Source organism: Adiantum capillus-veneris, chromosome 16, assembly GCF_014529385.1.
Source record: "Adiantum capillus-veneris isolate H3 chromosome 16, ASM1452938v2, whole genome shotgun sequence".
NCBI classification, from domain to species: domain Eukaryota; kingdom Viridiplantae; phylum Streptophyta; class Polypodiopsida; order Polypodiales; family Pteridaceae; genus Adiantum; species Adiantum capillus-veneris.
This window is the reverse complement of record NC_140946.1, coordinates 83,955,790-84,099,968: the sequence shown is the minus strand read 5'-3', so window position 1 is coordinate 84,099,968 and position 144,179 is coordinate 83,955,790. Positions and strand designations below refer to the sequence as shown.

The window sequence follows — 144,179 nt, the reverse complement described above, 5'->3', positions numbered from 1 at the left end:
TTTGAAAGATTGCAATTAGGAGACATTCCCACACTCGGGCATGACATAGAGAATGTGTGTGTGTTCATGAGAAAGTGGCAAGGGTCACACGGAGAGTGTAGCACGATAAAGTTCGAGATCAAAATTTCCCCTCAAAAATTTCTCGCACAATTGACCTAAATTTGAAATCCATTTCGAAATTACATTGTTATTCTTGAGCAATGCATTAAAACTGCACGCAAGTTAAATCCAAAAGAATAATTAATCATTGATTTGCATCAAATCCAAGCACGATTATCCTCAAAATAATTGAAAATCCTCATGCAAATCTATAGATCATATAAAGTTCTTCCAATTCTTGTCCATCTTACTTCACTTTGATGATTCATACACGTTAGAGTGGATTGGAATGCAGAAGAGTTTTTGGTTTTGATTTCAAATTTGAATCAATCAATGGGGAAATGCAGACAAGCTTCACTAATGCATGATTTTCTTTCAATTGCCAATTCAATACAATTTATCAATTGCAACTCAAGTTGCTCATTTCCGCGGATATCCACAATTAGGCAAACCCAATTGGCACAAAACACTTGCCTATTCAAAACCGATTTTTAATCATTGCAAAATTAATCGCTCATATCTGAAAACCCTGATCATTCAAACCTTATTAGGGTTGTCATTTATGGTTTGTATGTGTAAACTTGAGTGATTTTTGGCTACAATTAAGCACATAAATGAATGCAACATTGCCATGTTCATCATCTAGATCAATCATTAGCATGGAAATACAAAAAAATATTCACAATTGTGCATCAATTGAGCAATCTATCTCAACATATGACCCAATTTGTGATACCCATATCAATTATTTGGCCAATTCATCATCATAATTGGTAAAAAATATCAATTATTCATTCACCCATTGGATTGCACACGCCATTAATTGGCATACACACCCAAATTTAGGCCAAAATTATATGCAAATAATCCATCAATTTCTCATTGCAATGCCCAAAGTGCAAACTCAATCAAGCATAATTGAATGCATACATGCTCAATTTTTTTTAAAAAAAGCAACACTATTTTGACTCAATCAAGCAATGCACACACTAAAAAATTAAGCACAAAAATTCAAATTTGGCTCAATTGACAATACATTTAGGCTTATACCTAATGATTGCACACATTTTTCATAATCAAAAAGCATTTGGTCTCAGACCAATGGACTGCCAGCCCCGGTCCCCCAGCCCCGGTCAACCAGCCCCGGTCCATCCGCCCAACCTCCTTTTATAGGCTTCCAGCCTGCTTGAACCCGTTCCCACTGGCAGCTGACCCCTGGCCGAGAGTCCGTGACCCCATTGGTTTGGCCCTTGGCCTCACATTACTCCCCCCTTGGAGAGGCGTTTTCGTCCTCGAAAACAAAAGAGGGGAATTTCTTCTTAAGAACACTAATGTTTTCCCAAGTGGCACCTTCCTCAAGTCGAGATCTTTCCACTTGACTAAAGCTTTTGACTACGTACATGCTGACGAGTACGTAGTTCATGAAAATCTAAAATGCATTCAGGTTCATGCGATTGAATGTGAGGTTCAGTGAAATCAACCAATATCTGCTAGCCGATAACATTGTCATCCCCATGCAAGCGTTTACGTAAACGACTTACATAAAATACCGGATGGACACGAGAGTGCGCACGTAACTCAAGTTTGTAGGCCCTATCACCAACTCGCTTGAGTATTGAATGGCCCACAATAACGTGGAGATAATCTGGGTGTAGGTCCAGTCTTCAGACTTTCTGAATGCTCTGGCACACGCAAAAATACCTCTTCCCCTTTCGTGAAGGTAACTTGCCGACGTTTCTCATCAGCATACTTCTTATACCGATCCTGTGCTTGTCGAACATTTTGACGAGCAAGTCTCAGCATTTCCATATGATCTTGGAGAAACTCCTTGACCTGTTGGAGCTTCTCAGTTGCCAACCCCACCGTCACTGGTGATCTAGGTTGAAAACCATACATAAGCATGAATGGACTAAAACCAGTTGTAACATGCTTAGCACTATTATATGCAAACTCAAGAATAGGAAGATAATCTTCCCAATCTGATTGCTTCTTGCTAACGTATGCTCGTAGGATATCCTCTAGCACTTGGTTGACTCGTTTCGTCTGACCATCTGTTTCTGCGGATATCCACAATTAGGCAAACCCAATTGGCACAAAACACTTGCCTATTCAAAACCGATTTTTAATCATTGCAAAATTAATCGCTCATATCTGAAAACCCTGATCATTCAAACCTTATTAGGGTTGTCATTTATGGTTTGTATGTGTAAACTTGAGTGATTTTTGGCTACAATTAGGCACATAAATGAATGCAACATTGCCATGTTCATCATCTAGATCAATCATTAGCATGGCAATACAAAACAATATTCACAATTGGGCATCAATTGAGCAATCTATCTCAACATATGACCCAATTTGTGATACCCATATCAATTATTTGGCCAATTCATCATCATAATTGGTAAAAATACCAATTATTAATTCACCCATTGGATTGCACACGCCATTAATTGGCATACACACCCAAATGTAGGCCAAAATTATATGCAAATAATCCATCAATTTCTCATTGCAATGCCCAAAGTGCAAACTCAATCAAGCATAATTGAATGCATTCATGCTCAATTTCAAAAAAAAAGTAACACTATTTTGACTCAATCAAGCAATGCACACACTAAAAAATTAAGCACAAAAATTCAAATTTGGCTCAATTTACAATACATTTAGGCTTATACCTAATGATTGCACACATTTTTCATAATCAAAAAGCATTTGGGTGTCCCAATTGACCATCAATCATTGAAAATCAAGTGGTGTTGGATGGGCACAAACACTCAAATTTTGTCCAAATTTTTTGGCATTTAGGCGTATCCAATGATTGAATTAGCCTAGCATACTCATCAAGTACATGATTGCATACTCACATATCATCAATTTTCTCAATTTTTCTATATGCACACACTCAAGATTACGTGTACACACAATGAATTTTTTGACATTTTTTTCCCTCTTTGGTCCATTACACCACCATTGGCAAAACATTAAACACTCAAATAATCAAATTAAGCATGGATTAGCACAATTAACTTGATAAAAGAGTTTATTCCACCTCTTGCAAGGGGAATAATCATACATTACACATCAAATGTTAGTGGTTATGTTAGCAAAGTTAGTAAAAAATTAGCATGAAATTAGTACAATTGGCATGGAGATGAAGCAAAAGTAGTAAGGGTTAGTATGAAATGAGTGAAATTGGGGGTTTGGGGTATTCATAACTCAAAAAATTAGCTTCAATTTGCTGCACAACATCATCAAATGAAACCAAAATTGAGTTATACACACTTAAAAACCGGTGAAATTAGTAGTGAAATTACTCTATTCTAAACATCAGTAGCTTAGGTTATCGATCCCCGGCAGCGGCACCAAATGTTGGGAGGCGTTGTAGCAACGACCTAATCGCAACCCACACAAAACAATCAATCTGTGGATTGGCAACCCGACTAGGGTATGGAAGCACCAGCATCGGATGAATAGAATAAGAGGATTCATGAGTATGCTCATCCAATGCAAGTAGAGATTAGTCATGGCAAGACTAACTCTAATCATACTCTAATCACTAATCAATCAACTCCTACACACATCAAGCCCACCAAAGTCCAACTTACAATAGACTAGAAACCCAAAGCACACTAATGATAAGCACACACTAATTGCATTGGTGTCGGCCTCTCCAATCACCACATGCCAATCAAGGCACTTCATCAATAGCTACACACACGAGGTGAATGGTGCTAGAGTTTCATAAAACCTATCCACACACAAGCAAACAGTAGGGCACACACACTAACTACAAGATTAAAAACCAACTTAATCAACCTAATTAGTGATGCTAAATATCGCAAATCGAATGCTGATAGAAGGATAAGAGTGGTTAATAGCAAGTCATCACACAAACTCAAATCTAGAATAATGAGAAAGGTGAAACTACTTCATGGTAGAATGGATAGAGAAGAAGTAGACTAATGAGAAAGTAGAGATTAGATTAAGAATGGTTCTTTAATTATGATAGACTAGCACTAGCCTCTTAAGCATGGGCATTAAGCTCAAGGCTAGGCCATCCATAGAGTGAACACTCAAGAGAAAGGGAGCTCTCAAAAGTGGATCCTCAAGAGTGGATACTTAAGAATGAAGCCTCCTTGAATAGAGGCTTCCTTTCAAAGGCTTTCACCACAATCTCTTCTACTATGGAATGAAGTTTGAGCCCTCTAGCTAGCATATACAACTTTGGAACTCCCCATTGAGCCCTAGACTTATACAAAGTGAGTAGGAAATAGTGAGTCACATCCATAGCATATCTCCCGCTTGATGCATATTCGGTGTAGCCTGTGTTAGCCGCTGCTAACATATTTCTTGAAATTAATGATATTTGAGCCATGGGTACATGAGCTTGAGTGCTTTTCTAAAGGGGTAAAGAGAAGTAGCAACTAGGTCTTGAAGTGCCAAAGTACACCTAAAAAGGTTTATACCTAAAAGTTGTTAGAATGGATGACAATAGTAAAGAGAGTGAAATTAATGTTGATAGCTTTGATTTTGCTAATGAGCGGGCTACTAATGATGTCTCTATGCTTGTTAACTACCTTGTTTCTAGGCTTCAACAAGCCATGGGCAATCCATCCCTCCAAAGTGAAGTGTAACGGTAGCTTTGTGGTCATGGGATTCTCCAAACTCCCCACCAAGAAGAGAGAGTACCTAGGAAGCCTCCTTGTGAGACTTCCAAAAGAGGCCTCTCTTCGATTTGGGAAGAAGAAGAGGATCCATACGAAGGGCTCAAAAATCTACTACTTGATGATGCATCTACTTCCCAAAGGAGAACTCACGAGCCCCCACCAAAAGAACGAGAAAGAAGTGAGTCTCCTGACACCTGGGCGGAGATGGCTCCATGAAGATGGCGGGCAAACGCTCTCCGTCACCTTCTACACAAAGAAGACCATCGCACACTTCTCCACACCATAATTCAAAGAGGGATGACAGAAAGCAAGAGAAGAAAAAGGCGAGAAAGAGGTCATCCTCTTCTCCATCTTCTTCATCTTCTTCGTCTTATGAAGAAAGTGATGGTGTAGACAAGGAAGACCAAGGGAAGAAAAAGGCGAGAAAGAGGTCACCCTCTTCTCCATCCTCCTAAGTTCTTCCTCCTCATAAGAAAGTGATGGTGCAACTTTCAAACCACCAAAAGGAAGAGGCAATAGGAAATCCTATGCCGCATGGAAGAGATCGTCCAAGCTCAACAAGTTCAAAGAGGGAGGAAAGAGTATCTATTTCCTTACCTATAATGGCACCTTTGGTGCTACATACATATTCTTGGCTTTCATCCAACAATTTGATGCGGCGTTTGGAGATGAGGGCTTTACGGAGTCCTGTAAGCTACACCATGTAGCCATGCACTTTCAAAGGTCCGTCAGGCAATGGTGGTCTAGCCTACGGGCAAATGGTGAAGCTTCCACGAACATGGAAAGCTTTGAGAGCTTCCATTATGGAGTTTTTGGCCATTGATGCCAAAGACAAAGTACTCACCCAGTGGTGAAGCTTGAAGCTCTCTCCCTACGAATCCACTCACAAATATGTAGACAAGTTTTGGGACTTACATGTCAAAGCCACTGTCTTCAAAAAGATGGATTTTGGAGAGCGAAACAACAATTTTGTGCGGGCTCAAATGAAGAAATGGCGGAGTATGTCAACTACCAAAGGCCACGCACCATATCTGCAGTCATATACAGTACCATGGTGGTTTCACGAATCAATTTCCAAACAGGGGCTAAGAGAAATCTTAAGCCCATGGAGAACAAGAACCGTAACAATGAGCCTAAGGGGAAGGAAAATGTCCAAAAGTCTCCTAGGCAACGCGAACAACAACAAAGCTAAGCGGAAGGGATTTTATAAAGGCAAAAATAAACTCTCTCCTGAAGAGCTTGAGCATTATTGTAAAGATAACCGTTGTTTCAAGTGCGGGGAGCAAGGGCATGCTTATCGTGCTTTCCCCCACAAGAATACACGAAACGAGCCTCTTAGAGCTACCTTGGTTAAAATCCAAGAAGAGGAAGCTTACCAGAAAGGATCTCCTCTATGCCATGCTTGGGGAAAGGTAAGAGAACATGATGCTTTTATTCTCTTCGACCCTAGTTCTACTCACAATTTCATATCCACAGAGTTGGCCACCAAGCTAGGCATCCAAGCCTATGAGATGGGAGATGTCCTACCTGCCGATGGTGCTTTCAAGGGGAAAGAAGCTTCAGTCACTCCCTTAATTGGGAAATAGAAGCTCCATGTCCAAAGCTACGTGGACAAAGAGGACTTCTTTATCTCTCCTCTCAAGCACGAGGATTTAATCCTAGGGACACCATGGTTTGATCGCATGGCTGCCAATGTTAAATTCCCTGAAAGGAAAATCTACTTTAGGTTCAGGGAAAAAGATATGTACATAGATGCTAAGGAGTTGGGTAACACCATACCCATTGTACATATGCAAGCTTTCAATAAGTCAATAAAGAGCTCTATTTCCGTGTCCATGATTTTTGTTAAAGATTTTCAAAATGAACCTTATGCTTTAGCAACAAAAAATATAAACAATCACAACGAATTAGAGTTACTAAATTTCTCAAGGGATTTCAAGATGTTTTTATCGACAATATCCCTTGTGAACTACCTCCCGAACGAGGCAATGATGACCATGCAATTGAACTTCTTCCAGAAAGTTCATCGCCTAATAAACCTCCTTATAGAGTTTCTCAAGCTCAACAAGAGGAGATTATGCGGCAAATGCATGAGTTAGTTGAAAAAGGGCATGGTGAGGCCTAGCTCATCTCCATTCTGCTCAGCCGTATTATTGGTGCAAAAGAAAGATGGCACATACCGTATGTGTGTTGACTATAGAGCACTAAATAGGATCACTATCAAGAATAGGTTTCCCATTCCATGGGTAGAAGACCTATTTGATAAGCTACAAGGGTCGACCTACTTCAATAGAATTGACCTAAAAAGTGGCTACTATCAAATAAGGATGGTTGGTCAAGACATTGTAAAGACTGCATTTTGACTACATTTGGTCTTTACGAATACATTGTCATGCCTTTTGGCTTGACCAATGCACTAGCCACATTCAACCGCTTGATGGAGAAGCTATTTAGGCCTCACCGAACCTTTATTGGAGTGTTCTTTCATGATATTATCATCTACTCTAATTCACTAGACGAACACAAGCAACCTCCAGGTAATATTTCAAGTTTTACGAGAGAATAAACTTTATATTAATCAAAACAAAAGTGAATTTTTCTTACAAGAGATTCAGTATTTAGGTCACATTATCTCTCAAAATGGCATCCAAATGGATCCATCAAAGCTATAGGTAATAAAAGGATAGCCTAGTCCAAGGAATCTTCATGAACTAAGAAGCTTTATAGGTATGTGTGCATACTATAGACGCTTGAAAGAAAAGTTCTTACAAATCACAGGACCCTTACATGACCTAACAAAGTAAAACGTTAGGTATACATGGTCTACCAAGGAGAACAATGCTTTCAAGAAGCTTAAAAAAAACCTTATCTCTCAACATGTGCTTACACTGTTGGATCTCTCAAAGCCATTTGAGGTCCAATGTGACGCTTGTGGTGATTGCCTTGGAGTTTTTTGTAAGGTCTCCAACCCGCCGACACCAAAAGCGGGATGGTCCCATTGATAGGTCTCTAAGCCTACTAAAGTCAAAGTCTTTAAACAAAACAAATTCCAGGTAATTCACCCTTACCATTGGCAATGGTTTAGGTTTATAGCCCTAGAAGAGACCTAGTCCTGTCGCGCAGTGGAAACGGGACCCTATAAAAAAAATTCTGGCCTTAAATCTTCATCCTTTAGATTAAGGTTTCCTTAGCCAACGCTTTTTTCCCTCTAGCATATGTGAGGGCACAGCCGCTGGTGGATTCCTCGTCCAAGTGGAAGAAGTTTTTTTTAAAACGTTTTAGTGCGCGGGAATGGATAGTTACCTGACTAATCAGAGGTACACCCGTCCATGATTGACAACCTTAGTCAATCCCCACTTACCACCCCGCACTCACACATGATTCTATTGTTGTTTAATTACTACCACATTCTTTCCACAATTAAAATAATGATTCCTTTTTTACTTTTCAAACTGCATTTCCTTAAGACAACCTCTGAAAACAGTATTGAAGACATTCTTTCAGAAAACAGACATCTTTAAACTTAAGACAAGGTACTTTCATTTTAAAGTATCACTGACCAGTACTAACTTGTCTCAAGACCACCGATACAGGGGTGAAAAACGGCACCCATTCCTTATTTATATAACCGGGGTGGAAAAAGTCTTCACCCAAAGTCCGGGCGCCCATACGCCAAAACTAGTTGCCCATACAACCGGGCGGTTCCTCTAGGATAAACTTAAAGTACTATCCATAAACATAAACAAGCACGGGGTAAAGACTCCACACGTGCCGAGGTAACCGAATCCTCCATGATGGTATCTCCATCATTACTCATTACCTGGAGTAAAATATTTCCAAGGAATCAGAGGTGTCTTGAGACAAGCTGTCTTAAGGATGGTCAAACATTTGTTTCCTATTTCAACCAGTCATAACCCAATCAGTCCTTTCCTAATTACAATCATTGATCGTGGGTTTCGTGGAAGTTACCTTCCATTCACAACTAGTTTTTTTCCTTCCTAACCTCACGTATGCAATGCTTAACTTAAAATGAACTCTAAAAGCTATTAATGGCATAATAGAAATCCACCTGGGACTGCTCGTCCATCTGCTATGGGGCAGGTGCCCATAGACTCTCCTCTATTGGCCTATGGCTAGGCCTTGCTTCATGGTCATTAGTTGCTTTGTTGCGTTTGTTACTAACATCTTCTTCTTCAGTCAAAGGATTCCCCGTGGTTCTCTTGGGAGCCATTTCGGCAGCTATTAGGGTTAATCAATTAGAGATTAAACTCTAATGATTTCTGGTAGTGTTCTCCCTAGATGAGAGAGAAAGTATCAAGGCTCCAAGTCTAAGAAAAAAATGAAGAGAAAGGTCCTTTTTATAGATTTTTCTGGGCATCTGGTAGATTTTGGCAGTTTTCCCCAGTCCAAGCAGCCCCCTAGCTTGTATTTTGCGCCATTTTCAGCCATCACTCTCCCTGGCAAGTTTCCCCAGCTTCCACACTCACCCCATACCTTCCAAAATTTGCCTGGTTGATTTTTGCAGATCTTTAATGATGAAAATTGGAATTTTCTATATAACTCTAGAACCTTAGTGTAAAGAAGTCTTTGCTAATGATTAATAATGGAACCATCCAATTTTTGTTATTAATTGAATTTCTTAGTGTAATTTTCCAGAACCCGTAACTGTTCTCGTTTTTATCAGAATAAGATTCTGAAAATTTCAAAACATAGTAAAGCTCTGCTTATGATTCCAAAAATACCAAAATTAATAGTGTTTGGAGTCCTGCAATAGTGTTTTCTATTAAGTTTTGCAAGCTAAGTACAATCTTTAAGGTTTCGGAAATTGGAAACCTTACAATCACCCCAACTTAAGGATTTTGAGATGTCCTCATCTCACCGAAATTGGAAAAGTCCTTGTGAAGGGATACTTCATCCTCCCAAGTGGCGTCCTCGGTAGGGTAGTCCTTCCATTTGACCAAATATTCTCTGATAACCCTGTTTCTCATACTCCTTTCCCTAGTGTCGAGAATACAATCTGGTTGGAGTTCAAGAATTCCTTGCTTCTGCATCTCAATTTGTTCGTCATCTAGAGTATGATTTGGATTTGGGATGTAAGGTTTTAGAAGACTGATATGGAATACATTATGGACCTTGAGGTGCTCCGGAAATTTTAGGTTATAAGCTTGATCACTGATTACTTTAATCACTTCATACGGTCCACAATATCTAGGACTTAGTTTTTTGTATTTTCCCAAGGATAGAGTGCTTCTTTTTGGTCCAACCCTTAGGAATACTTTATCTCCTTGTTTGAAAACCCGATCAGACCATTTTTGATCAGCATACTGTTTCTGGCGATCCTTGGCTGCCTGACTGTTTTGCCTTATGGCTTTGGTTTGGGCATCCATCTCCTCCAACATTTGCTTTGAAGCTTCTACTCTTGTAGTAGGGTCAGAAAAATTTAGGGGTGATATACACTCATGCCCATAAAGAGCATTGAATGGTGACATCCCAATGATTTGATGAAAGGAAGAGTTACAGGCGAATTCCACCAGAGGAAGAAATTGGATCCATTTCCGGGGTTCCCTACCACAATGGGCTCTAAGGATGTCTCCAATAACTTGGTTCACTCTTTCTGTCTGTCCGTCTGTCTGGGGGTGATAGGATGTACTGAAACATAGCTGAGTACCTAAGGATTCAAACAAAGCTTTCCAGAATTTTGAAGTGAATTTTGCGTCTCTGTCACTGACTATTCTCTTAGGAAGCCCGTGTAATCTGAAGATCTCTTTGATAAAGATACGGCTTATGTCTGATGTAGTGTAATTTGTTTTTACAGGTATCAAGTGGGAGACTTTAGTCAACATATCTACTAGCACCATAATGGAGTCGTAACCCACTTGAACAGTGGGAAGACCTGTTACAAAGTCCATGCTAATGAGTTCCCACTTCATTTGAGGAATGGCCAGAGGTTGAAGTTTTCCTGGCATCATTATTCGTTCAGCCTTAATCCTTTGACAGGAAAGACATTGTTTGATGTAACGGAGTATATCTCCCTTCATTCCTGGCCAGAAATAGCTTTTCCTTATGGCATTAAGGGTCTTTGCATAGCCAGGATGGCCGGCCACTGGAGCATTATGTCCTTCATAAAGGATTAACTCCTTTAATGTTGGATTTTTAGGAATGTAAAGCCGATACTTATAGTAGAGAAGCCCCTCCTCAAGTGAATAATCCTTGATTTTGTCTTTCTCTTTCTCTTTTAGGTCCTATTGATTGATAACCTGTAGAAGTTTTTGATAATCCTTCTCTTCCAGGAAAGCTTCCTTAACCTTGTTGAGGATTGGATTGTCAACTGTGGAAATAGCCCCAAGAAAAACCTTACGACTAAGAGCGTCAACAACCACATTCTTTCCCTGGTTTATATTTTATCTCAAAGTCATATTCCTGTAAGAGTTCTATCCATCTTCTCTGCCTCATGTTGAGTGTTGCTTGTGAGAAAATCCATTTTAAACTCTGATGATCAGTGATCAATTGGAACTTTCCTCCTAGAAGATAGTGCCTCCAGAGTTTTAAAGCATGGACGACAGCTAGAAGCTCCAGATCATGAGTTGGATAATTCAGCTCGTGGATTCTTAATTTTCGCTAAGTAAAGGCGACTGGTCTTCCTTCTTGGTTTAAAACTCCTCCTATAGCAAGACCACTGGCATCTGTTACTACTTCAAGCTCTTGAGTGAAGTCAGGAAGTTTGAGTACAGGAGCTGATGTGAGATTTTGTTTTAATTTAAAGAAACAATCCTCCTGTTCTTTTCCCCATACAAGTTTGGCTGTCTTTTTAAGTAGCTGCGTCATGGGTGCGGAAATAACTGCATAATCTTTGACGAAGATTCTATACCATCCTGTAATGCCCAAAAATCCTCGAATCTCACTGACCGTTTTGGGTTGTGGCTAGTCTATTATATCTTTAATATTTGAGGGGTCTACTGAGATTCCTTCAGGGTTTATTATAAAACCAAGATAACTGACTTCTGGTGTGGAGAACACACATTTACTCATCTTGGCATATAACTGATGTTGGTGTAGAAGATGGAGTACTTTACGTACATGGTCTTCATGCTCTTTTTTATCCTTAGAATATACCAGGATATCATCGAAAAACACCAACACAAAATCATCCAGATATTCTTTGAAATATCCTGCATGAGACGGTTAAAAGTGGCTGGAGCATTCGTAAGACCAAAGGGCATCACTACGAATTCATAATGCCCATACTGGGTGTTGAAAGCAGTTTTGTAAATATCTGCCTCCTTAATCCGGATTTGGTGGTAACCTGATCTGAGATCAATTTTTGTGAATACCTTGGCTCCATGTAACCTATCATGCAATTCATCGATGCAAGGAATGGGGTACTTATTCTTTATTGATACCTGGTTAAGCCCCCTATAATCAATGCAAAGACGTAAGGATCCGTCCTTCTTCTTTTGGAATAGAACAGGTGCTCCCTAAGGTGAAATGCTTGGTCTTATGAATCCCTGCTCAATTAGCTGACGAAGCCGTTCTTTTAATTCAATAGCTTCAGGGAGGGACATTTTGTAGGGTCTTTTTGAAATTGGCTCACTTCCTGGAAAGGTTTCAATTTCGTGGTCTATATCTCTGGGAGGAGGTAAATTCGAAAGACCTTCCGGAAATATATCCGAAAATTCTTTAAGCCATTCTGGAGTTTGGTTGTCCCTTGAATCATCTGCCTTATTAAGTTTTACTACAAAGATCTGTTGCCCTTTACGTAACCCCTTCAAAAGTCGACTAGCCTTGACTAAATGAGCCTTAGGCTTCCCGTTTATTCCTTGTACTAATGTTTCTTCACCTAAGTGATTTTTTGAAGGTTAAGTTCCCTTGAGCACAGTGAATTTGAGCTTGATTTTTGATTAGCCAATCCATTCCAAGGATACCATCATAGATTCCTACTGGAAGAGTTCGAAAGTAGGATGAAGTCAGGGTTCTCCCTAGTTCAAACTCAACTTTCCCAGCTGTAAATTGAGATAGAACCTCTTTCCCATTTGCTAGATCTACTAATAATTTCTTGGTAGGATATTGGTTCAATTTAAGTTTCCTTAAACATTTAGGAGAGAGAAAAGAGTGTGTGCTGCCACAATCTATAAGTAGTTAAAATTTTTCACCTTCTTTGTTTGCAGTGGTTTGGATGACAGCATACTGTTGCCGAGCTCCAGGGTTATCAATGGCGGCAAAAAGAGTAGCTCTTTCATCTTCCTCATCCTGCAAGGTAGGCTCTCCTACTACAGCATAAGCTCTGGCTCCTCTACCTCTTCCTCTGCCTCGTCCTCTATTGCCTCTACATCTTTGATTATTTCCTTGTCCTATTTGAGTCTGAGAAGGGGTTCTGGTAGCAATTTGAGGATTTTTCCCCTCAGGACATTGACTCCTGTAGTGTCCCATTCTATTGCATCCATAGCATCTGATGTTTGAGAAAGTCTGCTCTATAGTGGCTGCAGCTGACACTGCCCTCCGTTGACCTCCTTGATTATAATTCCCCCTTGCTCTTCCTCTAAAATTATTGTAGTTGTAATAGTTCCTGGCAGGAGGATTTCCTTCAGATGCAAGTGGTTTAGCTCTTAGAAGAGCATCTTGAATAGAGGTGGGTCTCATAGCTTCCAGCCGATTACTCAAAGGTTTGTTTAAACCCTGACAGAAGCGAGCAATCTGTTGTTCCATAGTCATTGGTGGTGTGTAATGTTGTAAAGACACATATTTGGTGTAATATTCTTCCAAAGTAAGCCCTAACTGTTTGAGGGCGAAGAACTCAGTCATCTTGATAGCTTGGTGAGCTGGAGGAAGATATCTTTCTTTCACTGCCTGCTTCATTCTTTCCCAAGAGGGACTAATGGAAGGATTATCTCTACAGTATTGTTTCCACCAGAGTTTGTCATCTCCGGTGAGTCGAAACATTCCTAACATTGCCTGATTCTCTGAAGCAGTTCTTGCTGTCAAGAAATAATCATCCATGGCGTCGAGCCATGCTTCGGCATCACGTTCTAAGTTGGTTCCTTCTCCCTTGAAAGTTGGGAGTTGAACTTGTTTTAACAGTAGTTTCTTTTCCTGGGTGGGAGTATAGAGACTTTTGGCAATTCCCTGAGTTTGTAATTAATGAAAATGCTTTAGTGTTTACACTACTTTTGTTTTGTCATGCAGTTCTCTAATTTATATACTTTTTAACACACTAAAAACAGAAATCTGACAATCATTAACACCATTTCAATTTAACTACACAAGCATGTCATAAAACCATGGTATATACAAAGGTTGATACAACACTGACTCATACTATGTACAAGATGGGCTCATGCTATATACAATGTGTGATTCCCTAAATCAACAACCTCTTTACCACTGGTGGGTTTGACAGGGGATCAAAAAAGATGACATCTTTTGGTCCCCTAAACCTTGGACCTACCCTCATGGGCATGATCCTACCTGGGTATATTACTGTGGCTACCTGATCATAGACCCACTGATTTTGTAACACTTCTATCCCATCTACAACAATGGTCTGATTTGGATCTTCAGTCCCACTAAAGAAGAAAACATCGATGGTCCGAAGTGTTTCTGCCTACTTGAGTCTTTTTAGATTGAGTGTCAACCCTTCTAACTGTCCCGCATCAATCAGGAAAATTTTGCCGAACTGTGACCAGCTGATTCCCCATGTAGGAGGAGGGGAAAACATTAAATCTAACAATTGCATGATGCTCTTGCGAAGTACAAAGTTGTTGGAGCTGCAAGCAGCCTCGAACATGATGTTGAAAATCACAAACTTTTGGTAAGCTTGGCGGATATTTTCCTGTATTGATAGGGAAATTCTCATTTCACAATATACCATAATTAAAAATGCAATACAACTTATGCCTATTTCCCAAATTTTACCCTCCTAAGGTCAGGACCTTATTAAACCATACTCTAATACCACTTGTAAGGTCTCCAACCCGCCGACACCAAAAGTGGGATGGTCCCATTGACAGGCCTCTATGCCTACTAAAGTCAAAGTCTTTAAATAAAAAAAATTCCAGGGAATTCACCCTTACCATTGGCAATGGTTTAGGTTTATAGCCCTAGAAGAGACCTAGTCCTGTCTCGCAGTGGAAACAGGACCCTATAAAAAAAATTCCGGCCTTAAATCTTCATACTTTAGATTAAGGTTTCCTTAGCCAACACTTTTTTCCCTCTAGCATATGTGAGGGCATAGCCGCTGGTGGATTCCTCGTCCAAGTGGAAGAAGTTTTTTTAAAAACATTTTAGTGCGCGGGAATGGATAATTACCTGACTAATCAGGTCCACCCGTCCACGATTGACAACCTTAGTCAATCCCCACTTACCACCCCGCACTCACACATGATTCTATTGTTGTTTAATTACTACCACATTCTTTCCACAATTAAAATAATGATTCCTTTTTAACTTTTCAAACTGCATTACCTTAAGACAACCTCTGAAAACAGTATTGAAGACATTCTTTCAGAAAACAGACATCTTTAAACTTAAGACAAGGTACTGTCATTTTAAAGTATCACTGACCAGTACGAACTTGTCTCCAGACCACCTATACAAGGGTGAAAAACGGCACCCATTCCTTATTTATATAACCGGGGTGGAAAAAGTCTTCACCCAAAGTCCGGGCGCCCATACGCCAAAACTAGTTGCCCATACAACCGGGCGGTTCCTCTAGGATAAACTTAAAGTACTATCCATAAACATAAACAAGCACGGGGTAAAGACTCCACACGTGCCGAGGTAACCAACTCCTCCATGATGGTATCTCCATCATTACTCATTACCTGGAGTAAAATATTTCCAAGGAATCAGAGGTGTCTTGAGACAACAAGCTGTCTTAAGGATGGTTAAACATTTGTTTCCTATTTCAACCAGTCATAACCCAATCAGTCCTTTCCTAATTACAATCATTAATCGTGGGTTTCGTGGAAGTTACCTTCCATTCACAACTAGTTTTTTTCCTTCCTAACCTTACGTATGCAATGCTTAACTTAAAATGAACTCTAAAAGCTATTAATGGCATAATAGAAATCCACCTGGGACTGCTCGTCCATCTGCTATGGGGCAGGTGCCCGTAGACTCTCCTCTGTTTTGTTGCGTTTGTTACTAACATCTTCTTCTTTAGTCAAAGGATTCCCCTTGGTTCTCTTGGGAGCCATTTCGGCAGCCGTTAGGGTTAATCAATTAGAAATTAAACTCTAATGATTTCTGCGTAGTGTTCTCCCTAGATGAGAGAGAAAGTCTCAAGGCTCCGAGTCTAAGAAAAAAATGAAGAGAAAAGTCCTTTTTATAGCTTTTTCTGGGCATCTGGCAGATTTTGGCAGTTTTATCCAGTCCAAGCAGCCCCCTAGCTTGTATTTTGCGCCATTTTCAGCCATCACTTTTCCTGGCAAGTTTCCCCAGCTTCCACACTCACCCCATACCTTCCAGAATTTGCATGGTTGATTTTTGCAGATCTTTAATGATGAAAATTGGAATTTTCTATCTAACTCTAGAACCTTAGTGTAAAAAAGTCTTTGCTAATGATTAATAATGGAATCATCCAATTTTTGTTTTAATTGAATTTCTTATTGTAATTTTCCAGAACCCGTAATTGTTCCCGTTTTTATTGGAATCAGATTCTGAAAATTTCTAAACATAGTAAAGCTCTGCTTATGATTCCAAAAATACCAAAATTAATAGTGTTTGGAGTCCTACAATAGTGTTTTCTATTAAGTTTTGCAAGCTAAGTACAATCGTTCAGGTTTCGGAAATTGGAAACCTTACATTGTTTTGCTTCAAAGAAGGGAACGCCATAGCCTATGAAATTCGAAGGCTTGACCTGTTGAGCAAACTTTAGGCATATATGAAAAGGAACTCCTCGTAGTTCTACAAGCCTTAGACTCGTGGAAGCACTATTTATTGGGGACTCCTTTCATTCTGCAGACGGATCACCAAAGTCTTAAGTACTTCATGACGCAGACCAAGCTCTCCGACAAACAAATGAGGTGGACAAATTTCCTTTCGCAATTTCAGCCCTTGCACTAGGGAAGAAAGAGGAACCATTTACTTTACAAGATGGTTATCTTCTCTATGGCAATAGATTATGTGTTACTAACTCACTATGTGAGAAAGTAATGTATGAATCTCACGCTCCTCCTCATGGGGGTCACAGAGGGATTCAGTGTACCCTAAAAGGGATTGAAACATATTTCTATTGGCCTACCATGAAAAAAAACATATAAGAGTATGTTTCTAAATGTGTGGTATGTCAAAAGAAGAAGTTTCATAGAGGGTTGCAACCGGGATTGCTTCAACCTTTGCCAATCCCTAATTCACCATGGGAGAGCATATCCATGGGTTTTATCTTTGGATTGCCTAAGTCTATCCATGGGAATACGGGAATATGGACGATAGTAGACAGGTTTAACAAACAAGCTCATTTTATACATGTCAAAAAGACTATCAAAGCCCATCAAATGGCAACCCTCTTCATATCACAAATCTTCAAGTATCATGGCTTGCCAATATCCATAGTGTTTGATAGAGATCTAGAATGACCAGTAATCTCTGGAAGGGTCTCTGTGAGAATTTAGGGACAGGCCTAAACTTCTCTTCGGTCTATCACCCGCAAACGGATGGCCAAAGTGAAATAGCTAACCTAACAATTCTTGATCTACTAAAAGACTATGTAACGGAAGTAGATCAAAGGTCCCAATGGGAGAAGTACTTACCCTTAGTGGAGTATGCCTACAATAATACTATACATACCTCCATGAGAAAAGCACCTTTCGAGGTAATTGAGGAAAGATCTAAAAGTTCCCTACTACTTAAGGTACACGAGAAGATCTTCACTGTAGATGACTATAGCCGAGACCTACAAGAATCTTCCCAAAAGATTAAGGATGCTATCTCTATCTCACAACAAAGGCCAAATTCTGTTGCTGATAAGCACAGAAGATCCCAAGCCTTTAAAGAAAATGATTGGGTCTTGCTTAAATTTCCCAAGGCTCGATTAAGGCATACGATGGGAAAAATACTACAGGACACCAAAATTACTATGCTAAGTTAGCAAAAAGGTAGTATGGTCCCTTCCAGATTCTTAGACCAATCAATGAGATGGCCTATAAACTTAAGTTGCCCAGTCATTGGCTCATACACAATGCTTTTTATGTGAACCTACTAAAGCCTTACAAAGGAGAGCCACCTCAAGAACCAACTATTGAAGACCCACTGGAGATTGAGGAACAAGAAGAGGTGTTGCAGCCCGAGTCCACAGCCCGAGTCCCCATTCTCCAACATGAAGACAAGGTATTGAGAGGCAGTAAGATTATCCGACGATATCTTATTAAATTTAAGAACTATCCTTTTAAAGATGTTAGATGTATGCAAGGCATACAATTAAAGAATAACCTAAACCTTGTCAATGCTTACAATGCCTCCCTAGAGTAAGCAAATGTACAAATGTTTAAAAAATGAACAAAGTTTCTGTCTTATAAGACTCTCTTTTTCTCTATTGTGCACAAATGTTAAGTAGTATGCATGCTTAGAATCAAGTTTGCGGAGATGACGTCTCCCAAACACCAAGTAGAGCTTTTCACTCTACTATGGAAGATTGATAGGACTAATGCGTAGACATGCTTGCAGCAGCTTAGGCTCTCAAGCAGCAAATGGATTCGTCATCCAATCTGGAACGATGTCGTAGGGTACGATAAGGATCCTCTACCCGCTAGAACAAGGACTAATGAATAGGCTTTATCTTGTCTACCCCCTAGTCGAGGACGACTATGATTTCAGGAGAGAGGTAATCTCATAATAACTAATATCTAATTCTCCTAAATGATTTTCTCATGTTAAACCGATCATTTAATATGGGGAAGTACCGGTCCACAATAGGGATCCAAAGGGGGGGGCATCTGCAAAAGAGCAACGTGCAAAGAATGGGCTTCAAAGACCATAAGGTTCAGCCCATTAAGACTTCCAAAATACCAAGGTTCCAAATTCAAAGGTTGTGTCCAATGGTCCAACCCTAGGTAAAATTGGATGCTTGTGGGAAGATTCAAAAGTCTTCCCACATCCCTATCTTGATGGGGGCGAGCCCTTTTAGTAGGGGATGAGAGAGAAACACACACACACACACACACACACACACACACACACACACTTGCAAGCCCTTTACACAAAGGGAATAGGGGACACTGTCAACTCCCTAGTCCAGTTGCCCCCAAGGTGCATTCAAATCCTATTGGATGGCCATATAGGTGGACCAATGAGAATTAGGCTAGAGTACTTTTAGTTTAATTTATTTAAAAACACTTGATAAAAGAATCAATAAGAATTAAGTTCTCTAGAAGACTATTGGACAGTCTCCCAAGGGGTCCAATAAGCATTCAGCAGCCCAATGGCTTGCCTCATTCCTATTGGCCAGAAGACAAAGGGGTCGAATGAGAGTTTAATTGCATCAATTAATTACCTAAAGCTCTCACAAAAGGGGAAAGGGGGATACATATCAAAAGGCTATCACTTATGCTTCTCAATTAGCATTTGCTAAGCTTTGCAGGGTCCAATGGGGTGCCAGCATGAGTAAAATCCAAGAGGGGTCGAGCAAGAGAGAGGGGGGGGGGGTGATGTTGTCAAGACATTATCACACACACACACACACACACAAACACACACACACACACACACACACACACACACACACTCACACAATCTCATGTGTGAAGCAATAAGACCCTCTCTCCTTCTCAAGCTTCAATGGAAAGCTCATCATCTACTCCAAGCTTGTGAGAAGGGAGGCCTACACCAACAACTCTTGACTTTGTGATGCAAATCCAACCAAGAGCCAAGATTCAATGCATGCTCATCTCTTCTATCATGCTAATTACTAAGCTATGCTAAGCTATTATGAGTGATTATGAAAGGAAATATACATCTTTCTGGTAAGACTACTCCTTCTTCCTCTCAATCTACTCTCATACCCCGCTAGCTCTCACCATCTTCGAAGGTGTGTGAGGTCTTGGATCTGAGACCGTGAGGGAATTGATGTTGTGTTTTAAAGTGTTTTCTTAGTGCTTGAAGCTTCCATCTTCATGGCACTAGCTAGTTATTGAAGGAACACAAAGTATTGTATTGTAAAATGTCTCCTTTGATGGGGGAAACTTATAATACAAAACCTTTTGGGGGGGTTGACCGGCTCCATGTAAATCGGGTCCTCAACTGTTGTCAATAGCTTAATTTCTCTCTATTCTTAAGTATTGTTCATGCATATCTAACTAGGTGTCATGATTCTTGTTGCTCTTTCTATCCAAGCACTCTTGCTCTGCTCATTAGGAATCTAATCTAATGAAATGCTCACTATGTTTATGCTATTTTCTGCTATACTCAAGTTACTAGGCCATTGAATGTTACATTGGTATCAGAGCACAAGGTTTGTCTTTTCTTTCTCAAGAAGGGAGGTCCTCAAGCTAGCTATAAATGGTTCGTATTATTAATTGCAATTGAGTAAGTAGAATAGGGATTTTTTAGCCTTGTAGTGCGCCTGCTTCGTACAAATAACGGGGCATCACCATCAAGAGCTATGGTCTTAATAGTGGAGTCCTATGGGGCTTGCCTACGGCTTTAACCACTATTGAGCTATTAGAAGCTTGACAGGAGCCGGTATTGTTTTGGTGTTGAAAGACCCTGTCTTCTATTCTGTTGGGAGGCGTTGTAGCAATGACCTAATCGCAATCCACACAAAATTATCACTCCGTGGATCGGCAACACGGCTAGGGCGTGGAAGCACGAGCATCAGATGAATAGAATAAGAGGATTCATGAGTATGCTCATCCAATGCAAGTAGACATTAGTCATGGCAAGACTAACTCTAATCATACTCTAATCACTAATCAATCAACTCCTACACACATCAAGCCCACCGAAGTCTGACTTACCATAGACTAAAAACCCAAAGCACACTAATGATAAGCACACATTAATTGCATTGGTGTTGGCCTCTCCAATCACCACTTGCCCATCAAGGCACTTTATCAATAGCTACACACACGAGGTGAATGGTGCTAGAGTTTCATAAAACCTATCCACACACAAGCAAACAACAAGGCACACACACTAATTACAAGATTAAGAACCTACTTAATCAACCTAATTAGTGATGCTAAATATCGCAAATCAAATGCTCATAGAAGGATAAGAGTGGTTAATAGCAAGAAGTTAACGCACAAACTTAAATCTAGAATAATGAGAAAGGTGAAACTACTTCATGACATAATGGAGTAGGAGAAGTACACTAATGAGAAAGTGGAGATTAAATTAAGAATGGTTCTCTAATTACAATGGATTAGCATTAGCTTCTTAAGCATGGGCATTAAGCTCAAGGCTAGGCCATCCATAGAGTGAACACTCAAGGGAGAAGGAGCTCTCAAAAGTAGATCCTCAAGAGTGGATACTCAAGAATGAAGCCTCCTTGCATAAAGGATTCCTTTTAACCACAATCCCTTCTACTATGGGTTTAAGTTTGAGCCCTCTAGCTAGCATATACAACTTTGGAACTCCCAAATAGTAAGTCACATCCATAGCGTATCTCCCGCTTGATGCATATTCGGTGTAGCCTGTGTTAGCCATTGCTAATATTCGCCCCTTCCTAATTTGGCGCACGTCCTCGTATGCCGGTGAAGCAAAACACGGTTACATGCTAGAAAGCAAGCCCATGGAAGAAATGTTGAGTTGCAAAACATAAGAACATGTAATGAGCATCAAAGATCAACAAGGGTAAAAACATGAAGTATAATGAGCAATCATGCAAAGTGAAATTTTTGCTTCTAAAAGATGGGTGAATCATAGTAAAAAACTAGACAACATAAAGCAAAAAAACACTCAACTATCATGAAGATTAAACCACTTGAAATTTCAGTTTTATGCATGAAACACAAGCAATCAGTTATGACCCTAGGCTAATGCAAGTTCATAAACCTACTAGCCTAAAAACTATGTGACCAATCTTAATAAATCATTTAAGTCTATCATGTCTATGGGCTATAAAAAGGCTCCTAATCTATTAGTAAATTGTCACAGCTTTGTAAAACTCATGGAAGTTTTGTTTTTGTCATTCATTGAAAAAGTAAAGCACAATACAAAAAGTGTTCCAAGAATCTACTAGCCTACCAAGGTTACGGCTAACCCCTATCAGCACAGGGCATCGGTTTAGGTCCTTGACCAAGCGAGCCAAGGTTATTCTCGTCGCCTGCCAAGTGCCTAGACACAACATAACATAGAAATTTTCTTTTCATGTGTCTAGTAGCATTTTTGCTACTTTTTCTTGACACTTTTTTGCTTCATTGATTCATTGTTTAGCACTTTTTTATTGCTTCCAACATGAGATGCTAATGGCAGATGGACTAAAGGACTAAAGCTTTATCATAGCCCTATGTCATGTTAAAAATGATGGAGGATTAAGTCTAGGACTAATGAGAATGAACCTACATTAACCTCAGGTCAACCTCAGGTCAAGGCCAATTATCTATGATTAGCACACATAAAAGCTAATTTTTTGATGAGCTAATATTCACAAAGCAAAGTGTTGAAGCTTTGGTATGTCTAGATTTTGAACATGAAAGAACCATAGCTAAGAAGCAAAAATTACTTAAACCAAGCATAGAGAATGGAGAGATGAACAAAAGAGCAAAATCATGGAAGGATTACAACTATTCATGCTCTTTTGAGCATCCTTGAGCAACATCCCCTTTGTAGAGAAGTCTCTTGATCTTTTTATTACAATCCAAGTTTTTTGAAGCTAAGTGAAACACAAGCTACAAAAGCCATTTATTGAAAGCCAAAAACACACAAAAAAAACATTAATGAAAACCTAAAGGTAGGGTCTTGCATACCCCAATTTGCCAAAGTAAAAAAATCCAAGGAAAAAAAGTGCCTTTGATTATGCACATGGTGCTCTTTGATAGCAAATTTATGCATACACATTAAAATGAGAGAGAAGTAAGCAAATTTGCAATTTAAAGTCTCTCATGCATGATTCAAAAGTTGATTAGTTTCTAGCTCACTTGAAGTATGGAATTTAAAACAATCCAAGAGCTGAAAATAATGCAACTTTGATGAAAATGAAGTGGCTCTTGAAAGCTGAATTTTACAATTTAAAAGGTCCAAACAAGTTGGCTAACAACTAGCTCACATGAAATTTTACAATTTTAGACCAATCTATGAACTAGAGATGATTGCAACTTGATGAAATGAAAATAAATGGCTCTCAATAGCCAAATTCTGTACTTGAAAGCTCTCAAAAAATTTGGGTAAACACTAGCTCAAATAAAAACATTTGCATTTAGACAAAACTTAGACTAGAATTTATACAACTTTTAATCCAAAGAAAAGGAATGGCTCTAAATAGCCAAGTTTTGCAATATTTTGCAATGCCGACATCTCGTATCTGCAATGGAATCCCACTTTGCCAATCACTATTTAAAATGAAGGTCAATTGTTAGGGCATGAAAATATTTGTCATTCAACACAAGCACTAAAAATTTCATGATCAATCACAAACTCAAAATGATACTTCTCTCCCATGATTATTCAAAAATCTCAATGGTCAGTGCTATGCAGTGATTTGCATCAAATCCAACACCTAAAGAATGCATAATAATGCCAAGCCCAAACTTTAATGATCTCTTTTGGCTATCAAACATGCTCAATTTTAATGCTTTCCAATGATTTTCCACTCAATTCAAGCACTAAAATATAACAAGCAAGTCGAGTCCAAGCATAACATATCTTGATCAAGCGTCAATTCATAATCTAAAGTCGCTCTCAATAAAACGCATGTGTATGCCCAAAGCACTTTTCCTTTTATTGCAATTAAAACTTCAATAAAACTTAGCACTAGGCCACATATGAGCCAAATCAAAAGCACACATGAAGAAATTGTATGCTCCTTGAATTGACAAATATTACACCAATGGTAGTGCAAAATTGTAGTGTTTAAATCTTTTGTGCTTCTCTAAGTCAATCAAAACTTTGAATTTTGTACTAAGGAATAATGTAGAAATTTGCGCTCAAGACAATTTTAAATTTGTGACCGGCTCACTACTGTCCAACGTGGTTGACATAATCTATGGCCTCATTTTATATTTTTTATCTTTTTTATAGCGACATTATGAGTGGGAACCTCATTTTGCCTTAATGCAACACTCTTCTCGTTCTATTTTACATTTTTTGAAAAACTCGACTGACAACTGCAGGCAAGAGAAGGCGAGGGAGAGAGCGAGTGAGAGAGAGATTGGAGCATGATGATGGTTTAGAGATGGAGTTGAGGGGCCTCCCTTGTCATGTTAACCTCCGAGCTTATGCTTGAAGTCGTCCTATGTAGGCTACTGTAATGACGGAGCTGGAGAACCAGCCAATACAAGGGGTTGTTGTTAGAATACAGGCGAGGAATCAGAGAAATGACAACCCCATGCAAAGAGAGGTAGAGAAGCTTCAAGATGATGACAGGCTCAGTGCACTAGTACAATTGTATCTCCAAATTGGACATAGAGGGGAGTCCAAGATTCAAGTTAATTATGAAATTGTGGTTGTCTATGGCATTGATTGCTTTCAGCACCTCAAGTCTCAGAAGATACAAAACTTGAAGGTTCTTGAAAAACTAAAGCTCCTTTCCAAGACTTGTGAAGATGTATTCAAGCATGCTTCTCAAGTATGCGAGCGGGTATGGCGGGCAGAGGCAGTGGACCAATAGTGTGTGTGTGTGTGTTTCCGTTGCATTAACTGTAGGCATTCTGTGTACCTCTCAAATGTTGGAATTAGGGTTGTAGAGAAACACACACAGCTTGGAGAAGAGGAAGGAAGCTCATGGCACACAATGGAGAGTGTGTTACTTAGTGTGTAATGGAAAGATAGATAGCCCTAGAGTGATGGGCACATATACAATGCTCGGGGGAAAAAACCTCCTAAAGAGGGAAAAAATGCCCCTGAACTGATGCGGTGAACGAGAGCTGGCACATGAGTAAAGGGAAGTGCCATGTCCTAAGGACATGATCAGTCCACAAAGGGGAGTAAGCCCAAAGCTTTGTGGAAAGGTTCAAGCTTCTCACGAGACAATGCCTTTGTGAAAAGATCTGCAAGGTTATTCTATGTTGGCACATAAGCCAAGCTTATCTCGCCTTCTGAGAGTCTCTCCCTGACATAGTGGTAATGCACCTCAATGTGCTTTGTGCAAGCATGAAAAATTGGGTTCCTCGCAACTGCCAATGCGCTCTGACTGTCAATGTAGATAGTGTTGGCAGTGTCCTGTCCAACACCCAAATCAGCCATAAGGCGTCTGAGCCATACACACTCAACCGTAACTGTGAAGACTGCCCTGTACTCAGCCTCAGAACTCAAAGTGTCCACAGTTGGTTGCTTCTTGCTCAACCATGATATACATGAACTGCCAAGCATGAAAGAAAAACCACTTGTGGACACTCGTGTGTCAAAACAACCAGCCCAATCTGAGTCCGAAAAAGCATGTAAGTTTGGCGGCAATGATCCCCCCTTGGGATAAAACAAGCCAAGATGTAAAGTGCCAATAAGGTAGTGGAAAATCCTCTTGACAGCCTGCCAATGCTTAGACCCTGGCCTATGCATAAATCTACTGACCTGTGAGACTGCAAACTGAATATCCAGCCTCGTGTTGCATACATAAATGAGGCAGCCAACAGCAGTTTGATAAAGAGTGACATCAGCAGGATTGCCAGCATCATGTAGACTCAACTTCAAACCTGTTTCCATGGGAGTGGCAACAGGTTTGCAATCCTCAAGTCCAAACTTACATAGCAATGTCTCTATGTAACTTTTCTGACACAAGGCAATACCAACATCACACTGCTTAAACTGTATACCCAAGTAATGATGCAACATCCCCAAATATTTCATTTTGAAAGTAGCATTTAAATCAGCCATAAATTCAGCAATATGTCTCTCATTTGGTCCAGTGATCAGCAAATCATCAACATAAAGAACCACAATGAGGAGTACATCAGCCTCACGCTTTACATACAATGTGCTTTCTGTTGGACTGCTAGGAAAGCCTCGTTTAACCAAATGAGTGTCAGCTTTCTCATACCAAGCATGAGGAGATTGCTTCAACCCATACAAAGCCTTCTTCCATTTGCACACTTTGTCCTCTTGTCCTTTTATGACAAAACCACGAGGCTGCATTACATAAACTTCCTCAAATATGTCACCATTCAAGATAGCAGTAACAATGTCTGATTGATGTACATCCCAACCAAAATGAGCTGTCAATGCACGTAGAAAATGCACAGTAGTCATACGACAAGTGGGAGCAAAAGTCTCTTCATAATCTATCCTTTTTGTTCTGCATAACCCTTTGCAACAAGTCGAGCCTTATGGCGATCAATCTCACCAACCATCCGGCTTGCGGTTCAACTTGTAAACCCACTTCGTACCAATGGCCTTTTTGCCAGGAGGCAAATCACATAAAGTCCATGTGCCATTTTTTATGAGTGCATCATATTCTGATTGCATGGCAGCCATCCAATTTTATGAATTTTGTGCTTCATGAAAAGACAGAGGCTCCTCAACATCATGTAAGCTAGACACAGCCAAAGCATAACAATCTGATGCATAAGATGCATGGCGAGAGCCTGAATGAGTATGACTAGACAAAGGTGCATCCAATTTACTGTCACGCAAAGTGTGCACCAGCCATTTTGGCATACCTCTAGCCTGCTCATTTTCAGCCCTTTCCTCATGAAGTACATCATGTACATCTGCATCAGTAATAGGCTGATCTTGAACATTTTCAGAAACCCCCATAGGCTGTACATTTCTATCATTGGAACTTACATTTGTATTTCCACCACTGAAAAGAGGCAACAAAGTGTCATAAATGTCCTGTGAGCTTACGTTACTGTCTCTAGTACATGACAGGAAGGGTTGAATAGAATCTTCCACAAACACTACATGCCGAGAAACCAGAATACGTTTTGTTTGTGGATGATACAACCTGTAACCTTTGCTTTCATGACTATAACCAACAAAAAGACATTTGACAGCCTTATCATCCAATTTTCTGCGCTGGACTTGTGGCACCAAAGCATATGCCAAACAACCAAAAACACGCATGTGCTCAATAGAAGGCTTTCTATCATGCCATACTTCATATGGAGTAATAGACTGCAAATCTTTCATAGGACACCTGTTAAGTACATAAGTGGTACACATGATGCCCTCAAGCCAAAAAGAATGGGGCAAAGCTTGACTTTTGACCATACATCGTGCCATTTCCGTCAGTGACCTGTTCTTCCTCTCAGCAACACCATTTTGCTGAGGTGTATAAGGCATTGTACATTGGTGTTTTATCCCCCTCGATCGGAACGGAGGGTGCCCATAGTACATTTCGACACATTTTTAGCCATAGCCTGAAATTGTTTGAAGCTAATAAAAACTTCGGACTTCGCTTTAAGCGGAAATACCCATGTATGCCTGGAGTAATCATCAATGAAAGTCACGAAGTACAGGTAATTGCCTAGGGACGGAGTTTTCATGGGTCCACAAACATCACTATGCACAAGTTGCAACCTGCATGTGGCCCGAACTGAACCATCCTTTGGAAACTTAGAACGCTGCATCTTACCCAAAATTCTTAGATTTCTGCAAACACAGCAAACTGGCAAAATTCAGATGAGCAAAACGTGCATGCCAAAGTTTTGCATGTGAAATAGCCCTTGAATCTGCAACAGCATTTGCAAAATTTTGTCCACACTTGTCATACAAAATGAGCTTATACAGCCCACGGCACAAAAGGCCAGATGCAACAATTTCGTCACCAAAACTGAGATCATGAACTGTACATCTGTCATCCACAAATTTGACTACAAGTCCAAGTCTAGCAAGTGCGGATACAGACAAGAGATTCTTCTTGATCCCAGGTACATAAAGTGCACCAACAAGTGTGAAAGAACTGCCATTAGCAGCAGTAAGCACAATCTTTCCAACTCCCTGAACTGGATAAGAGGCATTGTTGGCACAAGTGACTGAATTCCCATGAGGGACAGACTCGAGAGAGGTAAAAAAATTCACGATGTGAGGTAATGTGCTTTGTAGAACCACTGTCAAAATACCACACATGTGAATCTGCAGCAACTCACAAGCATGCATCATGAACAATAGGATTGTAAGTGCACTCTGCACTAAAAGCCCATGCATCATCAACATCAACATTATAGTCTCCTTTTACAGAAGACTCAACAATGGGTGCATTTGTAGTGGAACCACCCTCTTTCTTCTTAGCCTCTTTTGCCTTCAACTTTGGACACTGCTTGATCAAGTGATCATTAGCTTTACCATAATGGCAACGCATCTTCTTTTTGCTGTCAGAAAACGAAGTGCTGTCAGCAGAAGCATTAGGAACAGTATTTTTGCCGCTCACAGCAGAACCATAAGAAGTGGCTGCATTGCTGTTACCACCCTTTCTTTTAGAAGCAATAAAAGCTTGTTCAACTGCACGCTGTCTAGTCCTGTTTTTTCTGGAAAGCGACTCTTGCAACAGCAATGTGCATAATGCATCAAACTTGACAACTTTAGGATTTCCTTGGGTCATAAGTCTCCAAGTACTAGCAAGTGGCCTAACCCAATTGGCACAAAACACTTGCCTATTCAAAACCGATTTTTCATCATTGCAAAATTAATCGCTCATATCTGAAAACCCTGATCATTCAAACCTTATTAGGGTTGTCATTTATGGTTTGTATGTGTAAACTTGAGTGATTTTTGGCTACAATTAAGAACATAAATGAATGCAACATTGCCATGTTCATCATCTAGATCAATCATTAGCATGGCAATACAAGAAAATCTTCACAATTGGGCATCAATTGAGCAATCTATCTCAACATATGACCCGATTTGTGATACCCATATCAATTATTTGGCCAATTCATCATCATAATTGGTAAAAAAAATCAATTATTCATTCACCCATTGGATTGCACACGCCATTAATTGGCATACACACCCAAATTTAGGCCAAAATTATATGCAAATAATCCATCAATTTCTCATTGCAATGCCCAAAGTGCAAACTCAATCAAGCATAATTGAATGCATGCATGCTCAATTTTTTTTAAAAAAAGTAACACTATTTTGACCTAATCAAGCAATGAACACACTAAAAAATTAAGTACAAAAATTCAAATTTGGCTCAATTGACAATACATTTAAGCTTATACCTTATGATTGCACACATTTTTCATTATCAAAAAGCATTTGGGTGTCCCAATTGACCATCAATCATTGAAAATCAAGTGGTCTTGGATGGGCACACATACTCAAATTTTGACCAATTTTTTCTCATTTAGGCTTATCCAATGATTGAATTAGCCTAGCATACTCATCAATTACATGATTGCATACTCACCTATTATCAATTTTCTCAATTTTTGTGTATGTACACACTCAAGATTACGTGCACACACACTTGAATTTTTTGAAATTTTTTTCCCTCTTTGGTGCATTACACACACAATGATTGTTATGCACACACATGAATTCTTGTTGCAAATCAAGCTTATTCTTGGCACACACATCATTCACTAGTCAAAATTGACCATCAATTTCATTCCAAAACAATCAAATTAGGTGCAAATTGTAGCTCTATTGATTTACACACCTAATTTTAGCAATAAATTAGTAACACATTGGAATGAAATCAATCACCCAAATATTGAATGGAGTAGGTCAATGAACTAATAATCGATTGCATCCCAGCTAGTCCTTGCTACACGCGACGATTCCATCTTGCACACACATGTGTGGCTTTTCCAAACTAGCCCAAAAAGACCATTGTAGGCAAAAAAATTAAACACTCAAATCATCAAATTAAGCATGGATTAGGAAAATTAACTTGATAAAAGTGTTGATTCCACCTCTTGCAAGGGGAATAATCAATCATTACACATCAAATGTTAGTGGTTAGGTTAGCAAAGTTAGTCAAAAATTAGTAAAAGTTAGCATGAAATTAGTACAATTGGCATGGGGTATTCATAACTCAAAAAATTAGCTTCAATTTCTTGCACAACATCATCAAATCAAACCAAAATTGAGTTATACACACTTAAAAACCGATGAAATTAGTAGTGAAATTACTCTATTCTAAACATCACTAGCTTAGGTTATCGATCCCCAGCAGCGGCACCAAATGTTGGGAGGTGTTGTAGCAACGACCTAATCGCAACCCACACAAAATTATCAATCCGTGGATTGGCAACCCAACTAGGGTATGGAAGCACCAGCATCGGATTAATAGAATAAGAGGATTCATGAGTATGCTCATCCAATACAAGTAGAGAATAGTCATGGCAAGACTAACTCTAATCATACTCTAATCACTAATCAATCAACTCCTACACACATCAAGCCCACCAAATTCCAACTTACCATAGACTAGAAAACCAAAGCACACTAATCATAAGCGCACACTAATTGCATTGGTGTGGGCTTCTCCAATCACCACATGCCAATCAAGGCACTTTATCAATAGCTACACACAGAAGGTGAATGGTGCTAGAGTTTCATAAAACCTATGCACACATAAGCAAACAATAGGGCACACACACTAACTACAAGATTAAAAACCAACTTGATCAACCTAATTAGTGATGCTAAATATCGCAAATCGAATGCCGATAGAAGGATAAGAGTGGTTAATAGCAAGAAGTCATCACACAAACTCAAATCTAGAATAATGAGAAAGGTGAAACTACTTCATGGCATAATGGATAGAGAAGAAGTAGACTAATGAGAAAGTAGAGATTAGATTAAGAATGGTTCTCTAATTACAATGGACTAGCATTAGCCTCTTAAGCATGGGCATTAAGCTCAAGGCTAGGCCATCCATAGAGTGAACACTCAAGAGAAAGGGAGCTCTCAAAAGTGGATCCTCAAGAGTGGATACTTAAGAATGAAGCCTCCTTGAATAGAGGCTTCCTTTCAAAGGCCTTCACCACAATCTCTTCTACTATGGAATGAAGTTTGAGCCCTCTAGCTAGCATATACAACTTTGGAACTCCCCATTGAGCCCTAGACTTATACAAAGTGAGTAGGAAATAGTGAGTCACATCCATAGCATATCTCCCGCTTGATGCATATTCGGTGTAGCCTATGTTAGCCGCTGCTAACATATTTCTTGAAATTAATGATATTTGAGCCATGGGTACATGAGCTTGAGTGCTTTTCTAAAGGGGTAAAGAGAAGTAGCAACTAGGTCTTGAAGTGCCAAAGTACACCTAAAAAGGTTTATACCTAAAAGTTGTTAGAATGGATGACAATAGTAAAGAGAGTGAAATTAATGTTGATAGCTTTGATTTTGCTAATGAGCGGGCTACTAATGATGTCTCTATGCTTGTTAACTACCTTGTTTCTAGGCTTCAACAAGCCATGGGCAATCCATCCCTCCAAAGTGAAGTGTAACGGTAGCTTTGTGGTCATGGGATTCTCCAAACTCCCCACCAAAAAGAGAGAGTACCTAGGAAGCCTCCTTGTGAGACTTCCAAAAGAGGCCTCTCTCCGATTTGGGAAGAAGAAGAGGATACATACGAAGGGCTCAAAAATCTACTACTTGATGATGCATCTCCTTCCCAAAGGAGAACTCAAGAGCCCCCACCAAAAGAACGAGAAATAAGTGAGTCTCCTGACACCTGGGCGGAGATGGCTCCACGAAGGTGGCGGGCAAACACTCTCCATCACCTTCTACACAAAGAAGACCATCGCACACTTCTCCACACCATAATTCAAGGGGGGATGACAGAAAGCAAGAGAAGAAAAAGGCGAGAAAACGCTCTCCATCACCTTCTACACAAAGAAGACCATCGCACACTTCTCCACACCATAATTCAAGGGGGGATGACAGAAATCAAGAGAAGAAAAAGGCGAGAAAGAGGTCATCCTCTTCTCCATCTTCTTCATCTTCTTCCTCTTATGAAGAAAGTGATGGTGTAGACAAGGAAGACCAAGGCAAGAAAAACGCGAGAAAGAGGTCACCCTCTTCTCCATCCTCCTCAAGTTCTTCCTCCTCTGAAGAAAGTGATGGTGCAACTTTCAAACGACCAAAAGGAAGAGGCCATAGGAAATCCTATGCCGCATGGAAGAGATCGTCCAAGCTCAACAAGTTCAAAGAGGGAGGAAAGAGCATCTATTTCCTTACCTATGATGGCACCTTTGGTGATACATATAAATTCTTGGCTTTGATCCAACAATTTGATGCGGTGTTTGGAGATGAGGGCTTTACGGAGTCCTCTAAGCTACACCATGTAGCCATGCACTTTCAAAAGTCCGTCAGGCAATGGTGGTCTAGCCTATGAGAAGCTACACCATGTAGCCATGCACTTTCAAAAGTCCGTCAGGCAATGGTGGTCTAGCCTATGAGAAAATGGTGAAGCTTCCATGAACATGGAAAGCTTTGAGAGCTTCCATTATGAAGCAGTTTTTGGCCATTGATGCCAAAGACAAAGTACTCACCGAATGGTGAAGCTTGAAGCTCTCTCCCTACGAATCCATTCACAAATATGTAGACAAGTTTTGGTACTTACATGTCAAAGCCACTGTCTTCAAAAAGATGGATTTTGGAGAGCAAAAACAACAATTTTGTGCGGGCTTAAATGAAGAAATGGCCGAGTATGTCAACTCCCAAAGGCCACACACCATATCTGCAGTCATATACCGTACCATGGTGGCTTCATGAATCAATTTCCAAACAGGGGCTAAGAGAACAAGAACTGTAACAATGAGCCTAAGGGGAAGGACAATGTCCAAAAGTCTCCTAAAGGCAACATCAACAACAACAAAGCTAAGGAGAAGGGAGTTTATAAAGGCAAAAATAAACTCTCTCGTGAAGAGCTTGAGTGTTATTGTAAAGATAACCGTTGTTTCAAGTGCGGGGAGCAAGGGCATGCTTATCATGCTTGCACCCACAAGAATACACGAAATGAGCCTCCTAGAGATACCTTGGTTGAAATCCAAGAAGAGGAAGCATACCAGAAAGGATCTCCTCTATGCCATGCTTGGGGAAAGGTAAGAGAACATGATGCTTTTATTCTCTTCGACCCTAGTTTCTACGCACAATTTTATATCCACAGAGTTGGCCACCAAGCTAGGCATCCAAGCCTATGAGATGGGAGATGTCCTACCTGTCGATGGTGCTTTCAAGGGGCAAGAAGCTTCAGTCACTCCCTTAATTGGGAAATAGAAGCTCCATGTCCAAAGCTACGTGGACAAAGAGGACTTCTTTATCTCTCCTCTCAAGCATGAGGATGTAATCCTAGGGACACCATGGTTTGATCGCATGGCTGCCAATGTTAAATTCCCTGAAAGGAAAATCTACTTTAGGTTCAGGGAAAAAGATATGTACATAGATGCTAAGGAGTTGGGTAACACCATACCCATTGTACATATGCAAGCTTTCAATAAGTCAATAAAGAGCTCTATTTCCGTGTCCATGATTTTTGTTAAAGATTTTCAAAATGAACCTTATGCTTTAGCAACAGAAAATATAAACAATCACAACGAATTAGAGTTACTAAATTTCTCAAGGGATTTCAAGATGTTTTTATCGACAATATCCCTTGTGAACTACCTCCCGAACGAGGCAATGATGACCATGCAATTGAACTTCTTCCAGAAATTTCACCGCCTAATAAACCTCCTTATAGAGTTTCTCAAGCTCAACAAGAGGAGATTATGCGGCAAATGCATGTGTTAGTTGAAAAAGGGCATGGTTAGGCCTAGCTCATCTCCATTCTGCTCAGCCGTATTATTAGTGCAAAAGAAAGACGGCACATACCATATGTGTGTTGACTATAGAGCACTAAATAGGATCACTATCAAGAATAGGTTTCCCATTCCATGGGTAGAAGACCTATTTGATAAGCTACAAGGGTCGACCTACTTCAATAGAATTGACCTAAAAAGTGGCTACCATCAAATAAGGATAGTTGGTCAAGACATTGTAAAGACCGCATTTTGACTACATTTGGTCTTTACGAATACATTGTCATGCCTTTTGGCTTGACCAATGCACTAGCCACATTGAACCGCTTGTGGCCTCACTGAACCTTTACTGGAGTGTTCTTTGATGATATTATCATCTACTCTAATTCACTAGACGAACACAAGCAATCTCCAATTAATATTTCAAGTTTTACGAGACAATAAACTTTATATTAATAAAAAGAAAAGTGATTTTTTCTTACAAGAGATTCAGTATTTAGGTCACGTTATCTCTCAAAATGGCATCCAAATGGATCCATCAAAGCTACAGGTAATAAAAGGATAGCCTAATCCAAGGAATCTTCATGAACTAGGAAGCTTTATAGGTATTTGTGCATACTATAGATGCTTCAAAGAAAAGTTCATACAAATCACGGGTCTACCAAGGAGAACAATTCTTTTAAAAAGCTTAAAGAAAACCTTATCTCTCAACCTGTGTTTACACTGTCAGATCTCTCAAAGCCATTTGAGGTCCAATGTGACGCTTGTGGTGATTGCCTTGGAGTTGTTTTGCTTCAAAGAAGGGCCCACCATAGCCTATGAAATTCGAAGGCTTGATCCTGTTGAGCAAACTTTAGGCATATATGAAAAGGAACTCCTCGTAGTTCTACATGCCTTAGACTCGTGGAAGCACTATTTATTGGGGACTCCTTTCATTCTGCGGACGGATCACCAAAGTCTTAAGTACTTCATGACGCAGACCAAGCTCTTCGACAAACAAATGAGGTGGACAAATTTCCTTTCGCAATTTGAGCCCTTGCACTAGGGAAGAAAGAGGAACCATTTACTTTACAAGATGGTTATCTTCTCTATGGCAATAGACTATGTGTTACTAACTCACTATGTGAGAAAGTAATGTATGAATCTCACGCTCCTCCTTATGTGGGTCACAAAGGGATTCAGTGTACCCTAAAGGGATTGAAACATATTTCTATTGGCTACCATGAAAACAAATATACAAGAGTATGTTTCTAAATGTGTGGTATGTCAAAAGACGAAGTTTGATAGAGGGTTGCAACCTGGATTGCTTCAACCTTTGCCAATCCCTAATTCACCATGGGAGAGCATATCCATGGGTTTTATCTTTAGATTGCCTAAGTCTATCCATGGGAATACGAGAATATGGACGATAGTAGACAGGTTCAACAAACAAGCTCATTTTATACATGTCAAAAAGACTATCAAAGCCCATCAAATGGCAACCCTCTTCATAACACAAATCTTCAAGTATCATGGCTTGCCAATGTCCTTAGTGTCGGATAGAGCTCTAGAATACCAGTAATCTCTGGAAGGGTCTCTGTGAGAATTTAGGGACAAGCCTAAACTTCTCTTCGGTCTATCACCCGCAAACGGATGGCCAAAGTGAAATAGCTAACCTAATAATTCTTGATCTACTAAAAGGCTATGTAACGGAAGTAGATCAAAGGTCCCAATGGGAGAAGTACTTACCCTTAGTGGAATATGCCTACAATAATACTGTACATACCTCCATGAGAAAAGCACCTTTCGAGGTAATTGAGGAAAGATCTAAAAGTCCCCTACTACTTAAGGTACACGAGAAGATCTTCACTGCAGATGAGTATAGCCGAGACCTACAAGAATCTTCCCAAAAGATTAAGGATGCTATCTCTATCTCACAGCAAAGGCCAAATTCTGTTGCTGATAAGCACAGAAGAGCCGAAGCCTTTAAAGAAAATGATTGGGTCTTTCTTAAATTTCCCAAGGCTCGATTAAGGCATACGATGGGAAGAATCCTACAGGACACCAAAATTACTATGCTAAGTTAGCAAAAAAGGTAGTATGGTCCCTTCCACATTCTTAGACCAATCAATGAGATGGCCTATAAACTTAAGTTGCCCAGTCATGGGCTCATACGCAACGCTTTTAATGTGAGCCTACTAAAGCCTTACAAAGGAGGGCCACCTCAAGAAACAACTATTGAAGACCCACTGGAGATTGAGGACCAAGAAGAGGTGCTGCAGTCCGAGTCCATTCTCCGACATGAAGACAAGGTATTGAGAGGCGGTAAGATTATCCGACGATATCTTATTAAATCTAAGATCTATCCTTTTGAAGATGCTAGATGGATGCAAGGCATTCAATTAAAGGATAACCTAACCCTTGTCAATGCTTACAATGCTTCCCTAGAGTAAGAAAATGTACAAATGTTTAAAAAATGAACAAAGTTTTTGTCTTATAAGACTCTCTTTTTCTTTATTGTGCACAAATGTTAAGTAGTATGCATGCTTAGAATCAAGTTTGCGGAGACGACGTCTCCCAAACACCAAGTAGAGCTTGTCACTCTACTATGGAAGATTGATAGGACTAATGTGCAGACATGCTTGCAGCAGCTTAGGCTCTCAAGCAGCAAATGGATTAGTCATCCGATCTGGAACGATGTCGTAGGGTAAGATAGGGATCCTCTACTCGCTAGAACAAGGACTAATGAATAGGCTTTATCTTGTCTACCCCCTAGTCGAGGACGACTATGATTTCAGGAGAGAGGTAATGTCATAATAACTAATATCTAATTCTCCTAAATGATTTTCTCATGTTAAACCGATCATTTAATATGGGGAAGTACCAGGGAAGAAAAATCTAGAATATTGGTTAAGCTGGCAGACCCGGTCACAGTAGGGATCCAAAGGGGGGGGCATCTGCAAACGAGCAACATGCAAACAATGGGCTTCAAAGACCCTAAGGTTCAGCCCATTAAGACTTCCAAAATACCAAGGTTCCAAATTCAAAGGTTGTGTCCAATGGTCGAACCCTAGGTAAAATTGGATGCTTGTGGGAAGATTCAAAAGTCTTCCCACATCCCTAGCTTGATGGGGGCGAGCCCTTTTAGTAGGGGATGAGAGAGAAACACACACACACACACACACACATGCAAGCCCTTTACACAAAGGGAATAGGGGACACTGTCAACTCCCTAGTCCAGTTGCCCCCAAGGTGCATTCAAATCCTATTGGATGGCCATATAGGTGGACCAATGAGACTTAGGCTAGAGTACTTTTAGTTTAATTCATTTAAAAACACTTGATAAAAGAATAAATAAGAATTAAGCTCTCTAGAAGACTATTGGACAGTCTCCCAAGGGGTCCAATAAGCATTCAGCAGCCCAATGGCTTGCCTCATTCCTATTGGCCAGAAGACAAAGGGGTCCAATGAGAGTTTAATTGCATCAATTAATTACCTAAAGCTCTCACAAAAGGGGAAAGGGGAATACATGTCAAAAGGCTATCACTTATGCTTCTCAATTAGCATTTGCTAAGCTTTGCAGGGTCCAATGGGGTGCCAACATGAGTAAAATCCAAGAGGGGTCAAGCAAGAGAGAGGGGGGGGGGGGGGGGGGGGGGGGGCTGATTTTGTCAAGACATTATCACACACACACACACACACACACACACACACACACACTCACAATCTCATGTGTGAAGCAAGAAGACTCTCTTGTTGGAAGTAGGGTTGCAGAGAAACACACACAGCTTGGAGAAGACGAAGGAAGCTCAAGGCACACAATAGAGAGTGTGTTACTTAGTGTGCAATGGAAAGATAGATAGCCCTAGAGTGATGGGCGTATATACAATGCAAGGGGGAAAAAACCTCGTAAAGAGGGAAAAAATGCCTTGGTGGTCCTAGTGTGTTCACACACATCACTACCACATGTATATGGTAACAAATCCCCCCTGGAGTGATGCGGCGAACGAGAGCTGGCACATGAGTAAAGGGAAGTGCCATGCCCTGAGGACAGGATCAATCCAAAAAGGGGAGTAATCCCAAAGCTTTGCGGAAAGCTATAAGCTTCTCACGAGACAATGCCTTTGTGAATATGTCACCATTCAAGAAAGCAGTAACAATGTCTCATTGATGTACATCCCAACCAAAATGAGCTGCCAATGCACATAGAAAACGTACACTAGTCATACGATAAGTGGGAGCAAAAGTCTCTTAATAATCTATGCTTTTTTGTTGTGCATAACCTTTTGCAACAAGTCGAGCCTTATGGCGATCGATTTCACAATCCGGCTTCCATTTCAACTTGTAAACCCACTTTGTACCAATGGCCTTTTTGCCAAGAGGCAAATCACATAAAGTCCATGTGTCATTTTCTATAAGTGCATCATATTCTGATTGCATGGCAGCCATCCAATTTTCTGAATTCTGTGCTTCATCAAAAGACAGATGCTCCTCAACATCATTTAAACTAGACACAGCCAAAGCATAAAAATCTGATGCATAAGATGCATGGCAAGAGCCTGAACGAGTACGACTAGACAAAGGTGCATCCAATTTACTGTCACGCAAAGTGTGCACCAGCCATTTTGGCATACCTCTAGCCTGCTCATTTTCAGCCCTTTCCTCATCAAGTACATCATGTACATCTGCATCAGTAATTGGCTGATCTAAAACATTTTCAGAAACCCCCATAGGTTGTACATTTGCCTCATTGGAACTTACATTCGTATTTCCACCACTGAAAAGAGGCAACAAAGTGTCATAAATGTCCTGTGAGCTTACATTACTGTCTCCAGAACACGTTTTGTTTGCGGATGATACAACCTGTAACCTTTGCTTTCATCACTATAACCAACAAAAAGACATTTGACAGCCTTATCATCCAATTTTCTGCGCTGCACTTGTGGCACCAAAGCATATGCCAAACAACCAAAAACACGCATGTGCTCAATAGAAGGTTTTCTATCATGCCATGCTTCATATGGAGTAATAGACTGCAAAGGTTTCGTAGGACACCTGTTAAGTACATAAGTGGCACACATGATGGCCTCAAGCCAAAAAGAATGCGGCAAAGCTTGACTTTTGACCATACATCGTGCCATTTCCATTAGTGACCTGTTTTTCCTCTGAGTAACACCATTTTGCTGAGGTGTATAAGGCCTGTACATTAGTGTTTTATCCCACGACTAGCCAGAAATGCATTAAATTCATGAGACATATACTCCCCCCCTCGATCGGAACGGAGGGTGCCCATAGTCTGAAATTGTTTGAAGCACATAAAAACTTCGGATTTCGCTTTAAGCGGAAATACCCATGCATGGCTGGAGTAATCATCACTGGAAGTCACAAAGTACAGGTAATTGCCCAAGGACGGAGTTTGCATGGGCCCACAAACATCACTATGCACAAGCTGCAACCTGCATGTGGCCCGAACTGAACCATCTTTTGGAAATTTAGAACGCTGCATCTTACCCAAAATACAGCCTTCACAAGCATGTTTGTTAGATGCTTCAAGAGGTGGCAAAGAAGCAACCATATCAGATTTCTGCAAACGTAGCAAACTGGCAAAATTCAGATGACCAAAACGTGCATGCCAAAGTTTTGCATTTGAAATAGCCCTTGAATTTGCAACAACATTTGCAAAATTTTGTCCACACTTGTCATACAAAGTGAGCTTATACAACCCACGGCACAAAAGCCCAGATGCAACAATTTCATCACCAAAACTGAGATCATGAACTGTACATCTTTCATCCACAAATTTGACTACATGTCCAAGTCTAGCAAGTGCGGATACAGACAAGAGATTCTTCTTGATCCAAGGTACATAAAGTGCATCAACAAGTGTGAAGGAACTGCCATTAGAAGCAGTGAGCACAATCTTTCCAACTCTCTGAAATGGATAAGAGGCGTTGTTGGCACAAGTGACTGAATTCCCATGAGGGACAGACTCGAGAGAGGTAAACAATTCACGATGTGAGGTAATGTGCTTTGTAGCACCACTATCAAAATACCACACATGTGAATCTGCAGCAACTGACAAGTATGCATCATGGAGAGCAGGATTGTAAGTGCACTCTGCGCTAAAAGCCCATTCTCCATCAACATCAACAACACAGTCTCCTTTCACAGAAGACTCAACAATGGCTGCAATTGTAGTGGAACCAGCACTTGCAGTGGAACCATCCTGTTTCTTCTTAGCCTCTTTGGCCTTCAACTTAGGACACGACTTGATCAAGTGATCATTGGCTTTACAAGAATGGCAACGCATCTTCTTTTTGCCCTTATCACCATAATTTCCAAACGAATTGCTGCCAGCGGAAGCATTAGGAACAGAATTTTTGCCACTCGCAGCAGAACCATAAGAAGTGGCTGCATTGTTGTTATCACCCTTTCGTTGAGAAGCAATAAAAGCCTGTTCAACTGCACGCTGTCTAGTCCTATTTTTGCTGGAAAGGGACTCTTGCAATAGCAATGTGCATAATGCATCAAACTTGACAACTTCAGGAATTCCTTGGGTCATAAGTCTCCAAGTACTAGCAAAAGTCTAGTAAGAATCTGGTAAGGCATCAAGAACAGTCTGCACAAGGGAACTTTCTGAAATAACTTCACCTGCAGAAATAAGTTGCTCATTGATATCCTTGACACTAGCAAGGAAAGTGTCCATATCATCTTCTTGATGCATAATCTTCGACTCCAGCTCTTTACGCAGCAAAGCAATTTTAGCCTCATTGCGGCTTGCATAAAGACCTGCTAGAATATCCCAAGCTTGTTTTGCAGATTTTGCTGAACGGATGTGAGGAACAATGGTGTGCTTCATAGACAATGCAATCAATGCATGAGCCTGCGCATCCTTAACATCCCAACGAGCTTGTTCCGTCGTAGGCAAAACAACTCTAACAGCTGCAATCCTTGCAGCAAGACCTGCAACATCCTCAACATCGCCTAGATCCTCAGAACCAAGACGTACATTAATGCCTACCACAATGTTCCAGACGCCCTTTGACACAAGAAAATGTTGCATCATATAAGCCCACATAGGGTAGTTGTCCCCATCCAACCTGCCCTCAACAACAAACATCTTGAACACATCTGTGTTGTTGTTGTCAGCCATGGTAAATGCTGCACCTGATGTGAAAACTGCTCGAAAATAGGAGAAATGGAGCGGAAACAATACGTGCTATGTAGCACAAACCGTAGAAGACTATAAGGCACCTGTTATGCAGAAAACGGGATTGATAGAAATTCTGTACAAAATGACAAAATAGCCTGTGCAGTACTGCCTGTAGTGGAAACAGAGGCCGAAATGAGCCCAAATCAAAAATCTGAGCACACCAAGCTCTACGAGCTTACCCGAAGTATTTGTCGACCTGCGAACGCTCGCCAAAGCTCACTGAAATCGGAGAAAGTGAGCAGGCGTGTATTGGAGCAGCTGGTGACTAAGCCCGGGAGGACGCAACGCAACCTGCTCTGATACCAATTGTTGGAATTAGGGTTGCAGAGAAACACACACAGCTTGGAGAAGATGAAGGAAGGTCAAGGCACACAATAGAGAGAGTGTTATTTAGTGTGCAATGGAAAGATAGATAGCCCTAGAGTGATAGCCCTAGAGTGACGGGGGAAAAAACCTCCTAAAGAGGGAAAAAATGCCCCGACGGTCCTAGTGTGTTCACACACATCACTACCACATGTATATGGTAACATCTGTCTCCTTCCCAAGCTTCAATGGAAAGCTCATCATCTACTCCAAGCTTGTGAGAAGGGAGGCCTACACCAACAACTCTTGGCTTTGGGATGCAAATCCAACCGAGAGCCAAGCTTGAATGCATACTTATCTCCTCTATCATGCTAATTACTAAGCTATGCTAAGCTATTATGAGTGATTATGAGAGGAAATATACATCTTTCTCGTAAGACTACTCCTTCTTCCTCTCAATCTACTCTCATACCCCGCTAGCTCTCACCATCTTCGAAGGTGTGTGAGGTCTTGGATCTGAGACCGTGAGGGAATTGATGTTGTGTTTTAAAGTGTTTTCTTAGTGCTTGAAGCTTCCATCTTCATGGCACTAGCTAGTTATTGAAGGAACACAAAGTATTGTATTGTAAAATGTCTCCTTTGATGGGGGAAACTTATAATACAAAACCTTTTGGGGGGGTTGACCGGCTCCATGTAAATCGGGTCCTCAACTGTTGTCAATAGCTTAATTTTTCTCTCTCTTTGAGTATTGTTCATGCCTATCTAACTAGGTGTCATGATTTTTGTTGCTCTCTCTATCCAAGCACTCTTGCTATGCTCATTAGGAATCTAATCTAATGAAATGCTCATTAGAAATCTAATCTAATGAAATGCTCACTATGTTTATGCTATTTTCTGCTATACACAAGTTTTTAGGCCATTGAATGTTACATTGGTATCAGAGCACAAGGTTTCTCTTTTCTTTCTCAAGAAGGGAGGTCCTCAAGCTAGCTATAAATGGTTGGTATTATTAATTGAACTTGAGTAAGTAGAATAGGGATTTCTTAGCCTTGCAGTGCACCTGCTTCGTACAAATAACGGGGCATCATCATGAGAGATATGGTCTTAATAGTGGAGTCCTATGGGGCTTGCCTACGGAACCACTATTGAGCTATTAGAAGCTTGACAGGAGCCGGTATTGTTTTGGTGTTGAAAGACCCTCTCTTCTATTCTGTTGGAAGGCGTTGTAGCAATGACCTAATCGCAATCCACACAAAATTATCAATCCGTGGATCGGCAACCCGGCTAGGGCGTGGAAGCACGAGCATCGGATGAATAGAATAAGAGGATTCATGAGTATGATCATCGAATGCAAGTAGAGATTAGCCAAGACAAGACTAACTCTAATAATACTCTAATCACTAATCAATCAACTCCTACACACATCAAACCCACCGAAGTCCGACTTACCATAGACTAAAATCCCAAAGCACACTAATGATAAGCACACACTAATTGCATTGGTGTTGGCCTCTCCAATCATCGCTTGCCAATCAAGGCACTTCATCAATAGCTACACACACGAGGTGAATGGTGCTAGAGTTTCATAAAACCTATCCACACACAAGCAAACAACAGGGCACACACACTAATTACAAGATTAAGACCCTACTTAATCAACCTATTTAGTGATGCTAAATATCGCAAATTGAATGCTCATAGAAGGATAAGAGTGGTTAATATTAAGAAGTTAACGCACAAACTTAAATCTAGAATAATGAGAAAGGTGAAACTACTTCATGACATAATGGAATGGAGGAGAAGTACACTAATGAGAAAGTAGAGATTAAATTAAGAATGGTTCTCTAATTACAATGGATTAGTAGTAGCCTCTTAAGCATGGGCATTAAGCTCAAGGCTAGGCCATCCATAGAGTGAACACTCAAGGGAGAAGGAGCTCTCAAAAGTAGATCCTCAAGAGTGGATACTCAAGAATGAAGCCTCCTTGCATAAAGGCTTCCTTTTAACAACAATCCCTTCTACTATGGGTTTAAGTTTGAGCCCTCTATTTAACATATACAACTTTGGCACTCCCAATGAGCCGAAGACTCATACAAAGTGAGTAGGAAATAGTAAGTCACATCCATAGCATATCTCCCACTTGATGCATATTCGGTGTAGCCTGTGTTAGCCGTTGCTAACATTCCCCCTTCCTAATTTGGCGCACGTTCTCGTATGCCGGTGAAGCAAAACACGGTGACATGGTAGAAAGCAAGTCCATGGAAGAAATGTTGAGTTGCAAAACATAAGAACATGTAATGAGCATCAGAGACCAACAAGGGTAAAAACATGAAGTACAATGAGCAATCATGCAAAGTGAATTTTTTGCTTCTAAAAGATGGGTGAATCATAGTAAAAAACTAGACAACATAAAGCAAAAAAACACTCAACTATCATGAAGATTAAACCACTTGAAATTTCAGTTTTATGCATGAAACACAAGCAATCAGTTATGACCCTAGGCTAATGCAAGTTCATAAACCTACTAGCCTAAAAACTATGTGACCAATCTTAATAAATCATTTAAGTCTATCATGTTTACGGGCTATAAAAACGCTCCTAATCTATTAGTACATTGTCACAGCTTTGTAAAGTGCATGGAAGTTTTGTTTTTGTCATTCATTGAAAAATTAAAGCACAATACAAAAAGTGTTCCAAGAATCTACTAGACTACCAAAGTTACGGCTAACCCCTATCAGCCCAACACATCGGTTTAGGTCCTTGACCAAGCGAGCCAAGGTTATTCCCGTCGCCTGCCAAGTGACAATAAGGCGCTAGGCCTCACATAGACCCAACATAACATAGAAATTTTCTTTTCATGTGTCTAGTAGCATTTTTGCTACTTTTTCTTGACACATTTTTGCTTCATTGATTCATTTTTTAGCACTTTTTTATTGCTTCCAACATGAAATGCTAATGGCAGATGGACTAAAGGCCTAATCATAGCCCTATGTCATGTTAAAAATGAATGGAGTATTAAGTCTAGGACTAATGAGAATGAACCTACATTAACCTAAGGTCAAGGCCAATTATCTATGATTAGCACACATAAAAGCTAATTTTTTGATGAGCTAATATTCACAAAGCAAAGTGTTGAAGCTTTGGTATGCCTAGATTTTGAACATGAAAGAACCATAGCTTAGAAGCAAAAATTACTTAAACCAAGCATAGAGAATGGAGAGATGAACAAAAGAGCAAAATCATGGAAGGATTACACCTATTCATGCTCTTTTGAGCATCCTTGAGCAAGCATCCCCTTTGTAGAGAAGTCTCTTGATGTTTTTATTACAATCCAAGTTTTTTGAAGCTAGGTGAAAACACAAGCTACAAAAGCCATTTATTGAAAGCCAAAAACACACAAAAAAAATACTCAAATTTACCAAAGGAAAAAAACCCAAGGGAAAAAAGTGCCTTTGATTATGCACATGGTGCTCTTTGATAGGAAATTTATGCATACACATTAAAATGAGAGAGAATGGGCTTCTACATAAGCAAATTTGCAATTTAAAGTCTCTCATGCATGATTCAAAAGTTGATTAGTTTCTACCTCACTTGAAATATGGAATTTAAAACAAGCCAAGAGCTAAAAATAATGCAACTTTGATGAAAATGAAGTGGCTCTTGAAAGACGAATTTTACAATTTAAAAGCTCCAAACAAGTTGGCTAACAACTAGCTCACATGAAATTTTACAATTTTAGAGCAATCTATGAGCTAGAGATTAGAGATGATTGCAACTTGATGAAATGAAAATGAATGGCTCTCAATAGCCAAATTCTGTACTTGAAAGCTCTCAAAAAAGTTGGGTAAACACTAGCTCAAATTAAAACACTGCATTTAGATAAGACTTAGAGATATAATTTATACAAGTTTTAATCCAAAGAAATGGAATGGCTCTAAATAGCCAACTTTTGCAATATTTTGCAATGCCGACATCTCGTATCTGCAATGGAATCCCACTTTGCCAATCACTATTTAAAATGAAGCTCAATTGTTACTGCATGAAAGTATTTGTCATTCAACACAAGCACTAAAAATTTCATGATCAATCACAAACTCAAAATGATACTTCTCTCCCATGATTATTCAAAAATGATACTTCTCTCCCATGATTATTCAAAATGATCAATCACAAACTCAAAATGATACTTCTCTCCCATGATTATTCAAAAATCTCAATGGTCAGTGCTATGCAATGATTTGCATCAAATCAAGCACCTAAAGAATGCATAATAATGTCAAGCCCAAACTTTAATGATCTCTTTTGGTTATCAAACATGCTCAATTTTAATGCTTTCCAATGATTTTCCACTCAATTCAAGCACTAAAATATAACAAGCAAGTAGAGTCCAAGCATAACATATCTTGACCAAGCGTCAATTCATTATCTAAAGTCACTCTCAACAAAACGCATGTGTATGCCCAAAGCACTTTTCCTTTTATTGCAATGAAAACTTCAATAAAACCTAGTACTAGGCCACGTATGAGCCAAATCAAAGCACACATGAAGAAATTGTATGCTCCTTGAATTGCCAAATATTACACCAATGGTAGTGCAAACTTTCAGTGTTTAAATCTTTTGTGCTTCTCTAAATCAATCAAAACTTTGAATTTTGTACTGAGGAATAATGTGGAAATTTGCGCTCAAGACAATTTTGAATTTGTGACTGGCTCACTACAGTCCAACGTGGTTGACATAATCTATGGCCTCATTTTTTATTTTTTATCTTTTTTATAGTGTGATTACGAGTGGGAACCTCATCTTCCCTTAATGCAACACTCTTCTCATTCTATTTTACATTTTTTGAAAAACTCGGCTGACAACTGCAGGCAAGAGAAGGAGAGGGAGAGAGCGAGTGAGAGACTCGAGCATGATGATGGCTTAGAGATGGAATTGAGGGGCCTCCGGGCTTCTGCTTGAAGTCGTCCTATGCAGGCTACTGTAATGATGGAGCTGGAGAACCAGCCAATACAAGGGGTTGCTATTAGAATACAGGCGAGGAATCAGAGAAATGACAACCCCATGCAAAGAGAGACAGAGAAGCTTCAAGATGATGATAGGCTCAGTGCACTAGTACAATTGTTTCTCCAAATTGGACATAGAGGGGAGTCCAAGATTCAAGTTAATCATGAAATTGTGGTTGTCTATGGCATTGATTGCTTTCAACACCTCAAGTCTCAAAAGATACAAAACCTGAAGGTTCTTGAAAAACTAAAGCTCCTTTCCAAGACTTGTGAAGATGTATTCAAGCATGCTTCTCAAGTATGCGAGCGGGTATAGCGGGCAGAGGCAGTGGACCAGTAGTGTGTGTGTGTGTGTTTCCATTGCATTAACTGCAGGCATTTTGTGTACATCTCAAATGTTGGAATTAGGGTTGCAGAGAAACACACACAGCTTGGAGAAGATGAAGGAAGCTCAAAGCACAGAATGGAGAGTGTGTTACTTAGTGTGTAATGGAAAGATAGATAGCCCTAGAGTAATGGGCGTATATACAATGCTCGGGGGAAAAAACCTCCTAAAGAGGGAAAAAATGCCCCGGCGGTCCTAGTGTGTTCACACACATCACTACCACATGTATATGGTAACAAATCCCCCCTAGAATGATGCGGTGAACGAGAGCTGGCACATGAGTAAAGGGAAGTGCCAAAGGAAAAAGACATGATCAGTCCAAAAAGGGGAGTAAGCCCAAAGCTTTGTGGAAAGCTTCAAGCTTCTCACGAGACAATGCCTTTGTGAAAAGATCTGCAAGGTTGTCCTGTGTTGGCACATAAACCAAGCTGATCTCTCCTACTGAGAGACTCTCCCTGACATAGTGGTAATGCACCTCAATGTGATTTGTGCGAGCATGAAAAACTGGGTTCCTCGCAACTGCCAATGCGCTCTGACTGTCAGTGTAGATAGTGTTGGCAGTGTCCTGTCCAACACCCAAATCAGCCACATAAGGCGTCTGAGCCATACACACTCAATCGTAGCTGTGAAGACTGCCCTGTACTCAGCCTCACAACTCGAAGTGGCCACAATAGGTTGCTTCTTGCTGATATACATGAACTGCCAAGCATGAAACAAAAACCACTTGTGGACACTCGCGTGTCGAAACAACCAGCCCAATCCGAGTCCGAAAAAGCATGTAAGTCTGGCGGCAATGATCCCCCCTTGGAATAAAACAAGCCAAGATGTAAAATGCCACTAAGGTAGCGGAAAATCCTCTTGACAGCCTGCCAATGCCTAGACCCTGGGCTATGCATAAATCTGCTGACGTGTGGGACTGCAAACTGAATATCCGGCCTCGTGTTGCATACATAAATGAGGCAGCCAACAACAGTTTGATAAAGAGTGACATCAACAGGATCTCCAGCATCATGTAGACTCAACTTCAAACCTGTTTCATGGGAGTGGTAATAGGTTTGCAATCCTCAAGTCCAAACTTACATAGCAATGCCTCTATGTAACTTTTTGGACACAAGGCAATACCACCATCACACTGCTTAAACTGTATACCCAAGTAATGATGCAACAGCCCCAAATCTTTTATCTTGAAAGTAGCATTCAAATCAGCCTTAAATTCAGCAATATGTCTCTCATTTGGTCCAGTGATCAACAAATCATCAACATAAAGAATCACAATGAGAAGTACATCACCCTCACGCTTTACATACAAGGTGCTTTCTGTTGGACTGTTACAAAAGCCTCGTTTAACCAAATGAGTTTCAGCTCTCTCATAGCAAGCATGAGGAGATTGCTTCAACCATACGAAGTCTTCTTACATTTGCACACTTTGTCCTCTTGTCCTTTTATGACAAAGCCGCGAGGCTGCGTTACATAAACTTCCTCAAATATGTCACCATTCAAGAAAGCAGTAACAATGTTTGATTGATGTACATCCCAACCAAAATGAGCTGCCAATGCACATAGAAAACACAAAGTAGTCTCTTCATAATCTATGACTTTTTGCTATGCATAACCCTTTGCAACAAGTCGAGCCTTATGGCGATCAATCTCACCAACCATCCGGCTTGCGTTTCAACTTGTAAACCCACTTCGTACCAATGGCCTTTTTGCCAGGAGGCAAATCACATAAAGTCCATGTGCCATTTTCTATGAGTGCATCATATTCTGATTGCATGGTAGCCATCCAATTTTCTGAATTCTGTGCTTCATGAAAAGACAGAGGCTCCTCAACATCATGTAAGCTAGACAAAGCCAAAGCATAACAATCTGATGCATAAGATGCATGGCGAGAGCCTGAACGAGTACAACTAGACAAAGGTGCATCCAATTTACTGTCACGCAAAGTGTGCACCAGCCATTTTGGCATACCTCTAGCCTGCTCATTTTCAGCCCTTTCCTCATCAAGTACATCATGTACATCTGCATCAGTAATAGGCTGATCTAGAACATTTTCAGAAACCCCCATAGGCTATACATTTGCCTCATTGGAACTTACATTTGTATTTCCACCACTGAAAAGAGGCAACAAAGTGTCATAAATGTCATGTGAGCTTACGTTACTGTCTCTAGTACATGACAGCAAGGGATGAACAGAATCTTCCACAAACACTACATCCCGAGAAACCAGAATACGTTTTGTTTGCAGATGATACAACCTGTAACCTTTGCTTTCATCACTATAACCAACAAAAATACATTTGAATGCCTTATCATCCAATTTTTTGCACTGGACTTGTGGCATCAAAGCATATGCCAAACAGCCAAAAACATGCATGTGCTCAATAGAAGGCTTTCTATCATTCCATGCTTCATATGGAGTAACACCATTTTGCTGAGGCATATAAGGAAATGTACATTGGTGTTTTATCCCACGACTATAGCCAAAAATGCAGTAAATTCATGAGACATATACTCCCCCCCTCGATCGGAACGGAGGGTGCCCATAGTGCATTTTGACACATTTTCAGTCATAGCCAGAAATTGTTTGAAGCTAATAAAAACTTTGGACTTCGCTTTAAGCGGAAATACCCATGTATGCCTGGAGTAATCATCAATGAAAGTCACGAAGTACAGGTAATTGCCCAAGGACGGAGTTTGCATGGGCCCACAAACATCACTATGCACAAGTTGCAACCTGAATGTGGCCCGAACTTAACCATCCTTTGGAAACTTAGAACGCAGCAAAGAGGTGGCAAAGAAGCAACCATATCAGATTTCTACAAATGCAACAAACCGGCAAAATTCAGATGACCAAAAGGTGCATGCCAAAGTTTTGCATTTGAAATAGCCCTTGAATCTGCAACAGCATTTGCAAAATTTTGTCCACATGTCATACAAAGTGAGCTTATACAGCCCACGGCACAAAAGGCCAGATGCAACAGTTTCATCACCAAACTGAGATCATGAACTGTACATCTTTCATCCACAAATTTGACTACAAGTCCAAGTCTAGCAAGTGCGGATACAGACAAGAGATTCTTCTTGATCCCAGTTACATAAAGTGCATCAACAAGTGTGAAAGAAATGCCATTAGCAGCAGTAAGCACAATGTTTCCAACTCCCTGAACTGGATAAGAGGAATTGTTAGCACAAGTGACTGAATTCCCATGAGGGACAGACTCGAGAGAGGTAAACAATTCACGATGTGAGGTAATGTGCTTTGTAGCACCACTGTCGAAATACCACACATGTGAATCTACAGCACAACTGACAAGCATGCATGATGAACAACAGGATTGTAAGTGCACTCTGCACTAAAAGCCCATTCTGCATCAACATCAGCATTACAGTCTCCTTTTACAGAAGACTCCACAATGGTTGCATTTTTAGTGGAACCAGCATTGCAGTGGAACCACCCTCTTTCTTCTTAGCCTCTTTGCCTTCAACTTAGGAGACTGCTTGATCAAGTGATCATTAGCTTTACAATAATGGCAATGCATCTTCTTTTTTCCCTTATCACCAGAATTGCCAGACTAAGTGCTGCCAGCAGAAGCATTAGAAACAATATTTTTGCCACTCGCAGCAGAACCATAAGAAGTGGCTGCATTGCTGTTACCACCCTTTCTTTGAGAAGCAATAAAAGCATGTTTAACTGCACACTGCCTAGTCCTGTTTTTTTTCAAAAGTGACTCTTGCAACAGCAATGCGCATAATGAATCGAACTTGACAACTTCAGGATTTCCTTGGGTCATAAGTCTCCTTAACATCCCAACGAGCTTGTTCTTTCGTAGGCAAAACAACACTAACAGCAGCAATCCTTGCAGCAAGACCTGCAACATCCTCAACATCGCCTACATCCTCAGAACCATGACGTACATCAATGCCCTGCACAATGTTCCAGACGCCCTTTGACACAAGAACATGTTGCATCATATAAGCCCACATAGGGTAGTTGTCCCCATCCAACCTATCCTCAACAACAAACATCTTGAACACATCTGTGTTGTTGTTGTCAGCCATGGTAAATGTTGCACCTGATGTGAAAACTGCCCAAAAATAGGAGAAACGGAGCGGGAACAACACGTGCTATATAGCACAAACCGTAGAAGACTATAAGGCACCTATTATGCAGAAAATGGCACTGACAGAAATTCTGCACAAAATGACGAAATAGCCTGTGCAGTACTGCCTGTAGTGGAAACGGAGGCCGAAATGAGCCCAAATTATGTGATGGGTGTTTCGAGGAATAAATGTAGCACATGTGACATCAAAAGATGTCTCAATAGCTTCCACCTTTCCAAGAAGGGTTGTTGATGTAGAAGTTTCTCTACTCGTATCTCACTGTGCTCAGTATGTGAGTGTCGTTTGGACCTTCTCCTTCACTTCACCAGACTTAAGTACTTAGACTTCGACTCTTTTGCTCACCTATACCAGCATGAGCGACACAACGTAAATATGCTCAACTCTTCCAGCTTGAGCAGTACCTAGAATAGCTAAGATGCTTAGACCAGAGAGAATATTACTTGAAGCTTTGGGACTAACACCTCACTCATTTTGTGGCTTAGCTACTCGACTCTGACTTGTATGACTTGTCGATTGCATGTTGACACTGCTTTGTGACAAGTTCTTCGGCTGTTGTAGTGGCTGCTGAGACATACTTCATGAAGTTTCATCGTTTTCCTATACCTTCTTCTCTTTGTAGTGCTCAGGCCTCTCGTCAGTCTTTTCTTCATGTGGATTATGGATTTTTTTTATTTTTTCTTAATAATAAACAAAGAAAATTTTAAAACAACTCAACAAAAGAAAAATCATTCAAATAGAAATCTAAATGCTATGTACACTATACACATGTCCCTAGGGGCTCATATATGGATTTTGTCCCCATACTCCTCTGTAACACTTACTATGAGGGCATATACTCTAAATTTCGTCAAAAAATTATCACAATAAAACGCAAAAATTCAATGCCTCTCTCAAAACATTGCCCTCTAATAGTCATAATGTTAGGTCCGCATTCAGAATGCCTCCCCCCTTCCTATTTGGAGTCATCCTTTACGACAGGGTATCGCAAACGGTATGTGTTGTGCTTGGGCAATTAAAAGTTGTGCCTATGCAGGCCTTGTAATGTAGCCCTATTATGCATACACAGTCAATGCATGGAAAAGATTTATGTTGTGCAAGATGCGGGTATAAACAATTTGCTTATTGGCATTTGTTGGCGAGGCTTCCTATTCTAAGCAATGTAATGGTCTTTGAAGCTCCTGTATCGTTGCTTGATTGAAGCGACTTGTTCTCTTCTAACTGTACTGTAATCGTAGGAAGAATTGTAAGAATTCAAGCGGCGATGCACTGACAGCAGTTTTGTTGTTCTTCTTTGGGACCCATTTCTTTGCAATTATTGGTTGTTTTGTTGCTGACGTTCGTTTGGGAACCCATACTTGCCCGTGCTTCGTTTGTGTTTGAAGAGTCTTCTTTGGGATCCACCTTTTTGTTGTGTGAGTCAACAATGGTCTTTGCTTTAGTCCTTGTACGCTTGGTTGGGGACGGGATTTAGGCTTTCAAAGTTGATACTGTGGTTGTTTTGGAGTCCAAATGAATTTCTGACTTTTTTGTGCTTGAATCAACTTCGTTGGAGCCCAAACCCGAGTTGTGAAAGCTTGCGACTTTGTGATATTCTTACCCGTTCGTGCACGCTTCCTTGTTTTTGTTTTGGTGTTGGATCTTGTGATTTTTCATTAGAGATCTTTGTCTTCTTGATCCATATCTGTTTTTGGCCAATCTGGGTTTTTGGTATCCAGAGTTGTCGAGCTTTTTGGCTTTGACTTGTTGTCCTGTTCTTTTGACCTGTCATGGTTGTTGCTGAAGGGGTTGGTGATAGTGATGGCCTGAGTAGATGATAGGGGATGTGGTAAGATTCATCACTATCGCTACTATCCTCAGCAAGGCTGACTTCTTGTACTTTCGCTTGATTTTTTGGCTGGTAGTTGAAAGTTACTGTCTGTTTGCTCGTGGGTGTTAGTTTCTTGGAGGACTTTTCTAGCCCATTGATTAGAGCATTGTTAGCTCGTTGCTCTGGTCGTATTCCTCCTAGCTGAGTCTTTGCATCCTTATTAGGAGCCATGTATGAGGATGCTTGTGGTGGCTGTGTCTTCACGGAGGACTTTGGAATCCACTTTTGATGCACTTTATTCGTGTAGCGATGACATTGATTCCCGGGTCATTGATCTTCTTGAAGCTCGAAGTGTTCTACAGAGTCATAGAACTCGTCGTCTTCTTCATCTTTTGATTCTCCACATTTCTTTGTTTTCTCCTTATTTTGAGATCTTGTTGATGTCTGGTTCTCTTTGTTTTCCTGGATTACACTCATTGCAAAATAAGGAACGACATCATAGCCATTTTCATCACAAAACTTTGTTGTGGGAGCATCCTCCACGGCGCACACGTCCAAAGTAGCCAAGATGTGTTCCCATCCAAAAGCCTCTAACTCTTCTTCAGGAAATGGTTCTGGGATATAGTCCCTATCCACTATAACCCGCTCTAGGATACATTCCTCACGTTTCAAGCTACCACATTGTGAAGCTCCACACATCCACAGTTCTTTAGGCTTACCTAACCAAGCTGGAAGTTCTGATCCTGCCACTGTGGCGGAATCAAACTCCTCAACTGGTGTTCTCGTCACATCCCTATAGCTATGGTCCCTCAAGTTTATCTTTGTTATGGTTTCCATATGTCTCAGGTATATATGGTCATAACCCCAATCTTGGACCATTTTCAATTGTCGCATGAATGGTCTTCCCAGAATGATGTAATAGTTGTTCTTCTTGCCAAAGTCAACCACAGCAAAAGTGTGTTCATATTCAATGCCACAAGAAGTAACAAGTACTTTAGGGGCTTTTCCTTGTGTCCGTCTGCAAGCTGCAGGGTCATTCGTGTGGATATCAAGGCAGGTTTTTTCCATTTTTTCCAAACCTCTTTGGTTGCAATGGCCACACCAGCTCCACTGTCAAGGATTGCCATGGTTTTTACACCATTGAATTCCACAGGAAGGGTGGTGTTTCCTTCTTCTCCCTCATAATACTCGCCTACCTTGTTTAATGGCATTGGCCTAGTATTTAGTTGAGGCATTTCAAGCTCTTTGATGCCTTCCTCGATTTGAGTGATTGGGGTTTTTACACCAAATTTCTCTAGACATTTACTTACATTAGCCTACATGTTTGGTCTTATTCTGAGCAGCTCGGCTAACATTATTGTACAGGTGACTGGGGTAGATAGAATATCTACTAGCCCCTTTGAGTCGATGGCCTTGTTGGGAGACAGTCTCTGTGATGGGACTGCAACCACATCTAACTTGGTCTCGTACTCTCCTATGTAGGACGGTAGTGTTCTTAGAGAATGGGGTTGACTATCCATAGATTGTACAGATCCTTTGTCGCCCCAATACGATCGCAAATCTAGATTCATTTGAGATCCAGTCTCAAATTCCTCTATTGGTGGTAGAAACACTCCTCGTTCATCACCAGTCTTGTCTACTCGTCTTCTTAGGTCATCGGCTTCATTGGCCTCTCTGACTTGTTTCCACAATTCGTCAAGACCATCTATCTCTTTACAATCCTCAGGTATAGCTTGGTGAAATCCCTCGGAAGAGTTATCCGTGGTATTCAGTACTATCCTTGAATCTAATGCTGGGTCTTTGAGGTTTGGTCTATGCTCATGACTAGAATCTGGCTCTTTTAGTTCCTGGTTTGGTGGGATTACTTGTGTAGGCATGACACGGATCACATCCTCAGGTTTTGCAACTGGTGGTTCTAGTAAAGCTTAGGCTGTTTGAATCATTTTCTGGCACATTTCAAACCTTTTCTTTTCTAGTTCCGCATAGGGATATGTCATCCACCTGTGTTCTTGGGTTTGGTTGTTCTTGAGACTCACATCATAGGCTTTCAAGAGGGCATCTAATGTCTCATTAACCTTTTCTACCAACACAGATCCTCCTGAACTAGCACTTCTCGGTTTCTCATCCGTGGATGGTTCTTTTAGAGGTTTAACCACCTGTGTAAGAGAAGGTGCCTCCTTTTCCTCATGTTCTTTTATCTTCTCCTCAGCTTCGGTAAGATTCTCAGCTAGGGATTTTTGCTCTCGTTCCCTGCGTGCTTTCATCCTAGTCTTTCTAGCTTTCCAACTATTTCATTTGCTCTTGGTTTTCTGACTAGGTGCGTCTGTCTTTGGTCCATCATCTGTCTTTGGACTCGTGTCACTTTCCGTGTTCTTTGTCTCTGGATTCCCATCAGCTTTCTTTTGAGCTTGTGCTCTCGTAACCACTTGAACTGGTACGACATTTTCATTTTCTGAGCTACTAGGTAGCTGAACAATCCCTAATACATTTGTCGTGATTTTCCTGATTTGGTTTGGGTTTTTCGGGCAATCGGGGATCAAGTGAGTGATGCCACACTCAAGACAATAGGCATTTACTTTAGTGATCTCCGTATGAGGACATTGTTTGACCAAGTGGTTGTCACGACTTTTGTGACAATCTGTCTCTGGCTAAGGAGATTCTTTTAGTATTTCCTCTTGGCTATAAGCAAGCTTTGACCTAGATAAGCCGTTATTTGCAATGAATCGCAATGTCCTTTCGTCCATTTCATACCTTCTTTCTTTTGACTGAAACCCAGGGGGTGGAGGTTGTACCGGCCTCACCACTCCATGTGTTTCTCTCACATTTTGTTGCTCCGAAGGGTAGTACTCACTTTGGTTGCTATACCACATTGTAGCTGGTACTGGTGTTGGTTTATTTGATGCTTCCATCATTGGCATGTATCTCATGTCTACCAGCATTCTAGCACCTGGGAGCGGAGGTTGTTGTCCTAAGACAAGCCGTGGCCTTAAAACTCCTACTGGTCCTGGCGCATTCCCCGTAATGTATCTAGGTGGAGTAGGTGCTTCTGCAACAGGTTGTACATACCTCTCCCTAGCATTTTCCATGCTATAATAGCACTCTTCCCCCATATGGTTCGTCCATTTTCTCTCAATTTCACACCACTTCGACTCTCCCGAATCAGACCTTACAAGAGGAATCAATCTCTTGACCAAGTCGTCGATAGCTTTTCTTGATCAATAGGTGCCGTTGGCTTGGCAATGGACTCACTTATCTATGAAACACTGTGCTGAGAGGATGTGTCATCTCCTTGACTCTTTAAGTCCTTTTCTTTGTATGCCTCACAGTTATCCACTAGATAAAGAGCTTCTTTGATCAACTCGTTTAGCATCATCCTCCTTATCATATGCAGATCCTTCTGAAGGCCCGCATGTCTCATTCCCTGGATAAAGATCAGCATCAGTCGTGCTTGCGTAGGTAATTCTACTCTCGGACAGAGCTTAACATATCTCTTGAGCCGAATGATGCTTTGCGTACTGATTCATCCTCTTTCTGTTTGAATCTCTTGAGCCGAATGATGCTTTGCGTACTGATTCATCCTCTTTCTGTTTGAATCTCTTGAGCCGAATGATGCTTTGCGTACTGATTCATCCTCTTTCTGTTTGAATCTATGGATTTGCGAGACCGTGTTGTGAGCAATGCCTTTTGGCGAGAATTCTTCAATAAACTCCTCAAACAGCTCATCTAGGGTCTCAAAATCCCATTTTTCCACCGAGTCGAACCATGTAGCTGCATCATCTTCTAGAGTCAATCCAAATCCAGCAAACTATGTCACAAAATCTGAAACTTCCTCTGCTCTAATCACTCTTCTAAAAGCCATTACGTGATCTCTCGGATCTTTATCTCCGAAGTATTTTATGTTTATCCATTTCTGGACTTGGGATGGTCTAACTCGTCCATTGTCTACAAGTCTAACCAGAGACTCTCCCAATCCTTCTCTCGTTATCGCTCTTGAAGGGAATCCTGGTGGCTCTCTTCTTGGAATTCCTATAGGAATTCTCGTGTTTGGTGGAGGCATTTGTGGTCCTTCATTGACCAAATATCCACCTCTTTCTAGTACAGTCTGTGGATTTGTGCTTTCTACAACTCTGTATTCTCGTCCATTCTTGTCGACAACTATAGATCTCCATTGACAGTCAACTCCGTATGTGTAGACATATAAGAGCTTGTAATCCGTTATCTCTTCTAGGTATGGATCTGAGCACCTATAAAGATTGACCTCATTGTCATCAATGTATCTATATAGTCCTTCACTCTCATGACCAATCATCCAAACTCTCTCAACAAGATGGATCTTTATCAATTGCAAGTTTGGAAGATCCATTGTGGGAGGATATTCCTTTATCGTCGGGATCTCCAAGCTTGTGTAAGCTGCGTTTGAATCTAGGGTAGACATGATTTCTGGGCTTAAGAGCTTTTACTTGGTTCAAGTAGACTTAGTCCACTGTGTTCAAGTGCTTTGGTTAGGGAAAAGTCGAAACTATGTCCAAAACCGCAACCGTTTCGTCACAATTCTCGCAAATTGTCGCTTTTAGACACCCCTAACTTGCGGATGAATTTTGAGGCCTCAAAACGACGTTTTTTTCAGATGTGAACTAAATGATTACCATCGGCATACATTTAGTTCATGTTTTGCTCTAAGATCTGTAGAGCCACTCTCAGGCTTCGTTTTGATATAAAAACTTTTCCGATCCGATATCGTTTGTGAAAGTTATGGCCAAAATAGTGAAATGCAGTTTAGACTGGTCAAAATGAGTCCAAATTCACTTTTGAAAGAAGATTTGGGATCTCTGTGACACTGTGAATACTCCTGTATGGTCAAAAGTATAGTTGGACCCTAAAACTGGCCTAGAGACATCCTACGCGTAGGATGTCTATATGCTCAGAATTTAACAAAATTTGATCCAGAGACTCCCCTTAAGTCTAGCAACACAATGGTATGCTCAGAATTTCATTTGGACCTAAAAATGGCCTTGAGACATCCTACGCATAGGATGTCTTTTTGCTCAGAATGACTTGAAGTTTTCACCCCAGCTTCTCCTTGATGTGTTGATCACAGTGGTGTGCTCATAGGTTGGTTTGGAGTCCTAAATCAAGCTGGAGACATCCTACGCGTAGGATGTCTAACTGCTCAGATTTTGTCCAAACTTGATCCCAAGATTCTCCTAGTGCTCAGCAACCCAATGGTATGCTTAAAATTGAATTTGGATGCCAATAGGTCAAGATTTAGGCTGCAAGAGCTTCTAGTGCACTCCAAGAGTAGGATGTCTGACAATTCTTGTCTTTGCTTTGTAAATAGGCCAAACAAGGTCCAAATTCACTTTTGAAAAAAGATCTAGAATCCTTGAGACACTTAGAACCTCCCTATATGGCCAAAGTAGAATTTTGACCACTTTATGACCCTGGAGACATCCTACGCGTAGGATGTCTTTTTGCTCCGTTTCAACTCAAACTTGCACTGTAGCTTCCCCTTGATGTGCTAAACTCACAGCTATTTTTACTTTTTGATTCTGACACCTATAGGTTGGTCAAATGATCAAGAATCTGTTTCAAAAGCCTGATGTCTGTTCTGATGAATTCCGAAGTCAAATCAACTCCAAATTGGACCAAAATTGACTAGGAGGCTTGCCTAAGGCTATACAACACCCTACTATGTCCACAGTTTGAATTTGGTCTCTAAATCATGCCTTAGACATCCTACGCGATGTCTAACTGCTCAGAATTGCCCCAAATTTGAATCACAGACTCTCCTTAAGGTGCTGATCACTGTGGTATGCTCAGAGGTTGATTTGGAGTGCTAAATCATGGTGAAGACATCCTACGCGTAGGATGTCTGTGCTTAGAATTGCCCCAAACTTGAGCCACAGCTTCCCCTTGATGTCAGCAACCCAATGCTATGCTTAGATTTGAGTTTGGATGTCAAAAGACCCCAAAACTAGCTATTCTTGCCTTTTTCAGTAAAAAATGCTCAAGTCTGCTTAAAACCCAATTTTCTCACCCAAATGAGCTGAAAACTCTCACATGCACTCAAAACATCATGTATAACATGCACATGAAGGTCTCAAAATTAGGCCTTGGACACAATTTGGGTAGGATGTCTGGCAATGTTCGTCTTTTGGTCTTATCCTGTCAAGATTGGTCAAGTTCCCCTTTCTAGGTGAAAATAGGGTAAAACCTACCTTCTGAACACACTGGTCTACTCAGAATTTCAAAATTTCCACCAGATCACCCTGTAGACATCCTACGCATAGGATGTCTACTGATGAAATTTTTGGCAGAATTCATCCACAGGCATCCCCAAGTCTTGAGCACTACTTTTCAAGCATTCCTACCAACTTTTATGCAAAATTGTGCTCAGAATCTTAAGTTTCTTGTTTTCACGTTTTTGACACTCCGTCTTTGGTCTTTTGGGTGTCAAGAGTTGGTCAAAACTCTAGTTTCAATGTATTCTTAGGGTAAACCCCCCCTTCTGAACACACTGGTGCAGTCAGAATTTCCAAATTTGGTCTCCAAAACCCCCTTGAGACATCCTACGCGTAGGATGTCTATGTTTACAGAATTGAAGGTTTTCTTCACAGAACCCTTGCAAATGTTCATTTATATACACAACATCAGTCAGTCATACAAAAATAAACTCAAAAGCTTGTTTAATGCATTTTTACCCTCAAAAGCACACTTTTCCGTGATTTCAAATGCAATCAAGCACTTTAGCAAATAATTCACTGATGAATGGCTCTAGATCAGAATCGGATCACTTACCTAAAGCTACTCCTACAAAACCTACTTAGGTCCTTGTGTCCCCGGCAGCGGCGCCAATGTTGCGGAAGCAACTCACACACTCATGAAGTGCATGCAAACACTACCTAGATCAACATAATGTCAATCGAGGACACAGATGATACGATAGGCACACAGAGGAAATCTCTTTGGCTTGTCAGGCTGAGACCATCCTACACATACAACACTCTGGAAGGCCAACTATACCACAATCAAGAACCTCACTACTCTCAACTACACCACCTAGCCACATACACACATACGGAAGGTAACTCACCTAATCATGCCAGATTCGTACGAAACATAAGGAACACCATCCCCACACTAGGATAAACCTGTCCCTAAGCTTCTACACTCAAAACCCTCACTCTAAACCCATATGCGGAAAACGCGTAGGATGACAGAGCAGAATTTTGAAAGTGCGCGAAACTGAAATTTATGAGTACCTATGCGTAGCTTATGTCGCCACAATTCTATAGACTACTAGCACGCAGAAAACAAACATCGTTTGATACACTTACGGCCGGCCACAAATAGCTCGTAGATGCGTCGGCGTGTGTGCTTCGTCTCGCGTGGAATGCTTGGCGTTGTCACGTAGCTCTCCTCGAGCCTACAACAATGGTGCAGTCGGATCTCCAATGTGTTGAGCGAGCCGGGCGTAGCTAGAGGATAAAGCTCACGCTCACTCTCTTTCTCTCTCACAAAGAGTAACGGCAGCGCTAAAGTTTTGATTATGATAAAAAGTCCTTTTTACAAAATGACCTAGGTACCTTATATACTAAGGTTACCTTAGGTTTAACCAAAAATGGGGTTGAAAGGGTCAAATAGCTTTGTATTTACAATCTGGAAGTGCCATTGCACCCCGGCTTCTAAAACTAGAATAACTACTCATTACAAATGACGTTTATGGCCATAATCCGCAGCATTTCATAACTCGCAAAAGATAAGACTTTGGTACGAAACTTGAGTTATGTTGTGTTGTTGACCCAGCGGTCAACACTAAGTTAGCAAAAAGGTAGTATGGTCCCTTCCAGATTCTTAGACCAATCAATGAGATGGCCTATAAACTTAAGTTGCCCAGTCATTGGCTCATACACAATGCTTTTTATGTGAGCCTACTAAAGCCTTACAAAGGAGAGCCACCTCAAGAAACAACTATTGAAGACCCACTGGAGATTGAGGACCAAGAAGAGGTGTTGCAGCCTGAGCCCATTCTCCAACATGAAGACAAGGTATTGAGAGGCAGTAAGGTAAGATTATCCGACGATATCTTATTAAATTTAAGAACTATCCTTTTGAAGATGCTAGATGGATGCAAGGCATACAATTAAAAAATAACCTAAACCTTGTCAATGCTTACAATGCTTCCCTAGAGTAAGCAAATGTACAAATGTTTAAAAAATGAACAAAGTTTTTGTCTTATAAGACTCTCTTTTTCTTTATTGTGCACAAATGTTAAGTAGTATGCATGCTTAGAATCAAGTTTGCGGAGACGACGTCTCCCAAACACCAAGTAGAGCTTGTCACTCTACTATGGAAGATTGATAGGACTAATGCGCAAACATGCTTGCAATAGCTTAGGCTCTCAAGCAGCAAATGGATTAGTCATCCAATCTGGAACGATGTCGTAGGGTAAGATAGGGATCCTCTACCCGCTAGAACAAGGACTAATGAATAGGCTTTATCTTGTCTACCCCCTAGTCGAGGACAACTATGATTTCAAGAGAGAGGTAATGTCATAATAACTAATATCTAATTCTCCTAAATGATTTTCTCATGTTAAACCGATCATTTAATATGGGGAAGTACCAGGGAAGAAAAAGCTAGAATATTGGTTAAGCTGGCAGACCGGTCACAGTAGGGATCCAAAGAGGGGGGGGGGGGGGGGGGGGGGGGGCATCTGCAAAAGAGTAACGTGCAAACAATGGACTTCAAAGACCCTAAGGTTCAGCCCATTAAGACTTTCAAAATACCAAGGTTCCAAATTCAAAGGTTGTGTCCAATGGTCCAACCCTAGGTAAAATTGGATGCTTGTGGGAAGATTCAAAAGTCTTCCACATCCCTATCTTGATGGGGGCGAGCCCTTTTAGTAGGGGATGAGAGAGAAACACACACACACACACACTCTTGCAAGCCCTTTACACAAAGGGAATAGGGGACACATGTCATCTCCCTAGCCCAGTTGCCCCCAAGATGCATTCAAATCCTATTGGATGGCCATAGAGGTGGAACAATGAGAATTAGGCTAGAGTACTTTTAGTTTAATTCATTTAAAAACACTTGATAAAAGAGCCAATAAGAATTAAGCTCTCTAGAAGACTAGTGGATAGTCTCCCAAGGGGTCCAATGAGCATTCAACAGCCCAATGGCTTGCCTGATTCCTATTGGCTAGAAGACAAAGGGGTCCAATGAGAGTTTAATTACATTAATTAATTACCTAAAGCTCTCACAAAAGGGGAAAGGGGGACACATGTCAAAAGTCTATCACTTATGCTTCTCAATTATCATTGGCTAAGCTTTGCACGGTCCAATGGGGTGCCAGCATGAGTAAAATCCAAGAGGGGTCGACTAAGAGAGAGGGGGGGCTGATTTTTTCAAGGCATTATCACACACACACTCACACAATCTCATGTGTGAATCAAGAAGACACACTCTCCTTCTCAAGCTGCAATGGAAAGCACATCATCTACTCCAAGCTTGTGAGAAGGGAGGCCTACACCAACAACTCTTGGCTTTGTGATGCAAACCCAACCAAGAGCCAAGATTCAATGCATGCTCATCTCCTCTATCATGCTAATTACTAAGCTATGCTAAGCTATTATGAGAGGAAATATACATCTTTCTCGTAAGACTACTCCTTCTTCCTCTCAATCTACTCTCATACCTTGCTAGCTCTCACCATCTTTGAAGGTGTGTGAGGTCTTGGATCTGAGACCGTGAGGGAATTGATGTTGTGTTTTAAAGTGTTTGCTTAGTGCTTGAAGGTTCCATCTTCATGGCACTAGCTAGTTATTGAAGGAACACAAAGTATCGTATTTTAAAAAGTCTCCTTTGATGGGGGAAACTTATAATACAAATCCTTTTGGAGGGGGGACCGGCTCCATGTAAATCCGGTCCTCAACTATTGTCAATAGCTTAATTTCTCTCTCTTTTGAAGTATTGTTCATGCTTATCTAACTAGGTGTCATGTTTTTTGTTGCGCTCTCTATCCAAGCACTCTTGCTATGCTCATTAGGAATCTAATCTTATGAAATGCTCACTATGTTTATGCAGTTTTCTGCTACACACAAGTTCCTAGGCCATTAAATGCTACATTCCACCATAAAATAGCACAATTGATAAGATGATTATCAACACACTTGACCATAGCATGCTCAAAATAATAATCCAATTGGCTAATCCATGCAAGTACAGTGCTTGCTTCTTTGGTACCATCCAATATATTCAAAAGACAAAGCTTTCCAACTAACGTTGTTCTTTTTATTCTTCTTTCCATGTTTAGGTTCAGATTTATGTGCATGAATAAGAGTGCTTTCCAATTTGATGTGTTTAGTACGTTCACATGTCAAATTAATGTCCGTAAGTGCATCGTAGCCTATCGATAGCGAAAGATGGAAATCCCATTCAAATTCACCATCAAAATGCATTTGAGTCCATGGCATCTATAAATATTCTCTCCTTCAATGTTTGAGTGATGAAAACCTGGTAGTGGCATTTAATCGGCAATTCAGTCACGGCTTCAATGTTTTTCATTCTTGAGAAATTTCTTAAAACAAGATTTCTTGACTTTGTCCAAAATTTCGTGTTTTGTCTGGCAATAATTTCCAAGAAGATGAAACTTTTTTTAATTAAACTGTTTGAAGCCGAGTTTGTTGAGTATGATGAAGTGATTCAACTTGGGAGACCAACTTCAAAGCCTTTAGTGGGAATGAACTCTAGGAATTTTCTAAAGGTCGCTTTCTTAAGCCATAAAGTATGACCAATGGACATTTAGTTAAACTTGGTGTGAAAAGGTAAAATAGAAACCAAAGAGCATCACAAGTAGAGAGGTTGAGGTTGCTGTGAGAGTACAAGCGCTATCAGCCCAAGGCCATGAAGGTAAAAGTGTTCCTTGGTCATGGGTGATACCTATTAGTACAATTTGTAGTCTTTTTTATGGAGTAGATTGTGTGAGCTTTTTGTGTATAAGGGTGGTTGCACACACAAAGCTTCCCAAGGCTTTATGGCGAATAGTGCTAACTAGAAATAAACTACGTAACGATTAGTAGCACCTTTCAACAAGCAAAACATGATTCGGTATTGCAAACCAATCTCATAGTTGTTGATTATGGCAAGCAAACTTGCACCCATGATCTCAGTAAGAAGGTTGATTTTGGCACGTTTTCCAGCTTTCCAAACTTGATTTCAACATATTGCAAAGCACGTTCGGGACATTGAAGTTCTCACAGCTTCACTTTTGCAACCGGCAAAGAAATTCAGCATTGTACTTGACCTCAATGGTACTTCAACATCGGAATTGACTTCGACAAGGTAGTTTAGCATAGGAATTTGATTTGGCAAGGCCAATGAAATATTATGTCGTTACATGTATCTCATAGATTAAAGCAGCAGAATGCTTAATTGTAAATGATAAGAAGCATGTAAAATAAATGCCACCTAAAACCTTGTGTGCTTAACTATGGTTCATAACCGCACTTGCAAAAGAAAAACAATGTACTCTGCTGCATGCATATAGAGATGAACAAGCTTAATCCTAAATGACTTGTTTGCTATCGAGGCAAAATAAATGCGTAGAAGAAGATATTTTTATCCAAAGAATGATAGATATATGGAAAAATAAATGCCAATCTGAAAATAGCCATGTAAAATGCATGCTAAAAAACATGCCATGCATGGAGCATCTGTGCACCTTCGTGCATAAATTCGTAGGCACCTTTGTGCATAAAATCATCAGTGAAGATTTGCGTATTTATGCACTCTTGTGCATGGATTGCATATGTTATTCATAATTGACTTCTTGAACATCAAAGAAAAAATCAACCTTGTTGAGGATGACATTATCAAACTTTAATGTATCCAAGTACTCAAGTGTATGTATCTAAAGAAGATAAATACAAAATGTATTGGAATTTGATTGATGACATCCTTGATAGAGTATCATGCATTATAGAAAAAACATAAAACGATCTTTATGTGTGGAGTTAAGCCCTCCAAATCAGCATGCCTTGCATGCAATGTAGTAGCAAGAGTGGACCTTGTAGATAAAACCTCCATCAGCCTTGGTCTTGTCTATCTTAGAGCCCTTGTGGCAAAGTTCAAGAGACAACTGTGTTGCCTCATGTTGTATTCAACAACTCATAGTTGTGAATGCTAGCCTTAGCTTCTTTAATTGACCCTTTGGTGGCCTCTTTGACCCTTTTAGATCTTACATGACCCATTCCGGCTTGAAACTCTTGTCTATTCCTTTTTTGAGGACTTTGAATATCAAAACGGCAGTTGCCCTTGCCTTGAATTTCTACAAAATCAACAACCACTTAAGCTGGTTGACCTCTAATGGCTCTTTGCCCTACTTGAATTTCATGGCTTGCTGTGCAACCCCAAACCTTCCATAGCACCTTGCATGGCTGTTTACATGGCCTCTTGCATGGGCACTTCATGGAGTTTTTTCATGGAGTAGACATAGAATCAAAGCTTTCCACGAAAGCTTGACAATCAGTGTGAAGAAGAGAGATGTACCACGTCCTTCAAATCAAACCCTCCCTCTTCAACTCAAAATCTTTACATAAACTTTGCATGGCCATTGTAAGACATCTCATGTCTTTGCATAGCCTTTGCATGAGCTCTCATGTCACCTTAATTCCCTTGCTACACCTTGCTTTCTAAGAGCTTTGAGGCAATAATTGAGCACAAGAATTGGAGCTCCGTTCCCCCTTCTCCATTTTCCAAGAAGCATTGTACTCTCCTCCTTCTCAAGTTTTCCATACTTGTAGAAGATGATAATGCAAATAGTATTCTTCAGATCTGTCTCTACTCTCTCTACTGTATTTTAGTTTTGAATATCATGTGTGTTCAATGTGTTGTGTGTGCATGCACAATGTCCAAGTTTACTATTAACACTATCTTAACTATGCTCAATCTTGTATGTGGATGTGTGTTTCTACTTAATATTGAGTGTACACAAGAGCATTAAGAAGGTTTGAGTGTGGATTTTGGGAAGAAACTTCTTGAGCTTATTAGGCTACTACATCACTTCTCTCAAGAATTAAGAAGGTTTGAGTGTGGATTTTGGGAAGAAACTTCTTGAGCTTATGAGGCTGCTACATCACTTATTGTGTGCATCAGCATTGCATTAGGAGATGGGTGGATTGAGAGAGATGAGTAGAATGGGGCAAGGTGTGCATGTAGAGTACATTGAGAGAAAGAACTCTTTTTAGTCTCTTCTCTACTTGGTGAGCCAAAGGTCCTTTTCTGGATCTTTGAACCCACAGGTGGCCACTTGGCATGATCCAACCCTTTGCCCACAACTCAAATCGTATGGCCATGGTCATGTATGTGGCAATAGAAGATGAGCCTAGGATTCATGTGGCCAACAGAGGTGCCATTAGCGATGCAAAGTCTCTTGGAAAGAGTTGAGTCAGAGCTTGCACGCCTCAAGGATGAAGCAGACAAAGGCAGAATCAATCACAAGGCAAGAATTGAACTACTTCTAAAGCTTGGAGGCTCTTTCTTTCTTGGATTTGAAAAAATTCATCCTTTCATCAACGGCAATGGTAGATGTGGCAGGATACTTGTTTGCTTCAAAGTGTAATGCCTTTTCCCAATGTTCTTTTTGTGGATTCCCCAAACCTTTGGTCTGATTTCCCATCCTTTGTGAATGCAATCTTCTACAATGACTGCTTCTATACTGTGTAGTCTCCGCAAAAGTTTGGGGTTCAAGGGGATGGCTCCTCTCTCTTCACCAAGGAATCTGCTGCATGCTCATTTGGTTTTCCCAGTGACCTCAGTGCCCTCATCATTGAAGGCGTGTACGTTGGGTGGAAAAGGGTCTTTCAAGCACTTGAAACTCAGAAGGGGTGAGAGAATTTCCATCTTGAGCAGCCAAGGATGTTTTTTCTTCACTACTTTTTTACTTGTGTTGGGAGAAGAGATGGGGAGACCGATTGCTTAGATTATTCAACACATGGTCACAAACATCACCATCAACCTTTCCACCTCTTTTCCCAATTTCCAAGCACACACACACACACACAACATATAATTGACATAGACATGCTTGTAAAAGAGTGTAAGAGAATTGTAAAACATGGAGACTAGATTAGAGAGTACACACCAAATAGAACATAGCATAAGAGAGTAGAGGAGAGAATCTGCAAGAGAAAGGTTTAAATCTAGCCCCAAACTCTCCAGTGCACCTTTTAGAAATCACGACATAAATTTTGAAAAGTTATAGCAAATCCTCGATATCCAACATAGGGTGGTTTGTGCAATTCTTCAATAATTAATGTACGAAAAGGTTTAGTCACACAACTTTTGTTTGAAATAAAGGAAGTTTTCTTGAATAGTGTATTCGAGAAATGTGTGCACACAATTATCAAGCATATGCAACCATGTCATTTTGAAATCATCATCATGTGCATAAGTGTCAGACATAGTGTCAAATGAAGTTCCCGAAATGGTTGATAGATGATTAAGTGAGGGTCTTCTACTGAAAGCATCAGCTACAACGTTTTCTTTACCAGCTTGGTATTTAATGTTGGGTTGAAAACTTTGAATGAAAGCGGCCCACTTAATATGTCTATCATCTATTATGGGCTGAGAAAGTAAGTATTTGATACTTTGTTGATCAGTTTTTATGATCAAATCAATACCCATTACATAGTGTTTTCAAATTTTCAATGCATGTACCACAACAGTCAACTCTTTATCATAAGTACTGAACTTTGTTTCATAAGGTTTGAATTTACGACTTTCAAAAGCAATTGGATGGTTATCTTGCATAAGGACTACAGCAATACCTTTTCCACTAGCATCAATGACTATCACAAAGAATGGTCTTTCAAAATCAGGCAATTGCAATACAGGTGAATTAGTCAAAGCATGTTTAAGTGCATTAAATGAGCTTTCTTGCAAATCAGCCCATTCATAAGGCGTGTTTTTCTTCAACAGGAAAGTCAAATAATGTGACTTGTAAGCAAAGTTACGAACAAATTTCATGTAATAGCTACAAAGACCAATAAAAGAACGTAGCTCATGCAAGTTTTTGCGTCTAGGCCATGACTGAATGGCTTCAATTTTCTTTGGGTCGACATGTATTCCTTTACCCGATATAATGTGTCCCAAATATTCAATTTCAGATTGGAAAAATGAACTCTTTTCAGGATTCAAATACAAGTGATTTTGTGCAAGCAGATCAAATACGTGTGTTAAATTCTCTTTATGATCTTCTTCAAATTTATTGAATACCAGAATGTCATAAAAAAATACAATCACAAAATCTTGATGGTCAATGAAAATTCTATTCATCATGCATGTGAAGGTTGCTGGTGTATTTGTCAAACCAAATGGCATGACAAGGAGTTTATAATGTCCAGTTTGTGTTCTAAAGCAGTTTTATAGACATCATGTTCAAACATTTTGACTTGATGATACCCTAATTTAAGGTCACTTTTGCTAAAGATGTTTGCCCCTTTCAGTTGTCTAATAGATCATCCACTCTAGGAATAGGAAACCTATTCTTAATGGTGATCTTGTTTAAAGCCCTGTAGTCGATACACTTACGAAAGGTTCCATTTTTCTTCTTGACAAGAAGTACTGGAGCTCCGTATAGTGAACTACTAGGTTGGATTAGGCCTCGGTTAAGTAAATCAGTGATTTGAGTTTGTATTTCCCTGTGTGCGGTTGGATTGACACGATAAGATGCTTTACAAGGAGGTTCACTACCCGGTATAATGTCAATTTTGTGGTCTTCTGGGCGTGATGGTGAAATTCCAGGTGGTAGATCATGCATGAAACAATCTTTAAATTGTGAGATAAATTCATCGTGTGTGGAGTTACGTGATGTTTCAGTTTCAACAGAAATTTGATTTACCAATACTAGATATGTTTTCCTCTGTTTTCGAATTGCTCTTTTAGCTTGAGTGTGAAAGAGGAGTGGAAATTTTTGATGTGCTAGTCTTGCTTGGATGGAGAAATTTTTATTATTATGAGTGAGAGACATAGTACGTGTTTTATAATTAATCAATGGGTCAAATTCATGACGAAATGGCATTCCCAAAATCATATCAAGACCATGCAAGGATGCTACCAAAAATGTTCGTGCTTGTGTAAATTCACCAATGCAAACTTCAATAGTGACTTGGGTTTTACAATTAAAAGGTTGATTATTAAAAACAGTTTTGACCTTATGAGGTGATGAGATTTCAGAGAGAGATAGTTGCTGTGCCAAACGTGTGGAAATGAAATCATGGCTACTACCATCATCTGACAGAATGTGACACTTTCACCCTTAACAGTGCCTTGCACTTTAAACAAAGTGTGAGGAGATATAAGAGTACCAGAGGATGGGTTGTCATCATTATCATAGTCAGGATCATATCCCTCACCGTAGTTAGCTTCCACTTCATTGTTGTCGGGAGTAGCATCTTTGATGAGGTTAAGAGTAGCTCCGTTGGGACGGTTGTTGTTGAAGAGTTTTTGACTTGAATTTCTGTTGACTCCATTGGAATGGCCATTGGATTGACCATTGCCCTTAGCAGGACCATTTGGGCACTTATCTGCATAGTGACCATACTGAAAGCATTTAAAACACTTCACCTTTTTGTTACCATTAGAATTTGGAGTGGGACCTTGATTGAACGAATTTGGTTGCCTCGTTGCTGCGTGTTGTTGTTGTTGTTGCTTGTATGAGGTTGAGCAGTTGTAGGAGGATTGTCAAATCTACGTCTCTTGAAAAAGGTACGGCTTTGATGTTTGTTTCTGTCAAAGTTAGTAGAGAATGGAGGTCTCTTGTTACGGTTAGTGTTAGCAGTTTGATCAGTGTGAGAGGGTTGTCCACCTTTCTTCTTTTCTGCATTAAGAGCCAAATTAATAGCCTTTGACAGAGAATCTGGTTCAAACATATCTACCTCAGCACCAATTTGTAGTGCCAAGCCTGATATGTACTTACGCTTCAATTTCCTGCGACTAACATATTCAATAGCTTGCAATTGAATTAAACAATTCCAAAAACGATCAGTGTAACCCTGTACATCTTCATTTCGACCTTGTCGAATTAAAACCCATTGACGTCGTGCTTTAGCTTTCTACTGTGTGGATAAAAATTGGGATAAAAACACTTTTTTTAAATGCATGCCAGGTACGTGGTCTTTTCCCATGTTGTATGGTGCGTTCTACCACAATGCAGCGCTGCTAGTGAGATGATTTGATGCACATTTTACCATTTCACGCTCAGGGAAGTCTTCGTCATGAAAATAGTCATCTAGTTGACTAACCCATGCTAGAACCGTGCTAGCATCTTTAGTGCCATCAAAATCCTTGAAAGTGAAGGCTTTTCTACTAAGTTTGTTTTTCTTGGGTGCCGGTTCAAATTCGGTGCGTGCAGAATGCAAATATTTATCTTCAAATTCTTGCCTTCGCATGCATTTATATGTGAGGTCTACAGATTTAGAAGTTGTTCAGCAATCGTGGGTGCCTGAGGAAGATGTGCCATGATTGCGTGCTTTTTTTTTTCTTTTTTCTTTTTTTTAAATAACATAAATGAAATGTACTTAGCTAAGAACTTGTGGTGGCATCCAGTCCTAAATGGGCATGCGCTAGGAAATTGCCAAAGAAGTAAGCGGTCCGACGGTGTCTCTGTGAGTCGGTCGCATTTTGTGGTGTCCGATCTCGCATTTTGTGGTGTCCGATCTCCCTTACCCCAAAATGATAATACAAGTAACAATTTTACGGTATGGTCACCGCCCAAACCGTGCCCTGCGTCATAGCGGATAGTCACTAATGATGCACGGCCTTTGATCGCCGCCCACTTTGATCTTTGGATGCGATTCTCGAAAGACTGTGAATTAGAAGCGATAAAAAATAATCGATCGTAAAATTAAGGGCGACTAGCAATATCAAGTGTTGCGGAAAGCCAATCGAAGCGTAAATTTATCTTCGTCTTCAGTCGGTTGCTTTGAACTTTCAGCGGCCGACCAGTAGGGAGGTATGACTGCCCACTTGAAGTGATGAGGAGGTTGAATTCAAAAGGGAAACTGGAACTCTGCACTGAGCAACCAAAGTAGCAAGGGAAAGCCTTTGGAGATTTCTTGTTAAAAAGGACTTGGGGACTGCACTGGGCGACCGACCAAATAATGCATAACCAATAAAGTAAGCCACACTTTTTTTTTAAAGTGTGTAAAGCCTTGCATGGTGGCGTGTAGAGAGTCAGCCGACAGCGCGCGAGCAAGACAAGGATGAAGGCAACTCGCAGGAGCAGTATCGGCCGGCGTCCATGCCCAATAAAACAACCCCAAGGTCACGGCGACCAACATTGTACAGTTTTTGCACTGTTTGATTGAGGTTGGCAGGGGTGGGTATTTGCAATCAAGGGCTTGTTCCCACGACAGTTGGATAACTCGTGCCTCTTGGAGTTTCTAATTGAGGTCAAAATTTGTTCAGATTGAAATCTTTTGGAATCATCTCGAATACCTGCAAAATTTCCTCTTCTCTTCTTCTCCCCTTCTTTCTTTCCTTCAATCTTCGAGTCTTCGTGGCAACCTTAAAATTTCCTCTTCTCTTCTTCGACCCTTCTTTCTTTCCTTCAATGTTCCTCTCTTTCCCGCCTTCACAAGCTGCATTGATTAGGCATTAAATTTGGAAGTTGAGACTCGACATACCATATTGGAACCATCATGAAGCCAAAATTAGAAATTGATTGTTGATTAGTAGCCGATTTACCGCCAATTAACGACCAAGCAAAATTTCGTTTGCAAATTCGACCAATTAATCTTTGAATTGCCACGAATCCTTGAATCTGGGAATTGCAAGTCGATGAATTGCAATTTGAATTTTGTCTATTCGAGGAGTTCCTTCTTGAGCTTGAAATCTGATGCCAATTTTTCCTCGGATTGGAAGCTCTGATACCACATTTGGGAGAAGAGATGGGGAGACCGATTGCTTAGATTATTCAACACCTGCTCACAAACATCACCATCAATCTTTCCACCTCTTTTCCCAATTTCCAAGCACACACACACACACACACACACACACACACACACACACACACACACACACACACAGAGAGAACATAGAATTGACATAGACATGCTTGTAAGAGAGTGTAAGAGAATTGTAAGAGATGGAGACTAGATTAGAGAGTACACAACAAATAGAACATAGCATAAGAGAGTAGAGGAGAGAATCTGCAAGAGAAAGGCCTAAATCTAGTCCCAAACTCCACGGCATTTCTCTTGTGGAGTTGGTATTTAATATATTATTTTTGAGTTTAAGGTGCCAAAAATTGAGGCCCCTCTTTTTAAAACCACTCCACTTTTGTAAATGATGAAGCTTATTAGTTCTTGCATGACCCATAAGGGGAGATCCCACTAGAATTATTTACAGAGCCAGAGTGGCTTATTGAAATGAGATTCTAAAATACTATGCGAATATAAAATGGCCAAGAGTAATTGCCCGCGCCTCTTCATCAACTCCCCGCATTTCACTCTACAAAATCATTATCGACTCAATTAGAAAATAAATAGACAATACATAATTAACCATTACGCCAGCTATCCCAATTGCAGCTAACCACTGCAACAAGAGGATGCCCAGTCTCGTAACAACTTGGTGAGCCTAAGATGCTTTTGTGATTTCTTGAGCCCACATCCAACCACTTGGCATGATCTAAGCCATTGTTTTTTCTTGAGATCAACGGTCTAAAAAAAACAAGCGTAATTAAGCAACGTAATAAAAGTGAATGGCAACCAGAATCGCCAGCTAAGTATGTAGGTAGAAGGCATGAAGCTGACGTGCAGTTAAAAGGAGACATACAATGTTGGTTGGTCTGCAAGAAAGGATCGACAAAGCCAAGCAGTAGGATTGGAGAGGATGACGATCCCCAACGCGAGCTATTGACAAGGAGGGTTGGGCACTGTATGGCAAGCGTGAGTAGGGCAAGGTCGACAAGCAAAGCAAGAAGGAAACAAAAGATGCAAGAGTTCGTAGTCCAAGAGGTGGATGTCCGTCATGGACAGGCTGGGAGAGCAAAGAAGGAGAGCATGGAAGGGTGGAGGCTTCTGCAAACAAAATAAAAAAAGCCGATGAGCAGTGACTAAAGGGTGCGGCAGGGACGCACAAAAGTTGTAACTGGGACGATAGAGCAAAGGCGCAGAAGAGAGGAGGTGATGCTGATTGTTGGTGAGTAGTAGAAGAAGCAACAACTATGGGAGTCGATGAGTAAAAGAAGGAGGGAGCACAGAGAATAAGAGGGTGCCGTTGGCAAGCAACATGGCAAGCAAGACATGAGCTATTTTTGCGGTCCCCAAGAGCAACCAATATTCACTTGGTGAGCCTAAGGTGCTTTTGTGGTGTCTTGAGCCCACATCTAGACCCTTGTCATGATCTAAGACATTGTTCTTGTCTAAGATCGACGGTCTCAAAGTCAACAAGCATAATCAAGCGTCGAAATAAAAGTAAATGGCAGCCAAAATTGTCAGCTTTATTCAGCATTTGCGTAGCTATAATTGCCTGCTTGATTCAACACTTGCGTGGACTGCATAAAAATAAACAGCTACTCCGCAGCTTTATAAACAGGATCACACACACAACCTTGTCCTCTACACAGACAATCTGCACGAGATAATCCACTCAACATTGTCCTCTGTGTAGACGATTTGTACAAGGGGATCCACCCAATACCTAGCAGAAACCAAGTCTCAGTGCTTTGAAAAGTAAGGTTTGAGAAAAATCACAAACCGTGGCTATATTACCCTCAAGAGCAGCATGGTTGTCCGCGTGTATGCGGATGACTAGTGAGCTCCAAAATAGTGGATGAATGATACGCTCCAAAATCTTGCAAGCAAGAATCCTCTCGAGCAAACGTTGGAATAAAGGAAACTTATACATCAGCTCTTGTGGTCGCATCTTCTTGACTGGTTTTCTTCTTCTATTGGAAAAATGTTGCTTGATGTGGCTTCAATCCTATCTGAGAGTCGTCCTTGCTAGCAGAGCAAGGAAGAGAAGCAGAAAGAGTGATCAACGGGATGAACAGGGTTTCGATGAAGGCCACCTCGTCTCTGCGGCAGTGTGCGCAAGAGTCTGAGGCCGTGCTAAGCGGCTCCATGGCTGTCGATGTCTCCGACCTCTGGTTTTGGTGACGTATGATACGGACATCCCGGATCTTTGGCAACTAGGGGCTTATGCAATGAATACTGGCTCCTTTGTGATGTAGGTTCCTGTGATGCCAGCATGACGTGTTCTTTTCTATTAATACCTTTTGTTGGCAGTAGTTCGGACATATATTCACAAAATTGGACGTTTCAATTGCACAAGGGTGACTCCAGATCGACAACATTACAAGGTTCGTTATCTGTATCTAGCACCCCATGACTATGCGTTTTCTTGGCGCAACACATAAACGCTACGGTACAGGGCACGGCTTTCGTTTCTTATAAATTTTGGAGAGAGCACAGCGCTAGCTCTCCACCATACTTGTGTATGGCACCTCTGCAGGACGTGCACAAAATACTTTGCATTTTTAGTATGTGGCGTTTCATTGCAAGACAATATGTTTAACTATTCACATTGCTTTTTTGTAGATTGATTCAAACATTCTCCTCCAGCTTGCACAATTGGATGACATTCGTACACAATTATGAGGTCAGTAGTGTGGTTCAATATTTATACTCTGTTTATGCTTTTTGTATTTTGGAGTTTGTCAAAGCTTCCTTAAGTTTAGTTTAGCCATATGTTTTGCTCATGAGTGCATGCTCAATTTTGATCATTGTATCTCTATATCAAATAGACATGCATTTCTTTTCTCACAATGTCGCAATTCAACCTATATATTGAAATAAAGGAAAATTGACTATGCTTGATTGAGAATAAGATGGGTGTCTCAAAGATGGTTCCACGATTTAAAGACTAAATGGTTGATATTACTAGATTGAATGGTGTAATTTGCAAACAACTACCCAAGTAGGTTAAGTTGCAACCCTTTTGCTCAATTCAATTACCCTCTTTAGTAGCCCTTTGTCGTATATGGAGCACTATGGGAAACAACTTGCTTCTTCCCAATGATCATCAAGTCTCAAGCTGAGCTATTAGTGGTGCCTATCAATTGGTTCTACTCATTTTCTCATGCCACCACAAAAAAACCCAAGGTGACAACAATCAAAACCAAATAAACAATTAACCAGCTGCGCTCCAAAATCTATCAGAGTATGTATGGCAAAGGCCCACCAAGCAAGACTAGTTGATGTAGCTAAGGAGACTTTCCATAGCTAGATTTTGGGTTGATAACCTTGGATTGGACAAATTTAGGTTGTTATAGGTTGAGCACCTTCATGTGTGTATGTTGTACTACATGGCATTTCCCCTAGCTACTCTATCTAATTTGGTGAGAGAGTGTGAGCCATTAATGGTATGGATGTGGCAACTAGCTTAGCAAATAAAAATGACATTGAGAGCTTGGCTTGGGTTGCTTCTACTGGGGTCACTTATCATGCCCTTTGACTATGAAAATGCCCTTAAAGTAAATGTATCCTTGCAGTATCTGCTAGCATGGCAACATATCCCTTATATATTATGGACGGTTTGAGCAAAGCTGACATAGACATCAAAGTGCAATGAGCAGCTTCTTGGTGTAGTAATTTGTTGAGTGGGAATGTCTATTGCTGACCTGCTTCTAGCTATGGCATATGTACTATCTCTTAGCTCTAGATGCTTGTGTGGCATATTAGCTAAAGTGGCACACTATCTCGCCTAATAGCTTGTGTGGTGCATATCTAGAATAATATCTCAAGTGTATATGCTACCTTACCTATGATGTCATCCCTTATGTCATTGATAGCTCTTCTATATAAGAGCACCGCTTGTACATTCTCATCAAATGATATTCTAGGGTCATTTTGGTATTGCTACTTGCACTATTCTCTAATGTGTCATTAAGTTTCTAATTGCATGTAAATAATGAATGTTTTTCACTTTACGCACCATAACCCTTACAACTGGCATCAGAGCCTAGCTCCCTCAATCTCCATTACTCTTCACAATCTTTTTTCAATTTTATTATGCCCATTAATAATCATCGAAGCCTTCCTTGTTTATTTTCATGTAAATATCCCTTTTAATTATATTTTTTTAGTTTTGTGAATATCTCTTGTTTAATAAGTGTCCTCCTCTAGTTGATGCAAGGTGGCCTTTTCTGCAAGTGATTGCATGATGTCTTGACAAATATGCCTAGCATTTATGAGAATAATGGTCCTCTTGACCTTTAAAAACCTCAAAGATCAATTTATCAACAACATTTTTCTTTTCTGTAAAGCAACACCTCATCTTTCTCAAAATTTTATACTCTATTGTGCACTTTCTACATGCCATCAGCAACATGGCAGCCTAATTGCACAAGCTCATGAGCTTAACTCTCAACTAGCAGCACCAAACCTCACTCTTTGTATCATCATTGGCCAACCAAAAGCTCCAAGCGGCACCATTTTCCACCACACTAGCACTTAGTGCATGTCCACGTATGCTCCTGCTGCTTGTGGCCATGCACTCATTGTGGCACTAGCGAGCCCCACTACTCACTGTTTTTGGTAGTCACCATGCTGCACATCAGTTCCAACTAGCCCCATTGTTCCTTGCGTTGATTTTGGCACTATAATATCCCTCACGTGTAGGCATTTGCACTGCTATACCTAACGAAGGCTTCCCTATGCATTGAAATGCTTCACCACAATGCTCCCATCTAACTAGACTGCCTGAAATTGGTTTGATAACCTTTTTAACTAAAGTTAAAAGGTCTAATCCACATGAGCTTTTGTTGCCTCTCTGACAAATATGGATTTATTATGTCGTACATCCTTCTGTACGTGCATGAAACTCCCTTTGCTCATCCAAGTTGGGCACATAATCTCACTACCGTGAAAATTACCCTTGATCATAAAATTTCCCTTTTGGCTCCATTCACTTTATCCTCCAGCTATGTTATGCTCATATGCATATTGGAGGTCTTTAATGAACTCCATGTGACTAAGATACTCTCTAATTCTTGCTCTCATTCTCTCTCAAATCGGGATGTGAATGTGGTCCTTGCTCATAAAGCATTCAACCAATGGTTAATAGGTCATCAGCTCTCTTTCTACATTCATTTGTGCACCTTTCTTGAGGGTTCCATGATCAGCAATCCCACTTCATCTCCGCTCCACCATGATGAGTTCTCTCTATCTTTCTTCGCTCGCATGTCCTAGTTGGGGTTCGTCTAAGCTACAAAGCCCATCAAATTTGCATGATTTGTGCGCCTCTCTCTTAGCAGGTGACAAAATTTCACATACTTCACAAGTCATAAGTTTAGGATAATGGTTTTTTAAGCATAATAGAGATCAACACATATAAATCCCGGGTGATTTGAGTAAGACCGGTAATTCTCCCAAGGAAGTTAGCCTAAAAGAGGGCAATTATTTCTCTTCTGATTGCACATATAAATGAAATGCTATCCATTTTTGAGAAACATTGGGTGAATTGATATTTACATTACGTTATTAGCTTTTATACTTTGAGATGGTAAAAAAACTCTTGCTCAAAGGGAATGTGGGGTCTAATCTAGATGTGGTTTTGCACTTATTGCATTGAAAAAGCTTTGAAGTGTACATGAATTTGGTAACTCTTGCTTTCAAATATAAAAATGCAAGTTAGAGTTACATAATATGATGTAAATAAATAATCATGTATTTGTCATAGGAGAAGATTCATGGACTATGTGATGGTTTTGTTAGTAAATTTATAAACCTCCCATGGAGGGTCTCATAGAATTTTTGAAAGACTGTTTGAAATACCAACGAGATGTTGCCCGAATTTGGTCAAGTTGTTTTACCTCAAAATTTTGCATTGAGAGTAGTTATTGTCTATGTTATGGAGCCTCAAACCTCCCATGGAGGGTCTCAATTAGACATGGCATATACAATTTTTTCAAAAAAGTTCTCGAAGTACAAACAAGACTCTGCCCGATTTTTTCTTATTATGGTCAACATACTCTATAGACTTTAGAATTAGCAAACATTGGAATGTGAGTAAGTAGCATATATATGATTTTTTAATCTAATCTAATAGACATCTAAAATAATAATAACATTTGTGTATGGTAATTTGATAAGGGTTGCTCCTAGTACATATAAAATAGTGCCCTAATTTGTTTTCTATTTTATAGTTGAAATACACATCAAGATTGACTCTTTTGTACGATACTGCTTTAGTCCTTGATATTGAGATATTCTTACTGAATCTTTGAAATACTTTTGTCCTACTCAAATCCTTGGATCGGTGGTCCATACATAACTGGTAGAAATATAGTGAATTGGGATATTCTTACTGAATCTTTGGAATAATTTTTGAAATACCATCACAATAATACTAGAATTTTATCAGGATGTTTATATGAGCCTATAGAATGCGATGTGTTGCTAGTTTTGATACATGAAATACCGATTTTTTCTGTTAATGAAGCCACAAACCTCCTGAGAAGGGTCTCTTTAAGAGATGGCATTGATTGGGTTTTTGTAATTTAAAGGAATTACAACCAAGATGGTTTCCGATTTTGGTTAGGTTGTCTGTATTCATCTTTAACCCAAAAATATATAGATGTTTGTATCAAATTTGATAGTAGACACTAGCATCTTTTCTTTGGGAAAACTTAGTGAATATTGGATACATATAACTCTACAATTAGAGTTTTTCTTACTTCAAAGTTCAACTAAATGGTCAATCCTTATGGTAAGTTATAAACTGGGTAACAACTAAATCCAGTGTCAACACCTGCAACATGCACAAACATAGCCAGTTCTACTCCAATTTATCTTGACTTTAATAAAAAAGATTTATGTCAAGATATGGGTTTTAGAACCCTAAAATTGGGGGTACAATTAGGATTACCTATACTTAGACTAAAAAGAGTCCTAAACTATTGGGCTACTTTCAATTCTACAAGTCATTATGACGACTGAAGTTTGCTAAGCTGGGATGATGAACATACGACATTCTACACTATGAAGAAGGGTGTACATGTAATTTTTCCTTGGCTTGATGTATCCACTAGAAGCATGAGAATCCAGGTATGTCTAATTCATTTTTATGATACTCTCCTCCTAGGAGTACCCCTTTATTGGACAATTCTCATATCAAACCCCTCAGTCGACACATAACATATGGTTGATGTATAATCATTGAATCTCTATGAGCAAGAAACATGATCTTTTCTGGCAAAGCTTTACAACTTTTAACCATATTTGGTTACAATCGGTGGGGGATTGGTCCACTTGGTGGACCATCCTCTACCAAGTGGATCTCTCCTCTGGATGGGGAGGGCCACACACACACACTCCATGCCATCACTCCACGTGGGATACCACCTACATATAACTCACAAACACACACACACACACACACACACACACACACACACACACACACACACACACACACACACACACACACACAAGCCTACATCAACCGCATGGGAGCTTCACCTTTTTTTGCCATTGTTCTTTTTCTCCAAGAATACCATCTACCTCATAGAACATTAAAAAAGGGAAAATGTCTTGCTCGTCAATTCTTCTGAGGTATTGCTTCTTATGAAGCTCCCATTTGCAACCAGCAAAAGGGGTAGCACACTTGATTTCTAATCACTTGGGCAGCCATCTTGTCTCAGACCACCAACAATAGCACCATAATTTGTCAAAAGCAACTTGAGAGGGTTCTTGGATTATTTGAATTAATCTTTAGGAGGCAGTTTTTATGAGATCTTCAAGTTTTCAAGTCGCATCATTGAAATCCTTTTTGGATGGCAAGTAGTGATAGTGCTTCGACCACAAGGATATTTGAGGAATCAATTACATCAATTGCTCGTAGAATCTCAAAACACCAACAATTTCATAGATATCGGTGAGGCAAGCTCATATTTGGACATTCTCCACCTCATGAGTGCATGTGACTTTGGAATCCTCCAGATCCCAAAGTACAACCTCCACCAAGATTCAAGCCCATCAAAGAAGTCAAAGAAATCAACATTGATCAAGCTTAAGGCTGATGCTCAAACGTTCATCAACCAAGTGCTGAAATTGTCAAATCCCTATGTGTACATACTTTCCTTTGTACTCAAATTTGTATGCTATCACTATGGACATCATCTAGTCCTTGTAAAGAGGATAGACTCTGGTGTTTTGGAGTGACAAAGGAGTGGAAGAGAAGTTTAACAAGGTAGGGTTTCACACACAACATACAAAATTTAAGCGCTATTTAATGAAAAATAATCTTTGGGTAGTACTAAGAACATACATAGAGCAGCAAAAAGAACAAGAAGGAATTCAAACAAGATCAAGAGCCTCTGCATGGACTGCATGAGCACAAGATAAAGATGAACAGGCACTTTGAATAATCATCATAGCCCTTCATGATAACTATGGCCATTCAGTTGATGAATGTTGGCATGCACATGAAGCTTGGGATATTTTAGAAAGAAACTTTAGGGCTAGAACAAAGAAAAGTAAAACTTCATGAAGAAGCAATTTTATAAGTTATCCATGATTAAAGGGGAAGTTATAGCTAGCCTCGTTAATAGACTTGAGATCATCATTACATGGCTCACATACATATGATGTGAAGTATGTGAAGATGAAAAAGTTGCAGTTCTTGTAAATGCTTTGCTTATATCATATGATCATATTGTCATATTACTAGAAGAAAAGGAAAAGGGACCATCTCTTGCAGATGTAGTTCTTTGCAACAAGAGGAGAAGACACAAGGTCAATCTAGCTCAAGGGGAGGAGCACTAGTAGCAACATTTGTATCAATAAAGTCAAGAAATTTTTTGATTGTGGAAAACTAATAACATATAGCTAAGGATTGCTACATGAACAAGTTTTGAAGTATATGTGGAAAGAAGGGACAACCCCCTTCTAAACATTATTCAAAAAGCAACAATAACGATACCATCATGTCAGACAACAACAAGGCCAAAAATGACATAAGGGCAACCCCTTCTAGATGTTATTCAAAAAGCAACATTAGCAATACTATCATGACAACAACAAGGCCATAAATGATGTAAGGAGTAACCCCCTTCTAGATGTTATTCATCAATACCATCATAACAACAACAAGGCCAAAAATGACATAAGGGTAGAAAGCAGCTTCAAAGAGGAGCACACGGTAAAAGAAATGGAAAAATAATCCTTCTAGGAAGAAAGAAGCAATTGTGTTTACTATGAGGAAGATAAACTCTAAATACTTTTTACCTTCTCTTGCTCAAGGGGGCCCTTGCCATCCTGGAGTGGATTTTGTAATGTCATCCTAGATGGGATCTTGTATTGTCATCCTGATGTGGATCATCTTTTTTTTCTTCAATTGTAGCTCATGCCTAAGGGGAGGGCTATTAGGTGGGCATGTCTATTGCCTGTCCTACTTCTACTTATGGAATATGTATATTGCCTAACCTACTTTTAGTTATGGCATATGTACTACCCCTTATCTCTAGATGCTTGCGTGGCATATTAGCCTTATCTCTAGATGCTTGCGTGGCATATTAGCCTATGTGGCACATAATTTAGCCTAGTAGCTTGTGTGGTGAATTATCTAGAGCAATATCTCACATATTTATGCTACCTTACCTATGATGGCATCCTTTATGTCACTCATAGCTCTTCTTTATAAGATTACCACTCGTACATTCTCGTCAAGTAATATTTGAGTGTTTTTTTGGTATCGTTGCTTGCACTATTTCTCAAACATGTCATTAAGTTTCTAATTGCATGTTAATAATAATGCTTCACACTTTTATTTGTTGTAACCCTACATAAATATTGGTATATATTGGCTTCTAGAAATCTTCCCAATACTTTCAAGAAAGCTTCGATTGATTAAATAAAAATAAATTCAGCAAAACCATTGATTTAATCACAACACATAAAGAGAACAACATAAACAAGAATCAAGCCACAAGACACCATATTGGGTACCAACCATCCCCCTTGATCAAGATGATTGAGTATTTTTCTTTACCTCTTTATTCACCTCATGGAGCATGAATTACAATAGTATAAATATATGAAAGATGAGAGAGCAAGAGCTATGCAATTGAGGTAGTGTACACCATGATTAAGAGAGAAAATAAGCATAAAAAAGGAAAAAAGTGTATCTTCTATAGCTTTTCTCTGATGGAGATTCTAATGGCTTTGTTGGCTTCAAAAGGGGGTAAATTTGGAGCGCTCAACTTCCATGTGGAGAGCCAAGAGGCTGATTCTTGTTGAAAAAGTGCGATTCATGCAAAGACGCAATTTCAGGATTCTCTTTCTCTCTTCATGCATGCACCCAAAAATAAAAGTGGCTGCTTTTCACTTAAACTCTAAGATTAGTAGGTAAATGAGAGTTCTATTTACATTGCTTCTTTTGAATAGTTTTTGAGAATAAAACATAAGTAAATTTGATAAATGTCCAAAAGTAGTAATAGTGATAGCAATATAGCATCCTCTTTCCACAATGCCATGGCCTACCCCTAGGGTTGTGGACAATTGTCTAAAACATTTTCCCCTCTTGCTATTGCATTTACAGTAGTTGGACTTTCCCCCAACTACATGTATAGCTATAACACACCCACACACACACACACACACACACACACACACACACACACACACACACATATCCTACTGCTTACACACAGTTTAACTCCTTCTGGTATCTAGGAGTGGCTTGTTGCCACTTCCTAGGTATAATTAACTGGGGACTAATCTCAGTAACTAGTATTGGCTTGGGAAATCTCTTGTGAAATATGGTTTGAATTCACTAGGTGAAATTCTAAATGGGAAATTAGTGGGTGGATTCTTAATGTATGGTACCTAACACTTTAGGAGTTAAGTGGGATAATGGTGTTTTGTGCGGGCTGGCTTGACTCTGTATACCTTGTCCTCAATCGCTTGATGACGCGATGGCTCCCTCTTGGTGACATCTACTCTACAGCTCTCTCTCTCTCTCTCTCTCTCTCTCTCTCTCTCTCTCTCTCTCTCTCTCTCTCTCTCTCTCTCTCTGAGTATGAGGCGGCGCTGATGGTTCTTCTCCCTCATGAAGTTAGACCCACCATACTGTTGTGGAAGGAATGTGGTTACTGGCACCGAACCCTATAAAAGGTGAGCTTTCATGCTCACTTAGCATTGGTACCTATGTGCTTCTATGGTGTGTGTGTGTGTGTGTGTGTGTGCACTAGTGAAAGCTTGTCTGTACCTTGGGATTGTGAGGGTTTTTCCCGCAAGGGTTGTATTGTTAGTGGTTGGCTCTATGGAAATAGGCAAAGACAAGCAGGCTATTGTGGAGTTGGCTGCTCCGACTCAATCTCAGGTGACTTAAGACACTGATGTGGGACTACTATCCAAGCTGCTTGGATGTGTTGTGATTCACCTTTTGATATAGTAATAGACCTCATGCATGTCTTGGCTATACTAATTCAAAATATGAATGTTATATGGTTGGCAACATCCAGTGACCCTTTGGTATCTTCGGCACTGGTTTTTTACTCGCCTTTAAAGTTTAGGGAATGCTTTCAATATATGACTGGCTTGTCATAGGCATGTGTATGAGCACCCTTTGGTATCTGTGGCACTGTTTTTTTACTCTCCTTTCGAGTTTAGGTAATTCTTTGAATATATGTCTACTGACTTGTCATGGGCGTGTATATGAGTAGTGATAAAAATTAAAAGGTTGTACACTTCCTTCAATACTGGATAATGGTTGCCTTGAGATTTTTTTTTTTGCTAAAAAAGCATGATAGAATTTTATTCTTACAACTTGGTGAATGACCCTATATTATATGGTAGCTATTTGCTTACTTTTGAGGTTTAAAATAAGCAGCCTGGTCTATTTTATTGTGACTGCTGTTGCAACTTGCGATTATCTTTCTGATGAGGTGCCTCTAGAGTTTGTTATTGAGCTTGCCTTTCCTGCTCAGATACAGTCTATGCATGCTGATTGTTTTGTGACAGATCTTTGGCAAAGCTACTGATGTGGCCGAATATGGTTGTGAATGGTTGGTTGTCAATAGGTTAAGAATGGTTGTGGCCGAATATGTTTGTTGAAGATGGTTGTGAAATATGGCCGAATATGGTTGTAAATGGTTACCTTATGGCTGCTCATGTGGCTCTTTATGGTTGCTTATTGCATCAATTTTATGTTATTTAATGGGGCTTGGTGGCACACTCCCTTGGCCGTTGGAACTATTGGGGGATTCTAGAATATCCCACCTCTACGTGTTATGATTAAAGGGAATTGAGCACTCATACTTATTACCTTTTATGTGGTTTTTTTTATTCCTTCTAGGAAGGTGTAGTACATACTTACTAACATCTCTTTGTGTTACAGACGACTCCAAAGTACAGATTGATCGCACGTATGAGCACTATTACTGACCCACAAAAAATAGCAGCAATTAATGCCAAACTCTGTAAAGTTAAGAAACGGGTTATGTGGCCCACTTCGGGGCTAAATTGCCTCATAAAACTCGTCTCCGGCCTTATCTCATGAGAGCTTGCAAAGCAAAAGGAGCTCCACATGGTTTCCCTGCAACCCCTTGTAAATGAAACCATCACTGAATATGTTATGGTTAGCTTTACCTTTCTTATTATTTGTCTTTGAAAGCAATCTAGTTGGGTGACATCTATAACATGTGGAATACCCATGCATCACCTGCATACGGTGCCAATGCTAACTATAGGTTGTGTTGTTTCCATGGGTGCAGGTGATGGTTACCTTCTCAACTATGGTTTTCAAAGTTCCTTGGCTTGAAGACGACAGACTTATATATCTTCAGGCTCTTGATTCTCTTGTACTTGTGTATAAAGACTGTTCTGTACTATGAATGGGAATTATACCACCTTTTCATTGACATAGTTTCTAGTGTCTTTTGTAATTTGAAAGGATTCTTTGGTGTAGATGTTATATTGTTGTTGGAACACACACACACACACCCCTAATCTCCCTTTCTTCTTATAGCAATTCTACTTTAATAATTTTTTTATCTATAGCTAGCCAAGCTTGTGAGCTTAAATCTCACTTAAAGTCCTTTGTGCTCACCTTGGAAAGAGATCTTGGCCCATTTTCTTCCTTCAATTAAGAAAGGAATTCTCTAATGTCTATGGTGCGTGAAGATGTGCCTCTTGATACCAAGAGTGAGAGAGCTACTAAGACAAAATTAAGACAATTTAAATCTGTCACAAAATTGTATACTGATAAAATGAAGTAATATTGAACTTACCTCCAGTGTAATTGCCAAATGTATGTGAACCAAAAAAGGTTCCCCCTACTACCAAGCTCTAATATTATTTGAACGTTACATGCCTCTAACAATGGCATGGAATTTTCCATGGTGGTCAAGGATTAGGGTGCCCAAGATCGAAGGCTCTTGGGTAGCCAAGCTAGATGGACAATTAGGCCCCCACTATATAGCCAAGCCATGAAATGTTATCCTCGTATTATGCATAATGTGGTGCATGGCTCACTATCTAGCCCTTTCTTATTGGGTGATAAACCTGAGCTACTAACCTCCTCCTCCCAATCCTAGACACACTTGCGATCCACTCTCTAGTGGAATGCCCTTGATGCTTGGTTGAGCTTTGCCATCACTACACGTGGTCCACGATCCCCTCTATAAGCTACTTAAAAAAAGGTAAAAGGAGAGGCTTTGTCTATAGATTTGGAGAATTTACTTTCAAGTCATGAACACCTCTTTTGGTAGTAGTAAACAAGAAAGGTTAATATTCAAGTGATAAAACTCTTGCCTCTTGACCTTGGTGTGGAGAGTTCAAAGCCTCCTTTCTTGCAAGACTACAGGGAGGACTCATAGGCAAGACAATCCACAGTCAAAATAGTATAATTTTTATTAGACATAGAGGTTGTATAATTAAAATAATTTCTTATGACCATAGATTTTTCTCTTTGTAGAAGTAGAGGCCTCCTAAAGTGAACGAGTCCTTCTATTCTTCACTGACTCATCTGCCAATAGATATCAACCTCATATTACTAGATCATATTTCTAGCCAAAAAATAGATGAGGTGGGATTATAATAACATATCGTAATTTAATTCCTATTTTGATCATAGTACATGGCCCATTAAATAAAGGCTTGATGGTTGATTAAGGCCCTTTAAGTTTCAATGTATCACTTTTGTTTGAAATACATACTTTTAAAAGTATTAATTCGTTAGTAAGGACTCATAAATTGTTTGTTTCTTTTTGGAAGCAACAATTTTTGCATGGCTAAAAAATAAATAAAAAATCCTTGCAATACATGCATTTGATGAAGTTTTGCAAAATCCACTTTACTATGCGAGCAAGTATACATGAGAGACCACGGGTTGTTTGGCATGCCATTAACCTTCTCAAACCTTCTCCGAGACATTCACCAACTCAAACCTTCTCCAAGACATTCATAGTACCCATGTCTTGACATTACTCTTTCTCTTAAGGAAGAGTTTTGGTCCATGAAAACTAAAATTGGAAAACCTCTTCACAAGAAGATAGATGTTTTCCAAGTAGCACCTTCTTCATGTCTATCTTTCCACTTCAATGGTTCACGACCAAAAACATAACACTATGGACGACCAAATTCAAGGAGCAAGCTGTGAGGTTCAATGAAGTTAACCAAGATGATCTTGATTAACAACATTGTTGTCCTAATGTCGATGTCTACTTAAACATTTTGCATTTATTACCTTACTTGAGATAGCCATTGACAAATCATATGTCCAATTGATATCTTAGTTGATAACTGATGTTCTTAGCCTTTAGTATCGGTTGTTGATAGATGCTTATAGCCTTCGGTATTAGCTGCTAACATATGCTCATAGCATACATGAACACTTGAGGGAATAGTTACATGAATAGCTCTTTGGAAAGAAACTAAACACTTGTGCCCATGAACCATAGCAATTTGTAATACACTAAGTGGAACGATACAAGGTTGCCTTGATAAAACATTTAAACCATAATAGAATGTGCACATAAACAACATCTAGGTGCAAATAATGAAGCATTTTCATTGACATGACATAGCCTTGCTATATGCATAATAAATATGAAAAATTACAATCTTAAACTGAAACAACCATTCAATAGTGTTGTTTACAATACTTGTTACATTAACAAGTCATACTAGATATCTGACAATTTTTTGCCATTGAAATTGTTCCGGTACCACATGCTTGAAATGGTCTTGTAAACTTGATTAACAACTAGAGACTTTGTTGCGGCACATTATTAGGAAAGAAGGCACCAGTGTCAGTCCTAGAGACTTATATTCTCCACCTATGGAATATGTCTCATATACTGATGTCAATGAAGGTGACATCCCTCAAGTACAAAAAGTACTTGTGTCTGGAGGTGATTGGAAACACTTAGTGTGACAAGAGTGAGAGATACCCTCATAAACCTTGCTCCACACTGGCTAAATTGAACTCCTTGAGTTCCTTCATCATGTTGTACACCTTGTGACTGACAACATGTGCCAATGAATTCACATGCCACCTCAGACAAGTCTTTGCCAAACACTAGGGCCTATACACCTAGTGTGCATGCTTTGACAAAGGTGTATCCTAGCCTATAAAGTTCAGAATATTGAACGTCTTACTTACAACGATAATGATTTTTGCTGGCAACCCTTAACGCAAGATTGCTGTGAATTAGTGGCATCTTAGCTAGTACAATTGTTTGATTGAACTCCATGAGTTGGTAGCCCAAGTTGTGCACCCTTATGCACAGTAGGAGCAACATGTGCCAATTTTAAAAAAAAATGATTAGTAACCTTGTAGCCATGTAATATTGATAGAAAATTGACCAAAAGGAATTTAATCCCTGTAGTGAAATCTCAAATCTATTATATGAAAAAAATCATATGAAAAGGGAAACTTGACCGAGGATAATAACCTCCAGAATCCTTTCCTCAAACATGACCTTGTCATGTGCCTAAAGAGCCAAGTGGATGATAGCACTCAAGAATATGCATCCCACTTGTAAGCTCATTCGAAGTATATTTAGAAATAAAAAATAATACGCTTATCATGAAGATGAAAAGTACCGTATACTTACCGTGAGGGAAAAAGGCATTTGCACACCAAGGAGGTAAAGTTTCATCACCAAAATCTTAGCCTCTAATGGTTCAGTCATTTTCTTGACTGATTAAACATTAAAAGTACACATTAGTGAATATAAATAAGCCATTTACACTAGCATTTGGTTGAGAAATTCGGTCTTCTTAGCTAGGACTTCCTGTATACTTCAGTTTGAGAACTCCTTTCCGGAGCAAAATTTGATTCATCGGCTTGATCTTACACAAACTATACTTTATTTGTAGGCACAATAATGCCCACAGAACATATATATGATCTACTTAAGTTGGAATCATATTCACCACTAGTTCTTTTAAGATAAATGTATCAACCCCAAGACAAAGGAGAGGAACTTTCCATCGGAAGCTTAGAAGAGTGGAATCTTTTAAGATAATTGTATCAACCCCAAGACAAATGAGTGGAACTTTTCATGCGAATCTTAGAAGAGTGGAATCTTATTCACACCTTCTTATGAAACTTTTTAGTGCCCTAGCATAAGCTTTAATGGAATATATAGCTCCTTGAGAAAATATACAAAGTCATGCTATGCATATATGAACTCATCGTCATGTGTGCTGCCAAGCACTAGTTAAGTGGAAAGATCGACCTGAAGAAGGTGACACTTGGGAAAACATTAATGTTCTTAAGAAGGATGACCCCACTTTTCTTTTCAAGGATAAAAACACTTCTCCAAGGGGGGAGTAATGTGAGGCCTATGGTCAGGCATGGCCCAATGGGGAACCAATGTGGGGACCCATCTATAAGAATAGACAGGGAGGCCACGTGGAGCATGTGATTCCCTAGCCCTAAGCCTCTCGCTAGCATAAAAGCTTCAATTACTTTTTGGGGCGTGGAGTTGTATGCATGCAAAGAAGGGGAGAGCGTGGTCGAGTAGAGGTAGATGAATGAGGGAAGGCTCCCCAACACACACTTGTGGAGCGAACTACACAAAATTTCTCTCTCTTTGGCTTGCAGGGAAACATTGGTCACTGTAAGGCTACAAGACGATGACCATACAAAGCTCTCTTTCTCTTTTTCATGCATGCGCAAACTGCTCGCCATCACCTCCTCTTGGTGACCTTGCTTTCACACTAAGGTTCTTATTTTGGGGGTCTCTTGAGTTGACCAAGAGCTGGTTCCCTGTAGGGAACTTAGGCAATTGGCCACAGAAGCTTCAAGCTAGTTTTTCAGGTAGTCAAGCATTGGATAGATCATAGAAGACACCTCTGCTCAACAAGCTATAATTACAAAAAATTACAAAGATTTTTCTCGTATCTCAAAGAATATAATACCACTTTTTTCGAAGGCCCTGCAAGCTTCACAAGATAATTGCCAAGGCTTTGGTCTTGGAGTTATCTCTAACGAGCGGTAAAATACATTGGAAATTCGCAATAATTTCCAGCAAGGCGGTTAAAATTTGCTAACCATCACAATTTCTACATATTGTTGCTTATCACATGAAAGTTCTTAAGCTTGTAGGTTTGTCACATAGTGGTTTTGGTAAGAGTCTCAAAGCCACATTAAGTTCACGACATCAAGCCTTGCAAGGCTTGAAGCATTTATCTGGCAATGAGATTTGGAGCAACCTCCAACACTCAACATTAGATTCAATTTGGCAAGTCATCTCGGTTTTGGGATTTTATTTGGCAAGGCCTATAAATTTTTTGGATTTGCAATTGCTCGTTGTGACTTTGGCAAAAGCTTTGCACAATTGATTTATACAAGATATTTATTTTCCTTTGTTAGCACCACACCGCATTATTATGGATTCAAACACAGACATGCATCGTTAGTTGACTTTGATCGCCTTTCACTCGTTGCATCTATTGTTGTATCGCAACCAACTACTCTCATGGAGGGTGTCCGCATGGCAACTAGCATGCATGCATGACAACATCGAGTTGCTTGATTTACTGGAATTTTGAGCATTACAATCATGCATGTCTATCATAGAAACAAAATTTGCACGTTTGAATAAGAATGTAACTAAATTGTCTAATCTAGTAGTGCAATATATGCATCAATAGGCCAAGGGCCTTGCAAGTGAGCAGGCTAGGGTTTTGTCAAGCACCATGCCTGCAAATTTTGCTCCTTGCATATCGGAGCAAGGCTCCAAGCATGCGACCCCACACCCTAAAAACTAACTCAATCTCCAATACCAATGAGAGGCTTAGGGCTAGGGAGCCATGTGATCTAGTTAACCTCCTTGTCTATTCTTATAGATATGCCCCTGCGTTGGTTCTCCACTGGGCAATGCCCGATTGTAGGCCTCACATTACTTCCCCCTTGGAGGTGTTTTTGTCCTCAGAAACAAAAGTGGGACATTTCTTCTTAAGAACAACAATTGTTTCCCAAGAGGCGCATTCTATAGGTCGATCTTTCCACTTAATGAGTGCTTGGCGGCACACACACAGACAAGTTCATATATGTATGGCATGACTTCGTATTTTTTCTCCAAGGAGCTATATATTCCATTAAAGGTTATGTTAGAGCAACTAAAAGGTCTCAGAAGAAGCTTTGAATAAGATTCCTCTCTTCTAATGTCGGGATGGAAATTTCCACTCCTTTGTCTCAAGGTTGATACGATTATCTGAAAAGAACTAGTGATGAATACATTTCCAACTTAAGCAGATTATATGTAAATTCTACAAGCATTGTTGTGCCTATAGATAAAGTAAGATCAAGCTGATGAATCAGATTTCTACTTAAGCAGATTATATGTACATGCTACAAGCATTGTTGTGCCTATAGATAAAGTATAGCTTGTGTAGGATCAAGCTGGTGAATCGGATTTCTCTCCAGAGAGCAATTCTCAAACTGAAGTATATAGAAAGTCCTAGCTAAGAAGACCAAGGTTCTCAACTAAATGCTAGTTTAAATGCCCTATTTATATTCACTAATTTGTACTTTTAGTGTTTAGTCAACAAGTCAAGGAAATGACTGGACCATTAGTGGCTGGGACTTTGGTGATGCACTTTTACCTCCTTAGTTTGCAAATGTCTTTTTACCTTGAGGTAAGTATACGGTACTTTTCCTCTTTATGGTAAGTATATAATTTCATTTCTAAATATGCTTCAAATGAGCTTTACAAGTGGGATGCACATTCTTGCATGCTATCATCCACTTAGCTCTTTAGGTACATGACAAGGTCATGTTTGAGGAAAGGATTCTCGAGGTTAGTGTACATAGTACCTCCTCGGTCAAGTTTCCCTTTTCATATGATTTTTTTTCATAGAATAGATTTAAGATTACACTACATGCATTAAATGTCTTTTGGTCAATTTTCTATCGATGATTACATGGCTACAAGGATCAATTTTTTTATTGGCAAGCCTACACGAATTTACAAATGTGCATCTGACGGTCCGAATCACCTCAACCCTAGATCCCATTTGAAGCCGTCCGTGCGAGATAGTGTGGAGGCTTGCCCGGACAAGAAAGCATAGAATATTTTTGGGGCGCGCTCCTCTTTTTGACAGCCACCAACGACAGGAAAGCATGATATAAAACGAGGGCAGCGCAAGCTACGTTCATATTCCTATATGTCCAACAAGCTCTCCGGCACTATCAGACGCAAGTCTCAAGCCCAAGGGTTTGCATTCCTTCCGAGAGAGGTCACCTGCTTTCCCGCAGTATTTTGTAGATCTCGGCTATGGTGGACAGACCGCAGAATGTTGGCATTTTGGCCATGGAAATTTACTTTCCAGCGACTTCGGTTCTCCACGTATCTCTTTCTGGCTCTCATTGTCTCCTTGCAAACACGTTCTTTGTACAGAAGCATGTAGAAAATCTCTGTTAAGTTGAAGCACATACATGTTAGCTTGGTGTTTTGCTATCACCTTATGGCTCCCAGAATATCACTTGCATGTACGAGTCATAACAAGCTTAATGCACGTCTTCATGTTGATCATCAAAAATTTGCATGTCGAACACTTTGCTGTTGAACATGCAGGATGCTCTTGAAACTTTTGACGGGGCTAGCAAAGGAAAATACACAATTGGCTTAGGGCAATATCGATTAGCTTTCTGCACAGATCTTGAGGATGTCATCTCAATGAGGTAGCATAGCTAAACCTACGTAAGTCCACAGTATAGTGGAATTTCTGCCCGAGAATGCTTAGAAAATCATGTGTATTGATTGAGTTGCACCATAAGTTTACACATTTCTTACTACCTTTCTATCAGTTTGACGGCTGTCCAATGCTTGCTGGACAAGTTCAATGTTGCTCCTAGTCAGATTGGGCGACTTGAAGTCGGAAGCGAAACTGTTATAGACAAAAGCAAGTCCATTAAAACATGGCTAATGCAGCTTTTCCAGGTAGCTGCTATGGAATCTTATTTGGCGGTGATTGCGATTGATATGGCTTGAAGAATCTGATTATCAAATGCTTATATACAGAAATGTGGAAACACTGATATTGAAGGAGTGGATTCAACAAATGCATGTTATGGTGGAACAGCCGCTTTACTTAATTGTGTGAACTGGGTGGAAAGTAGTGCATGGGATGGTCGATTCGGGCTAGTGGTAGCTGCAGATAGTGCGGTAAAACACGCCTTTGATTTCTGCTCAAATGCTGTAGAACCAATTTTAGCTTTATGAAATAGCAATGGAAATTCTAGCCATGTTTTCTTTGTTTCAGGTTTATGCAGAAGGATCTGCAAGGCCAACAGGAGGTGCAGGAGCAGTTGCAATGCTGATTGGACCAAATGCACCCTTAGCATTAGAGCGCAAGTACACTGGAACACACATGGATCATGTTTATGATTTTTACAAACCCAAACTAGCCAGCGAGTATCCTGTAAGTTTTGCTACCGGTGCGAATTTTCTTTTGTCCATACTACACTATGGGATATATAGCTCTCTCTACTTAATTTACTTCTTGCTGAGCATGTAGGTAGTTGATGGCAGGTTATCACAGTCATGTTATCTGAAGGCTCTTGATCTTTGCTATGGTCGCTTTTGTGAAAAGTATGCCCAAGGCAGTCCATACAGAAAAGCTGTTTCCTCTTTTGGTGCATGTTTGTTTATGGTTTTTGTGATGAGACTAAATTGGCAGGTATGAGAAGCTTACTGGCAAACCATTTTCCTTATCGGAAGCAGATTATGTAGTTTGTCACTCCCCTTACAACAAGGTATTGTTTGTTAAAGAGTCAAAGAAGCCACTGTAGTATTGCTCCTAGCAACCGATGAGCGCTTTGATGGCTCTTGGTGTTTGCAGCTTGTGCAGAAAAGCTTTGCACGGTTGGCCTATAATGATTTCCTACATCGATCAAGGTAGAAGTCTCTTCGAAGAGATGTAGAAAATGCATTGCAAGTTTCTTTTACACCGCGTTAGTATCAGAATACTATGTTAGTATTCTGATACCGATTGAGCTTCGATTACATGCATAAAAGCCCAAATTTCCAGAGTACCATTAAAGAATACTATTATGTCATAACTTGAATAATTGTACCACTTATTTGTGCTCCGCATACTCTGCAGTTAATCAACTCACAAGCCTCTTTATAAATGTTTGCTTGAAATTGTCAGACAATTGTGTTTTTGTAGCTATTTAGATGGGACGGCTGTTGCACTGTTGGAGCCTTTCCGGACATTGCCCTTGGAAGAAAGCTACAGTAATCGCGACCTAGAAAAGGTGAATGATGACTTAAGCTTTTGCATCTTTTATTCTTTTCTTATGTTTGCAGCTGGAATTGGAATTGACACTGATGCTTCTAACTTTTAGGTTTCACAGCAAGTAGCTAAGCAGTTTTATGAGCTAAAGGTAGGGCCCAGCACTTTGTTGCCAAAGCAAATTGGCAACATGTATTGTGCATCTCTTTATGCAGGACTTGCATCTGTTCTTCATCAAACAGCTGGTGCCTTGGTATGTTATAGTATGCTGCTGGGTTGTGCAAAAGAAACTTCATAATTTTGCTTGATGCATGCCTTGTTGCAGGACGGAAAGCGAGCATTGATGTTTTCATATGGAAGCGGCCTTGCCTCCTCTCTCTTTTCCATCATCTTTAGAGAGGGGGAGGGAAAGTTTTCATTGTCGCACATTGCATCTGCTCTTGACATAAATAGCAAGCTTGGTTCTTTTATTACGGTATGTCTGTATATGTCAGGCTTTCTAATCATTACACTACAGGTAGAACAGTCACAAACATTATGCTTCCTTGTAGGTTTCTCCCGAAGAATTTGAAAGAACAATGAAACTCATGGAGACACGATACGGAGCAAATAATTTCAAGCCAATTGCTGACAGTGCAACTCTACGTCCAGGGACCTTTTTCTTATTAGAGGTTGATTCTCTCTATCGTCGGACTTATGACATAAAAACACCAATTGGAGCCATGAACAGCTTACATTGTTGATCAGTTTTTCATTTGATCAACAATGGTAGATGCAACTATCAAGTTTTTTGGTGAAAGGGGTCATTTACACAGTTGTTCCTCTCTCTCTCTCTCTCTCTCTCTCTCTCTCTCTCTCTCTCTCTCTCTGTGGCAGCCACATCTTCGATGAGGCAAGAAGAAAAATAGGCCATACCCATGGCATGGGTTGGGTTGTATTGCATATGCAGATGCTCGTACTTCCACTTGGAAATTCTTATACAAGAACTTGTTCAAAGTCTCAAACCAAAATCACCAATTTATTTTCAAAAGGAGCACAAAAGAGAGATTTGTTTCCAAAAAGAACAAAATGTCTTATGGAAACTGAGCTACACCTTGCACTTTTTTCGGTAAAGTGATTCTCCAAGAATGAACAAAGCAGTCACGAGAGATGCATAGATTTGTCTCCAAAAAGAACAAAATGTCTTATGGAAACTGAGCTATGCCTTCCACTTTTTTCGGTAAAGTGATTCTCCAAGAATGAACAAAGCAGTCACGAGAGATGCATAGATGGGAGTTGGAATTTGCTGAACAAATTTTCCAATACGAGGTAAGCCTTCTGTAGCCTGTTTTGCGAAAAATGCCAGGGCTGGTGCTATGATAGAAAATATAAAAAAGGCCTTGCTAACTCTTCCTATAAATTCTGAAGTAAATTTTTCCATGAATAGCGCGAACTCCTCTTTGCTTAGCTCATTGTCCGCGTTTTTATCAAATTTCTGTAGTGCAATATGACTCAAAAATGCATTATATACATTGTCTTTCATCATGGTGATTGATATTCAAGAAGCATACCTCGAAGAGTGCATGCACTTCCTCCCTTGATGGAGGGTCATAGTGTGGGCGTGGAAAATGCTTGTTCAAGTCACTGTCATGTACAAAAAGACTGATTAAGATACCCTACAAAACAATACTAGCAACATCTTGCACATGCTCAATCTCCCAAGTGTAAGCGCAATGGAATGTTTTTTGTCGCATTGAAGGAAGCACTTTGCAGAGGGTGAAATCTTGCCAAGCCTAAAATGCTGATTAGTTTCTAAGAGCCGGGTTGCGCCCGTGCCAGTGGGGGCAGTGGGGGGAGGGGGATGCACAGGGTCGCACCCTATCTCCTTTCAGCGTAGAGAAGATGAGCGCAGAAAACACGAGCGCACATGCGTTGCTCTGATTGGCTCCTGTAACGCATGCCATTGAGGAATGGAGACTCGTAATAAATCTTCACAAAGAGAACGTGATAGAATGTTTTCATCAAGAATTATTCTATGAATAATGCGTGATATCAAAGCCTCCCAAAGTAGTAACTTTCAAAAGAAATCCCATCATTAATAGAACAAGACAAAGCATTGAGTCATATGACGGCTCATAATTGTTTTGAGGGGGATACGACTTCTCATTAGAGCTGGGTCGCGCCCAAGGGGAGTGGGGGGAGTAGGAGGACGACGTTAACCATTTTCAGAAATTCCAAAAATGTTTGCACGAAACCTGAACGCTGCCAATAACCCTGCTATCACTTTGAAAAAGGGGGGGGGCATAAGCGAAGGTTACAGGAGAGCTCCTTCCTCCTTCGTCGCAGGACCATTACATTGTATAATTTGCTTGATATAGTTATTTCATACATTTTAAGTTATGGGTGTGTGTGTGTGTGTGTGTGTGTGTGTGTGTGTGTGTGTGTGTCGAGAGAGAGAGAGAGACTTGATTTACACACCAATTCTGCATTTTTATATATGTTTATAACATTGTCTCCATAGATGCTTGTTGTGAATGGTAGCTGATTTTAATTTTTAGTCAATTTGTTGGTAGTGCTTCTAATATCCACTAGCATCAAAACTTGATAAGGTGGCCGATTGTTTGACTAAGACTAGCCAACTTTGGCAACAATGACATTAAAGACACCAAAAGCTAGATGAGTACTCAAGAACACCGTTTTATGTAGTATGCTACTATTAGCATCATGGATGGCTTAGCATTGACCACACAATGTCAGTTCTTTACAAGAGTAACGAGCTCCTCGGGATGAGGTTTACTATGCGCAAGTGGTAGCTCTAGCTACATAATTAACTCGTGTGGACTAATGTGCTAGAGCGTTGGAACACCAAACCTTGTGGTAGGAGCTTGGCATTGTATTGCCACCTCCCAAGCTCGTTTATGAATTGGCTCTGTTGCTGAGAGGTCCGTTCCTTACTTTTGCTTGGATAATTTGTTGAAGACTACCTTATGGCGTTTGGTCTTTTTGCTTCCTTGCGGGATAAGATCGTACCGGCACTGGCAGTTTGTCTCATTCCATAGGATGATGCCTAAGGATTTTGCTATTTTTCATTCAGCTCTCCTCTTCTTTTTCATTCAATCAATCAATATGTAACTCAATGGACTTTGTTTACAAGATGTATGAAATTTCCAACGTGACTTGGATGTTAACATGCTGCTATGGTAGTGATATGTGTGAATACACCACTTAGGACAATCACGAAATCTTTTTCCCTCACATGGGAGGTTTTTTCCTGCCAGCTTGAAGATATAACCCATATCTCTAGAGCAAGGATATCTTTGTATTAGCACACTTAATTATACTACTACTTCCTATGTTATTCTAGCTTACTTGTGTGCTCCTAGGATGCAATGAGGCAAGAGTTGCTTGCGTATGGAGTCAGAATCAAAGAATATGTAGGAGGATGACATGGATGCATTCCTTGCAGAGTTTGAAGATCACTGAGCAGTTAAGTGTTGTGGGTGAGGTCATTCCTCTTATGCAAACATTTCTTGATGCATTGCCAGATTCTTTTGAGACTTTTGCCTCCACTTGGAGACTTGTCAAAGGAACAAGTATGGTGATGTAAAGTTTGATGGCATTGTCTCTTTATCGCTGCAAGACTATGGGCACCTCCACTCTGGTCAAGGGGGAAGTATATGCTGAAAGAGTATAATGCATTTCTTACTAATGGTAGGATAAAACAAGAATGTACAATGCCATATAGTCCTCGTCAAAAAAACGGTATTGTTGTATACTCCTCATCATCAATGGTGTTGGTGAGCTAGAAAAGCAAGTCACTTCAATGGAGATGGCACAATGAAGTATTGTCAGAAGTAAAGCTTTGTCACATGTGTTTGGGCTAACCTACAACCAGAGGTATTGGGAAACATTCCTATACCAGTGGCTTCTTTCTAGAAAGTGCCCTTGAAGGAGTAGATGGAACGATATTGTTTCAGTCTACCCAAAGTAATCCAACGCAACGACGACTTATGGAGATGCTAAGGATAGTTTTTCAATGAGAGCACGAACTTTGACTTATGCCAAGGGTGACAAGGTCACACAAAAAGAAGCATCAACAAGAAAGAAGAAATCCACCACCCCTCAGTTGTCTGTCGAGTAAAAGGCAGAATATGACAAACACCCTAAGTGTTTTGGGTGTGGTAGAACAAGGCATATCTTAGCCAAGTGTTGGAAGAAAGAGGAGAAGTCAAAAAACAAGCTGGAAACATATAAAGCGGCAAACGAAAGAGCTAAAAAGGGAAAATTAAAGGCGGGACTCGTACCAAATTTTATAGGGACCCCTGATCCCAATACAAAGCTCAACAAGGAGTGGGGCAAAATACATGATCAAGAAGTCCTCGTTTTCTTCAACAACAGAGCCAAGGCCACTTTATTTTGATTGAGATGGCGGCCGCTTGGGAATGTGGCCTGAAGACATGGGACCACGGATGGATGCAGCGTTAGCAGCACCAGAGCATGAAGTCGTCTCAGCTCCTACATAGGCAAGCTACAGTTGCATTGTCAGGGTTACATAGGGCATGAGGAATAGGGCATGAGGACTTCAACATTATGCCCTTGGAAGGGTATAATGTTCTGTTAGGGATGCCTTGCCACACTCAGAATAGCGTCGTAGTGGACTACGGAGCAAAGTAGATTCAGTTGAAGAATAATAAGGAGAGGAAGGTGGTTATTGATGCAAAATTCAAAGGCGAGTTAGTTCCCATTAAATCGGCTTCAGCCATTTTGAAGTTAATAAAAATCAAGTCATTTTGTTTACTCCATCTTTCTCAAAATGTGGATGAAGATAAGGATTCCAATTTGTCAGAGTTAAAGTCAGAGCTGCAAGTTTCCAACAAGTTCATACCGATTGTTTCTCAGAGGGTTTGCCACCTTTAGCAAAAGGGTTTGATCCAACAGTGTGCCTCACCTTTTTGTTCTCCAGTATTGCTTGTTCAGAAGAAAGACGCATCTTGGAGGATGTGCATTGATTATAGGCCTCTCAATAAGATTACCATCAAGAATAGGTTTCCCATACCCAACTTCGATGATATACTCAATACTTGCTTCAATAGAATCAATTTTAAAAGTGGCTATCACGAGATTAAGGTCACACATTGCCGAGAAGAGAATAGAGTCAACCAATTTCTCTCTTGGATTTTGGGGGTGCTCATAGGCTGCCCCTGCTCTGCTAAGTGACATTATGATATATACATAAATGTTGACCATAGTATTTACTATAGGGTACCATCTCGCGTAAAATCGAAAAATCTCTCGTTAGGAAACTATATTCTCTTTGGGGCTTCACACTGGATCACAGAGAAGGCATGAGAGAAGATCGCAAACAGGGGGCGGGGCAGAGGCATGTTTTTTTTTTTTTGGGGGGCGGGGGGTGCGGGGCGCCAAAAATATTATTTTTTCAAATCAATGGGCAAGCACTTCAGCGCACGAGCACGGGTCTCCTCCTAGTTTACAACAACACTTACATGGTGTATCACAACTCCGTGAAACCAGCCCGTAGGGTGGTAGAATTTAGCTTTCACCCAACTTTCTAGTGAGCTACAGGTAAATTTCAGCGTGCTGTAATTCCCTGTTTTGTCACTGTCAGGTGCCCAAAGCCCTGTTTAAGCTTCCCCGAGGCTCCTCGGGCGATGTCTTGCAGTTTAGGTGCGAAACCCTAAACCTGCAGAAAAAACACAGCAGGCTGTAATCTGTTTTGGATCATTTTGGGCAGAGCGAGCACATCTATGCGTCTCAAGTTCTCCCGCATGCAATGGGACAATTCCCCTTTGAAACAGACGAGTTTTCAAGAGGAAACTCTCCCTTTTCGCAATCCTTCGCGATGGAGATGTGCGTACTTGTGGGGGATTAGCAATTAGCTAATCCGGTTCCTATACAGAAGGCTCTTGCCTTGGCAAACGCGCAGAAAACCCCCAAAAATGTACATGGTCATTTGAGAAGTCCAACTAGTGGGGCATTACCATATGTGGAAAGGGGAGAGAGAGATACGCGAGAGCAAATCGTCGCGCTACATAAGGTAAGGGAGAAGGCAAGCTTTCCATTAAAGCTATAATCACCTGCATCCAATCCTCACACACACACTGTAGTCACTTCACTTCAAAAATCAGCCTCCTCTCTCAATTTGGGTGTCCCCCTCTTGATGCAGACTTGGAAATTTCATCATGAGCCGCCAAGTGCCCACTTCGCCTCTTTTAAGTTAATTCCTAGTACCCACCGACTTATAAAGTGTAGCGAGGGGCCTACATGACTTTGACTTGAGCCTAGACACCCTTTAACTGCTCGGATTCAAGTGCCGACTAGCATGACCATCTTGTGGCGACCTACCCTTCCCAACTGTGGGTGAAACTCTCGACTGTCGGCCGTTTCACACTGGCCACACAATATCCGGCCATTTGTTACTTCAAAAAGAGGATCCCAAAAATCAAATGGAAAGAAACTAACAACTAAGGTTAGTGGTTGCCATAGCCTCGTGACATACCCCCCTCTTGAAATCGCAAACGTCCTCGATTGCATGCCAGATATACATGCCATAGATGATTTAGTGTGATTAGCACCCTTTTATCATCACATGTATCCGTAGGAAAGGTCATGAAACATAGATACAAATGATTTAATGAGACCTGTAACATTTAATGGCCTAGTAACTTGTGTGTAGCGAAAAATAGCATGAACATAGTGAGCATTTCATTAGAATAGGTTCCTAATGAGCATAGCAAGAGTGCTTGGGTGGAGAGAGCAACAAAAAGCATAACACCTAGTTAGATAGGCATGAACAATACTTCAAAAACAGAGAGAAATTAAGCTATTGACAACAGTTGAGGACCGGATTTACATGAAGCCGGTCCCCCCTCCAAAAGGTTTTGTATTATAGGTTTTTGTTGCTAAATTGGCTTTATCTTACAGAAATATAATTATAAATGAATTATTGGATTTATAAGTGAGAGGGTTTTCTCGCTTGGAACACCAAGGAAAAATAATTCTAAATGAATTATTGGAATTTTAAGTGAGAGGGTTTTTCTCACTAGAGACATCCGAGTACAGAGTATTCCTAGTGCATCATTCAAAGTAATAACGGGAGCACTGAGAATGGGAATATCTGTAAGGCCACCAGGAACGAGTACTTCTGATGTGTCACATCGGATGGGTGATAGGGAGCATCGGGAAGAAGTATCCGACCATCCGGGAACGGACATCTCTGATGCGTCATAGGATGTGTGAGATAGAGCATCGCGAAGGAGATTGTACCGTAAGTTCGGTAGGAAGTGACGTGATGGGTATTCTTGATGCGTCACAAGGTGGGTGACGGGTGCATCGGAAAGGGGATATCCATAGTCGAGAGAAAATTCCGAACTGTGTTAGAATTGTGCACAAGGAAAAGCAAGCACTTGAATGAAGATGGGTTCAAAGGAAACTCTGAGGAAAAACAGATGCTTTTTGAGAAAGCGGGATTGCTTTTTCGGAAAGCAAATGCTTTCCCGCGAGGAAGTCTATGTCTGCATTGCAACTGTGCGTGTGATTGCATCCAGGGACGCCTGGGAAGTGCTGTGAAAGCATTGTTTTAAATTTATAAGGTTTTATTGAGTTTTTGGTCAGATTTAGACTATTTTAAAATACGCCGGCCGCCTACTCAATAAGTGGGCAGCCATCTGATAAATAAGGCAATAGATCAGCCAACGTTTTCTCTCTCTTTTTTTGGCAGAGCAGCGAAAAACCCACCAAAAAAAAAAAAAAACGGCCGCAATCTCTACGCGAGCAGCCTGCGCTCAGCTATTCGTGCCTTGGCCAAGAGCTATAAAAGCATCACATGCCCTCACTCAGAGAAGAAGATCATTCTTGCAAGAAGAAGATGCTGCTGCAAATTTCATCCGCAAAAGAAGACGTTGCTGGTGATGCCCATGGCTGCCCCAAGTGTACCGGATATCGCCAGGACCCAGTGCGCGAGGTCCCTCGCGAAGAAGTGCCTATGGAGCGTGTTTCCATCGCGACAAGCTGCTATTTTTCTCTGTTTTCAGCCCATAAATGTCATAGACGGGGCTGATTTACGAGAAGGAACCCGAGAACACACCTCTTTTGTGTGTAGGATTGGAAGAGAGGATTTTCTATGTAGAGATCTCTTCCGGGAAATTGCTTTTCGAGAACCGAGTTGCGTTTCACAAGCAGGTACATCCACATCACTTAATTCCAGTCTTTGACAAGAGAGTTCCCCCACAAGAGGTCAAATGACTTGTGTACGAGTTTTGTATGACAATCTATATTTTTCTATGCATCACCATGTCAGAAACGGCTAACCAATCTACAACTAACGGCACATAAACTGTTGTACAAACTGAAACAAAAAGTTACGATAGCAAAGATCCAACTCAAGTAGTCGACTCAGAAGCAAGTTTTCCACTCACTTATAAACTAAAAGAACAGCTGTATATAGATCTGGGAAGCTCAGTTTTCCAGTGGCAGCTTTCTGTGCAAAGTATTCGAATACACGATCTGTGATACGCCTGATATGTTCCTCTTTGCCTGAACATACACAACAAATTCAATTTCATACAAAGCATTAGCTCAGCACAAACAAAGCAATGAGCTCTTATGTCAAATGTAAAACTGAAATAACAAAGCTCTGAAAGGCTGCTTACACATGGAATACACCTAGATGAATCTAGGATAAGCCCAGATTCACCTTTAATAGAAAGTACAAGGTATAGACTCATGGTAATCATCCACGAGACAAAATAACCATCAGGTCCATCATGCATAGTATTGACTAAATACTACAACATCCCCACTAACGTTGTTAATGACCAATAGTGTGTGTAGAACTAGGTACTAACATATGCTCCCACACCCCCACACCACACACACACACACACGAGCATACACCAATACAAAGATCTGCGTACTAAGTTTCTATCATAACCCGCATGTCCACTATACAACTAAAAATCAACCTAGATGAATCCTAGATAATGTTAAAATAGGCAACGGAAGATGCAATGAAGGCAAGAACTAGCCTCCAATCCAGTGGACACCTCAACTCCGATAAGATCCTCACACAAGAGAACACCTGCAATGCCACATGAATGAACAAGGCAACTAAGGAGAAGAGAGATCACTGAGGTAGTAAGAGACAAGACATCTAAGAATGAGAGAGAGAGAGAGAGAGAGAGAGAGAGAGAGAGAGAGAGAGAGAGAGAATCTTAGAAAGGTTCTCTATGCTGATAACAAACTGCCAAAACAAGTGACCGACATAGATCTGACATGCCCCAATGGATAGACCCAAGGTACACACAAGTGCGACTGCTACTGCCATCTGCTCCTGCACACGAGCTTGGGGGGTCACTGTGTGGAGGTCCTATATAACATGTCCGTTCAAGAGGTATTTATAAAAACCCCCTATTCTACTTTTTTCTTTTTTGTGTATATAGAGACCACTTATGTACCACATTTTTTGTTGAAAAGACCCCTTATGTACCACGTTTCCAATTTAAAATACCCATATATATGTATATTTCCTATAACTTCATAAGATAAATTAACCCCTCCTAACAACAACCTAGATATGTAGGGAGAGATCTACACGCCTCAAGGCTCGCCATCTATGACTACCCTCTAGATATCTCTCCTCTCCTAGGCATGCACCATCGAAGAGATGTTGTCTCAAGGATGTCATGGAAACCCAAGGCAGGATCTCCTGCCTTGGGCTATGTCCGCATGCTGCCCATTGCTGAAGCCAAAGCCGCTCACTTGCTGGCTGCCAAAAACGCTAGGGGAGGCACTATAGCAAGGTAGAATTGCCTCCACCCTTCCCCCCCCCCCTCTCCCTCCCGCCCCCCAAAACCTGAAAATAGGCCAGAAAGCAGGAAAGATATGCTATGGGCACATGGGAGCACCCAAAAAGCCGGGCCGGGAAGAGGGGGGGGCGGCGGGGGCAGGGGAGGAACCTCTAGACTAGCCAATATGGCTAGGAAAGAGCCAAAACCCAAGGACTAAACTAGGCTAGGAAAATCCCGGCATGAGAAAACTACATCACTCCAACCGGGCTATAATGGGATGGCACCACGTGCCAACTAAAAAGAATAGACTAGAACAAATGTTTAGCATTTCAAAACAACTGAACAGGAAGAGAGAGAGAGAATTCACATGACATGGAGTGGCAGAGTTCCACTCCTAGACTACAATGGCCCCAAACGATGGCATCCCTTTTGGTATTTCTTTATATTACTTCAAGACGGTACAACTCTGTGGCTCTACTTTGCTTCTCCACGGGGTAGAATGCCAGAGAGACAGTCCACAACATGTATTTAAAGGCCCTTGGCCATTCAAAAGCAGTTTCAAGACAAAATAATCATCAGCTCCATCATGCATAGTATTGACTAAACACTATAATCTACAACCACCACACTAACATGGTTAGTGTGGTGCCTAATAATGGGTGTAGAATTAGGTACTAATATATGCTCCCACACAACCACAACACACCACACACGCACGCGCGCACACGAGCATCCATCAATACAAAGATCTGCGTACTAAGTTTCTATCATAACTCTATAGATACAAGACATACTCAACCATAATGAAGCCTAGCATTAGCAGAGCATAAAAATTAGCACAAAACAAAGGTAGCATTAGGAAGAGAATGGGATCTAGGAGGGCCTCTTTATTTGGCAGTTTAAGGGAGTCAAACCTCTAGTGTTAAGAAAGCAATCAAAGGACGACGTTCGAATTCAGTCAGGCAAAACGGCTAGTTTATTTGAATTTAAAGTTTCCTCCCAAAATGTAATTTAAAATCTAGAGAGCAAAACCATATCATATAACATATCTATGGAAAGAACTCAGCGTGTAGATTACAAATCTATACTCTCCGCTCAAGTCAGAGATTATATGTAGGAGTTATGGAAGGCCGAAAATCTAGCGACCAAAACCATATCATATAACATATCTACGGAAAGAGCTCAGCGTGTAGATTACAGATCTATAATCTCCGCTCAAGTCGAAGATTATATGTAGGAGTCATGGAAGGCCGAAAATCATAAAGTTATCCAAATTCCACCCCCTTTTTGGGGGGCAAAGTGCATCCTTTGACCACTCTAACACCTCTCTTACACACCCACCATTCTTGCACACATGAGACCCCATCCTCTTTCTAATGGTTGATAGGGCATACACACAATGGAAGATAGAAAGAATTAACACAATATCAACCAGCCGTAACTCAGCAAAAACTTCACAATTGTAAAGTTTGCATGTCCGCTATATGAATAAAACATATACCTAGATTGACTAAATACTACAATATCCCCGCTAACATCAGGAATGCCCAATAGTGGGTGTAGAACTAGGTACTAATATATGCTCACACACACACACACACACACACACACACAAACATACATCGATACAAAGATCTGTGTATTGAGTTTCTATCATAACTCGAGATGCAAGGCAGATCAGCCATAATGAAGCCTAACACATGGAGGCCAAAAAACACAAATATTTGGTATAGTACTCTACACGACATCTAATAACGTTGTGAGAGTGCAAGTATCTGGCCCATATAACACACACCCACATTTCACAAGTGGAAAAACCAAGGAGAAGATTTCACTTGAGAGTATGATGCTCAACTCCTTAACGATCGTCTTGAATGTCCCAAAACCCGAAACCAAACGCTCAACTCCTTCATGATTGTGGTAAGTTTCCCAAAACCCAAAAGAAAACACACGAACAAACTTCTCAATATGTGCGCACACTAGCGTAGCCATCGCCACACATGTAAACCCTCATATTCTCCATAGACAATCACATAAAAGAAGCATACACCTGACTCAAAAGAGAACACTTATAGAGCACAATGCTGATCTATATGTGAGGAAGTGTTGACCTAAAGACCTGATTTTCTTTCATAAATTTTGGTCATTATGTGCAAATGTAGCTTCGCCTTGCTCACATAGAGTGCCCGCAAGATTGTCTTGCTCCTCCCATCATATGCATATAATAAAAAATGCTTTAAAAACCCAACGTTTTTACAAAAAAAGCCATGCTTTGGATGAAATTGACATAGATATGCTCATAGAAATTGGAGACCGAGCATTGCATACCACAATTCCTCACTAAATATAGTCGCACATGAAAAACAGCATTTTGAAGCATCAAAACGCCTTTGATTTTGTGTTTTGTGATGCTGAAACCTTGAGCATGTCTATGGAGTTGGAGCTTTATGAACAAAGAGAAACATATCAAAAAGAGGATAAGTATAAGCCATGATGAGGTGGGGAATCTCCCTCACCCCCACTGTTCCGGGCTGGAATAGGCGAGGCGGAGGCCGAGCCTGTTCCCTGTCCCGGAACAGTGGGGGTGAGGGAGATCCCATCCGTCATGCATTTGTCCTATTCACTGTTAGAATGCTAATGCAATGGCCGGTTGAGATTGCTTGATGCGCTGGAATACACAGGCCCAAGGCATGACAGAGGCATAAATTTCTGGAGATTTGAGATTGTGCTTTAAACTCTTGCAATTGGAAGCACAAGCGGGGATGAACACAACACAGCTCAATGGAAAAAATCTTAGGGGTCACGCTTCTTATATTACACCCCCCACTACAAAACCGTCTTCCATACTCACATCCCTTTCTACTAGAGCAAGTTCAAAAAGAAGAATACCTGGAGCTTGGCCCATTGTATTCGGAAGGCAGCAAAGAGTAAATCATGGGCAGGAGAGGCCAACATTTTATCTTAGAGTTTGGCTGTCTTCCATCTCAATCCAGCTTTAGCTTCCTTGCTTCTGCTGCAAACATGTGATGGCTCCCTTCTGGGGCGCTCTCGTTAGCTTTCCATTCCTCGTTGCTGTAGCGATTCCTCGTCATTGCTAGATTTGAGCCCACAACCTGACAAAATTTAAAATACTCGCAGTACCGCGCGTAATCGGCACGTTTCTCATGGTATAATCATCATAAAATGCTATGCGTGAACTACGTTTGTACCCAATGCTGATTAACTTGATTTTACTAAGCGGTCATGTTGAGTTTCTAACCTGAAGAAGGCCATATAGGTGGGGTGGTGGAGAAATGGTGCGATATTTGAGCCCACCACCTCACAATTTAAAATACTCGCAATATGTGCGTAATTACTCGGCACGTTTCTCAGCATTGGGTACAAATGTAGTTCATGCATAGCATAGAGCCGAGTCCCACATTGCGTTTATAATGATTATACCATTAACTTAATTTTACTACTTAGTGGTCATGTTGAGTTTTTGACCTGAAGAAGGCCATAGGTGGGGTGGTGGAGAAATGGTGCATTTTTTAGGCGTTGATGAAAAGATTGCCGATGGTGGACACGTGTCCTTTTGAATTAAAAATGAAATTTTTGTAAATATTATATCTTTCTTTTAAATTCTAAATGGGTCTTTCCATGATTGTAATTTGGTCCTACATTTTAAGCTCTCTTTACTTCTTCTTTTGGGCGTGCTAAAGTCCTTAGTATCCAAAGGGTGAAGGTCATTCAATTTTTTATTTTCTAAAAGAAACCTTAGTTTTGTGTTGGGTTAGGGGGACTTTCATTGTTTTCAATGCTATGTGATGGAGACTTGCGTTAAATGTTTATTTCACTTTCATTTCATATCCTAACATGTCTTTACTTTTCTTGCATTCTATTGTTTTAGAATGTTAAAGTGAAACTTTACTTACATAATTCTAGTAAATTCTATGGATACACACACATGCACACATATATATTAGAGGGTTTTTTTTAATTTCACATTTCATTTCACAGCCTCACATGGCTTGACTTTTCTTACATTCTATAACTTAATTCTAATCAGTATTAAGGAAAGTCTCTTTTATTAAGCGGCCGTCGATTGAGTTTCCTTCCCACAAACAAATGAACCGGAAATACTAGCATTAATTTAAAATTTGTAAGATTTTTGAACTATTTTCTCACATATTTCACCAGTTTTTCTTTCCTTTACCATGGTTTGCAACCAGGTAGTTTCCATTTTCAACCGGCTCAAGGCTACGCTGAGGCAATCCTTTCTTGAACTGTAATGGAATTTGCCTATTCAATTTGAGAGTAGCGGAATTTAATGAGAGTACTTTCAAGAAATGATTTTGTGAGCATATCGGGTAAACATAATTGAAGATAGCAACATAATTATAGCAATTAGTTAAGTTGGCATAGACAATACTTTTGCAAGAGAGAGAATTTAGAGAACATGACAACAGTTGAGGACCGGATTTATGTGGAGCCGGTCCCCCCTCCAATAGGCATTTGTATTATGATTTCTCCCATAAAAAGAGACTTGTTACAATACATTCTTTGTGTTCCTTGTGACCTAGGTGAAGCAATGAAGATGCAAAGCTTCATGCATCACCATCATAGCATAACCTAAACTTGAAGAAAGCTTTAACTATACCAAGCCTCAGTCCCAAGACCTCAAACACCTTCGAAGGTGGAGAGAGCTAGCAGGGAATGAGGGTAGGGAAGAGGAAGAAGAAACATTTCGTAGGAGAAAGAATTAGTTCCTCACTTATCATACTCTTGTTGCTAGCATACATAATAGCATAGTAATGAAGAAGAAATAGATGGCAAGCTCAAGCATTGAAGCATGGCTCTTGGATGGATTTGCACTCCATCGCCAAGAGTGTTGGTGTAGGCTCTCAACCTCTACTTGCTTGGAGAAGGAGATGGAGCTCTTGCACTTTTGCATAGTACACAATGAGAGTGCTTGTGAGTGTGTGCTGGTGAGTATACCCCCCTAGCTTGCTTGGGTCGACCCCCCCTTGTAGCTCATGCTTGAAGCTCATTGGACCCCTCCAGGCCTAGCCAATCACAAGCAGAAGCCATTACAAGCAACATGGGTAGCCTTGGGACAAGTGTCCCCCTTTCCCCTTTGAGAGAGAGGACTTGATAAATGCAAAAACAATTAGATAATTCAAGTAATTTATCATTGGACCCCTTTGAAGCCTAGCCAATAGGCTTCAAGCAACACATGAAGGTAACATGGGTAGGGACCTGACATGTGTCCTTGTTGCCTCTTCAAGCTAGGGCTTCCCTTGTGAGTGTGAGTGTGTGTTCTCTCTCTAATCCCTAGGAAAAGGGCTCGCCCCCCCTCTTGTAGGGATGCTTTTGACTTTAGGAGCTCAAGCACCTTAGTCATCAAGCATGACAAAGCACTTGGACTAGGGGGTATTCCCACAAGCATCTCAGGCAAGCTTCTCAAGGCACCTCAAGCACCTTAATCATGCACCAAGTCAAGCACCTCAAGCATGGATCCAGTCAAGCACCTCAAGCATCTTAATCAAGAACCTCAAGCATGACAAGCACCTCAAGTACGACAAGCACCTCGAGCTTGGGCCGGGTTCCCACCTCAAGCTCAGCCCTAGCTTACCTAAGGTCAAAGGACTTTTACACACATTATTGGAGGTCTTCAATGAAGCTAACCCTAAGGTCTTATGATCCATTGGTTAGCCTTTCTCTTGATAGACCATCTCCCATTTGGGCCCCTTTACTATTGGCCCCGTGTTGAGATAGATCTATAAGCACATATCTATATCTTAACACTTGTTCCCATTTATTCTCCCACATTAAGTGATCAATTTAATATGAGAAAATCATTTGGGTTGGTTAGATATTAGATTTTATGACATTACCTCTCTCTTGAAATCATAGTCGTCCTCGACTATGAGGTAGAAGAGATAAAGCCTTAGTCATTAGTCAATCGTACTTAGCAGGTAGAGGATCCCTTTTTTACCCTACGACATCTTTCCAAGATGGATGACTAATCCATTTGGTGCTTGGGAGACATAGCTGCCGCAAGCATGTCTGCTCTTTAGTTCATTTCATTCTCCCAAAGTAGAGTGACAAATTCTACTTGGTGTTTGAGAGACGTCGTCATCACAAACATGATTCTAAGCATGCATACTAGTTAAATTTGTGCACAATTAAAAAGAGGATTAGTCTTATAAGACAAAAACATGAGTCATTTAAAAGAGAATTGTACATTTGCTTACTCTAATGTAGCATTGTAAGCATTGACAAGGTTCATACTATCCTTAAGTTGTACTCCTTGCATCCATTTAGCATCTTCAAAAGGATAATTTTTGAACTTAATAAGATACCGTCGGATTATCTTACCATGTCGTAGTACCTTGTCTTCATGCCGAAGGACAGCTTCGGGTTGTAGCACCTCTTCTTGGTTTTCAACTTCGGGAGGGTCTTCAATAATTGGTTCAGTTGGTGGCTCTCCTTTGTAGGGCTTAAGTAGGTTTACATGAAAGGCATTGTGTATAAGCAAATGGTTGGGCAACTTGAGTTGATAAGCCGTCTCATTGATGGGCTTCAAGATTTGGAAAGGACCATAGTATCTTTTTGCTAGTTTAGCATAATACTTTTGATGGCCCGTAGGATTTTTGCCCGTCGTTTGCCTTAATCGAGCCTTAGGAAACTTGAGTAAGACCCAATCATTTTCTTTGAACATTAAGGCTCTTCTGTGCTTATCAGCAGCAGCTTTTTGCCTTTGTTGAGAGATGGCTATAGCCTCCCTAATCTTTTGAAAAGATTCTTGTAGGTCACGGCTATACTCATCGGCGGCAAAGATCTTCCCATGTACTTTGAGTAGCAAGGGACTTTTAGGTCTTTCCTCTATGATCTCGAAAGGTGCTTTCCCCGTAGAAGTATGTACAGTATTATTGTAGGCATACTCTACTAGAGGTAAATACTTTTCCCATTGTGAGCGTTGATCTACTTCGGTAACATAAGTCTTGAGTAGATCGAGTATCGTAAGATTGGCTATCTCACTTTGGCCATCCGTTTGTGGGTGATAGGCCGAAGAGAAATTCAATCTTGGTCCTAGATTTTCAAAGAGACCTTTCCAAAAATTACTGGTCATTCTAGGATCTCTATCTGACACGATGGATGTGGGTAATCCATGGTGTTTGAAAATCTGAGATATGAAGAGAGTTGCCATTTGATGTGCCTTAATAGTCTTTTTGACACGAATAAAATGTGCTTGCTTGCTAAACCTGTCGACTATTGTCCATATTCCTGTATTCCCATGGATAGACTTGGGTAATCCAAAGATGAAATCCATGGATATACTCTCCCATGGTGAATTTGGAATAGGCAATGGCTGGAGTAATCCAGGTTGCTTCCCTCTATCATACTTGGTCTTTTGGCATACTACACATTTTGAAACATACTCTTGTATGTCCACTTTCATGGTAGGCCAATAGAAATACGTCTCTACTTCTCGGAGAGTAGGTTGAATACCTCTATGCCCTGCATATGGAGGAGCATGGGATTCATACATAACCTTCTCACGAGGGGAATGGGTAACACATAGCCTATTGCCGTGGAGAAGATAACCATCCTGCAAGGTGAATGGTTCCTCTTTCTTCCCCAAAGCAAGGGCTGACATTATGTCTCTAAAGTCAGGGTCAGTAGCATACTCATCTATCATAGAGGATAGATCATTGTGAGTAGCTATAGACACCGCATTAACTTTTGGTCGTCGTGAAAGTGCATCGGCAACTTGATTGTGCTTACCAGCTATGTGAGCAATATGGAAATTAAATTGCGAAAGAAAATTTGCCCACCTCATTTGTTTGTCGGAAAGTTTGGTTTGCGTCATGAAATACTTGAGACTTTGGTGGTCGGTTCGTAGGATAAATGGAGTCCCCAATAGGTAGTGCTTCCATGTATCTAGGGCATGTAGAACAACTAAAAGCTCTTTCTCATAAATGCCCAAGACTCGTTCATCACTATTGAGCCTTCGGCTCTCATATGCTATGGCATGCCCTTCTTGAAGCAAAACCGCTCCAAGGCAATCACCACAAGCATCACATTGGACCTCAAATGGTTTTGAGAGATCCGGAAGCACGAGGACTGGTTGGGAAGTAAGCTTGTCTTTGAGTTTTTCAAAAGCATTTTGCTCCTTAGCAGTCCATACAAACTTAACGTTCTTCTTTGTTAAGTCGTGTAGTGGTCCTGCTACTTGAGAGAATTTTGCTATGAAGCGTCTATAGTATGCACACATACCAATAAAGCTTCTTAGCTCATGTAGATTCCTTGGGTTAGGCCATGATTTTATTACCTCTAACTTTGATGGATCCATACGAATACCATCGTGAGAGATAATATGACCTAGATATTGAATCTCTTGAAGGAAGAATTCACTTTTCTTTTGGTTGAGAAAAAGTTTGTTTTCCCTCAAGGCTTGAAAAATCACTTGGAGATGTTGCTTATGTTCCTCCAAAGACTTGGATTAGATGATGATATCATCAAAGAACACTCCAGTGAATTTACGATATGGTCTAAAAATTTTCTCCATGAGACAATTGAAAGTAGCTGGTGCATTAGTCAAGCCAAAAGGCATGACTAGATATTCATAAAGACCAAATGTTGTGCGAAACACGGTCTTCAGGATATCTTCAGCCACTATCCTTATTTGATGATAGCCACTCTTAAGGTCAATCCTACTGAAGTAGGTAGAGCCTTCTAACTTATCAAACAGATCTTCTACCCAAGGCACGGGAAATCTTTTTTTGATAGTGATATGGTTTAGTGCTCGATAGTCCACACACATACGGTATGTACCATCTTTCTTTTGCACTAAAAGGACTGGAGAACAAAAGGGAGAGGAACTAGGCCTCACCATCCCTTTGTCTACCAATTCCTGTACTTGCCTCATAATCTCCTCTTGTTGAGCTTGTGAGACTCGATAAGGAGTTTTGTTAGGCGGTGAGCTTCCTGGAAGGAGCTCAATACGATGGTCATCATCCCCTCGTTTTGGAGGTAGGTCCATAGGGATATCATCGATGAACACATCTTGGAATCCTTTTAGAAAAGTAGACAAGTCTAACTCTTCTTGATTCCTATCATTTTCATTTGATGAAACATTATTAGCTTTTAGAGACTCTTTGACATAAATCATGTACGCAGAAACTGAGCTCTTCATTGATTTATCAAAAGAAAGAGGATTTACAAGTGGAATAGTGCGACCACGCTCACTAGCATCTATATACATGTTCTTTCCCCTGTAGGTGAAGTAAATTCTCCTTTCAGGGAACTTCATGTTGGCGGCCATGCGATCAAACCATGGTGCCCCTAGGATAACATCCTGATGTTGGAGAGGAGAGATGAAGAAATCTTCTTTGTCAACATAGCTTTGGACATGAAGCCTCAACTTCCCAATCAAGGGAGTAACGGAGGCTTGTTGTCCCTTGAAAGCTGCATCAGCTGCTACTATATCTCCCATCTCAAAAGCTTGAATGCCCAACTTGGTGGCCAACTCTATTGATATGAAGTTGAGAGTAGAGCCAAGGTCAAACAAGATGAAGGCATCATGCTCTCTTACCTTTCCCCAAGCATAGGAGAGTGATGATCCTTTGCAATGAGCATCCTCTTTTGGAGCTTCGATGGTGGAAGCCCTAGGAGTCTCATTGCAAGTATTCTTCTTGGGGCAAGAACGATAGCCATGTCCTTGCTCCCCACACTTGAAACATTTATGGTCCTTGCGAAAAGCTTCAAGCTCTTCAGGAGAGAGTTTGTTTTTACCTTTGTAAACTCCCTTCTCCTTGGACCGATTGTTGTTGTTGTTGTTGGAAGTGCCTTGGGAATTATTTTGAGCATTGGATTTCCCCTTTGCATCATTTTTATCTTTGTTTTCCATGGGCTTGACATTACGTCTAGCCCCTTGATGGAAATTGATGCGTGAAGCAACCATGGTGTGGTGGATTACTTCGGTAATAGTACCGGGCCATTGAGAGTTGATGTATTCGGCCATCTCTTCAGGTAATCCCGCACAAAATTGCTGTCTTTGTTCGGCAAAGTCTATCTTTTGAAAGACAGTAGCTTTGAGATGTAAATCCCAAAACTTGTCTACATACTTGTTGATAGACTCATGAGAGAGAAGCTTCAAGCCGCACCATTCGGTAAGAACTTTATCTTTAGTATCACTTGGAAGAAATTGCTTCATGATGGAAACTCGTAGAGTTTTCCATGTCTTTGGGGCTTCTCCATTGCCGCGAAGGCTAGCCCACCATTGACGAGCTGATTTTTGGAAGTGCATAGCTACATGGCGTAGCTTGGAGGACTCTGTGAAGCCCTCGTCCCCAAAGGCCGCATCAAATTGCTGGATGAAGGCCAACACTTTGTCGGTAGCACCAAAGGTGCCATCATAGGTGAGAAAAGAGATACTCTTTCCTCCCTCCTTGAACTTCTTTAGCTTTTGTGACCTTCGCCATGCAGGAAATGATTTGCGATGTCCTCCCCTCTTGTATTCTCTAGGAGAATAGCCATAACTTTCATCGGAAGAGGAGGAAGGTGAAGAAGAAGGAGAAGAGGGTGACCTCTTCCTAGCCTTTTTTGTTTCCTTTGTTTCCTCTCTTGCCTTTCAGAGTGATGAGGAGAAGGACTATAGGTTGCTCTTTTCCTCTTGGGAGGAGTAGGCGATCGTCTAGACCGCCGTCTTCGTGGAGCTACATCTTCAGAAGAACTTAGACTGTCATTGCTTTCTTTCTCTTTGGATTCCTCCTCTCGAATGGGAGAGAGTCTTCTTTTGGGGGTCTCTTCAAGAGGCCTCCTAAGCTCTCTCTTCTCTGGGAGAGGAAGGGAAATTCCATAAGCACGAAGTTGTTGAGTAACTTCGGCTTGCAAAACAGGGTTGCCCATAGCTTGTTGCAACCTAGTGACGAGATAATTCACAAACATGGGAGCATCATCATTAGCACCTTCATGTGCAAAATCAAAGCTATCAATGTTCATTCTACTCTCTTGATTATTGTCAGCCATGTTAACAAAATTTATGTTTATACTTAGTGTATGCTTTGGCAATACAAAACCTTAGTTGCCACTCCTCTTAGCCTTTGAAAATCGGCTCTTAAGTATCTACACCCACGGCCCAAAGTGGTTAATTATAGAGAGTAGAGGAGTAGGTCTAACATAGCAGAGTTGCCAAGGGTTAGCTCCTTTCGGACTTCTTATGGCTCAATAATGGTAAAGCCGTAGGCAAGTCTAGAAAGACTCCATTATTAAGTCCAAAGCTCCCGAGATGTGCACCATCCCCCACATAGTGGGCTCAACAAAACCAATAATAGATCCCAATTCCACTTACCCTATTATAATTAACAACATCAACCATTTATAGGCTACTTAAGGACCTCTCTTCTTAAGCAAGAAAAGAGAAACCAAATGCTCTGATACCAATGTAATGGAATTTGCCTATTCAATTTGAGAGTAGCGGAATTTAATGAGAGTACTTTCAAGAAATGATTTTGTGAGCATATCGGGTAAACATAATTGAAGATAGCAACATAATTATAGCAATTAGTTAAGTTGGCATAGACAATACTTTTGCAAGAGAGAGAATTTAGAGAACATGACAACAGTTGAGGACCGGATTTATGTGGAGCCGGTCCCCCCTCCAATAGGCATTTGTATTATGATTTCTCCCATAAAAAGAGACTTGTTACAATACATTCTTTGTGTTCCTTGTGACCTAGGTGAAGCAATGAAGATGGAAAGCTTCATGCATCACCATCATAGCATAACCTAAACTTGAAGAAAGCTTTAACTATACCAAGCCTCAGTCCCAAGACCTCAAACACCTTCGAAGGTGTGGAGAGCTAGCAGGGAATGAGGGTAGGGAAGAGGAAGAGAAACATTTCGTAGGAGAAAGAATTAGTTCCTCACTTATCATACTCTTGTTGCTAGCATACATAATAGCATAGTAATGAAGAAGAAATAGATGGCAAGCTCAAGCATTGAAGCATGGCTCTTGGATGGATTTGCACTCCATAGCCAAGAGTGTTGGTGTAGGCTCTCAACCTCTACTTGCTTGGAGAAGGAGAGGGAGCTCTTGCACTTTTGCATAGTACACAATGAGATTGCTTGTGAGTGTGTGCTGGTGAGTATACCCCCCTAGCTTGCTTGGGTCGACCCCCCCTTGTAGCTCATGCTTGAGGCTCATTGGACCCCTCCAGGCCTAGCCAATCACAAGCAGAAGCCATTACAAGCAACATGGGTAGCCTTGGGACAAGTGTCCCCCTTTCCCCTTTGAGAGAGAGGACTTGATAAATGCAAAAACAATTAGATAATTCAAGTAATTTATCATTGGACCCCTTTGAAGCCTAGCCAATAGGCTTCAAGCAACACATGAAGGTAACATGGGTAGGGACCTGACATGTGTCCTTGCTGCCTCTTCAAGCTAGGGCTTCCCTTGTGAGTGTGAGTGTGTGTTCTCTCTCTAATCCCTAGGAAAAGGGCTCGCCCCCCCTCTTGTAGGGATGCTTTTGTCTTTAGGAGCTCAAGCACCTTAGTCATCAAGCATGACAAAGCACTTGGACTAGGGGGTATTCCCACAAGTATCTCAGGCAAGCTTCTCAAGGCACCTCAAGCACCTTAATCATGCACCAAGTCAAGCACCTCAAGCATGGAGCTAGTCAAGCACCTCAAGCATCTGAATCAAGCACCTCAAGCATGACAAGCACCTCAAAAATCTTAATCAAGCACGTCAAGCATGACAAGCACCTCAGGCAGGACAAGCACCTCAAGCACGACAAGCACCTCGAGCTTGGGCCGGGTTCCCACCTCAAGCTCAGCCCTAGCTTACCTAAGGTCAAAGGACTTTTACACACATTATTGGAGGTCTTCAATGAAGCTAACCCTAAGGTCTTATGCTCCATTGGTTAGCCTTGCTCTTGATAGACCATCTCCCATTTGGGCCCCTTTACTATTGGCCCTGTGTTGAGATAGATCTATAAGCACATATCTATATCTTAACACTTGTTTCCATTTATTCTCCCACATTAAGTGATCAATTTAATATGAGAAAATCATTTGGGTTGGTTAGATATTAGATTTTATGACATGAAAACTGATTCTACTTAAACTAGACTTAATGGTTTTATCACGTTCTAATTATTTTAGAAAGCTACCATGATTCTTTCACTTGTCTTTGTAAGACAAGTGTCCCCTAAGAGGCCTCAAAAGTCTTGTGAAGAGAAAGCTATTCTCCAAAGATACATTTACTTTTTGGGCATGCTTGGAAAAGACTTTATAGAACAAAATATTAAACAATATATCCATAAGAGTTTGATCCCATGATGTGAGGTCAGTGTTCGAGAAAGGTGTACCTAAGCTTAGCCTTCAGCCGGTTGGAAATCAAGATTAGCCAGTCGCAAAGGGTGGTAAAGGAAAAAAATCTAATAACATATACGAGAAAATAGATCAAACATCTTGCAAATTTGAAAATTTCTACTAGTATTTTCAGTTTGCATTTGAATAAGAAGGAAACGCGTCGCTTAGGCAAAAAGACTTTCCTGAACACTATGTGAGGTATTGATAAAGGATCCTTTCTTTTAATGATTTCAAAAAATATTATTTCACTAAATTGTTTTATTAATTTTTATGTTTATAAATCTATCTTTTCTTATAATAGAAAAGCATTCAAATATTCTTTTGTTTTAATTTTTTAATGAGTCTTTTTATTTTACTTCCTTTTTATTTGATTTTGTTTCAAAATGCTTATGTGCAATGCATACCTTTTACTTTATCATTTGAGTGGGACCCTTTGTAATATATAAACCATTTGTAAGTAGGGGGCACCGACTGAAATTAATTCGTAAAAACAACGAATAAAGGGAGATGCCCCTCAGTGATTAAAGAGGGAAAGAAGGAAAAGAAATGAGATGGCGCGTGGCAGGAGATGAGCAGCCGAGCAAGTATGTAGCAGGAGACGAGACGAGGAGCCAGTCGGCGTTATGCACTTGCCGTTGTAGAGTTGACCAGTGAGGGGGCCATGCGCAGTGGGGTTAGGGAAGCTGTCTTTACAAAAAGTTAAACTAAAAGTCGATTACTATGCAGCGAGCTCCTTGAGCTGTTTTGGTTAGCTCGTAAACTCTTGTCTCGTAGAAGCGAGATTCCAGAGCTCGATTCTGGTTGGGTGTTTTGCATCGCTACACACGTTGCTACGATGAGATGTGGGAGAGGAATCTCTAAAGATTCAAGCTAATACTTGAAGAAGAGAGCCACTAGGGAGTACTGGCTATAAGAAAATAAAAAAATGGCCCATTAGTGGAGATGACAAGAAGATGCTTGAGGAGATTTAGAGATAGAGAAAAGAAGGAGGAGGCAGGCCACGTGGAGGCCATGCCTCCCAATTATGGATCTCTCTCTCTCTCTCTCTCTCTCTCTCTCTCTCTCTCTCTCTCTCTCTCGTGTCACAGAGCATAGGTAGAGATGCTTCATAAGGCATAGGCGAATAGAATCTCTTCTTCTTCTTCTTCTTCCCCCCCCCCCCTCTCTCTCTCTCTCTCTCTCTCTCTCTCTCTCTCTCTCTCTCTCTCTCTCGCATCTTTCCTTGACACAAGCATAGTGGAGATGACATGGGAATCTTGAAGGTATTTTTTGGTTAATGTATTTTAGTTTAGGCAAGCCAATAAGAGCCACTTTTTAAAATAAATAATACAATTTTATATTAAAACACAACAAAAATCCCATATGATTATAGGTACTTGTTTAAACTTACTCTCCCTCGTCCCCCCTTAACTTAGCAGGCCTTCGTGCCTCTTCACCTTGTTCTGTCTTTGTTTATATGGACGGCTTAAAAAAAGCACAAAGCATTGGAAGTGTATTCATAGAAATTTGATCACAGAATGTGAAATATTGTAATATTTGAGTTTGGTAACGAATCTTTTAACTCAAGGACCTCCTAAAAGGACATTTCATGAAATTGTTTTCTTATTTCTTATTTTTATTAAACCTACATTTTTTTAGAAATCCTTAAAGAACAACACATTAGGGAGGGTATTCATAGAAGTTTGATCCCATGATGTGAGATATCCCAAAATCTCAATTGTGAAAGAATATTTTTATTTAAGGAGCTCTTAAAGAAATTACTTTATTACTATCTATGCTTATCAAATCTATTTTTTGGCTTTCTGAAAAAAGCCTTGAGAGTTGGGTTAGACACACTTTCAATGTTTTCAGTGATTATTGAGACTTACCTTAAATGTTATTTCAGTTTTAAAATAGTAAATAGATCTTTTTGTTTCTCTTTTCTTGGATTCTATTGTTTTAACGTTAAAGTGAAGCTTCACCTTGCATAATTCTAGTAAATTTCACATAATATAAATAAATAAATATATATATATATATATATATATTTATATATATTATGTGAAATTATATATATAGATAGATGAGTTCTTTTTATTTCATGTTTCATTTCACAGCCTCACATGGCTTGACTTTTCTTGCATTTTATAAATTAATTATAGTCAATATTCAAGAAAGCCTCTTTTGTTAAGCGATCGTCGGTCGAATTTCCTTCTCACAAAAGAAATGAATAAAAAATACTAGCATAAATTAAAAGTTTGCAAGAGTTTTGAAACTATTTTCTCACATATTTCACCGTTTTCCTTCCCTTTACCATGGTTTGCAATCAACTAGTCTCAATTTTCAAACGGCTCAAGGCTGAGCTGCGGCAATCCTTTCCCGAACACTGATTCCATTCAAACTCAGCCTATAGACTTTAGCACTTTCTTATTTTTTTAGAAAGCCATCGTGACCCTTTCACTTGTTAGTTTTTTATGGGGTCTCTTTATTTTATACGGAGGTTGCTAATGGTGGACACGTGTCCTCTTAGCTTGAAAAGAAAAGTATTATAACGATCATATCTTCTTTTTGGCTTTCTAAAAGAAGCCTCAGAGGAGTGTCGGGTTAGGCATACTTTCAATGTTTTCAATAATGATGATTGAGACTTGCCTTAAATGTTATTTCAGTTTTAAATTAGTAAATGAATCCTTTTATTTCACTCTTCATTTCACATTATGACATGCTTGACTTTTCTTGCATTCTATTGTTTTAGAATGTTAAAGTGAGCTTCACCTTACATAATTCTAGTAATTTCTACACACACACACACACACATTGATGAGTTTTTTATTAGCTTTCTAAAAGAAGCCTTAGTGTTGAGTCCGGTTAGACATAATTTCAATATTTTCAGTACCAATGATGGAGACTTATCTTAAATGTTATGATGGAGTTTGTCAAATGGGTCTCTTTCATTTCGGAGCTTTATATGGATTTTTAAGGCTTTACCTTGTTTTTCTTGTTTTTTTTTTTGTCCTTGTTCATCTAATATTCTTTTCAACATAAACACACAATTTATACTTGATCTTTTTTCTTTGGATGGGACTTCATTGCTTTTATTTTGTGTACCTTACTATTTTTAAAGCTTTTAAAGAGTAAAGAGCCTTTTCCACAAGGACAAGCAATTGTGACTCTTTCTTTCTCTCTCTCTCTTGATTGTGTTTTCTATAAAACCAAAATACAAATACTAATTTATATATTTTGTGTGTATTTTCCTCATATCTTGGTTTCCTTTTTGGAAAGCCATCGTGAAATCTCACCTTGTTTCACATTTCATTTCACAGCCTCACATAGCTTTACTTTTCTTGCATTCTGTAAATCAATTCTAATCAATATTTGAGAAAGTCTCTTTTATTAAGCGACAGTTGGCCGAATTTCCTCCTCATCACAAAGAAAAAAACCGGAAATACTAGCATAAATTTGCAAGATTTTTGACCGTTTTATTTCCCTTTACCATGGTTTGCAATTGGCTAGTCTCTAGAAAGCCATTGTGACCCTTTCACTTGTTAAATTGAAAATGGGTCCTTCCATGATTGTAATTTGACACCTTCATTTAAAGCTCTCTTGACTTTTTTTTTTTTTTTTTTTGTCTTTGTTTATTTGGATTGCTTAAAAAAGCCTTAAAGAACGAAGCATTAGAAGTACATTCATAGAATTTTGATCTATGATGTGAAATAATGGAATATTTTGATTTGTAGAAGAATCTTTTCATTTAAGACCTCTTAAAAAGACATTTCAAAAAAATATTTTTAAAGATTTTATTCTTATTAAACCTAATTTTTCTTAAGAAATTATTCTATTATTATCCATGCTTATAAAATATACTTTCTAGTTTGTAATGGGGAATCTTTATTTTGTGGTTTTTATCTTAAATTTTTTTATTTTACTTTTTTACCTTATTTTATCTTGAAATGCCAATTTGATCTTTTCACTTTGTTTAAGTGCCCATCACAACAGACAAGGTATCTCTACTACTTCTTTATGGATTTTGGAAAAAATAAGTGTCATCTTAAGGGTGATTCCACTTTTTTCATTTTGAAGGTCATTAAAAAACTCCCCTTTTCTTTCTACATTCAGACAAACTTTAACCTCGCTATTTGTTGACCATTTCATCTCTATATAGATGTGTGTGGGAGACCTAGAACAAAGGAAAAGCGCATTTCTCGTATCCATAATCCGTTGTCGAAGGCAGTGGTGGGGGCCATACCGATAGGTAGGTCAGTTCGGAACCGCTATTTACGAATACCCGTGTCACATTGGGACATGCGGACAACATTTATTCTCTTCCCAACCAATGAGCGGCTATGTCGACAGAGTCACCTGTCACACTGGGATGCCGTCCATGTTTCCCTAGCTTAGTTGGTCATCCATCTTAGCGACACACTTTTTCCAAAAGTGTATCGGCCTCCCATGCCTGCCCAACTTCAACCCCAATACTAATCGTGTAGTTTGATTGGATGCGTAGCAACTTTTCCAATTTCTCGCGCATGCTCAGTGTGACAACATTTGTGTTAGATGTTGTAATCTAAACTCTCCTCATGCAAGGGCATGTTGGTCATGGTCATCCAACTCAAGATGGGCACATGGCCCAATTTGACATGGGTCTAATTATGTGTGTATATGGACAATACAATTATGGTGGCCGGCCATTGTATAGTGAATATTCACTCTTTTGGAAATATTTTCTTTATTAAAATCGCTGATATATATTTTCAATAAATGTTCCCACTCCGCCCTTACCTTCAGTAGGCTATCGTGAATCCTCACCTTGTTTATTTTATTATCTTTGGCCTGAAGAAGACTGTAGAGGAGTGGTTGAAACAACAAGCAACACTCATTACAGCTCATCACACTGAACAAGAGATTAAGACATTAACAAGCTCATATTACTAGGATGTATTTGGAGGATGATACTATGATCTCTGATCTGGAACCCGTTCAAAGGCTATATGTTGGAGCCAGAGAAATGATTCAACACTCGAAATCAGCTGCCTTCCATGATCAAGAAGTGTGCCAACTACCTGTGCATCCCAACAGAATCCAACTACTGCTGGAAAGAATCCTGAGTGGGTGCTGGCTTCTAATGATAGGATAGTCAATCCACACTGGCAACGACAGTCCACTGTAGGCCGACACTCTCTAGCTCTTGAACTACAACTATTGCTTGGAAACAGGGCTACATACAAGTGTATGAAGGAAGTTAGAACTCAACTGAAAGAAGTTTTACTTCAGATGCAAATTTCTAGAGGAGTTTTGGACCAGAGGGTGCAGGCTATCATTGAAGACCAGTCTTCTAGCAGCAAAGGACCTCGAACTCAAATGACAGTAGGAGAACAGGCAACTACCCTCCGAAGACTCTTTCAGCTCGTCTGGGTTCATTAGGGGAATTTTGAGGTCACTTTTGTGCCCTGTAAGAATATGTACAGAGAATATATATACTTTATTTTAAAAATAGTGAAATGTTTGTAAAAAGGTGAGTTTGCGTCCTTTTTACCTCCGCCGAAACATGTCATTGTCAAATCTTTCTAGGATCTTTAGTATTCTAAAAAATACTCCCTCCAAAACTAACGAAAACGTCAGTTCTGGCCCAAAATTCAAAATTTCCAAAAGCTGAAACAAACCTTTTCTGTGTCGTCTTCTTCCTCGTATCTGCAGAGCTTTTCCCTATAGTACTATCTCTGACAAATATTGTTAATAGACTTCCATGGAGAAGAGAAGCTTATACCATCTACACATTGAGCTAAATGAAGAATATTGTCGAGTGCGCAAGAGAAACAAATGTGCAGAGGTGTCCTCGTCCATATTTGAAGCAATGCGGCAAGATTAAAAAAAAACACATCGATCTTTGGACTGATGGAAGATTGTATCCAGTGGACCCAATGACAAAGAGCACTCCCCCATTCTCAAATTGTTCATCTTTGATAAAATTTGTGGGTGATGGTCAAAGAGGGTTGCTGGGTTATACACAGAGTCTTGCGGCAGAGAGAGATATTCTTAAGTTAGAAGATCATTTGACCAAAAAAATGATAAATACTCTTAAACAACAGCTTGAGGAATGTAAAGAGAGAAACGAAAAGCTACAAACTCAGCTCAAACAAGCTAGAAGAAAGAATACAATGTTAGGAAACAGACAAAGAGAAAAGAAGTTAAAGAACATTGAAGCCTTGAGAGGTGGTGGAGGAGGTTGCAGCAGGAGAATCAGAGCAACAAGGTATATATGCTTATTTCATATTGTTAAGTTGCTACTATTCTTTGTTAATATGCTTAGGTTACTTGTCTTTGCTAAGTTGTATTATGATTCTGCTCCACATTATTATGCTTATGTTAGGTTGTTAATCTTTTTGTTAGGTTGTTATTATGCTATTGTTCTTTATTAAATGATTAATATTTAGTTAACTTTAATTTAGTTGATCATTGTTTGTTTATTTTGTTGGTGTCATTTGGACAAGATCAATAATCAATTAATTTTGTACCTTTTGATTTAGGACTTTGCTACAACCAAACTCTGCATCAAACATGGAAATGGCAGCTAAACATCATTGTGATGTTTTACCTCCCAAGGTTGCCAAAAATATTTTCACAGAGAAGAAGTTTAAAAAGGCAAAGGAGCAGTGCATTGAGGGATTTTTGCAGAGCTCTTGCTTGGACAAGGAGGATGTGCAATATACTATAGATAAGGTAGGCATTAACAGAGATGGTTATAGCAAGCTATTCAGAAATATGAAGTCAAGGTTAAAGCAATGTAAAGTCAAGTCCTCTTTGCTTCCAAAGCCATCCATTGTGCAACAGGCAAGGAAAAATATCAATGAGAGGATAATGGAGATGTTGGGTGAGCCTCACCACATTCATGGTATCTATCATGGTAAAAAGAGGGATCTTCAATTTGACGAGTTCAATAATATTTTCCTTGACTTGAAGACACTTCAAAAGGAAATGATCAGATTCTATGAGCTGGAGCATACAGAAGCAAATGGTGTTGTCAGTTTTGTGATAAAGCTTGATGAATGCGAGATTGTTAAGAACAGAAAAATTGAGAGGATTTCCATAACTTTAATGAACATAGCATTGAAAATGAAGGATACCAAGTACTTCAGCATGCAATCGGAGAAGAATGTCTGGTGGCTAGGTGCTTTTGAAGTAGAGAGTGAAGACTTTGATGTTCTGGATTGGGTTTTCCATCAAACAACAATACCCGAAGTCATTAATGCACAATAATTAGGGGAAGAGCTTGAAGTTGAAGGGTTTGGAAGTTACAGGGTGGAATGGCACATGGGAGGAGACCTTAAAACCCTTAAATGTATGTACAATGTCTCCAAAGGAGCTATGGCAAAGAGCCCTTGTCTGTATTGTATGGCATCAACAAAAGAATGTAATCCTGCAAATTGGAACAAAGCACCCAATAGGCATACTCAAGATCTAAACTTCAAAGCAGTTTTAAATATTCCAAATGCTAATGTCCACATATGCACTGTGCATGCTCGTTGCAGAATTGTGGAGAAAATTGTACATCTGTATGTGGGGTTTGCCTGGAAGTTACAGCTAAAAGCAGCTAGAGATGTTGCAATCAAATGTATTGAAAGGGTTTTATCAGAAATTGGCCTTCATAGTGGTAAGGTTAAGATTGAAACAGACCCGAAGAGGTCTTCAAATGGAAACAATGTGCCTAGAAAGGTCTCTGTTGGTGGTGTGAAGGCCAGAGCTTTCTTAGGGTTTCATGGCAAACTAGGAAAGGTAAATGCCAAGAAGGGTTCATCCAATGTGAAGTATAACCAGTGGAATTGATCTTTTTTCTTTGGATGGGACTTCATTGCTTTTATTTTGTGTACCTTACTATTTTTAAAGCTTTTAAAGAGTAAAGAGCCTTTTCCACAAGGACAAGCAATTGTGACTCTTTCTTTCTCTCTCTCTCTTGATTGTGTTTTCTATAAAACCAAAATACAAATACTAATTTATATATTTTGTGTGTATTTTCCTCATATCTTGGTTTCCTTTTTGGAAAGCCATCGTGAAATCTCACCTTGTTTCACATTTCATTTCACAGCCTCACATAGCTTTACTTTTCTTGCATTCTGTAAATCAATTCTAATCAATATTTGAGAAAGTCTCTTTTATTAAGCGACAGTTGGCTGAATTTCCTCCTCATCACAAAGAAAAAAACCGGAAATACTAGCATAAATTTGCAAGATTTTTGACCGTTTTATTTCCCTTTACCATGGTTTGCAATTGGCTAGTCTCTAGAAAGCCATTGTGACCCTTTCACTTGTTAAATTGAAAATGGGTCCTTCCATGATTGTAATTTGACACCTTCATTTAAAGCTCTCTTGACTTTTTTTTTTTTTTTTTTGTCTTTGTTTATTTGGATTGCTTAAAAAAGCCTTAAAGAACGAAGCATTAGAAGTACATTCATAGAATTTTGATCTATGATGTGAAATAATGGAATATTTTGATTTGTAGAAGAATCTTTTCATTTAAGACCTCTTAAAAAGACATTTCAAAAAAATATTTTTAAAGATTTTATTCTTATTAAACCTAATTTTTCTTAAGAAATTATTCTATTATTATCCATGCTTATAAAATATACTTTCTAGTTTGTAATGGGGAATCTTTATTTTGTGGTTTTTATCTTAAATTTTTTTATTTTACTTTTTTACCTTATTTTATCTTGAAATGCCAATTTGATCTTTTCACTTTGTTTAAGTGCCCATCACAACAGACAAGGTATCTCTACTACTTCTTTATGGATTTTGGAAAAAATAAGAGTCATCTTAAGGGTGATTCCACTTTTTTCATTTTGAAGGTCATTAAAAAACTCCCCTTTTCTTTCTACATTCAGACAAACTTTAACCTCGCTATTTGTTGACCATTTCATCTCTATATAGATGTGTGTGGGAGACCTAGAACAAAGGAAAAGCGCATTTCTCGTATCCATAATCCGTTGTCGAAGGCAGTGGTGGGGGCCATACCGATAGGTAGGTCAGTTCGGAACCGCTATTTACGAATACCCGTGTCACATTGGGACATGCGGACAACATTTATTCTCTTCCCAACCAATGAGCGGCTATGTCGACAGAGTCACCTGTCACACTGGGATGCCGTCCATGTTTCCCTAGCTTAGTTGGTCATCCATCTTAGCGACACACTTTTTCCAAAAGTGTATCGGCCTCCCATGCCTGCCCAACTTCAACCCCAATACTAATCGTGTAGTTTGATTGGATGCGTAGCAACTTTTCCAATTTCTCGCACATGCTCAGTGTGACAACATTTGTGTTAGATGTTGTAATCTAAACTCTCCTCATGCAAGGGCATGTTGGTCATGGTCATCCAACTCAAGATGGGCACGTGGCCCAATTTGACATGGGTCTAATTATGTGTGTATATGGACAATACAATTATGGTGGCCGGCCATTGTATAGTGAATATTCACTCTTTTGGAAATATTTTCTTTATTAAAATCGCTGATATATATTTTCAATAAATGTTCCCACTCCGCCCTTACCTTCAGTAGGCTATCGTGAATCCTCACCTTGTTTATTTTATTATCTTTGGCCTGAAGAAGACTGTAGAGGAGTGGTTGAAACAACAAGCAACACTCATTACAGCTCATCACACTGAACAAGAGATTAAGACATTAACAAGCTCATATTACTAGGATGTATTTGGAGGATGATACTATGATCTCTGATCTGGAACCCGTTCAAAGGCTATATGTTGGAGCCAGAGAAATGATTCAACACTCGAAATCAGCTGCCTTCCATGATCAAGAAGTGTGCCAACTACCTGTGCATCCCAACAGAATCTAACTACTGCTGGAAAGAATCCTGAGTGGGTGCTGGCTTCTAATGATAGGATAGTCAATCCACACTGGCAACGACAGTCCACTGTAGGCCGACACTCTCTAGCTCTTGAACTACAACTATTGCTTGGAAACAGGGCTACATACAAGTGTATGAAGGAAGTTAGAACTCAACTGAAAGAAGTTTTACTTCAGATGCAAATTTCTAGAGGAGTTTTGGACCAGAGGGTGCAGGCTATCATTGAAGACCAGTCTTCTAGCAGCAAAGGACCTCGAACTCAAATGACAGTAGGAGAACAGGCAACTACCCTCCGAAGACTCTTTCAGCTCGTCTGGGTTCATTAGGGGAATTTTGAGGTCACTTTTGTGCCCTGTAAGAATATGTACAGAGAATATATATACTTTATTTTAAAAATAGTGAAATGTTTGTAAAAAGGTGAGTTTGCGTCCTTTTTACCTCCGCCGAAACATGTCATTGTCAAATCTTTCTAGGATCTTTAGTATTCTAAAAAATACTCCCTCCAAAACTAACGAAAACGTCAGTTCTAGCCCAAAATTCAAAATTTCCAAAAGCTGAAACAAACCTTTTCTGTGTCGTCTTCTTCCTCGTATCTGCAGAGCTTTTCCCTATAGTACTATCTCTGACAAATATTGTTAATAGACTTCCATGGAGAAGAGAAGCTTATACCATCTACACATTGAGCTAAATGAAGAATATTGTCGAGTGCGCAAGAGAAACAAATGTGCAGAGGTGTCCTCGTCCATATTTGAAGCAATGCGGCAAGATTAAAAAAAAACACATCGATCTTTGGACTGATGGAAGATTGTATCCAGTGGACCCAATGACAAAGAGCACTCCCCCATTCTCAAATTGTTCATCTTTGATAAAATTTGTGGGTGATGGTCAAAGAGGGTTGCTGGGTTATACACAGAGTCTTGCGGCAGAGAGAGATATTCTTAAGTTAGAAGATCATTTGACCAAAAAAATGATAAATACTCTTAAACAACAGCTTGAGGAATGTAAAGAGAGAAACGAAAAGCTACAAACTCAGCTCAAACAAGCTAGAAGAAAGAATACAATGTTAGGAAACAGACAAAGAGAAAAGAAGTTAAAGAACATTGAAGCCTTGAGAGGTGGTGGAGGAGGTTGCAGCAGGAGAATCAGAGCAACAAGGTATATATGCTTATTTCATATTGTTAAGTTGCTACTATTCTTTGTTAATATGCTTAGGTTACTTGTCTTTGCTAAGTTGTATTATGATTCTGCTCCACATTATTATGCTTATGTTAGGTTGTTAATCTTTTTGTTAGGTTGTTATTATGCTATTGTTCTTTATTAAATGATTAATATTTAGTTAACTTTAATTTAGTTGATCATTGTTTGTTTATTTTGTTGGTGTCATTTGGACAAGATCAATAATCAATTAATTTTGTACCTTTTGATTTAGGACTTTGCTACAACCAAACTCTGCATCAAACATGGAAATGGCAGCTAAACATCATTGTGATGTTTTACCTCCCAAGGTTGCCAAAAATATTTTCACAGAGAAGAAGTTTAAAAAGGCAAAGGAGCAGTGCATTGAGGGATTTTTGCAGAGCTCTTGCTTGGACAAGGAGGATGTGCAATATACTATAGATAAGGTAGGCATTAACAGAGATGGTTATAGCAAGCTATTCAGAAATATGAAGTCAAGGTTAAAGCAATGTAAAGTCAAGTCCTCTTTGCTTCCAAAGCCATCCATTGTGCAACAGGCAAGGAAAAATATCAATGAGAGGATAATGGAGATGTTGGGTGAGCCTCACCACATTCATGGTATCTATCATGGTAAAAAGAGGGATCTTCAATTTGACGAGTTCAATAATATTTTCCTTGACTTGAAGACACTTCAAAAGGAAATGATCAGATTCTATGAGCTGGAGCATACAGAAGCAAATGGTGTTGTCAGTTTTGTGATAAAGCTTGATGAATGCGAGATTGTTAAGAACAGAAAAATTGAGAGGATTTCCATAACTTTAATGAACATAGCATTGAAACTGAAGGATACCAAGTACTTCAGCATGCAATCGGAGAAGAATGTCTGGTGGCTAGGTGCTTTTGAAGTAGAGAGTGAAGACTTTGATGTTCTGGATTGGGTTTTCCATCAAACAACAATACCCGAAGTCATTAATGCACAATAATTAGGGGAAGAGCTTGAAGTTGAAGGGTTTGGAAGTTACAGGGTGGAATGGCACATGGGAGGAGACCTTAAAACCCTTAAATGTATGTACAATGTCTCCAAAGGAGCTATGGCAAAGAGCCCTTGTCTGTATTGTATGGCATCAACAAAAGAATGTAATCCTGCAAATTGGAACAAAGCACCCAATAGGCATACTCAAGATCTAAACTTCAAAGCAGTTTTAAATATTCCAAATGCTAATGTCCACATATGCACTGTGCATGCTCGTTGCAGAATTGTGGAGAAAATTGTACATCTGTATGTGGGGTTTGCCTGGAAGTTACAGCTAAAAGCAGCTAGAGATGTTGCAATCAAATGTATTGAAAGGGTTTTATCAGAAATTGGCCTTCATAGTGGTAAGGTTAAGATTGAAACAGACCCGAAGAGGTCTTCAAATGGAAACAATGTGCCTAGAAAGGTCTCTGTTGGTGGTGTGAAGGCCAGAGCTTTCCTAGGGTTTCATGGCAAACTAGGAAAGGTAAATGCCAAGAAGGGTTCATCCAATGTGAAGTATAACCAGTGGAATTGATCTTTTTTCTTTGGATGGGACTTCATTGCTTTTATTTTGTGTACCTTACTATTTTTAAAGCTTTTAAAGAGTAAAGAGCCTTTTCCACAAGGACAAGCAATTGTGACTCTTTCTTTCTCTCTCTCTCTTGATTGTGTTTTCTATAAAACCAAAATACAAATACTAATTTATATATTTTGTGTGTATTTTCCTCATATCTTGGTTTCCTTTTTGGAAAGCCATCGTGAAATCTCACCTTGTTTCACATTTCATTTCACAGCCTCACATAGCTTTACTTTTCTTGCATTCTGTAAATCAATTCTAATCAATATTTGAGAAAGTCTCTTTTATTAAGCGACAGTTGGCTGAATTTCCTCCTCATCAAATGTCTAAGAGAGATAAGGAAGGCCATAAAGGCCTTCAATCTTGCAATTCCCAGACTGCCCTTCCAGAGACTGTGTAGACAAGTTGTAGAGGAGTACAAGATTGACATGAGGTGGACTAGAACTGCATTGGCATGTATCCAAGAGGCTTCTGAGGACTTTATGATTGAGATTCTCCAAGATTCCTATATTTGTACAACTCATGCCCATAGGGTTACTTTGATGGACAAAGACATGATCACTCTCAGGAGGCTGAGATACAGGTTTTCAAAAATTTTGGAGCCTGTCCCTATGCATGATATTAAGGCATTCAATATTCTCGACATTCCTCCTTGGAGGAAGCCCAAGGAGCCTGAAGTAGGAGTTGTTGATATTACTGAAGAAGAGGAAAAGGAAAGGAAAAAGAGAGCCAAGGAAGACAAGGAAATTGCAGAGAGAAAGGAGCTTGACCTATTGGAACCTCAGCTAGTGCCCCTCTTGAGGGTGTCAATCCTACTGGTTTTGTTGTCACTCTATTCAGTGAGGAGGATCCTAGGGAGGATTACAATTCACTTGACTCTGAGACCTTGGAAATTCTCAAGGACTGGACCAAGGAGATCAATTCTCCACTCCTTATCACATGCCTTAGGTTGTTTTTGTTTTCCTCTCTATTTTTGTTTATAGCAAGAACTCTTTATATAACAATATCTTGTACCAGGGTAATGATGCATACATATGAGCCAGACCTTCAACAAAAGGTGGAATTTTTAGACCCTTCTATCTCCCACTTTCTCAGGACAGAGACAAACATTAGAGAGCTCACAAAGTGGTTGACTCATGTGGACTTGGAAATCTATGAAATTTTCTTGATTCCTTATCATGAGAGGTAAGTTTCCTACCTACACCTTGTGAAGAGAATTTGCTAATTCATGTTAGAAGGCTAACTGAGGCTTGTTTTTATAGCTCACGTTGGAGTTTAATTGCAATTGATATTGTGAAAAGAAAATGCTACTTTGTCAATTCTCTTGCTGCAGTACATGGTCAAGCAAAATTGTAAGTATAGCAGTAGACACATTTTGTAAACCACAAGCACATACTTTTAGTAAAGCAGAACCTCATTTATAAAGAATTTTGGACAGTGCTGCTACAAGATTTATAGAGACACTGGAGAATTGTCCACCCATGCCAAAGATGCTGAATGAAATCCAATTTTTCGTTGTGAAGGTTGGAATTCTTTATGCTTTGTTCACTTCAATGGATTATCCTCAAAGATTTTTTCCCATAAATACATGTAATGAATTGCAGGTTCCAATCCAACCTGTAAGCCATTCATGTGGATGGAGGGTAGTGACAAATGCCAAGCTCCTCTTGGACTTCATATACTGCAATGACAATCAGGATATAGAAGTATAGCATATTTCATATTTGCCAGCTATATTTTTTCTCATTTCATTGTTCCTAAAACTTGATTTCTATTGCCTTGTATAGATCAACAGAGAGTGCTATAGTGAGAACCATGTATAGTTGACAAGAGCAAGGATTATCAAGTATATGATTGAAGCAAATGGACAACTGCAAGAGGTATTTAAAGATGATGATGTTGAAGAGAAGGGGAAAGCAAAGCTAGAAAAGGAAAGTGAAGAGGAAAAGGCAAGTGAAGAGGAAGAAGAGAGTGGTGAGTAGGAAAAGGCAAGTGAAGAGATGGATGATAAGATAAAGAGGAAGCAGCCTTCAAGCCCTCCTGCCAAAGAGCCCTTTTCAAAAAGAAAATCTCCCAGGACAAAAGAGCCCATTTCAAAAAGAAAATCTCCTGCAAAAGCACCAACCCCATTAAGGAAGTCCCCTAGGGACAGGAAAACTCCTGGCAAAAAACTATTCTAGCTTATTGTAGCCCACTTGTATCAAGCTTCCTAGTTCTCTATTGTATCCAATTGTCTATTCTATAGCCCACTTGTAACCAATTGGCCCTTGTATGGACCCTTGTATGTAAGTGCAAATATTTGAAATTGAATACATTTTGATCACCTTGTTTTAAGACTCTGTTACAAAATCAAATCATTGAAGTAAAATCAAATCATTGGATGTTTGGAAAAGTTGCATTTCAATAACAAAATAAAGATCCTTTTAGGTCCTTGCAGGTCATGTGATACAAAATAAGATCCTTGCAAAATTGCCTTGAAGGATGTTTAAGGCACCAAATGTACAATGCCATCCAAGATGTCCTTGCACTATAGCCTCTTTTCATTCCTTTTTGATACCTACAAAAATAGTCCAAGTTAAATAAAGAACCAATAAGAGAACAAGAGACTTTTAGGCATAACAGTTACCTTTCCACCTTTATTTGAAAGCAGAATGTTGTGGGCAGTTCAATTTCATCATTTTGCAGGTCCAATCTCAATTGTTGTAAGCTAAACATGCCTCTTATCTTTACAATTGACAGATGCTCATTGTTTACCCATATATCAATGTCTTCTATTGGGCTGTCAATGAAGTCCTCCATGTCTTGATCAAGTGGAGTTAGCTGACCACCAACATAGTGCCATCTTCTGTAATAAAATGACATAATGAAGTTCAACCTCTTTAGCAGGTAATGCAAGCAATTGAGCCAGCTTTCACATTACAAGTGATTCCATTCACTGTTTTGGTGTTCCAACCCTCATCCACAAATTCAAGTACATTTGCTGAGTCTAAAGTCTTCACTGAAAACATTGTTCTAGATTTTCTGACTTCAACATTAGAGAAGAAGTCTACAAAAACTGTAATGGGCATGAATATAGAAATTCTACTCTGTTTGCTTGCTATGTTTGCTTTCAAACACTTTTGAATCTCACAAAACAGTTAGCACCTGTAGCCCTCACTTGTATTTGAGCTAGGGAGTGACCATTCTCCACTTTTGAAATCAGGCAAGTCTAGCTTGGTTGTGGCTCCAAGTTCTCCAGTCCTTCTAGGTGGAACATAATAATGGTCAAAGAAGAATATTCCATTCTCTACCAGTGAACCCTTAGTCCTTCCCTTGTATATTTCTTCACCAATTGATCCATGACACACATCCAGAATATCTATAACACATTCTAGTGGCTACCATTCCATAATGTTTGAAGGATACAAATCTGTACAACAAATAACCTTATACAACATGCATTACAAATAAGGATTTAAGTTAAGAGACTTACAGTTTGGTCTATGTAATGGCAAAGCAGAACTCTCTGAGTCAATATGCAGATCTTTATGCATGTACACATGCTGCACCAGCACCTCTTTGATTGATTTTTTGTTGTCGCCAAAGCTGAAATCTTTAACAATACCCTTCCATCCCGCCAAGAAAGAGTTTTTGGTGGAAGACTTTATTCTCTTGTTCTGTTGCATCAGTATCCACGTTCCTTTGTGTATAGTTATTGGAATCCATTGTCCATTTTGATCAGTCGTGTTGTAAGTGACAATGGCTTCAATGGAAGTTCTTGGTCGTTTTGATCGTGATGAAGATTCCATGGTGAAAAAAGAAATGAGCAGAGAAGTCTAGTTTGAGTTCAAGAGAAGAATAAGCAGAATGTGCAAAAAACGGTTCAAATCTGGAAAAGATCATGAGATAGAATCCAAACGTTGTTTTATGATGGTGACGTGCAAAATGAAAACAATATAATATGAGAAGTACGTCTTTCTAAAAGCGACAGCTATTGAATGCCTTTGCACTTTTACTTGTTTACATTGCTATTTACCAGCTCAAAGTTGTGGTAAAGATAGAATATTTGCTTTTTCTTGTGAGTTTTCAAAAATAGAGGTTCCGTAACAGAAGCTCTTCAACCATTGGTTGAGACCACTCTCTCTCTACACGCTAAAAGGCACAAAAATGACCTCAAAATTCCCCTAATGACTAGGAAGATGATGCAGCATGAGAACCAAGCTGTTCTCAATTTTTTGGAGTTCGTGCCTGACTCTCGAGTTCTTCTGTATGCATTACCTGCTAAAGAGGTTGAAGTACCCAGATTTTTCCTAGCTTTGTATCCTCAGCATCCAGAACTAGTGGATAGGCTCACCTACTTCAGTATCACTAATGACCTCCAGGATTGGTATGAACGAGCCACTGTGGAATGGAAAACGTGGCAAACACTGATCAATGACGTTCTCAAACTGGATGATTTCATGGAATTGCAGGGAGGAATGCAAAGGGTCAAACTCTGTATGGGACAGTGGAAGATCCAGCTCCGTGGTTTGACGAAGATCACAAATCAGTTACTTCAACTGATTGTGGAGTCTTCCAAGATTCTTGAAAAGGATATCGCTGCTAAACCAGGACTGGGCCCTCAATATAGAGAAATGGTTGAGATTCTTTTTGAAGCTAGGATTAAGACGAATCAGCCTCTTCCACAGGGATGGATCCACACAGCCTTGCATTGTCATAAATTAGCCAGAACCTGTTTGACAAAGGGAAAATGCACTCTGTATGATCTCGACACCAAAACCTACAATCCTCTCACGCCTTATGAATTTGAGATGACCACTGAAAGGTGGGATCAGCTTGAGCAGGAAGCCATTTATAGAATTATCCAGAAGGACAATGCTGGCACTGGGACTTCTGAGGCACCAAAACAGGGCAAGAGGAAGCCGGTTCACTGGAAGGATACTGGGTAGTTCCATCTCTGAATCAGACGGTGGATTTTCCCAATTAGGCATTGGAATTTTTTTGGCTTGGAATTACAATTATAGGGGTGTCAAGCAATTAACAAGCATGAAGTATGGTATAAAGCTAGCAATACCAAAGGAGTACCATGAGGAACATCGGCTAAATCAGCAAGGGTTTATGGTTGGCCAATAAGAACACCAGATGGTTTCCTCAACACCAAATCAGAATCAAGCGGTGGATTTTTTCAAGATTTTTGGAATTATACCAAAACTCAAGAAAGGAGGGAAGGATGTAGAAGGCGACGATAGTCCTAGCAGGCGGGAATTGTCCCTTAGAAGACCGACCAGTGGGAGGCAATCACACTGGTAGTAATTATTGCAGGCAATACTGCAGTAACTCCGAGGAGCTATAAATAGGACCCACTACATTGTAATCAGGCTTCTGAGTTGCTTGTAGTTCGGCTTTAGCTTTCTAAGCACTTTCGGGTTTACAAGCTCTCGCCTCTTGTTTCACCCTATAATCATTGCTTTTGTAATCATCTGAGTTTAAACCCATCATACATTGTACTGGTTGTCCTTGAGCTATTAAACTGAATCTACAAATACTCTATCCAGTCTTTCAGTTATGTCTCTTGTCTCAATATAGCATTCCAGTTCAGTTATCTATTTCAGTCCAGTCAGTCCTCTATTCCAATCTCACTAACTAAACTGACGACATAACCAGTAGCTCTAAATTCTAACACCGCAATTAGATGTCTGAAGACATTAGCTCCAATTCCAAAGAGCTAGTGAGGAAGAGCACAAAAGATGGCTTAAGGCCAAAATGTATCTCGTGGATTTGCAAGCTGAAGAGATCAATAAGAACCGATTGTTGGCCAAAGAGCTTGCCCTCAAATCCAAACTTGCTAACCAAGCTCATTTCTTCAAAGCTCTCAAAGTCAAAAGAAGAAGGGACTCTATCACATCAATCATCGATGAGAGGGGAAACGAACTATAAGACTAGTACATTATGGCCAAACTCAGGCTTGACCATCTCGAACAAATTATTGGTCATTCAAAAGTCTCTACTCAGGGGGTCGAGAAGGCCAGAGCCCAAGGCCAAAGCCCATCTGCTTTGGTACGGTCAAATGTGAGATACTCCCTACTGAAGCAAAAGCATTAGAGAGACCAATCTCTATCGATGAATGTTGGTTTGCCTTGCAAGCAACGGGGAATGAAAAGTCCCCTGGGTGGGATGGACTCACTACCAATTTTTTCATATATTTTTGGGAGGATCTCAAAATCCTAATAACACAGCTAGCTAACATAGCGCTTTTGGAGGGGCAATTGGATGCCAACTTTAAAAGAAGGCTGATCAAACCTTTACCCAAGTTGGTTTGCTACTCGCTACTAAAGCAGTGGCGTACTATCTCCATGATGACAATTGCGTACAAGATCATTGTTAAGGTGATTGCAGTAAGATTGGCTTCAACCTTGAATAGAATCATCAACCCCCACCAGCACGGTTTCATCAAAGGACGGTCGATTTATGACAACATCCTCGCTGCCATGGTTGGCATTGAGTATGCCTCTAACACAACGCAAGGATGTATCCTCCTCCAACTTGACCTAGATAAGGCCTACGACAAAAAAAATTGGTCTTACATCGAGGCTATCATGAAGGCTGTGGGCTTTGGACCCAAAATTTGTGCGGTTGTTTGCACGCTCGGGGAAGGAAGTTACTCTGAGCTGCTCTTCAACAACAAGGTAGTGGAGGGTTCAAAGTCAATCGTTCAATCAAGCAAGGTTGCCCACTTGCCCCGTTGCTTTTGCAATCGTCTCTCACCCTTTAGTGACCGCTCTTGAGGACAGTGCGAGGAAAGGAGAAATTCAAGGTATGTCACTTCCTGAGGAAAACAATTACTTGCTAAGTTGTTTGCAGATGACTCTTTGCTCTTTCTCAAAGCCAACTCAAAAATTCTAAGAAGATCCCTCAAGATTGTGCAACTATTTGCTTCTGCTTCGGGCTCAATGTGCAATATTGAGAAATCAAGATTGATTTATCTCTCAGAAAGTGACTTGTTCGAACCAACGGAATACAGTCAGGAGAAGAAATAAGTAAGGGCACTATGTTCAGGAATTTGAGCACTCTAGCTGGGGTGGGCATCACAGATACAAAAAAATTTGAATGGCTCTTGACCAAAATTAATAGCAAAATGAGAAGGTGGAAGTTTGTGCTCCTCCCCTTTCATAGCAGAGTCATAATGATCAATGCTTTCATGATCCCGTACATCGCCTTTGTTTTGCCATTGCTAAAAATGAGCAAATCCAATTGGAAAGAATTTCTCAAGCCTATCATATAGTCCTTGTGGAAAAGAAACACAAAAACCTCTACCCCTTGCCAATAGGGGAGATAGGATTGGGTAGCGAGACCAAAGAATCAAGGAGGAATTGGGTTTACTGACCCCATGGTACATGTAGAAGCTTTGTGTGCCAAACTGGTGGCCTCGTTGGTAGACCAAAAGGAGGAATGGGCTATTATGGCCTGGGATATGATTAATCAAGCAAAGCTTGTCTCAAAAGGGGTCATTTGGATGAATGCCACAGTGCATGACAAGATCTTGGTGCCCTCTTGGACACTCCTGAAGCTTGAAGGCTGCACAGGGGAGCTTGCACAAAACTGCAACAAAGCAGATTCTACCTTGGAGTGGGGGGATAACTTCAGATACTTCAGGAATTCATCTCTCAATTGGTCCCCCTGGATCCCTAAACTTGGAAAGGGTTCCTTAGACCCCTTCTGGAGGGAAGTTACATGCATGGTGGACAACAAAGGTATCTCTAAACTATCTCATCTTTGGTATGACAAAAGCTTGGGCTAGAAGGATGTGGAGCTCGTAGTGATGCAACATAACTTGGGTATTTACAAAAGGCTTCTGGTCGGTAGGCTCTTGGAAGTGCTTACAGCCTCACCTCCACCCGTCAATGGATCAGAAATTCATTGGAGAGCCTGGCGTTGGCCAAAAGACTGAGTGTTCTTGTTGCCCAAGACCTAGAGTATCTATAATGTGCTAATATACATAGCATATTGGTTTGACCCACTCACCAAAATCTGGAAGAAAAACTAGTCAGAAGAGCACTAGAAACAGAGTATCAAGGCCATTTTGGAGACTAAATGCCCACCATACATGAAGGTATTCATATGGAAGGTGCTCTGGGGAGCCTTGCCTACTAGGATCAAGGTGCATGATAGATGGCTCGATTCTAGCACCTGCTTTGGTTGTAGGTCAACCTCTGAAGACCCCCTACATCTATTCCTCAAGTGCCCTACTTTATGAGGGCTGGCTGCTACCAAGGTTTGAAAATGGGTGTATGAAGGACTTGGAAGATCATCTTCTTTATTGATAACCTGATCTTAGGAGGGCGTAGATTCTAAAACTAGGCCATCTTGGTGTGCACCCAAATTACTAGGTTTTGCTACCCAAACTAGGTCTGGAAGTCTAGAAACCTTGGGTTTTTGAGGCCAAACTAGATGTGGCCCATTTTTTATGATATCATGCACATGAGCACTAAGCTCATCCATGGTGTTGGAGCAAGAAGAGGGTCAGCGGACAAGGATGAAGAATGGACTCATACATTGAGTTGCGTAGAACATTTGAGAAGGTAGGTTCTTCATCATTGGTTCTGAGTTTGTGTACAAGCCTACATTGGAACCGTAGTCCCCCTCAAGGCACATGTAGTGCTTGAGGGCAAATGTATTCTTTTTGAGTTAATATAATCTCTCTCAAATCACAATTGTGAGTAAGGCAAAAAAAAAAGCACAAGCTAGAGCTGCGACTTTGCAATGCGGCTTTGCAAGAACTCCAGTACGCCAACTTTCAAGATTGAAAATTGAGAGTAGAGGCTTCAATAATCACTTAGGTACACTTCTATCGTTTTGTTTCTTGCATTACGATAGACATTTTTTTATAACGTGAGTCATGTATGAAACATGGTATCTTCTTCATAGCTTTTTGTGTATGCATCCACACACACACATAGTCTATATATGTATGTATGCTTGAGAGAGAGAAAGAGTGTGTGTGTGTGTGTGTGTGTGTGTGTATGTGTGATCAATGTACTCGTCTCAAAGTTACAAATAACTACCATTATTTTGTGCGTTATCTCCTCTTAAGTATGGAGCAACAAAAGATAAACCAAAAGCAAGTGAGTCTTTCAACGGAGTGAGTAAAGGCCACCAAGTGGTGACGAGTTGGTGCATTCTGCCTTGCACAACAAAGGGCAAAGTGTATGATGGCCCTTCCTCTTGGAAAGCCAACTAAGGGAATTCCCCTTCCCTAGAAAGGACAAGGGCACCCTTTGATTTCCAAACATGTGCATAGTTCACAAAATGCTACATAGTTCGCAAATAGTTTACACACAATGTGTTTGCATGTAGTTTAGAGAGTGCATCCAACCACGGAGAGATCTTTCATTTGGGGGGATCATTGTGCTCATGTATCCTTGCTAGAAGTGGGGTGGAGATCATCCCATATTACCTCCACCTTGTGAACTACAATAGCTCTCCCTATCTAAAGGTGTTATTGAGGGACTTGTGGGCGCCACTAGCACAACTTCTGAGGGGGCTCCTTGATAGGTCCACTCATGGTGAAAATGGAGGATCCTCATTCTATGAAACATTAGCCCGATCACGTCATATTATAAAAATGTATGTTGCAACACAAGTCTAGAGCATAGCCTTACATTTTTTAGCGCCTGGGGGGACAAGGGGGCTTGCAGCACCTCTTAGCTCATTGTATCGGCATGTTCACAGGCTAGAGTAGGTTTTGCAATTTTTTTTTGAATATTTACCTTTGTTTACACATAGATGTATGCTACATTTCTTGCTTTTCATGCAATATGGGCCAATGCTTGAAATTGTGAGGGCCCTTCGCCTACTCCTAAAGGGCCCTCAAATCTGAAGGGCCTATGGGGGTGCCCTCTAAATTGAAGGAATCAAATGGGTCTTTTTCCTAAATTCACACATGTAAGAGACTAGGAACACCCACATGCTCATAACCACCCATCCGTCCTATATATAGACCCCTTAACTGCATGTGTGTCCTGGCCCTTGGCCTCACATTACTCCCCCCTTTGGACAAGTGCTTTCGTCCTCGAAACCAAAAGTGGTGATATCTCGTAAGAACTCTAATTTTTTTCCACAGTGGCACCCCTCATGGGTTGAGATGCCCATTTGACCAATACACAATTCAGTAGGAGATTCAATGAAACCAAAAGACACCTGATTTTCCTTATTGATGTCCCTTTGAAACCATTTGTGTAATCGGATTATATCCAAAAATAGTGTGTATACTCTATTTATAACTCACTTGAGTATTTTAAATAAGCTACCACAAGTAAGAGGTGACTAAATGAATAAGTAGTTTTTAGAACTTCTGAAGGTGCTAGAACATGTAAGAATACCTCTTCTCAACTTTAGCCATGGCAAGGGCCATTCTTCGCTGGAGCATAACCATTTGCACCGCTGAAAATTGAAGATGCAGAACAATTTCTCAATCATACTCTTTGTTGCATCATTGATTATGCCAAATCTTGCTAAATGTCTAAACTTTTTGATGCTCTGAAGCATCGGGCTTGAACCAAATGTCGGTGCTCAAGGCAAAAGTTTTCTTATGAACACCAGGCTTCGAGCTCGAACTCTTTGCAAACACTTCTCTTTCCAAACTCAGTGTCATGGGCCTTTGTCCTTACTTGGTGAGGGTGCACACCTTAGGACACCCTAAAGAAAAAAGAAGCTGAAGAAGTTTTGGCATGGGCGGCAACGGGCAGTAACGCGAGCAAACATTAAGGGTGGGGGGTTGATGGGGACCTCCCCTAACCCGGCCATAGTGACCTAAATTTCTCCACACACATGGGCAATTCCATTGATGCCAACCATGTGTCATAAAATCTAATATCTAACTTTACCAAATGATTTTCTCATATTAAACTGATCATTTGATATGCGAAGATAAAAGGGAACAAGAGTTAGGATATAGATATGTGCTTCTAAATCTATCTCAGCAAGGCACCAAAAGGAGAGATAGTTGTATCTCAATAGGAGTCCAAAAGAAGATGGTCTACCAAAGAGCAATGTGCAGTAAGTGCTTTTAGACTTATCTTAGCAAGGGACCAAGAGGAGACATGGTTACATCTCAATAGCCCAAAAGGAGATAGTCCATCAAAGACCAACGTGCATCTAATGGAGCTTAAAAGACCTTAGGGTTAGCTTCATTAAATCCTCAAAGGTTAGTGAGTGTTAAAAGTCCTTAGACCTGGACCTTTAGGTACTTTAGACCTTAGGCAAGATATGCCTGTGCTTGAGGTGTTTGTCGTGCTTAATGACTAAGGTGCTTGAGATGCTTGTGATGACAAAGGTGCTTGAGGTGTTCAAGTCAAAGATGAGCCCTAAAGGTAGGGGCATGAGAGACAACACACACACACACACACACACACACACACACACACACACACACACACACTCAAGGCCAGCCCAAGAATCAAGAGGCATTAAGGCCACATGTCAGGCCCCTAGCAATATTGCCCTCATAATGTGCCTGAATCCTATTGGATGACCTATAGGGAGGTCCAATGAGAATGAAGATTCAATTAAATAATTAAGATCTTTCTCTCAAAGGGGGAAAGGAGGACACTTGTCGAAATGCTACAGTTAAATAATTAAGATCTTTCTCTCAAAGCGGGAAAGGAGGACACTTGTACAAATTCTACAATTAAATAATTAAGATCTTTCTATCAAGATTCAAAGGGGAAAGGAGGACACTTGTCGAAATGCTACACCCCTTGCTTATTATGACTAGAGCCATTCATTGGGAGCCCAAGGCTTGACCCAATAGGCTTGTAGAAAGAGTAAAGTAGAAAAATCTAATCCTCTCTCTTTCTCTCATATACTCCACAAGCCACACACACACTCCGTCATTTTGTGTTGTGCACACAAGTCATCTCCTTCTCCAAGCTTGAGAAGTGGAGAGACTACACCAACACCCCTTGGCTATGGAATGCAAATCCAACCAAGAGTCATGCTCAAAGCAATGCTTATCAATCTCTCCATATTCATTATCAATAAGCTAAGATGTGAGGAGACTACTTCTTTCTTGTAGAGATACATCTTCTTCTCTTCATCTTCCTCACTCCCTGCTAGCTCTCTCCACCTTTGAAGGTGTTTGAGGTCTTGAGATTGAGGCCGGGGACAAGTTAATGTTTTTGCAAGTTAGTTACGGGCATAATATTGGTGCATGAAGCTTAGGCATCAACAAGGTCTCAAGGAACACACAGCATGTATGTTACCAAGTTTCTCTTCAAGGGAGAATCTATAATACAAAAGACTTTTGGAGGGGGGACCGGCTCCAAGTAAGTCGGTCCTCAACTGTTGTCAGTTTCTCTAATTCCCTCTCTCTTTTGAAAGTATTGTTCGTGCTAAGCTAGCAAGGTATAGTGTTTATTTTGCTACCTTCAATCAAGTACTCTCGTTATGTTCATCAAGAATCCTCTTAAGGAAATGCTCACTATTGTTACTTTAATTTCACTACAATTCATGCTATTAAACATTTTTCTGTTACATTGGTATCATAGCTATTAGTTTCTTTTTTTTTTTTTTGCTTAAGAAAAGAGGTCCTTAAGCTATGCATTTCCAAAAGTCTGCTAGACAATGGTGGGCTGATGGCAAAGCTCCAAAACCATGGAAAACCCCAAGAGCTTCCATACGGAAATAGTTTCTTACAAGTGATGCCAAAGAAAAAGTTCTTGCCAAATGGTGAAGCTTGAAGCTGTCTCCCTATAAGTCTATCCACAAGTATGTGGACAAGTTTTGGGATTTACATTTCAAAGCCAATGTCTACCAAAAGATAGACTCTACAGAACAAAAGCAATAATTTTTTGCGGGACTACTTGAAGATATAGCCGAGTATGTCAACTCTCAAAGGCCTAGGACTATCACTGAAGTGATTCACCATACTATGGTCGCTTCACAAATCAATTTCCAACAAGGGGCTAAAAGGAAATTTAGGCCCATGGAAACTAGAGACCAAAATGAACATAGAGGGAAGGACAATGCTCAAAATTATTCCCAAGGAAATTCTAGCAACAACAAAAACAAGAAGATCAAGGAGAAAGGAGTTTACAAAGGTAAAAATAAACTCTTTCATGAAGAGTTAGAGGATTTTCGCAAAGATCATAAATGTTTCAAGTGTGGGAAGCAAGGACATGGCTATCATTCTTGCCCCAAAAGAAATTCACGCAATGAGACTCCTAGAGCTTCCATGGTTGAAGCTCCAAAAGAGGATACTCATTGCAAAGTATCATCCCTTTCCTATGCTTGTGGAAAGGTGCCTTTATCCTTTTTGACCCTGGAGTTGGCCATTAAGTTAGGCATACAAGCTCATGAGACGGGAGACACTATTAAGGCAGATGAAACTTTCAAAGGACAAGAAGCCACAGTTACTCCCTTGATTGGGAAATTGAGGCTCATGTCCAAGACTATGTTGACAAAGAAGAATTTTTTATACCCCCTCTCAAACATAGATGTTAATGAGTCGTGAAACACCATATCCCTGGTAAATACACTTGCTTTTGACAAGTAGATGAAAAGTTCTATTTTTGAGTATATGACTTTTGTTAGAGAATCTGTAAATGATTTTAATGTTTTCACAAGTAGCAATAAAGGGAATCAAGAGGAATTAGATTTGTCTAATTTTCTAAATGGATTCCAAGATGTTTTCATTGATGACATCCCTAGTGAGCTAGCTCCAAAACGAGGGGATGATGACCATGCAATAGAGCTACTACCAGGAAGCTCGCCGCCTAATAAACCTCCTGTCAAGTTTCACAACCTCAACAAGAGGAGATCATGAGGCAAGTGCATGAACGGGGTGAAAAAGGGATGGTGAGGCCTAGCTCCTCTCCATTCTGTTCACCAGTAATTTTAGTGCAAAAGAAGGATGGCACATATCACATGTATGTCGACTATAGAGCACTAAATAAGATCATTATGAAAATAAATAAAAAAGAATTCCTGTGCCACGGGTAGAAGATCTATTTGATAAGTTACAAGTTTTGGCCTGACAAATGCTAAAGCCACATTCAAACTCATGATGGACAAAAATCTTTAGGCCACTCAAATTCTCTTGAGGAGGATAAGCGACACCCCCAGGTAATTTTTCAAGTTGTGTGAGAGAATAAGCTTTTTATTAATCAAATGAAAAAGTGAATTTTTCCTACAAGAGATTCAATATTTAGGTCACTTTCTCTCTAAAGATGGCACACGTATGGATCCAACTAACATAGAGGTAATATAAAGGATGACCTAATCCAAGGAATCTATAGGAGCTATGAAGCTTTATAGGTATGTGTGCATATTATAGATGCTTCATAGAAAATTTCTCGCTAATAGCAGGCCCATTACATGACTTAACAAAAAAGAACGTTAAGTATTCATGGGCTATAAAAAAGAGCAAGAAGCTTATCTCTCAACTTGTGCTCACACTACTAGATCTCTCAAAGCCATTTGAGGTCCAATGTGATGCTTGTGGTGATTGCCTTGCACCTGTTTTGCTTCAAGAAGGGCATGCCATAGCATATGAGAGTCGAAGACTCAACTCCAATAAGCGAGTATTGGGAAAATACAAAAAAGAGCTACTAGCCATTCTATATGCCATAGATACATGGAAACAATATCTCTTGGGGACTCCATTTATTCTATGAACAGATCATAAAGCCTCAGCGGCAGGATCAGTGGTAATCGAAATGATTACACGGCTTCCCTGAAAATTTCTTTTCCAATATTCAAGGGAGGAAAGAAGGAAGAACTTCATGACGCAAACCAAGCTCTCAACAAACAAATGAGGTGGGAAAATTTTCTTTTGCAATTTAAATTTTATATTGCTCACATTGCTGACAAGCACAATCAAGTGGCTGATGCACTTTCACGACGGCCAAGGGTAAATGTGGTGTCCATAACAGCTCACAATGATCTATCTTTTATGATAGAAGAGTTACTGACCGCGAATTTAAATATGTAATTACAACCTTGGCATTGGGAAGAAAGAAGAACCATTCACCTTAGAGGATGATTATCTTCTAAACGGCAATAGGCTACGTGTTACTCACCCATACAATAAGAAAGTCATGTATGAATCCCATGTTTCTCCGTATGCGGGGCAAAGAGGAATTCCATAATCTACTCTTTGAGGAGTAGAAATGTATTTCCGTTGGCATACCATGAAAAGTAAACATACAAGAGTATGTTTCAAAATACGTGGTATGCCAAAAGTAAAAATTTGATTGAGGGAAGCAACTCGGATTGTTTCAATCGACAAGCTTAACAAGAAAACACACTCTATGCCTGTCAAG

At 40.1% G+C, this 144,179-nt stretch overlaps 2 protein-coding genes across 4 annotated transcripts; one reads left to right on the top strand and one right to left on the bottom strand.

The window, feature by feature from the left end:
• Positions 1–67,878: 67,878 nt before the first annotated feature.
• On the bottom strand, positions 67,879–106,013 carry LOC147439371 (uncharacterized). Of its 3 annotated transcripts, none has more exons than XM_086485208.1 (4): positions 105,252–105,463; positions 101,553–101,670; positions 94,689–94,761; positions 67,879–69,251 (listed from the first exon to the last, which is right to left on the bottom strand). In XM_086485208.1, the coding sequence occupies exons 1-4, from the start codon at positions 105,301–105,303 to the stop codon at positions 69,012–69,014; spliced, it is 483 nt and encodes a 160-aa protein (XP_086341334.1). In that variant the 5' UTR covers positions 105,304–105,463; the 3' UTR covers positions 67,879–69,011. The 3 variants fall into 3 exon arrangements, with proteins under 3 accessions (XP_086341334.1, XP_086341333.1, XP_086341332.1); XM_086485207.1 differs by lacking the exons at positions 67,879–69,251; positions 105,252–105,463 and adding exons at positions 94,186–94,612; positions 105,813–106,013; XM_086485206.1 differs by lacking the exon at positions 67,879–69,251 and adding an exon at positions 94,186–94,612 and having other exon boundaries at positions 105,252–105,318.
• LOC147439372 (hydroxymethylglutaryl-CoA synthase-like) lies at positions 91,020–93,960 on the top strand. The gene is made up of 12 exons (XM_086485205.1): positions 91,020–91,247; positions 91,476–91,582; positions 91,709–91,841; positions 91,923–92,066; positions 92,164–92,322; positions 92,419–92,492; positions 92,581–92,656; positions 92,743–92,798; positions 93,073–93,160; positions 93,251–93,391; positions 93,464–93,613; positions 93,690–93,960. The coding sequence occupies exons 1-12, from the start codon at positions 91,176–91,178 to the stop codon at positions 93,879–93,881; spliced, it is 1,392 nt and encodes a 463-aa protein (XP_086341331.1). The 5' UTR covers positions 91,020–91,175; the 3' UTR covers positions 93,882–93,960.
• Positions 106,014–144,179: the final 38,166 nt, after the last annotated feature.

Coding starts and splice junctions, on each gene's coding strand:
- LOC147439372 (XM_086485205.1), top strand. CDS start 91,176: ATGGTGGACAGACCGCAGAATGTTGGCATTTTGGCCATGGAAATTTAC. Junction 91,583..91,708: donor GAGGATGTCATCTCAATGAG/GTAGCATAGCTA, acceptor CCTTTCTATCAG/TTTGACGGCTGTCCAATGCT. Junction 92,657..92,742: donor GTCACTCCCCTTACAACAAG/GTATTGTTTGTT, acceptor TGGTGTTTGCAG/CTTGTGCAGAAAAGCTTTGC.
- LOC147439371 (XM_086485206.1), bottom strand. CDS start 105,303: ATGCTTCAAAATGCTGTTTTTCATGTGCGACTATATTTAGTGAGGAAT. Junction 94,762..101,552: donor GCTGTTCTTTTAGTTTATAA/GTGAGTGGAAAA, acceptor TGTACATGACAG/TGACTTGAACAAGCATTTTC. Junction 94,613..94,688: donor AAGTGCATGCACTCTTCGAG/GTATGCTTCTTG, acceptor ATTGCACTACAG/AAATTTGATAAAAACGCGGA.